The 108,342-nt window shown below is 49.6% G+C and overlaps 4 protein-coding genes across 4 annotated transcripts; 3 read left to right on the top strand and 1 right to left on the bottom strand.

Moving 5' to 3' along the window:
* Nucleotides 1-19,404: 19,404 nt before the first annotated feature.
* Nucleotides 19,405-24,030, top strand: CCN5 (cellular communication network factor 5). Its single transcript, XM_069034068.1, has 5 exons — nt 19,405-19,634; nt 21,957-22,173; nt 22,779-23,030; nt 23,228-23,421; nt 23,947-24,030. The coding sequence occupies exons 1-5, from the start codon at nt 19,575-19,577 to the stop codon at nt 23,968-23,970; spliced, it is 747 nt and encodes a 248-aa protein (XP_068890169.1). The 5' UTR covers nt 19,405-19,574; the 3' UTR covers nt 23,971-24,030.
* A 4,960-nt stretch (nt 24,031-28,990) lies between these two features.
* Nucleotides 28,991-31,842, top strand: LOC138120916 (P2Y purinoceptor 1-like). Its single transcript, XM_069034026.1, has one exon. It carries the CDS (start codon nt 29,100-29,102, stop codon nt 30,153-30,155), a length of 1,056 nt encoding a protein of 351 aa, XP_068890127.1. The 5' UTR covers nt 28,991-29,099; the 3' UTR covers nt 30,156-31,842.
* A 10,632-nt stretch (nt 31,843-42,474) lies between these two features.
* KCNK15 (potassium two pore domain channel subfamily K member 15) lies at nt 42,475-47,101 on the top strand. Its single transcript, XM_069034121.1, has 2 exons — nt 42,475-42,766; nt 46,162-47,101. The coding sequence occupies exons 1-2, from the start codon at nt 42,484-42,486 to the stop codon at nt 47,073-47,075; spliced, it is 1,197 nt and encodes a 398-aa protein (XP_068890222.1). The 5' UTR covers nt 42,475-42,483; the 3' UTR covers nt 47,076-47,101.
* Nucleotides 47,102-50,397: 3,296 nt separating this feature from the next.
* Nucleotides 50,398-105,856, bottom strand: RIMS4 (regulating synaptic membrane exocytosis 4). Its single transcript, XM_069034246.1, has 6 exons — nt 105,556-105,856; nt 74,592-74,733; nt 61,226-61,338; nt 60,475-60,576; nt 60,078-60,217; nt 50,398-58,193 (listed from the first exon to the last, which is right to left on the bottom strand). The coding sequence occupies exons 1-6, from the start codon at nt 105,650-105,652 to the stop codon at nt 57,975-57,977; spliced, it is 813 nt and encodes a 270-aa protein (XP_068890347.1). The 5' UTR covers nt 105,653-105,856; the 3' UTR covers nt 50,398-57,974.
* Nucleotides 105,857-108,342: the final 2,486 nt, after the last annotated feature.

The following is a 108,342-nucleotide window of genomic DNA, read 5'->3' as shown; positions in this document are numbered from 1 at the left end:
TACTAGCCACAGCTAACTGGAAAAAATATTCTTTACAAAATAGTGACTAGCAGGGGAAAGTAATCATTAGCTGCCAAGTGTGAGCCTGGCACCACTCAGACTTCCAGGAGACTGTGGGATGGAGCAGCACGAACCAGGCTTACGGAAACCCAGCGGGAATAAACAGCATATATTTTAAAATTTGTGATTTCTGGGGTCACCAAAAGGTGACATCGTTTCAAGCTCCCAAAGCTTTGAAAATGCTGAATTTGGGAAAGACATCCCTCCCCTCCCTGGGTATGCACAGATGGTCTGGGCACAAACAAAAGGGTCCAGGCAGGGTACAGATTAGCCACTGGGTGTGAAACTGCCTCTGGGCAAGGTGAGCTCTGGCTCACATGGACCATTTCACCTGCATATCATGGGCTTTTATTAGCAGCCACCCAAAAAGCATCTATTTTGCCTAGATAAGACTCACAACATCACATATTTGATGTCTGACTTCTGGTTCAAAGCAATTACAACACAAATGGCCCCACTGTGAATAGATGGTGCTTTCTAATGATCTTCTGTGGACGCAGCCCTGCTCGGTGTGTCACGTACACTGGGAGGACAGAGGTCAATTAGAGCATTTATTAGAAATTAGAGGAAATTACAGGGTAAAAAAAAAATAGCCTGCAGGTAATTTTCTGCTGGGAGGAGAGTTGATAGCAAAGGTCAGAAAGAGGCAAATGGAGCTGAACTGGCCCCATCGACTGGGAATGGTGCAGTAAGGGGTTTCTGATAGTTTTTTTTCTGCTTAGCAAATACACGTGTGCTGCAGACTCAGCTCTTTCCAGGAGTGTCAGCACAGTGCATTCATTGGACACAAGTGTGTTGCAGAGCCTTAGAAACACGGCTTGGGCTGATTTTAATTGACCTGACCCTGATCCACTTTATCCATCTTTACCACTGGCTTAATCAGGTGGTTGCAGTAGCTGCTGTGCTGTTGGTATTAAATCTGTGTTTCCCTATGAGAACACCACACCTCTCTGCAGCCAGAAGGCTCAAGAAGAACAAATCTGTCTTTTAATGGTGAATTCCCACTTGGGAAACCAGAGGGGGACAAACAGGGCCCTGTCTGGACAAGCACAAGGATGCTCTGGGGCCATCCTGGACGAAAGCAACTGTTCATCTGCACATTTGTCTGGTCCCTGAGGTTGATTGTTTATCTTTTTTATTTTTAGGGAAAATTCCAGGCAGCAAAGTAGGGGTAAAACTGATCTTGGAAGCTATTCCAATGCTTATTTCCCAGGAGCTATATTTAAACCTGCTCCCTTTCTCTTGCCCCCAGAAGTTAATACCAGCTGTGTGTCAGGCTTGCTGACACCTGCAAACAGCTTTCCAAAAATAATAAGAAGTGTGTTTATGCTGGGCTTAGATCTTAAAAAAGGCACTTTTCTATTCTGGTTTGGGGTTTTTTTGTTGGTTTGTTGTTTGTTTTTTTTTTACCAGATACCAGCATCACACTACAGCCCATTCTAAGTGGCTAATGGAGGAAAATGTGTTTAAATTCATTAATTCTACCAGTATAAATGCCACCATCATGACATAAAGCTGTACAGGTCGAATTTGCCAGATGAGACATTCTCAGCCCAAACATCCATTGCTTCTGCAAAATTTTTGGCTTTGAGACAAAGCCTTAACTTATGTCAGCAATTCCCATTTAATTTCTGCAGCTTCCCTGCAGGGCAGGGAAAACCTCTGCCCCTGGGTGAGCCATCACTGGAGTTACTGGTGGGAAGTCAGCTGTGTCCCATTTGGCTCCTGCTGGGGATCATGGGACTCTGTGGTCAATGAGAAGGGCAAAAACCCCGCTGAGGATCCACCCTGCTCCCCAAAGTGACTTCGTTTCCCCTCTGCTCTCAAAGGAGCTGGAAGCAGACACAACACTGGCCTCCAAAAGCAGAAGCAGATCCTGCATCAACCCCTGGTACCAGGCAAGCATTGTCCCAGCTCTCCACCAGCAGGGAGTGAGTGCTGGGCTTTTCCTAAGGATATTCAGGCAACTGCAGGGCCAAGAGCATCAGGACAAACAGGGCCACTGAGCAGCTCCTCGGAGGGTTGATGACACTTAAGAGACACCACTGGGCAGACTCCTCTGGGGGGCTCCTGTCTGGCACTGCTTACAAGGAAACCACAACCCTCACACCACTAAAACAACACCAGCCTGAAAATAGAAAGAACCTCTGCAGTAGAACCCCCCTGAGACATACCCCAGGGAACAGATGGGGCTACCCTGTAAACAGGTTGCATTTTCCCATTTTGGGGCATTTTTGAGCAGCACAGAAATGCACACCCAGCTGATGACATTGCCCAGCATAGGCACATCCCAGGATGCAGCCACTGGCAGAGCCACGTGGGCTGCTGCAAGCCTGCTGCACTGATCCCCTAACCAGATTAGGGCTGTAACACAGGGCAAATTTGCACCCACCATCATGTATTTTAACCTGTCCTGAACATCTTCTGGACAATAAGGCTTCCTGAAATGAGCTAGGGGGCAATTGGACTGCTCCAGACCACACAGGACAAGTACACCAGCCCCCAAGGCTGGTATATAGCACAGCTTTGAAAGTAATAAAGCAGAGAGAAGGCAGAGAAACACAGTCAGTGCTTTGGGCTGTGGGAAAGAGCAGTGGTCTGAGTATGGCAGTCTTTCAGGCTTGGAAATGCCTCCAAGGCCCACCCTGGAAGCTGTGGGATGTCTAAGGATAAAGGCAGCCCCATTCTCACGGAGCAATTTGGGTCACAGGGTGCAGACCCTCCCAGGGGAGAGGAGCACACAGTCCGTGTGGTGTAGGGCAGCCTCACCTCAGCAGAGGCACCACCCTGCCCTCTGCCCTACGTGCTTTGTCAGCCTATTTCACTGTTAACATCCAGTGTTCAAGTTCAAGAACAGGGGCATTATCACCACAAACGGAAGCAGGGTTCACCTTGCCAGATAGCTCAGCTCCTCTTGGGCTCTGGCTGCCCTTGGATTTCTCTTGGGGGTAAAGACAAGGAGCCAATTCCACCCCATGGAAAGATGTGGCTCTGTCCCTCTTGTGCCAGTGCTGTCAAGAGGAGCTGAGAGAAAACCTGAACCAGCCACAGCAAATAAGACAAAAACCTCACCAGGATGTGACCTCTGACCAGGACAGACCAACTGGTCTAGATCCAAGATCATCCTGAGGAGACCAGGAGATAAGGGGGTAGGTGGATACAAGGCTTCCCTGGCCAAGTGCACCCACCACCTTCACCACAATGGATGATGCCTCAGGCACTGGGGAAGGGCTTTGTTGCTAGGGAATTACTGAACCTGCTGCTGCTTGCAAGATTGGAACCGATCCTACCGATGGTGGGATGATAAAAGGTCCCCCTCCCTCCTGGGTCAGTGCCCAGAGACCCCCACCATGCCAGGACAGGGGACCCTTCTGGTGCCTGCACACCAGGGGACTCCAGCCCCAGTACACACCAGTCCCTGCCTGTCCTGACCCAAATTTTCACAAAGAGAAGCCCAGAGACAAGAGCAGCACGTGAGCCAGGCATGTTCCAGCATATCTCAGTGGGTTCCCACACCATGCTGGGAAGGTCTCAGTGCAGCTCAGCCTGATTTCCAGCAATCAGGAGGTGGGGACACCTTCCTCTTTTGTGCTCCTTAAAAGAATGAACACATCCCTGATCGTGGCTGGCTGCAGCAGAGCCGTGACTCAGCAACACAGCTCTGCCACCCTCTTTGCCGAGGTTGCTGCCTTCCTTGTAAACACCTCACACCAACAGAGACAAGGTTTGCACCCAGATTCACCCCAGTCTGGCACAACAACCTCCTCCTAAGGGTTTTTTTCACCATCTCAAAAGGCTCAGCTCACCTGCAAATCAAAACCTCCACAGGAGCAGCACTGCTGTGTCCAGGCTGTGGCTGGAACATGGCCCCAGTGCCCTACTCTGACCTTCCTGCCCACTTCCACAGCTGGAACAGCCCTTCTGTGCCTGGCCCTGAGCACCCTGAGCCCACAGCACAGCCTATTGCTCTGGGGCCTGTTGGGGAGGACTGGAGGGAAGTGTTCCAGGCCCCATCCAGAACACATTCCCCCCCACACCCCTTCCTGCAGCACTTCTCTCGAGGGAATTCCACTGGGAGCAGGATGCCCTGCTCCAGCAAAGGGTCATTGAACAGGGCAATACAGATGCAGCTCCCAGGCTGAGCACAAGCCCAGCTGTGGCCAGCTAGCACATGTCTCTATCCAAGTTCACTTTTTGAACGAGGACCAAGAGACACATGGGCTGACACCTCTGATTTTATCTCTGCAAGGCAGGGCCCAGAGAGCCAAGGCTTGTGCAGTTTTTCACGTATGCAAAGCTCCACAGCCCCAAACCCACAGTGCCCCCCCCCCAGCTCTTCCCCCCAGTCCAGAGCTGTACAAGGAGCAGCTCTCCATCCTCACAGGCAACTCACAGCTACATCCAGCAAAGGAGCTAAATCAGATGCCACACCATGTTCCATGGCCAAGTGCTGCCCAGAAGTCGCAGAGTCACTGGGCAGAGTGACAGGGATCCCAAAGGAAACCTCTGGCCAGGGTGTTGTCTGCACACCCCGCAGCTGTGACCAGCAGGAATAAGCTTCTCTGGCCCCAGCAGAGACTCTGCATGCCCGGGGTTTAACAGCACATGTCGCACTGTGGAGGGCTGAGCTGTTCTCCAGCCCTCAGGGTAAGCAGGTAATTAGATTATCAGCACACGGCCAGACACTGCCACCCGGGCCACTAAAGGACAGAGAGGAGCTGAGGACATCGTTTCTCAGGACTATGGTGCTCACTGGAATGGCACAAAGAAAAAGAAAGGGAAAATGCTTTTGCCAAATCTGACCTTCTTAGAGATAGTTCGGATGGGATGGAGCAGCAGGAAACAGAAATGATCAGCATAATATTGCCCCCCTCAGACTCTTTCTAATATCACAGCCTCAGCCCATGCTGCTGCCACAGCAGGAAACCCCAAATCTCCCCAGCTAAAAGCTGGGGGAGATCCCCCTGCCCAGGGAAATTTGGGAGCTTCCAGCTGAACCAAATGCCACTTCTCACTTCGCCACAGGGTGCCCAGACAACACCTTCTGGAACCTGGTTTGTTGGGTTGTGAATTCCCACACATCCCAGGGATCCACAGGATCAGCTTTGTGCTTCCTCAGGGTTTTTAGCTGAGCTCTCAGCCCTTCATCACACACTCATTTTGGGTGGGACTAGGGGAAGAGGGGTGGGAGCAGGGCTGGTCAGCTGCTGCCAGGATGCAGGAGACATGGCTCACAAGTGGGGAGGTGCTCTCTGTGGAGCCCCTCACTACTGGGGGGAGGCGGGCATTTCAACCACTCAAAACCCCACCACAGCAGGGATTTAACGCCTCTGATACAGGCTCTGACCAAGGCCTCCTTCTCAGACTGTAACACGGCAGTGCCAGAGCTGAAGGGGGTCCCTGGTCTTCTCAGCAGCACTCACAGGCCAGGGCTAAAGGGTCCATCATTGCGCCATAACTTCATCTCCACCCCAGGCCCGGCCAGATCTTTGTGTCTGTGCCCAAACCCAGGTGTTGGGCCAGAAAAGGGAGCAGCACGGACCCAGAGGTGGCAGCCAGGTCCAGCTGAGAGCACAGATAATGAGGCAACATCACAGTGATGGGACAGGTCCCTGGCCCAGCCAGGAAGTCAGTCTGACCACCAGGGCTAGGATCAGGTCCAGGAGAACCAGCAGGTCCATAGCAATGGTGCAGGGCTGACACCAAGCCAGGAAAACAGTCAACAGGTGGAAGTCAAGATGAAAGGACCCATGGCCAGGCACCACTGTGGCTGTACAGGAGCCCAGTGTTCTCCCAGCATAGCCAGGAAGAATCTGAGGCCCTGGGCTGAGCTTAACTACAGCTCCTGAGCACACAGGCATGGGGCAGGTGAGGCTGGTCAGTTAGTGCTTTCAGGGCTCTGACACTTGCAGGTCACATCCTGCAAAGCAAAGCTGGGGGAATTGTCCTCACTCTTCTGCCACCCTGACCCTGCAGAGCCCTTAAACCTGGCAGACAGCAGGGTTTGGTCCTGGCATTGGTCCATCCCTCCTGCTGCCCTACCCTGCCTGTAGGTGGCTTTGGTACAGGGGCTGTTTTCATGCCCAGATTTAGGATCTGAAGAGCAGAGCAGTAACTTAAATTGTCCTCCCTGATCTCAACTCAAAGGTGCCATCCCAGGATGTCCAGATCACTCACCCTGAAATGCCAGTGAGGGTCTGGCTGATTCCAAACTGAGGATCCCAAACTGAGTACTTACATGAGATGTTCACTCCTCAAACAGGGCTTGCTGAGCACCAGCTGAAACATCAACACTTGGAGCTACTGCAGGTACAGAAAGGCAGGTGAAGGGGAGAAGAAGCAGAGGGAAAAGGGGAACAACCAGGTGTTCCCACATATCTCCTTAATGCTGGTTCCTGGCAGGACTGGTACTAATGGGCTATACTGGGGCACTGCCTGGCTGCTGTCATGACAAAAGTGGCTGCAAGCCCCAGGGCCAACTGGTCACAGCCTCTGCTTCTGCAAAAAATGTTTGAAGAGCAACCAGTCTTCACTGTTTCGAGCTGGAATTTTCTGGAGCATCTGGAGATGCTTTAATTTATCTAATCCTGGGCCCTGACCCAATTAATATTCTATAGGATCTCCTGGAGCTCTTGTTTTGTTCAGCTCTTGGCTTCAAGGGCAGCAGAAGAAATTGAAAACAGATTATTGGGAATAAAACAGCTTCAACTCCCAGTCTGTCTCTAGTGAGGTTGGCTTCGTATCCAACCAGGCGTGATGCAAGACTGCCTGTAAAGAGTTTTCCCCCAGGGGCAGCAGAAAGGTTTTGCTTAAAAGCAAGAGGTGAATGTCCAGGAGCGGTTCTGGCCCCTCTCACACCTCCAGCATCCGCCGGCTCCGGCTGGGATGAACCCGCGTGGGCTCCCAGCGAGGGCCGCGGGCCGGCACCACGGGGTGCGGGGCAGTCGGGGAGCCCGGAGCGCGGCTGAGCCCCGCAGCCCCTGGCGAGCCCCGCAGCCCCTGGCGAGCCCCGCAGCCCCCGGCGAGCCCCGCAGCCCCCCACTGAGCCCCGCAGCCCCCGGCGAGCCCCGCAGCCCCCGACTCAGCCCCGCAGCCCCCGACTGAGCCCCGCAGCCCCCGGCGAGCCCCGCAGCCCCCACTCAGCCCCGCAGCCCCCACTCAGCCCCGCAGCCCCCGGCTGAGCCCGAGCACAGCGGCCACCAGAGGGAGGCAGAGCCCGCGCGCTGCCGCGGGGCCGGGGCTGCGGGACAGGGGCTGCGGGATTGGGGCTCCGGGCCGGGGCTGCGGGACAGGGGCTGCGGGGCCGGGGCTGCGGGATTGGGGCTGCGGGACCGGGGCTGCGGGACAGGGGCTGCGGGGCCGGGGCTCCGGGCCGGGGCTGAGGGACCGGGGCTGTGGAGCCGCCACCGCCCGCCCCGTCCTGGCCAGACCACGGGTCAAGCCCCCTGCCCTCCGCCCCGGGAACCCTCGTTTGTCTGCTCGGCCTGGCCAGGTGAAGAGGCCGAGCACCTGAACACACGGGTTATGGCTGAAGTCCTTTCCAAGGGCTGTTTTCTTCTCCTCGGATGCCAAGGCTTTGTCTCATTCCCAGCTCACACCACAGCATGGGTTGTGGGTGGGATATCTTGCAGATGAGCAGCAGGACCAGGCAGAGGGGAACACCTGTGAAATCCCTGTGGTTGAGCTCCCATCTGTAAATCCAGGGCAATCACCCCACTGTGCATTACAGAGGGACTGCCAGACAGACAGTCTGCATTAAGCAGGGCAGGAGCTCCTGGGGATGGGCAGTCAGTCCCCATTGCCCACCCTCTGTCAATGGTTCTGGCTCAGCCCCAGTTAACACCATGACAGATTGCACCAGGTGGGTGCAATCCCAGAATCCCATTCCTACCACAGGTTTGGTGCCCCAATGGGCCCCAAAAGCACAGTCAGGAAGCCCCCAGTGAAGCTCATCATTGTCACACTCTGTGAATCAATGATGCCTTTGGATACTGCTGACACACCGCTGCGGAAAAACCTGAACGCTCGCTGACAGCACAGACTGGGCACTGGCAGCACCAGACACGCCTGGTCAGGAAGAGGCAGCCGAAAAGCTGCAGAAGTGTGTGGGCTACCCAAGGCCAGAGCTATGCCAGGGCCAGGAAAGCATCTAGTGGAGGGGAGCGAAGCGTGAGGAAGCTTCTTGTTGTTTTTAAAATCACATCATGCCAGGTTCAAGCACAGACTTTACAGTGACACACAGGAGAACTCGCTCTTTGACACAAAAATGGCCCAGACAGTGACTCACAATAGTCCAGTGGCATTTTAAACACCTGATTTCCAGCTAACTAAGAACAACCTGAGGTCAGCCCTGTAAGCTGCCACGTTATGAAGAAACCACTCCTTGCAAAAGTCAGCCTTTTGAGGGATGTTGCACAAGGGGTGGCATCTGGACGTAGTGGAGCCAGTCCTCTGGCACTATCAGCATGCTCATGTGGCCAGGACAGTGCCAGCAACACTCCAGGCCAGCGCTTGGCTGCCTCGTGGATTTCCAAGACAGACCAAAAGCCCAAGGCTGCCCACCCTCCCCATTCACCAGCTCAAGAAAGAAACTGGGGATAGCAGAGGAATGTAAACCAGGCCAGAGAACTCATTCATCCTCCCGCTGCCGGCTTCCAGGCAGTCTTACTACAACGCAGCATTTTGTGTGCTGCAATCCATCCGTACACACGCCTGCCTCTCATCCTCTGCCAGGGCTTATTCTCCCGAGGCACCTCGAGCTGAGTCTGTAATAAATCAGGCAGCAGCCTCCATCCAAGACACGCATTCCCTGGGTTGCTCTGCTGAAAAATGAGTGCTGAGCTTTTCATCTGAACACCTGCAGCAACCAAGCAGCCGTGCTGAGCCTGGGTGTGGTATCGCCTCCCGAATTAAAGGCACATTGCTGTTCAGATACTGTGTCCCTGGCGAGTTTGCTGTGCTCAGGCTTGGGATTTGGCTCCCACACCTGATCCTCCAGGTTCTGGGAACCCTGGTCTGGCTCGAAGCTGCCAAAGTGAATTTGAATCCATCAGCTTCTGAATTTAGTGATGGCCATTGCTCTGTAATGAGCTGGTGAGAGATTGGCAGCAAAATCCTCCCAGTGGAAGGAGGCTGGAGGGAGACCTGAGAATGGGTACATGCAGCGTATGCTAGAGGGATGTGCCACAGGCATCTGGAGAAATATCTCCAGCAGAAGAGGTGGGAGCAGGGAGATTTTCCCCAGGGCTTCTGTGGTAGCACCCTGGCAGATCCAGCCTGGGGCAGCAGCACAGCTCTGTCAGCCATGGGAGGAAGAGCAGCAGTGCTGCTCGGAGCCCACTTGTAGCACTGATCCACTTGGGAAAGTCAGGAGAGTGACCAGAGCCCGAACACAGGGTGCAGGAGGGTGGCCACACTCCCAGTGAGTGGCCAGTTCCGCAGCAGTGGGGTCAGTGCTGGTCCCTCTGCAGCCGGACGGAGCCTGCAGGGACAGTGGCTGGAGGTGAGGAGTGCACAGCCTGAAGAGCCCTGTTCTCCACAGAGGAGCATGGCCCCACTTGGGGAAGCTGAAGCCAAGGCAAAACTCATCTGGCTTTGCTTTGCACACTGCTGAGATCTTTCCTGGGTTTATTTTCATGCAGAGCCCCAGAATGCAGAGACAGGCGGGAAAGTGAGAGCTGAAAGCAAACAGGAAAAAGGCAGGTTCTCTTCGTTTCTATTTTTAACGCTGCAAACAACATTAGTGCCATTATATTTAGAAAAAAAAATATTCAGAGCGTTTCCTGCCTCCCCTTTCAATACCTTCAGCTATTTCCTTGCAGATGTTTCCAGGGGCCAGGGCTCAGAGGCAGGAGGAGCAAGGCTGGGCTCTCACCCTGCAGACAAGCCCTGGGAGAGGGAAGTGGGCTCAAAGCAGGTGCCCGTGGTCCTGCATGGGGACAAGGAAGACAGGCTGTGGAGGATGTATCCAGGTCCAAGCAGGAGCTGTGTGACAATGCAGGACCTTCAAGCTGCCTCTCCACGGGGTTGTAGCACCTTTGGTACCATCACAGGAGGCACGAGGTAAGTGTAACGCAGGGGAAGGTACAGCAGCATTGTCAGGTGGAATTTAGGGAGGGAGGCTGCAGCAGCCAAGGCTGGAGGCACAGCTCTGCCTTGCTGTAGGGAGCCTGGGCTGAGCAGAGCATCCCTGGACCAAGCTGCTGGGCAAGGGACTGGTCTGCAGCAGAAGCTGCACCATGAGTCTGGGAACTGTGGCAGCAGCAAAGCGAGATCTCAAGGCTGGGGCTGCATGTAGAGGGTGGCTGGTGTCCCTTGGAGTCAGAGCCTCTGCACTTGTCCCTTGCCCACTCGCATGTGCCAGGCTGGCTTGGCTTCTCCTGCACAGCTCCGAGGATCTTCCCTTTGCTCCGACAGCCCTCGGCTCGTTGCCTCCCGCTCGAGGACTGCGGTTTGGAAGTGTTTGTGTTTAATCCTCATGCAGATGATCCAGAGCAGGATTTCTGGGTGGCAGGCCAGCAGGATGGCAGACCACAGCTCAGCAGGACCAAGGGATGCAAAGAAAACCGGGATTTGAATGCGGTCAGCTTCTGGCAGCTAGAGAATGCAGACAAATGCCGGGGGAACGCTCTCCCAACCCCAACCACGCTGTGCTACATGTGGTTTCTAGCAAAATCACAGACCAGCATTTCTCCATGTGGCCTGGGGAGCTCCCTGCCCCTGGAAGAACATGGAGGTAATGTCAGAAAAGTATCACGGACAGCATACACAGCAGCCAGATCACCTCAAAATATCCTCTGCAGCCTGGGCCAGTAGGGAGGGCAGAGGAGCAGCCTGGCTGCCCCATGCACTCACTGCTCTCCACACTCCAATTGCTGCCCTGGTGACAGGGGTTCCAGGATGCATTTTCCTTCCTGGGGTTTGGTTCACAAGAAGAGCTGCCTTTGAAGAGCTGCTGCATTTTAAGACATTCCTCTGGGGCTCTGGCTGATTCCAAACTGGCTGGGAGCAGCTCCTGAGACAAGCCAAGCCATAGCCAGGCTGCCATCACCAGCCCTGGGTGACCAGGTGCAGACAGCCACGTCAGTCAAACACTCCCTTTCTCTATTTCCCTCCCCAAAGCCCTGCAGCAGGTGGAAACCCACCCCAAAGGGTCTTGATTTGAAAGTACAGGAGGGATGCTTTGCAATTCCCAGCCCAGCCCATTCCGGTTCCCAGCGTGGCTGAGGCAGTGCTGCTGCAGCTCCACCACAAACTGCCAGGCTTTTCCCAGCTTGGAAGCAGTGGCTGCAGAGGGGAGCCCTGCTCTGGTGACCCCTGATAGAAGCTCCTGATTTTTTCCACCTGGGGACACAGAAATCTGGAATGTTTTCACACCATTGCACTACCGCCCTCCATGATGTCTCTGCAGATGGCCCTGGAGGTCTGTGGCCAGCTTGGTGGGGCAGTAATGCTCTGTGAGGCTCAGGGGGCTCCTCTCACTCTGGATTGTCTGATCTCTCAAAAGGAGATCACCAGTGGGCTCCTTGAAGGAATCATTCCTGCTGATGTGGTCAGAGCCAGGGAGGTGCTGATCTCTCTGCCAGAAGCAGAACTGGACCAGTTATGCAAGCAGAAGAGGCAATCCACAGTGGCAGTGCTCAGAATGAGCAGATTCTAATCCAGAGCCTGACACATCCCACTGAGTCACGAGTCACAGGCTTTTCTTGCCTTTTTTTCTTCTTTTACCCATTTTTTAAGAAAATCATAAACACTGTACTCAGAAAATTAAAAACTTCCAGAACAGTCTCCTTCCCGTGGCCAGGAGGGCTGTAGGTGCAGGGACCTCACACGGGCAGGGTTTGCACAGCTGAAAGCCAACAGAGTCCCATTCAAAAAGAACCAGGGAGTTTTCCAGCAGCTGCTAATCAAGTGTCCTGTGGGAGAGAGGCAGCAATAGCAGCATCAGGTGGTGGCTGTCACTTGCAGCCTCACTGCCAGGTAAAGATAGAGCTGCCACCACCAAAGACGGGGACTTCAGCTTGTTTGATGGGCAGTGGCAGCTCGGAGCCTGAAGAGCAGCTCAAGTGGGAGGGTGAAGCCCTCACCACTCCATCTCCTCCTGCCCCGTGGTGCCAGAGCACTGACAGCTCCTGGTCCAGGAGAACTTATTTCCTGTTTCTGCCTCTATCCCTGCTTTTGGGGACACTGTCCTGAGAAGCCTGGATAGTGGGAGACATTCACAGTGGGGTTCTTCAGTCTCCCGGGGAAACAGCAGGACAAAAATGAGACTGTAATAGCCCTTCTTCCCTTTCCTCACCATGTCAGAGAAACCACCAGTTCATGGGAGACCCCCATGCCCCAGAGCACCTTTTCCCCAACCCCAGCTTGCTTTCACAGGGGGAAGTTCCTACCACCTTCATATGGCCAACAGGCATCATTCTTGGGGACCTGCTGCAGGAGATCTTAGAACCACAGGACGGTTTGAGATGAAAGGGATCTTAATGATCATCTGGTTTCCAATCACTGCCACGAGCAGGGACACCTTTTACCAGACAAAGCTTCTCAAAGTCCCATCCAACCCGGCCTCGATCTGCAGGGATCTCCCAGGCTCCTGCTCCTGATCTGCCTCTGTGGGTGCGGTTCCCCAAGACACAGCCATGCCCCTGAGGAGGAGGCACCTCTGCCGTGCAGGTTGGCACGACACTTGGCGCAGCTGGGGCTCAGGCGGTAGGAGGCCTGAGGACACTGTCCTCTCCTGCTGTGTCCCCATGCTCCTGCAGTTCTCCACTGCCCCCTCAGTGCCCACACAGAGCCCCTGCCTGGGCTGTGCTGGGTGCCAGCCCACCAGCATCTCCCCATGCTGTGGGGGCCACCATAAGCCTGTAAAAGGCCAATCTTGGCTCTTGCTTTGTGGTCAGAGCACAGAAGAAGCCCAGCCAAGCAGGCTGGTTGCTTTTATTTAGACTCAGGACCTGCATGAGGCAGTCCCCTCCCTGTTCCTTTGGGGGGGCTTCTGTTTGGGGACCACCAGTTTGCAATTAGCAAATCACTGCTCTCCCACCTCCCACGGCACCAGGTCACCCTGCCCTGGGCAACCCAACAGCCAGGGGAGAGCACACCCAGCCAAACACCTTTTACAAATCATTCTGCATAGTTCACATTCTCGGCTGGTTTATGAGCATTTTAGCTCCTCGTATTGATCAGGGCTGGAGCCGAAGTAATTACATTAATCAGAAATAATTTCCCATGATTTTGAGTCATATTTGAGCTGGTGCCCAGCTCCTCTGCTCGCCCCTCTGCTCTCTGCTCCCTGGTACATACTTTCCAGGCGACATCGCTGCTTTCATAACCACACTGAGACCCAGAGGTTTGTTTTTCTCGACTGGATCCCACACACACTCTAAAGGTTTCAGTCATGTCTTTATTGATTTGGCTGGGGAAGGGGACGAGAGGAGGTGGTTTATGTGACATTCATGCTTGGGAAATGTCTCCAGATGTCTCTGGTATCAGGAGGGAGCATAGGGAAGGACTGGGGGCCTGGGACTCCTTGGCATATGGAGGCATCACTTGCTTCAGCTTTTCCAGTCTTGCTCAGAAGATGGAGAGCAAGCCCAGCCATTGCTTTGTTCCCTGGGGTGGAATTTGGAAGTGGGACTCACCTGCAAAGCCTTTGGCATTAGTCCTGGGGAGAGGCAGCAGGTCCCTTTGCCAGCTGGTTTGGGTGGTGACCAGTCATTTGGGGTTTTCAAGTGCTGGGTGTGAAGGGTGAACTGGCAGCTCTTCAGTCCCCCCCAGCCCAGCTTCCCAAGGTCCATGCTGAAATGTGCCCAAGGTCCATGCTGAAAGCTCCTGCAGGAGTGTTCCGGTTTGGCCAAATTTAGAAATAGAAATTAGAATTTAGAATTTAGAAATTTCTAGAATTTCTAGAATTTAGAAAGCCGCAAGCCAGGTGCTTCCTCACTCCCCTGCCCCAGCTGGGAAAAAAAAACCAACCTGCTATCTCTGTGTGATCTTGAACAAGCTGCAAACTGCCCTGAAAAAGTTTTGCTCAGTTTTTTCCTTCCCCCTCTCAGGCTCAGTTTAGAGGCATAGAAAGACACAGAAATTAATTTCTGGGCATAGGCAGCGATATGGGATACACATCATAAGGTCACCCCAAGACAAGGAGCCAGGCTGCTTCCAATCATCAGGGATGCTGAGGAATGCCCACTTCACTGCCTTTGGGAAGGTCCCAGCCACAGCCAGGGGTTTGCAGAGCATCCACTGGAGCTATACCAGCTGAAGAGGGCTGTCTTTGCCCCAGGTCACCGCCCTGTCCCAGCATCCTGGTTCCACCAGCACCCTGAGCTGCTCCTGCTGATGGTGAGCCAAGAGCAGCCCTGGGGATGTGAAGGGCTGTGACATTTGGGAGCAGACACAGCCTGTGTCACCCAAATCTCTTGCAGCAGCACACGCTTCCTAGGCATAACACCAGCTGCCTCATGTGTGCAGCACTTACATCTTCAAAAGCCTTGCCAGAGTCACAGAAAGCAGGGCTGGAAGGGAACACAGCCACCACCAAACCCCTCTCGAAAGCAGAGCTGGCACAATTACAGGGTGAGTTTGGAGCATCACTGGCTGCACATCAGTGAGTGCCTCCATTTGCAGCCTCTTTGATGCTGCAGGGGACATGGCAGCTGTGTGAGAACACACAGCACCCTTGAGCTAGACAAGAACTGAAGGAAAAACACCATCTATTTTAGCCTGAAACCATGAGAAAAATAGAGATTCAAAAAGAATGACCAATTTGATCAGGAAACATGAGTGAGCCATCCAGTTCCATGGAAAATACAAAGGGTCTGTCAGTAACCACACAAGGTCAGGATCTGGGGATTATATCTTGTCTGGAAGATAAAACTTCTAGTGATATTTTTTGAAAGAGGTTTATGTTTGATGATGTTTGATACCGAAAATAGACTCCCAGAGGATCACAATGTTGAATGCATGATGATTTCTGACACTGTTTTCCAAATAATTATGGAAAACCTCATCTGGCTGAAGTTTCCAAGCTTTGTTTTACAAAAGTCTTATTCTTTGAGTTATCTGATTGTTTAACTTAGGGGGACAATTATGAATTGCTCTTGTCTGGACTGCAGAAAAAAAAAAATCATACAGAAGTTTTGCCCAGGGTTTGATGGGTTTGATATATCCCTGTTGTCCCTCCACAACAGCTGATACAAGGCTGTGCTGTGCTAATGAGAAGCCCCTCGGTCTGAAGGATCAGCTCTCACTACAGTTCTGGCTAAGCCAAGCTTTTTCTTGGTTGTGATAGTCCATTTGCTCCTCGTGTAATTGCTCAGCTCCTTCCTCTTGCCAATGTCAGAGAGCAGAACCAGCCCAAGCCCCATTTATCAGTGCTTCTTTCTAGTGAAACCTACCTAAAAATGTCTGGGAAATGGTGAAGGATCAAGTGTCCCCAGCACCAGGCATCGTTCCTGTCTCTCCTTTGGCAGGGGCGATGCCCGGCCGCTGCCTTGCTGGCCTTGCCACCGTGGCTGGGAGCTTGGAGGGGTCAGCTGGTCCCAGATGTAGCCAAGGTTCCTGATGCAGTTGCCTGACCATCAGAAGCTGGACGGCAGCCCTGAATTCTTTTCTCACAAGTCACTTGGCCAGGCACCAGCTGGTAAATACTTTCAGTCCCTGCATCCCGGGTCTGGGGTGGAAGCAGTGACCTAAAGGTAAAAGACTGCCTGGCCCATCCCTTGTCCCTTGGGGTGGCCAGTCCTCTCAGCCTGGCTCCGCTGCCCAGTTAAGGTGTGAGAACCAGAGGGAATAAAAATGGCCAGACAGGGATGGAAATAGCCATCACCACCTCTCTCAGCTCTTGCTGTTTGAAACTGGAGCCAGATTCATTCTGGGTAAGAAACAACTCTCCCATCCTGCCAAAAGCAGAGATATTTCAAAATTTCCCAAAGCCATGGTGTTTTCCAGAAGTCTCATGAAAAACATCCAGCAGCCACCCCAAAGTGTCCAACAACTGAAGGAGACCTGAGGCATCTCCATTTCAGCTCATGGCTCTTGGTTTTTCCAAGCTGGATGTATGTCCAGCTTTCCCACCAGTGCTGTCCACCCTCCATGGACTCCTCTGCAGTAGGGATTTGAGCCAGGAGTGCCCAGGGAATGTTCTCCCCACTAAGGTGTGAGGCTGGGCTCACCCTAGACCCATGTTTTCACAGCCAGGACCCAGGACAGCCTCAGTGCTCCCTGCCAGAGTTGGACATCCAGACCCCGCTCTGACTTCCCCCAGCTCTAGGGAGAGTGTTTAACACATGACATAAAGAAGGGGAGTCTCCAGCAAAGGAAAGGCATGAAGGGAGAACATGCTCAATACCCATCCCAGATGGATGCAATTTCAGCTGAGCAGGGTGTGCAAATGAGAGCTTTTCTGTGTTATTCACAATGGCACGTTAGAACAGCAAACACATTAAAAACTCAGCGCTCTGAAATGTAAATTCACTGGGGCAGTTCCTTCATTTCTATAGAAACAGCAGCGCTTGCCAGCGGCTAACTCAAAGGAAATGTATTCAGATCCCTGTATCAACTATTTTCTTGCACAACTGACCACAAAAAAAAAAAAATTGCAACCCCCCCAAAAACCTGACAATAATGCCATGGAAACTGCAGAGCGAGACATATGGACTTAATTACTAGCTCTGAAATCACACGTATGGTACAGAACACATATGGGGTACATGCTCCAGAGGGGAAGGGCTATAACTGAGTATTTATAACATGAACTGCTAATTTGCTGATCTGGTGCAACTCTGCACATCAAAACTGGTGCAGGTGCTGATTCCCTGTGCCAGGCTCTGCCTGCAGCCCCAGCACAGCGACCTGGGCAGGCACGTGGGACCTGGAGCGATGGGAGAAGGGAAGCTCAAGCCCATGTCACCCGTGGAAAATCCTCTTTGGGAAAGCAGATCGTGGGAGACTTTGTGGCTACCCCTCCAGATGGCTCCACTGGGCACTTCCAAAACGCAGCAAGATACCAGTGAGGATTGCCAAAGGCATCGGAAGTGTGGGCAGCTTGCTGGGCATGGGATGTTGGATTTGGCCCCACCTGGCTGCTTGACTCCAGGGTTTTGATTTGACTCAGGCTTGACTCGGGCTCTCTGTCACTGCCTGAGCTCTGACAGCTTCCTGGTGATGGCAAACCATCGCAGTGATGTCACCTTCCTGCATCTAAATCCCAATGACAGCAGGTGTGGGGGGAAGCAAGGTCCCCTCTTGTTCAGAGCTGAGGAGAGGGTAAAGAAGGGAGATGACCCTGTACCCAGGACACATCAGGTGACAAGGGTTTGATGTCCAGTGGGCTCCCCTGGGCAGCCCTGAGCCTCAGCCTCTCCCAGAGGTGCCCTGCTGCCTCCTGAGACCTCACACACAGGTCTGTCGGCTGCTCCAAGGGTCATTCATTGTGGGAAATGAGAGGTTTTTATTTCTGTTATGAGCACTGTCACTTGATTTCTAACTGGGAAATGAACTCATGGCCATTAATCAGGAGTCCCTAATGAACACAAGCCTGGAGTAATTAATTGAACTGTCCTTCTGTGGCAAGGCTGGATCAGCACTTTGGCTCTCCCAAGGCTCTCCCAGGATGTTTGGCTGAGCTGTGGCCAGTGTGGGGGCACTGGCTCCGGTGCAGAAAGTGGAGCATGAGAGGTGTCTCCAGCCTTAGGTATCAAACCCTTGGCTTGTGAGCACCTGTCAGTGGGTCCTGAACCTCTCTGCCAGTAAGCTCAGAGCAATGTGCCATCCTCATGCCTCCTCTGCCACAGGCAGGGCTGCCAGAGCAGACCCCTGGATCTCCAGGCACGGCTTGGGTGATGCACGGAGCTGGGGCTCCAACATGCAGAGCAGAGGCTCCGGCGCTGGGATAAGTGACAGCAGCCTTTGGAAAATGGCCTGGTATTCACACAAGCTGCCATGACCTCGTTAACAGCCTGATTGCAGCTAATGAAGCAGAGCCAAAGCGGAGATTTGGGGTGGTAATGTGAGAGATCAGCCTGTGCTCCTCCCTGCTGGGCTGTGCCCTCCCTGCTCCATGCCCTGGCTTCCAGGCTCTGGCAAGCGTGGAGCTGAGGTCAGGATTGCTGCTCAGGTGACTGAGAACCTGCTTCACAAAGGCAAAACAGAGGGAATAAATCCTGGAGGGAGAGATGGGGCATCACTCTTGGTTGCCTGGTTTCCGTGATCTGCTTATAGCACTCAGCATCTCCTGCGTGTTTGCCAACACATACCTGCTATCCAGCAGCAGTTCTCATCATGCCTGAGTGATACAGAGAGTCCTGTGCACAGCCACCAGGATCCATCCCTTGGGCCAGCACAGGAGCAGTAGTCCTGGCCCCCAGAACACAGGCAAAGGGCAAGGGTGCAGGAGAGGAGCCAGGGAGAGCTGCAGGACAACCTGCATCCTTATGCTCAGGCCTTTCCTTTGAGCTCTGGGCTCACCACATCTCCTCTCACATCTTGTGATAAGATCTGGGGAATGGGAATATGGAGAAGTGGCTCTGTCTAGTGGAGGTCTTGAGGTGCTTAGGTTTGTCTTTCCTAAGAGCCAGCCTCACACCCTCGGTCACAGGGGACAAGAGAAAAGCTTGCACAAGGCAGACTGAGAAAGCGTTGGGAGGCAACTGCTGAACACCTGCTTCTCTTCCCCAGACTTGGATTTATAATTCTCACAATTGATTAAGATCATCATAATACTTCAGGGGCTGAATTTGCATTTACAAGGCTTAAAATCAGCAGGGTCAGACTGCAGCCTTCTCTGCATTACGTACCCAGGACAACGCAACACAGTGTGCACCCAGCCACCCCACCCCAACAGCCTCCCCAGGTGGCCATAGTCCCTCTCAGTCCCTCTCAGGATGGAGATGATGTGGCAGCAGCAGCACCACCACAGCAAATCCATTTCCAGCTCCTTTGGGTGACACACCCCTCTTCCACAGCCTGCCATGCACTGGGTGCAGCACTGAATATAGGGGTGGGTGTCCTGTTCCTGCCTGGTCATGGCACTGTCCCACAGCAGGCAGGGACAGTCCTGTCAATCCCTTCAAATCCCAGGAGGAAGATACCAGCTCTACCTGGACAGACCTTGATCAGTAGCACGGAGCATGAACCTTCTCTCCCAGGCTAGGAGAAGGGAGCTGGATCACCCCACCAGCCTGGTTCCTCAGCCTCTCTCCCCTGCTCCCCAGGGACAGCACAGCATCCCTTCCCTGCCCTCCTTGTCTCGGCAGACACATATTCTCACCTTGAGGAGAGTGGAAATGGCAGCTGGAATGTGGGCTGGAAAAAAAAAAAGAAAGGAAAAAAAAAGAAAATCTTGAGGCTTGTCCAAACCTACTCATGTTTATATTGGAGCCTGTGAGTGACATCAGAGCAGGGAGAGTATAAACACCAGCAGGACCTACCCTGGGCTTTCAAACCTGCGAACACACCACTGCCTCCAAACTGCCTGGGGGGTGATGTGCTGAAGTGGCAGAGGGGAGAGCACCATGAGGCTCCAGCTGGAGAAGCAGCTCCTCTTCCTCTCTCTCCTCTGCGTTCTCTCCAAGGTAAGGGAGATGGGGCACTGGGGCAGCTTTAGCCAGGAAGCACCCGGTTCTGGCAAAGTGAGGTGCAGGGGGACTGGGGTGTCACCACAAGCCCGGTGGCTCTCGCCGGCCGGCAGCCAGGCTGTGTTGATGCAGGGGGCAGAGCTATGCTTGGGAGAGGTGTTAGAGATGAAGCAGCAGGGTCTGAGCGTTCCTGGGCCCAAGGCTCCGCTGTGCGAGCCCCTGGAGCACACAGGAATGCCAGCAATGCGCTGTTTGCTCGCCGTCCCTGCAGCTCCCCGGGCTGGGCTACGTTCGGTCCCCGCGAGCCAGCGAGCAGCAGCTGGGCGGTAGCGGCTCCTCCAGGCTCCTCCATCCCCGCCCAGGCTCCCGAGGCAGAGGCCAAGCCACGAGCACCAGCCCTGGCATTACTCAGCTCTCCCCACTTCTCGGAATGCTCACGCCAAGCCAGTGCCTCCGATGGGATTTGGGTTGCTGCAGCGATTTTTTTTTTTTTTTTTCTTTCTCTTGGACTCTGTGTGAAAATATTTGCCTGTGCAGAGAACAGGAATGTTGAAAAGTTTGGGGCATCTCAGCTCCAAGTTCTAATTGCTGCTTGAATCCCCAAGCAGGGATGTCGTGGCAACGTGGTGCCTGTTTGACTCTCTCCCCAGAAAGTTCAGGTCTCTGACAGGAGCCACATTGTCATCTAAAGACAAGTAAATTACAAGGAGCAGGGGGAGATAGATTTATGGCTTGGCTGATCTTTCTAAAACATCAATTTGTAATAGCAACCTCCTGAAAGATGAAAAATGCCCTTGGCTGCCTGGGTAAGATGTAACAGAGCAATGATTCTTGCTCCAGGTGCTCACGAGTGCCTGGAGGATCACCAAGGACCATTGTGCTGCCAGCCCAAACCTGGCCACCACAGCCAGTCCCTTGGTCCCTGCCACAAGTCTCTCTCTGGTTTCTGTCACATTAATAATGCTGCTCACTGACAGAACTAGAACAAGACCCAGATTACCCAATCCATTTTGGATATATTTTAACTCCAACTACTGGCACTGACACTTCTACAGCCCCATGAAAAGCATCTGAACTGCTGCAAGTGGGGAACAGATAGTGCACCAGTAGCTACCCTCTCTGTCTTACTCATCATGTCAGACCTGATGCCACTGAGAGAAACTGAAAGGAGAAGAAGAATGGTATCTAAAACCTACATGGCCTGGCTGAATCCATCACTCTCCTGACAGACTCAGCAGTCACACCAGTACCTGGACCAGGGCAGGGATGAATGTTTTGGTTGCATGCTTGCTGTGCTGCACGTGCTGGCCCTGCATCCAGCAGCATGTGCGTGGTGCTGAGCAGCGTGGCTGCTGGGGAGCTCACGTGCTCTGTCAGGCCAGTACTGGTAAAAGATTCACTTGCAAGTTGCAGAGCCAACTCTCGTGGCTTCAGGCTTTATATGCAACAGCTCTGACAGACCTGACATGATTGGAGCTCAAACGCTGCCTAAAAAAGCTGTTGGTGCCAGGGTGGTTGTGCAAGCAGGATGAGCCAAGGGTACAAACATCCACCTGCCCAGGTGAAGTCCCATGAGCACAGCTCTGGCAGGCAATTGGCTGAGCAGGCAAAGGACTGCAGTGCACAGCCCTGCCAAAGTGATTACTCAGTCTAGCCACGAGGGAAAAGTCCTTGAAAATGTGCCTATCTCTGGGCTCCTTGCCCAGTGGGCCACGCCAGGTGAGGATGCTGCAGCCAGGGACAAGCAGAGGATGCAGCTGGACCAGTGAGGAATGCAGTGAGGTCTGCCTGGCTTCAGATCCCCACTGCTGATGCAATGTCCTGTTTCTTGGCATGAATGAGAGCTGTTAAGACCATTAGGAGTGAGGTGCTGTGCACTCACCACGTGGATTCAGTCCCTGCAAAGCCACCTCTCCTGCTGGGCACAGCCTGCTGCCTTGGAGGCAGGCATGGGGGTGGGCTGCTTTCCCTCCCTCCCACTGGGCTGCCTGGGGCTGCTGACCTCATTAAATAACCACTTGGGATGTTCACCTTGTAGCTCTCTCCTCCTCCTGTGTGTTCAGAGCAGTGGTACATTAACATCTCCATCTTGCAGAGTGCTGAGCATCTGAGCATCCTTGATTCTCCGTGGTTTTCCACAGGTGCCCTTCAAAGGGGACAGTAGCTTTCCAGGCTGCTTCGACATATTCCCATGGATTTGCAGAGCCTCCCTCCACCAAAATCTGCCCCCATGGCTGAGCCAAGGTTACCTGTCTGTCCCAGTGACAAAGCAGCTGTTAGCAAAAAACCACCTGCATGGATTCAGCTTTGCCTCCACAGGTTTGTGCCCAGCTGTGCCGGAGACCATGCTACTGCCCCTGGGTGCCACCCCGCTGCCCCCGCGGGTCCCCCCTGGTCCTGGACGGCTGTGGCTGCTGCAAGATCTGTGCCCGGCGCCTGGGAGAGCCCTGTGACTTTCTGCACGTCTGTGACCAGAGCCAGGGCCTCGTCTGTGACTACAGCTCAGCATCTGCAGGGACAGGAGCCACCTGCAACTGTGAGCACAGGGGTGCCCATTTTCCCCGGGGATACCCCCACACTCAAGCCCAGCTCCAGTCATGACCTGACTTGGCTACAGGCATCCCACAGCATTACCTGGGGAGTGGTTAAGGCTAGGAAAGCAGCTTTCCTGAGGATGATGCACACAGCTTGGCCATGGGGCTGTGCCCCATCTCGTGCCAGCTCTTGTGCTGCTTTCTGACAGAGGATTCAGGGTGGCTTCAGTGAGAACAGACAGGGGGGTCCCAGGGATGGTGCAGTCACCCAGTCCAGGTCTGGAGCCTGGGGGTCCTGCAAAGAAATCTCACAGAAACTTTTCCTAGCCTGGAAAGCCTGAAGGCAGGGTCAGAGCCAATGGGCAGGGAGCTTCTCCCAGCTTGTGAGCTGTTGCTTTGAAAAACCCCAGCGATGAGGAGAGAAGGCAGGGAAGGGGAGGAGGCTGGGTGATGAACACGTCTGCCCTGCGCACCGCTCAGTCACTTCTGTGGTCCCCCCACTTCAGCCCCTTTTGTGTCAGCCCCACAGTGACCCCCAGCAGTGCCCCCGCCATCCCCATCTCTGTGTCACTCTGTCCCTGACGGGCTCCCCGGCTGTCACTTGCAGTTGAAGACGATGAGGAGGGCTGCGAGGTGAACGGCCGAGTCTATCGAGAGGGGGAGGTTTTCCAGCCCAGCTGCAAAATCCAATGCCAGTGCTTGGACGGGGGCTTCAACTGCATCCCACTCTGCCAGGAGGATGTCCGGCTGCCCACCCCGGACTGCCCCTACCCCCGGCGCGTGGAGATCCCAGGGAAGTGCTGCCCTGACTGGATCTGTGAAGCCCAGGACCAGCACCTCCTCCGGGATGCCAGGGCAGGTAAGATACAGGGCAACTCCAGGGAGGGGATGCCCGCGCAGGTCCCTGGGGATGGCCCCTTCACCCCAGGCTGTGAAACATCAGCAGGAGACACCTCACGGTTCGCTGCCACGCAGAGCTATGCCTGCAGCACCACAGGGCATCTGCACAGCACCTGGCTCCAACCACCTTTTCCCCTCCCATCTCCTTTCTTGCAGCCCCCGGGGCAGTGTCCCCACTGCTGCGATTCCCCTGCCAGGAGTGGGGCACGGAGTGGAGCGCCTGCTCGGCCACCTGCGGCGTGGGCTTGGCCACCCGCGTGTCCAACCAGAACCGCTACTGCCGGCTGGAGACCCAGAGGCGGCTCTGCATGGTCAGACCCTGCCCGGCCCTGCCGGCAGCGTTCCCAGCGGTGAGTGAGGGCTGGGTGGAGCTGCTGCCTCTGGGCAACACCTTTGACTGACAAGGGGAAGTGCCAACCAACACGAGCCAAGGGATCCCCGCTTACCTGTGGGCACCCCATCAGCCCTCCTCAGCCGTGAGCTGACCGTGCCTCAGGGACACATAAACCATCTCCTGAAACTTTGCTTGGAAAACAGTCGATGGCAGGTGCAGACCTGAATTTTGGGGTTTCTGGAGGTCTGAATCCAGGAGCACTGTGGATCCCACACAGGTGAGCTCGGCCTGCCCCTATGGCCAGAGATGGATTTGCAGCTCCTGCCTGGCTCCCTGGGCACACCCGGGAGGTGGTTCTGCCACCCCTTTATTAGCCTGGCACAGCCCCAGCGTGGGCACAGCGCAAAGCTGCCTTGCTGGCATGCAGTGGTTTCTGCCCACTTCTTTCCCCCTGCACTGCCACGTGCCCCCGCTCCGCAGCTGCCAGGGACACACCACCACCCCTCTCCATCTCCCATCGGTCTCCATTCTGCCTTTCCAGAGGGGAAGAGGAGGTCGTTTATAGCTGTGCCCACCCCGGATTCACCCTTGAGCCAACGCCTCATCCCGGCAAAGAGTCTGGCACGAACCCATGGCACTGTGGTTACGGTGAAGATGGAGGATGTTTCCATTGGGAAAATAGAGAAGAAATGATGGACTTTGGCTGCAAAGGAGGCTGGAAACAGAGAACAAGATCCCCGTGTCATCCATCACCTGCCTCCTCTGTGCACCCCGCTGCCCCAGGCGGGGTTACTGGGCAGCATCCCTGAGCCTCTTAGGCTGAATGAAATGGGAAATGGGGAAATCCTGCTCCAAGCATAAACCCACCCAAGAAACCAGGAATTGGTCCTTCCTGGATCAGTGGGGCTTCTGAAGAGGTGATGCTGCTTCTCCACCACATCATGCAGCTCTGCTTTGCGGGGCCATCAAGAGAGACCATCTCCAGCACCTGGAAGCCAAAATCCCTGGAGGGAACCCTCACGCCCTCGCCCCCCCAGGGAGGGAACAGGTCATCAAGCTCCACCCCACAAGTCACTGCCACACCAGGCTGAGCTGCTCGACCGTGAAGGAGCTCAGCCATCCCATGGTACCCACCCCGCAACCCAGCAGCCGCCTTCCCGGGCATGGTCCTCCTGGTGGCAGCTCTAATTCACCTTCCCCTCATCCCTCCAGAATAAACACGAGCCTTCCCGCTCTGCCTGGCCTCCTCCTCTCCCAAGCGCTGGTGGTTTGGCAGGGCTTCGGCCAGCGAGGAGCTCAGACACCGGAGACTCTGCTCCGCAGCACCAGACATACCGCCTGCCATCCAAGCACATTCCCTGCGAGCCGGAGCTAAGGGAAAAGCAGGAAAAAGGGAAAACAAATCGCAAAGATGAGTCGGGGCCGTCTCCCGACGGGCTGGAGCTGCTCCAGCCATGCAGGAGTCGGCGCAGGAGAGCTGCTCGGCTGCTGTGGCTGTACTTTTTCCCAGTGAAAGTCCTTCTGGGTGATGGAAAATGAAACCCAAATGCCCTCTAACGGCCTCGCACAGATGTGCAGAGGGAACGCGCGTCCCGCCACGGGAAGGGCAGCTGGAAGGAGCAGCGGTTTGGGTGATGTGTCCAGGTGAGAAATGGACTTTTTAGATGCGTATTTCTGAAACTAAAAATAAAGATGTGCTCATCCAGGTGTGGACCTTGTCTGTGCAGGGTGGGCCCAGCCCGGCTGCTCAGGGGGGTGCAGTAAAGTCCTGGCATAGGGTGGGGCAGCTTGGAGGTACCTCAGTTCAGGCTGCTTAGAGTAAGAGAAGAAAAAAAAAAAAAAGTGAATCAAAGCACTGAACACATTTTATTACATCCTGGGTTCAACCCTTCACTTCTACCCAGCCATAAGCTCTGCTGATGGCACCAGCCCTGGCCATAGCAGTGCCCAGGTCTCCAGTGTTGGGATGTGCAGGGCAGGGCATGGCACTGGCTGCACTGCTGCAGGGTCTGCAGCCACAGGCACAGCCCAGGCCGTGCCTCTTCTCAGCCTCCCAAAAATCAAAGCCCAAACTCCCCTGTAACTCATCCCTCCTCCTGCCAGGCCCACACTTCCTCCAGTTCGCCTGGACTGGGGTTTCCCCAGAATGATGCAACCATCGTCACCAGCTGACTGTCCTCCTGACCCAGGGCAGCGTGAAGGGGCAAAAGGCTGACTGGCAGAGGGAGTTCCTCTCTCCAGCCCAAGGAAAAGCCTCCCCACCGGCAGCAGGACCAAGGCAACTCACCCACTCTGTCAGGCCCTGCAAGAAATGAAAATAAAATGAAAGTCAAGGATGCTGTTCAGTCACCTCTCGGGGTAAAAATATATGTATATAAGAAAAAAAAGAAACCTCACTGCTCTTGCAGTAAAACATTGCTTACAAAGAGAATTATTTACTGCAATCATCTGGTACTCGGCCTGAATATAAATCATTAACTCTGTTTGATACAGGGCACATGGTGAACCTCCAGCAGGCAGCAAATCGCAGAATGAACAGCTTTGGTTGACTTTTTTAGTTCTCTAGTGGCCATGCCAAACAAGTGGTGACCTAAAGCTGATCTAGACTCCAAAACCACCGCATTCCTCGACTCACACGGATAAAACATGTTGTGGGTACTGAAAATCCTGGTTTTAAGCCAGTTCTTGTTCAAGCATGTTGGGACTCAGCCACCAAGGCCGGGTGAGCTGCCAGGGCTGTCACACACTCCCAGATCCTGCCTAGCCACCTCTGGGTGATGGTAAAAATCAGAAGGTCACTTTTTAGGCAGCAACCTGCAATTCTCATCTCAAACAAATGACTCAACACACCTCTGCTATAATTATCTTTTTTTTTTCCCCTGCAGAATGTCTCCCTGATTCACTAAGCAGCAAACATCTAAATAATGAAATAATGATTCCAAATAAATCAGAGTTATTTTTCCCTATGAATACAGGGAAATCAACTCTTGCAATTTGATTGCCAGTCTCACAATATTTGCCGTTCCCTCTAAAGCCCTGCTACCCTGGAAACGTGGTTATTTGAGGCTCTGACGCAGGGTCCTGGCTTTGCCTGCTCACGTGGAGCAACAGAGAAATATTCCACCCCATCCACAGGTAACATGTAAAGATAAAAATCCCCAAACCAAAAGAATATTCACTCCTGTCCTCAAGGTACAAGGCCACACCTGCACACAGCCTGAGATCTGCCAACCACACTCTTGAGCCAGTGATGAGCAGCAGATCACAGCTCATTTCTGTGCAAGCACACACAGCAGCTGAGGGAAGACTGTCCTGCTGGATGAGTGAACAACATGCCATCAGAATGTCTTTTCCAAGCCATTCTCATGATTGACGATTTTTAAATGCATGGAGTTGGGTGAGAGAGGGCTGGATGAGGCCCTTATTAAAGCAAAACATTTTCAGAAACTGAGCACAGGAATGCAGTGCTCAATTGAAAAAAAAAATAAAGTAGATCAGATGGGTTTTTTATTTTTCCTGGAAACACATGATTCAGGTTATGTGTTTGCAGGAGCTGTCTTGGCCCTGTGTGCTCATCCTGGCATCAGAACTGCTGTTCCCTGCCAGAGCCAGGAGCCAGAGGGGAGCGTCCTCATGCAGAATGTTTGGGCAGAGCTGGCAGTAGCACCTGTACTGTGAGTGAAACCGTGGGTCAAGTGAACACCTAAAACACACGAGAAAAGCTCTGTGATTGTGCCTCCAACGGGTCCAGGGGGCAGGAGATGTGGAGGGCACGGGGCTGCAGCCATTCATGGGCAGTGCTCCTCTCTTCCCATGGCAGGAGGCACCAGCTCCAAGCTTTCATTCTGGGGACAGCAAAAGCTTTGCCTTCATTGCTGGGAGCAGCTCACGACCCTTCCCATGATCACAGAAGTCCTCCCAGCCAGCTGCTGTCTCTGCCTCAGTTTCCCCGAAGGCTGATGCTCTGGGACAAAGGGAACTGCTCCCAGTCTGTTCCTCTCCTCTCCCTGCCTTTCCACACCTCCATAAAGTTGCTCTGCAAGTGCTACCCCAAGCCCAGCTACAGGAGCAGCTTAAGTGCACAGAGGTGAAGGGGACAGAAGCAGGGCAGGATGGAGAATCACTTCCCTAAGCGGTGCACCCCCAAGGACCCCCTCCTCTGCTGTTGTCACTCCAGGAGCACAGACCCACCAGAGCCTCTGCAAACGTCAGAAAAGCTATATCCTCACCACATGGAAACACCTACACTTCACCTCTCCACCACACCCATAGTGGTGAGATTTTATTACAAAGGCAGGAAATAACACACAACCTTTCCCATCGCTTATCTCCTCTAGCAAGCACTTTTTGAAGTCAACAAACACACTGGTACTCTCAACATGCGGCTACCGCCGCTCCATTGGCATCCTGGGCTTCCCCACCGTGTCCCCGAACTGCCGTGCCTGAGCGTGGTCCAGCGGAGATGTTCAGCTGCTCCTAAGGGTGTGCGGTCGGGATGGCTGGGCACGACTCACCCTCCCTCCTCCTCCTCCACACTGGCTGCTGAGATATCAGCCTCCTCCTCCTCCTCCTCCTCCTCCTCCCATCTCCTGCCCGGATTCAATTCCCGGAAAGCAGGCGGCCGTGGCCCTTCCAGAGCCTTGCCTTTCATCTCAAGTCGTTTTCCCAAGGTCGTTTTCCTATGGCTTATCAGGGTAAACATTCTCCCTGCTGATTGCTTCCCTGTTAACTCCCGCGACTGCAGATGCAAGCGATTTTTGGCCCCGTTTATGCTGCAGCAGCTGCTCAGCAGTGCAGTCGGGGCTGCCCTTCCTCGAGGTCTGCTTGGGGGTCGCTGGTTTTAGCTCTTGCCCCAATTTCACAGTATCTGAGTGTCTTCTGCCTCACGGCCCCTGTGACAGAAAGGGAAGGCGGTAGCCCCTCTCACGTCCTCCCTGCAAGGATCTGAACCGCTCGAAGGAGGAAGGGGGAGAGGGTTTTTGTGTTTGGGGAGGGAGAGAGAAGTAGGCAGCAGGAGCAGCTGTAGGGAGGGGGCAGCTCTTGAGCAGGGCTGGCTTTGCCTGTGCTGGGGGCAGGCAGCCTGGCACATCTCTGCTTGCTGGCACTGCCTGCGGCACCGGGGATGGCAGCACGAGCCCCATGGAATACTGCCAGTCTCCTCCTTACCTCTGCTCCCGGTATTTCTAAGCGTTGGAGCCAGGAGAAGGGCTGTCAGGAGTAGCAGTGAGGGCGGCTCATGGGGTGCAGGCTTCCAGGTCTGGAAAACTGGAAGGTTTCTCCTCACCGCAAGTGGGACAGAACCGAAACGGGTTTCTGAAAGCTTTGGCTCCGCTCCTCAGACATCTCCCAGCCGCTCCGCGGCAGAGCCCCTCCACCCCTCCCTGCCTCCTGCTCCCTCCAGGCAGTCCCAGCACCCAAAATAGCCGAGGGGCTGCGTGTCCCCGGTGCCCGGCTCAGGGTGTCCCGAGTGGGCTGGGGGGAGGCGCCGAGGGAGTGGCGGAAGCCGCCCCGCCGGGGCTGCCTTCGGCACATCCTCCCCGTGCCCGGGGGAAAGTCCAGCGCCCTGCAGTCCCAGGCCGGGCTCAGCAGGAGCGGAGAGGTGAGGGGAGCCGCAGCCTTGTGCCAGAGGCTGGCCCCGGCGCCTCCGGGCACTGCCACCAGCTGCCACCCCGGGCAGGGCTGCCGCGGCGCCCCATGGCTACGGAGGCTGTCTCCACGTGGCCCGGCAATGGCAGTGGGGCTCCTTGCCCCGTGGATTCCGCCTTCGCCCAGCGCTTCCTGCCCTCCGTGTACCTGACCGTGATCCCCCTGGGGCTGCTGGGGAACGGGCTGGGGCTGTGGCACCTCTTCACAGGGCCCCGGGAGACCGCCCGCCAGCCCCTCAGCCTGCTGGTGGGCAACCTGGGGCTGGCTGACCTGCTCTACGTCAGCACACTGCCCTTCCTCGTCAGCTACTACCTGCGAGGCAGAAGGTGGCTCTTCGGGCAGGCCTGGTGCCGCCTCACCCGCAGCCTCTTCCACCTCAACCTCTACGCCAGCATCGGCTTCCTCACCTGCATCAGCATCCACCGCTACCTGGGCATCGTGCACCCGCTGAAGGCACGGGGCAGGTGCCAGGGTGCAGCCTCTTCGGTGTGGCTCAGCGTGGTGGTCTGGGTGTGGGTCATTGCCCAGATAGCTCCTGATCTTGCCTTCAGCAAGATGGATCACAATGGGACACAGTGCCATGACACGACAGGAGATGAGCACCTGGATGTTTACCTGCCCTACACCTTTGCTGTCACCGTGACTGGGTTCATCATCCCGTTCCTCATCATCATCGGGTGCTACTGCCACGTGGTGTTTGTGCTCTGCAGGAATGACAGCGTGGACCCCAGCCTCAGGAGGAGGAGCATCGGACTGGTGATTCTCGTGATGGTTCTCTTTTCCATCTGCTTCCTCCCCTACCACATCTTCAGGAACCTCAACTTGTTGTTTCGTCGCTGGAAACTGCAAGGGTCCTGCACACAGGCTCTAAAGGACGTCTACATTTCCTACCAGGTGACTCGGGGCCTGGCCAGCCTCAACAGTGCCCTCAACCCCCTGCTCTACGTGATTACTAGCAAAGACTGGAGGTCACGAATGAGAACCATCCACCAAAGCGCCACACAGTGTCTGAGGCCACCCTTCCGGAGCAAAACCTCTTACCAGGCAGCTGAGAAGAAGAGGAGCACCATTCTTTGTAAGGGGGAGGCTTCTGACGAGCTCTGAGGTACCCGATACCCCTGCTTCTGCCATGCCAGCTTGTGCTTGGCCCTTCCCTGGGTGCAGCCCTCCACCTTGGCACCTGCTTTGCAGAGATGGTGACAGCAGCATCACGGGCTCCATCCACACAAGGGATAGACAGGACTGCCAGCATCAGAGAGAAAACTGGGACCAGACTTTACAAGCAAAGCTGCCCAACCCAACCATTTTGCCTACAGTACGCCTGGAGATGGAAAGAGATGAACATCAGGTTTGCTCCAACACAAAGTATTTCCCTCCAGCCTCTCATGCAGCAGTCTGAGCTGGTTAACATCCCCTTGCTTCCCAGCTCCTCTGTGACTGAGGGATGGGAGGGACTGACCCCTTGTCCCTCCACTGCATCCTCTCTACCCTAGTGCACATGGGTTTGAGGCAGGATTCCCTCTTTCACCTAAGGAGAGATCCTGCGTTGCAGGACAGCTGAGAGGGTGAATTTTTGCAGGGGGAAATGCTTTGGCAATGGAAATATTCATTAAAAAATCAGGTTTTAAGTACATGACTAAGCTGTGCCAGTTCCTGGGTGACTGAGCTGTTTCAAGACATGTGGGATCCTGTATTGCCCACCTCCTCTGCAGAAGGAAAAGACATTTTTGGCATTACTCCCTCTCTTTTGGAAGAGCACTTAGCAGAACTAACAAATGGGCATTGTAAAGTTTTTGGAGGCTAATGGTTGGGGTTTTATTTTGGAAGGTGAATGACTGCAGTAGCCTGAACTCCTGCTTTTGGGGGGCAAATGCCAAGAGAGTTTGCAAATCTTCAGGTGGGTGCTTGCGTCTTGCATCCAGCCTTGCGTGGGCATGTGATATGACTTGTTAAATTAGATGTGCAAAAAGTAAAAGAGAAGCAGCACTGGCTTGGAGGCTTGTGAAAGCAGGATGTGATGATGAGGGCAGCTGTCTGTCATCACCAGGGGTGACAGATCTCTGCTTTGGGCAGAGACTCCCAAGCAGTATTTTGGTTTTTGATATTTGTGTTACCCACACAAACAGCTCAAACATTTCAATTCAATAATGTGATTTGCAGCAACAGCAGCTTTTGCAGCCCAGCTGAAGGAAGTGGCCTGTGAGTTAAAATCAGCCCTTTCTGGGAAATCACTGGCCCAGGGACAGACATTGTGCTCTTTTCCTGACATTTATCTCTGTCAGCTGTTCCTTGCACAGACCCACCTTAGCTGGGCAGCGGAGGGAGCACACCTGGCTTTCAGCGCTGTTAGTATATCTGAAGTGCAAATAAACACCTCATGCTTTCAGTTGTGAGTCTTCTGCCTTCTTTTAAAGCTTTATGGGAACCTGGGAGCCAGCTGGCCTGCGGGTTGGAGCAGGGGCCTGCCTGCTCAGGGAGTGGTGATGATCTTCCCAGTGTTCTGCAGACAGGGAAGTGCTGGGAGACTGCAGGCAGCCAGAAGAGTGATCTGTGACAGGCACACACTGAAGAGTCTGCTCAGCACCGGTCAGGGGTCCAGCAACATCCAGCTCCCACCTCAGCCAGAGGAAACCCAAAGATAAAGCTTAAATTCACCAGTGAGATCTCTCTCTGTAGTAGGAAGGTTGAGACATTAGGGTCACATCTGGTCCCTTCTCCTTGCACACATGCTCCAGATCTGGGCTTCTCCAGAGCTCTGAACTCTTCTCCTCCTTTCCTCAAAAAACACCCATGCCTCTGAAAGCTGTCCAGCTCTTCCATCGTCACACATGGATCCTATCTAAGATGCTACAGCTCCCCACAGAACCAGCTTTGGCTCCTGCAGCCCATGGGAGCTGTGATACCCTGTCACTGCACCCACTTTGGGCATGATTGATTGAAGTAAAGCATCACCACATGCTAGGGAGAAAGCGCTGCGTAGGAGGTGCCAGCAAACTCTGCTCTCACCCCCTGCATCTTTGTGCCCAGATACGTCTTCTTGTCTTCTCCAGTGCCCCCTCCCATCACTGTTAACAATAATTTAAAGATCTGTGTCCTGAGAAGCATCTCTGAGCCCCCAGTTGCAGACATAAATCTGCACATTTTTCTGTGTCCTGTATCTGTCAAATCAGCAAAAGCCAGTAAGGATCTGTGTGTTGGGCTGACATCTCAGATAATTGGGGTGGAATTTTTAATTCTTTTGTTAATCTATAGGTTTGCACTCCCCTTGATTCTCAGACAGCGCTGCTTCTCACTATGAACTGGGGAGAATGAGCTCTTTCCCTTTATTAGGTGTGTGTGTGTCTAATTAAGGCTCAGCCACTGGCACATGAGCCCCTTCACAGCTGGTGATGGGGCAACAAAACAGCCCAGTCTTCCCTCCTCCATCCCTCCTTCCTCACTGCCAGGGAGGCTCCTTCCCTCCCAATGAGCAACCACTGCTCTCTGCGGGACATGGAGGTGTGTGGTCACTGCAGGGATCCCGCTCAAAACGTGTGGGCACTGCTCACCCCTCAAAACCTCCCAGGGCTCTTTATCCCCTGGGATGGGACCAGAGTGTGGGACTGTCTCTGGAGCAACCAGCATGGGCAGCTCCCAGTCTGTCCCAGTTCCCACTTGTGGCACGGAAGAACTTTTGGGAGTGGGTAAATGGGCAGGAAAGGAGGGGGAGCTATCATCATCCCCCCTCCCCTTCTCCCAGCACTCTGCCGGGAATTGGCAGGGCCACACACAAGCATATGCTGCTGGCAGGAGGGGGCCAGTGGCACTGGAGAAGCTGTGCCATGGTTACCTCCTGAATCATCACCCCTTTTGGGCTCCTGGCTTATGATGAGCTGAGCATTCCTCTTTCCCTTGGCTTTCTGTTGCCAGACTTTGAAGATGTCTAAAAGCAGGTGAGAGGAATCCCACCTGCACTCTGTGCTTTTCCCACAGCCTCTCTGGTACAGCAGCATGGAGCAATAATCTTGTCTGCAAAAGCAGATTTTTAACTCCTTTACCCAGATTAGAGCCGACCAATAAATCAAACATGGTGGAAATTCTCCTCCTGACACTAATGGGATCAGGATCAAGCCTGGAAATTTGGCAGCATTTCTTGCTTCATTAAATAAACCACTCTTGGTTGAGGGTATGTTGCAAACACAGTCAAGATTTGTTATGTTACAGAGAACTTTTGAGCTGACAGCCCAGGGAAGCCAGTCAGGCAGAAATAACAGGCACACATACAGATGCACAGATGTACAACCACTTTCTTCCTCCAGAATGCAGAACTGTTTTTCTTGGCATGCAAAACACTCTACAAGAGGAAAATATTGCTATCAGCAACATCTAAATGCACAGAACTCAATTCTGATTAATTCTTTATTCCATTTTGCCCACGTTAGCTAAAATCTGGCTCTGACTCAGTTCAGGGGTGTTGGTATGGCCAGTGGAGCCCTGATTGCTAAATGAGTGTGGGTTGGCTGCCCTGTGCTGAGAACATGGGGTCATGCCTCTGTGTCAGAGACTTCCACAGCCCAGGAGAGCCGGAGCTGCTGCACACAAGGGCTGGGGGTGCCGGGGACATCACTGTGGGACTGAGATGGTGCACAGGTCCCTGTTGGGGACCCCATGGCCATAACATGAGGGCCTTCAGGCCCAGGCAAGGTGTGAAGACCATGTGTGAAGCCGGAGGAGAAGCAGTGAGGGCAGGAGGCTCCCACAGGACTTGGCTCCCCATTGCTCCAGGCACCCAACACTAGGATTTTGTGGAGCATCTTTTACAGCGTGGTGGGAGGCTGCAGTGTGCACACAAAAAGGGATGAGTCACTCAGGTCACTAATGAAAGGTCACAGCATCCTCAGATTCTGTGAGAGGCATTTATTTATTCAGCAAAACAATTTCATTGCTAAAGTACCTTTGGCTGCAGTGACAACAGACCTGACAGGTTATCCAATTTACCAAGGATATCGATCAGACTGGGAGGGAATAGTAGATGCAGTTATCCAGGTGAACTGGGAAAAATGGTAAATATACCTGCCACTGGGGTGCTGTTGGTGAAAATTTTAATAAAAGACAAAAATCTGAGCCTTTGTCTATACTACGTGGAGCGTTCTGGCATCCGAGAGACCAACAGCTTGTGCAGAAGAGCAAGTGACACAAATAGAACAACACTTAGCGTGCCTGTGTGAAGCCATCAGTCTAATACTACTCCTGCAGCGCATGCAGTTATAAATAGGTGATGCCGTGCAGCGTGGGACCTGGGGAGCGTGTGAGCCGAGGAAGGCTCGGCCAGCTCCCGGCCGCGGCGCTGCGCCGCTCCCAGCCCCGACACGCATTTGTATGTGCGCTACAGAGCGACTGCGGCTGCACCCTGCGGGCACAGATTTGTCCTGGAGGACTCGCCGAGCCCTCCAGGCTTAAAAGAGTTGTGCTATTTTTTACACCATTCCTCTAAATATCCCCCCGCAGCAAGCCCTCCTTGCCCCGGGTCGCCAGCACAGGAGCAGGGCAGTGAGAAACCCCCGGCAGCTGCTCAGTGCACTACGGCCTGTGCTGCCTCCTCAGCACCCTGGGAGGAAGCTAGCATTTGAATTTTGCCCAACACCTCCAGTCTGTCATGGACAGGAGACACTCAGGTCCAATCTGGCTCCCTTCGTGCCAACGCACAGCCCAGCCAGAGCGAAATTCTTCTGCTTGTTTGGGCTTATGGGCAAAAAGTTTACCCTAAGGAGCATCAGAGAGCTCCCAGGCTTCCCAGAGGCACCACAACTCCTTCTTGGAGAGGCTGCTTCCATGCTGTGCTGAGGACATCCAAGGACAGGAAACAGATTAACTCTGTCCTGGCGGCCTTTGCTCAGATGTGGAGGTGTTTCTCCCTTTTGCTGATCTAGAATACATTTTAAAGAGTCATGTGTTCTTTCAACAATGGCTTGACTTGTGGAAGTGTAAGGAACATCAAAAGTGTGCCGAACCCACCACAGCTCCCAGTCTGGTCTGACCAGCAGAGCCCACCCTGCAGCACCTCTGTGTCTCCAGGCCAGGCAGTGGGGAAACAGTCCCATGGCAATGGGAAGCTGCTGGCACGGAGGAGAGCTCAGGGGTAGGCTCACTGGTGGGGATGCCAAGAGCCATTCTCACTGAATGAAGTGTTACTTGGTTTGAAGGCAAAAATCCCCCTTTGAAAGTGCATAGTGCTGGTCACACAGTTCCATGCTGAGAGCCTAGAGGAAATGGGGATGCAGTTCCCTTGGGATGCAGTTCATCCAGGAGCCTGAGGCTGTCCAAGAGCCCAGCAGGTCTGCAATACCCATCATGAGATGCTGCATCTTCGTCAGGGCTGTTGGAGGAAAGAATTTTTCTGTGTGCAAAGCTGAAACAACAGAACCAACCCTGTTGCCACTATCCCACTGCACTGAGCTGGGATGTGGGACAAGCTCAGGCAGGGCGCCCCAGGGCAGACACCAGCTGCACAAGGGGCACAGTGAGCGAGCTGAAATATTATCTTCCTTTCCAGTGGGGCATGGAGGAGAAGAGGGTGGCTCATAGTTAAACCAGCAGACTCAGCCTGGGAGTATGGGACACATCCTCTCCCAAAGGCACAGCACAGGGATGAGTGCTGGACTTGCAGCCACACCAGCACGTACCAGTCCCAGCCTGGGGGGAGTTCTTATCTGCCTCCATAAAGGGGGCTGTTCACACGTGGGTCGCAAGCCAGAAACCCCAAAATGGCCATGCTCTGAGTCTGTGCCTGATCCTGTGTGGAGATGCCCAGGGGATACCCAGAAGAGCATCACCTTCTGTCACTGCTCAGCGCCTCAGCTCCCACCTCAAGAGACTCTCAAACAAGGGACCCAAAAGTCAGTTAAATATTTCAGAACACAGAGAAGCCTCTGGTTTATTGTTCCATTTACCTCAGGTGGTCTGCGTGCCTCCAAAAAAGCCTATTGTTAATTTAATTCCCTCTGATTCATGGCAGATTTGGCGTCCCAATGCCTGGAACAGCTGTGATTCCTGTGGCACCATTTGCTGTGTCCCAGGGACACCACACAGCCCCTGAGCATGGCTGGAAAGAAAGGGCCAGGGCGGGAGCCGGGGACAAGCAGCTGGGCCAGGCAAACACAGGGACATTTTTGCATTTGCAATTTAGAGAGGATATGTCTTATCTCCCCAATTAGTCCTTCCAGAGAAGAGCCTGGAGAGAACCAACCGGAAACCCTTTGTATATAAACAAGACTTAGTAAAATCTGCAGGTTTAAGGTGGAGGAAGAAATAAGTCCCTAATACGGTGCTTACACTGCAAGAGAAAACAAATATTTCATTTTGTTCAGTTCATTCCCCACTGGGAACCTGCTGTGCTCTCAGGCATGGGCAGCAGGAACATTTTCACAGGGCATTTACAGCTCCCTTGGCTGGGAAATCGCTTGTGTCCCCAAACCCAGAGCCATTCTGGCCAGTGGAGTGTGGGACCAGCCACGGAGCATTGCTGGCAGGGGAAGAAAAATGAATCTTGGAGGAATCAAACCCTGCACCGAAATAAGTCGGTGCCTGGCTGGGAAGCTCAATCAACCTCTCAGCACCAGTTTTTCAGAGGAAAACAGGAAAGGACATCTTGAGTTTTACTAATAAATGCACTTTACTCCAGTTGAAGTCCTGGGGCCAATTTGTTTCCTAGCGGGTTATTTTTAGCGTCGAAAGGAGCCATTTGCTGTAAAGCGTCTGCTCGGGAGCGGAGCGCCGGGGGCCGCAGACGGGACTGCGGCAGTGCCCGCGCCACCGGGCCACCGCCCCGGCTGCCCCCCGGCCCTGTCCCACCCGGAGCGGGGCTCAGCTCGCCCATGGGGCACGACCCACCTCCGATCCTCCCTGAAGCACATCCAGGCAGGCACAGGCACCGCCTCCTGCCCCATCAGCCGACTGTGGGGGCACCTTGGGGAGGGAGGTGCCATGGGATCCGGGGGACCCGGTTAACGCACCCGCCGTGCGGGCAGACGCCTCTGGCACCGAGGCCACCCGGTGCTCACCGCATGGCAGACAGCAAACAGCATGGCAGAGCCCATCCCTCCCCCTGGGGCGTCCCGCAGGATCCCCGCAGCTGTTCAGGACCTTTCCAATCCCTGCAGTGCAGTGGTACCATGGTGTGGGCTGCCTCGTAGGACAGGGGCGAAGCTGTCACCGGGGAAGCCTCTGAAAGAGCCTCACATACTTGTAATTCCTTCCCAGACCCTTTGTACCCACCACCCCTGACCTTCCTGGCAGTCCCACAGGCTGTGATGCAGGGCAGTAATTTATAGCATCGTGATGCTGCCACCTGGGATCAGGCCCTGCTCCCCCTGTGGCCACGCTCCTGTGCTGGGTCTGTGGTGGTGGCTATGGCAGCTCATCTCCAGATTCACCTTGCCCAGAAGTGGGACCCTTCTCCAGACACACTCCCAAAGCCTCTCTCCTTCATCACTAGGATCCAGGGTCTCCTGGCAGAAACCAGTCCACCCTGGCACCAGCAGCAGCACCACAGAGCCTCCCACCTCCAAAACTCAATCCAAGCTGCCTGACAGCTTTGATTTAACAGGCTCTCTGCAAATATTCCCACAAGCTTTTAAGTAGAGGCATTATGATTTTATCTTATTATTTTATAATTAAAGCCAAGATCCTCAAACAAAATAAATGAACCCACTAAAGCATCCAAGACCAAGAACTTGCTAAAGCAGAGCAGCACCTCTCCCGTTTGGTTGTGGTCCAGGCACTTTATGGCAGGTACTTTGTGCCTGGCTGATGTTCAACTGACAGCTTTCCAAGCATATAAAAAACTTATTAGGCTGAAAATAGAGTTTGTGACCATAAACTGTCAAGACCACTGTCAGCATTTCCAGCCCAGGTATGCTTTGTGTACAACCACTGGCAGATCAGGCTGCAGGGGGGAGCAGGCTGGGAGGATGGGGCTGTGTGTCCCCTCATAGGACCCATTTTGGGTAGGAAGGGTAGCTGGGAAAGGCTTCCTAATGAGCTCTGGGGTATTAGGAGGTGGCATGGTGAGGTTTAGCATGGCTGGTACTGGGCAAGGTGGTTGAAGAGTCATACATGGAACTGTGTCTACCTGCTCTGGAGTTGGAAACCTGGAAGTCACATCCATAGAGACTGTGCAGAGGCAATCTGCGTTTATAACCAGTTTATATCCAATGCTTCATTAGTTCCCTTGCTGAGCTTCCAGATCACAATGCAGAGCAAACTGCCTGCAGCCATCTGAGCTACAAAGAGCCCAGGAGGGAGGCAGCGGGAATTCTCCAAGCCGAGAGAAAGCCGTGAGGTTCCTGAGCCTGCAGTAACTCTGAGCATGGCCAAAGGACAGGTCCGAGGCAGCTCTGGCATGCAGGAGGATGTTTTACAGGATGATTTGTGGAGTCTTGGGACAGAAGCAAACACATCCAGCCGGGATCCAATCCGGGATGCTGTGTCTGCAGAGGAAGGCATTGCCACGGCCCTTCACACAGACAGGAGGGATCGCTCCCTGTGCCCAGCTCACGGTGCTACCTGGCTGGGGGCAGCCCAGCAGTGCCTGGAGTCTGCTGTGGTTTAAGGACATCATCTGGGCAGCTGCAGCTGGTTATTCATACCCCAATACCTAATACTTTCTAGAAATTAACTAATCTGTTACTTTAGAAATACCCTGTGGCTTTGCCAGGCTATCTATAATCTAAGTATTAAATGGCATTAAAGCTAGAATAGCTGATGCTTTTACTAAGGCAAACAAAACCATCAGTTTGGTGTTTAAAAATAACCAAAAGAAGCAGAGTACATCAGGATGGTCCCCAAGCCCTCAGGGAGCTGGAATACCTTGCAGCTGAAACCAGGAAAGGGGCTGACACCTGATGGGATGTGGGATTGACTCAAGCAGACCCACACGACTGGTCCCTGTTCAGTGCTTTTCATCTGAGTCTGCTAAGCAGCTTTGCTTATTTCAATCCATTAGAACTAGAAAAGCTTTTTAATAAACTCCCTGCCAGCCTGGAATTAGTAGATGTGGGCCAATTAGACACATTAATTAGGCACTGGTTTAAACACAGATGAGGTTTGACTTTGTTTACCAACGTCAGAGGAAGCAGCTTCTCAAAGTTCACCTCCAAAGGATTGGATAAAAGGCACATTTGCCCCCAGTCACAAGCACCTCCCCATACAAACACAGCATCTGGATTTACGTTTTATTTTCAGAGCTCCTGCTTTTTCTTTGCCTCCCCATGCAATAAAAATGAGACATTTAATCTCATAATGCAACTTCTCACTGAAAATCAATGATAAAGTACATTATGTTGCCTGCCCTGAACCCACGGCTCCAGCTTGACCTTCCTCAAGCAGAGTGAAGTCCGGGGAAACACAAAGGTTGAACTTATGGCTTCCCAGCAGGAAAGTGTGAAACCTCCCTGTGCCTCAGGAGGAACAGGACAGGATGGCCCTCCACACCAGCCATCTGACACAGTTTGGTGTCACTCATGCCCTGTGATCACTGCAGGTAGAAAAAAGCAGTGTGTGAGCAGTGAGAGGCAGAGCAGGCAGAGTCCAGCCTGAATTTTGAAGCCTCCATTCCCACTCCAAACACAGTCCTGGTTTGTTACTGGGGGGGTTCTCATTAGGAGATGGATCCTGCTACCCTTCTTCCTGATGAGCAGCATTTATTCCACAGGGGCCTCTGACCTGCATGGGGTCAAAGCAAGCCCCAAAAGGAGAAACCAGTGGCATCCCAATCTCTGTAAGTCCCAGTGCAGCAGGGAAAGGCTATGCTGAGGGAAGACCTGTGTCCCAAGACACTGCAAGGTAAGGATTTCTTCTGGTATCAGAAGACCTTGGAGCCAGCCAAGGTCAGCCCAGTGCAAGCCCCGAAGAGAACAGGGCTAGCAGAAAGGAGCACTGAGAGGTGCTCATACTGTGGCAGCAGAGATGTTCGCCCTGTTCCCAGTGTCCCCAGCCCCAGGGAGGGGGAGATGCTACCCACAGACCCTTCCCTGTGTAGGCAGCACCTTGGGAAGGCTGTGCTGTACCATCTCTGCCCGAGCTCTGCTGGCTCTCATCACCAACACGGGTTTGGAACAAAACTGTGCAGGATTTAGTTCATGATCAGCTGAGATTGATGCTGCCCCTAAAGGAAACTGGGCAAGCACCTTGTGCCTATTTTCACCCACGGTGGAGAACATCTCCCAGGGTTTTCCATGCTGGAATCTACCATGGCATGTTGGTCCAACATCTGCATAGAGCAGTTTGCTTTCAATAACAGGCTACAGCATCAGCTTAACCCTCCAAATATAACCCCAGGATCCCAGAATTTGACCTGCAAGGCACTGGAGGCTCCAGAATGCCTCCTAAAAGATGTGTGACAGGCACCCAGAGATGCAATCATTGAAAGATTTCCTTTCTCTCTAATGGAACCAACAGAAGCTCTGTTAGCAGCTTTGGCTTCTGTCACCAAGGTGGGATGTCATTGCTGACCAGTGGAAAAAATTACCAGCACCAGGTGAAGTGCATCTTCTCGAGCAGGAGGCCCCCACACATCTTTGGGGTCGGAGGTTTGGCAGCATCCCAGGCCCCGTTAGCAGGGCTGGAAGCACACCACGGAGAACACAAACCAGACACATTCCTCCAGCGGAGGCTCTGCCACATGATTTAGGAGGCTGCAAGCACTGCAATGTTGAGCAGCAAACTGACAGCTTGTGCTGCTCCTGATGGATGCTGGAGTCTATTTTTTCTTCAATAACAACTTTCACTAATGGTGCTGGCACGGAGGCTCAGCAAGGAGGAGGGAAGTGGCAAGTGGCCAGGGTGAAAAAGAGTTCACAATTACAGTAGGAAAGGCCACTGCGTCCCTTGGGCTGGCCATGGAAATGCTGAGGGCAGTGATGGAAGGGGCTCTAGGAGAGCATTGAGTCATCCCCTCCTTCAGCAGAGCACCCACTGTACCCAGAGCATTTTCAGCAGACACCCAGACATCTGCTTATCTTATTTTTAAACTCTTCAAGTGATGGGGTACCACAATCTCCCCCAGAAGTCTGTTCCAGTGTTTCACTATCTTCACGGGTCAAAAGTTTTTCTTATGTCCAGTTCAAACCTTCATTGCTGCAATTAAATCCTAAGGCATCTTGTCCTCTCCAGAGAGAGAAGCAAGATGGATGAAGAGGGACGTAAGCCATGTTGTTTTTTCCACTTCTGTGTTTTATTCTCAGCCAAAAGAAGAAGAGTTTATTTTCCTGAAAGAGATACTATCTCCTGCAACACACAACTCAGAAGTATCTTTCTATTTTTAAAAGTGAAGTATAGGCGTTATGTAAAAGCTATGGAAACAGCAAAGAGAAACAGGGTCTTCAATTTGTGGGCTCTGCCTCCTACCACAGCTAATTTCCCTGCTCCTTGGGGCTGACCTGGGCTGTCCACAGCACATCAGTGCAGAGAGGCTGAGCTCACTGCCCCCCACACCAGCACAGGGTGGACAGGCCCCACATCCCCTGTTCCTGCAGTCTCTCACCAATGTGCCAAAGAAAGCGGCAGAAACACTGAATCTGGTTTTTTTCCTTTCTGCCTTCTTAAAACAGCACTGGACACGACAGGCCAGACTCTCTGCTCTGGTAACCAGCTGGGAAACGGATGACACAGATAACGCAGACAGATAACACAGCTAACACGGACAAATAACACAGTTAACACAGATAACACAGATAGGTAACACTGGTGACACAGCACAGATAGATAACACAGATAACACAGTTAACACAGATAGATAATGCAGATAACACAGATAGTTTACGCAGGTAACACAAATATATTACACAGGTAACACTGTTCCTCAGTGCCATGGGCGTGAAGCAGCCCAGAACTGTGCAGAGCAGCAGGAGCAAGGGCTGCCCACGCAGGGATGCTACCACAGGGTACTTTGGGACAGCCACACAGCCCCAAAGACCCCTGCTTTTGGGAGGGCAGGCGAAGAGAGTGTAGACATGGGAAACCCCTCAGGCCTGGGAGCATCCAGGGGCAGCTTCGAGAAACGGGGCTGTTACTGCTGTCACTGTCACGAGGATGAACCGTGGCCTCGCTAGGGCTCACCTGCGGCCGGGCACTGCCAGCGCTGCCCGGGGCTGCCAGGCAGGGAGGGCTCGGAGCGCACCGGAGCCAGCCTAGGTGTGAACGCGAGCCGGAGCCCGCAGGAGCCGGTGCCCGGGGCGGGCAGGAGGCGCCGCGCGGTGCCCGGGCTCGGTGCGGGGTGAGCCGTGCGCGGTGCGCGGTGCCCGGGCTCGGTGCGGGGTGAGCCGTGCGCGGTGCGCGGTGCGCGGGCGGTGCGCGGGGGGCGGTGCGCGGCCGGGGGGTGCGCGGGGGGCGGGCGGGGGGCGGCGGCGCCGGGGCCATGCGGAGCCCGGGCTGAGCGCGGCGGCCGCCCCTCGCCATGAAGCGGCAGAACCTGCGCACGGCCGCGCTCATCCTCTGCATCTTCTCCTACCTGCTGGTGGGCGCCGCGGTCTTCGATGCGCTGGAGTCGGAGGCGGAGAGCGGCCGCAAGCGGCTGCTGGAGCAGAAGCGCGGGGAGCTGCGGAGGAAGTACCGCTTCTCCGCCGACGACTACCGGGAGCTGGAGCGGCTGGTGCTGCAGGCCGAGCCGCACCGCGCCGGCCGCCAGTGGAAGTTCGCCGGCTCCTTCTACTTCGCCATCACGGTCATCACCACCATCGGTGAGTGCGGGCAGCCCGGCCGGCGCGCCCGGCATCCCTCCATCCCTGAAGCTCTGCACCCCGTGTCCCTCCATCCCAATCTCCCTACACCCCGTGTCCCTCCATCCCTGCCTCCCATCTCCCTCCATCCCCACGCCCCTGCATCCCATGTCCCCCCCATCTCCATGTCCCTGCGTCCCATCCTCCTCCAGCCCCACACTTCCAGTACCCCGGGGAGCTCCAGGACAGCTTGGAGGGTGCCCGCATGGCAGAGGCAGGTCTCACCCTTGCAAGGCTGGGACATCTCTTCAAGCCACCCCCGAGCTGACCCTGTGGGGCTCCCAGTGCCCAGTGGCAGGCGAGGCTACCCACGGGCAGGCTGGGGCCACCCTGTTCTGGGGGTGCTGCTATATAGCTGGGGCCACGAGACACGATATTGTCCCAGGGAGGCAGCAGCTTGCGGAGCTTCTGCGGGAACCTTTGGAGCAGGCAGCTGCCGAAGTTGGCAGCGGTGTGGGAGGGCAGAGGTGGGGGACATATCGGTCCCCTGCGCTGGCTGTAGCCAGTGAGCTGGGTGAAGAGCTGGGCAAGAATTGTTGGCTTCTTTGCTGGCTCAAAACTCTGGATGTTTGGCTGTGTGAGACCTGCTTCACAGAGCCAAGAGAGCCACAAGCCACTGCCCGAGGCTCTCCCTGCACAAAAACCTGCAGAGAGATGGATGTCAGCTTGGAGGGGAGTGATTGAATCACATTAAACTCCTGTGTAGACCCGCTTATCCACACTAGAGCCCAGCGCCTTGGTTTGTCCACTTCAATTTTGCAAGAGAATGAAACTAAATTGAATGAAGGTTGCCTTAATTTAGGTGAAATTAGCCACATGGGAGTTGAGCATTGTTTAATTAATCTACTTTGATTAATCCATGTACCCTTGGCATCCCGTGGGGGTAGACAGGGATCCTGTGCTCGTGTCACTGCTTGCGCTGAGGTTTCGGTCAGCAGATGTGTTTTGGAGGCAGGAATTCTGAGGCTGCATCCTGCCCTGGCACAGCCAGCAGCTGCCTACTGTTCTTCAGGACAGGACTTAGCCTTACTAAAGGGCTTGGGATGGTTGAAATACTTCTGGTAGCTGGAAGCATCGTCCCTCAGGATAAGGGTTGGTGGGATCAACTGCACTGTGTTACCAGAGGACAAGAGGTGGCAGAGGGACGGGTATCCTGCAGGCCCTGCTTGGGATCTCCATGTGCTCCCATGGGATGAGGTGTGGGGTTTGTGCAGCTGGGAACACACATGGCCAGCAAACCACGGTGGGCTCAGGGCATGGCTCGGGTCAGACCCCAGCAGGAGGGAAAGATGAATGGCTTCAGCAAAAATCCCCATCATCACCTGGCAGGTTATAGCTTCATTTACATGATTTTCCTGTTGGCTGTGACAAACAATGGCTGTGCTTATCACACAACCTGTGTGATAATTTCAGCCCAGGTGCCATATTTCTAAAACACTGGCATGTTAGATCTCTTCATATTGGGCTGTGCTCCAAATCTCAGTTTTAACATTATTGAAGCTGTGTTTACTCTTTCTAATTCCCTTTGTCATTTTGAAACCATCAGTCAAACACTCCTTCAGCAGTCTCTCAGGCTATAACAATTGTTTTTCCACTTACTGCTCTTCTGGATCATTATATTTACCTCCTCATTGCTGTCATTGTATTATCTTGTAGCCTGGGACCTGGTGATTGCACTCGGTTATTAAGCTTGGATCTGACTGGGAGGTTTTGCCACTGCAGTCTCCTGTCTGCTCTCTATTTCATGAAATGTGGCATGCAGGCATTAAATTCATCATTTTTTGTTGTGTGAATTTGTGAACAGAGAGAGCAATTAGAAGCTGGTCCCTTGCTGCCTGCTCGCAGTCCAGAGCACAGCATGGTGAAGGATAATGCTGTCATCAGCCCCTCAGCCCTGTCCCATGCAGGAGTTTCCTGGAGCAGGAGGTGTGCTCAGGAGCCCAGGATAACACGGTTATCCTCCTCTGGCCCTTCCATCACTGGGTGCTGCAGCTTCCCCAAGTGTCCTGGAAATCCAGGGGCAGTAAGGACTGAGGTGAAGCCAAGTCACAGATTAGAACAAGACTGTGGGGTAACAAGAGGGTGTTTTTCCCCATGTTCTCCATGCAAAAGTCACACAAATTCCTGCAGAAAGTGAAAATACAAATAGCTGTTTGTGAAAGGCCTGGCAGCAGCGTAGGAAGGAGCTGGTGCTATCCTGCAGGCACCTTCAGAAGGGAAGTTTCAGGCCCTAGTAGTTTCTTGTAAAAGCAACTCAAAAGAAAGGCTCAGATGCCTTTGGATGCCTTTGGATGCTGTTACTCCCCATGCCATGTGACTCCCTTGCACTGAGTTTGTTACTCATCCGCTGAGGTCAGGGGCCACCGATTTCTTCTAAGCTGCTGTAATTGAGGTGGGCACAGAATCGCTGGAGTCCGGAAGATTGCAGTGAATACCTCACAGTATAATTGTGTGTGTCCTTGAGTCACAGCTCTGAAACTTGGGCCAAGGTGGAGAAATTAAATCTCAGAAGGCGTTCAAGGAGAACCTTGTCCTCCTGGAGCTCCTTGTCCCCAGGAAAAGGGCTGACAGGGCTGCGGTGGCATAAATGCTCTCTACCCTGCATCTAAAACAGCACAGCCCCTCCTCCCCAGCAGTCCGGCGGTGCTTTAGGTCTGAGTCTTAGTGACATGGGAGTAAATCTGGAGGGGGTCTGCAGAAGTCCTTCCAGACTTAGCTGCTCCTGTGGGGACTGTACCTATAGCACAGGGTCGCTCTAGCTACTGTCCAACCGGCCACACAGCAAGTGCTCATAGAGCTGAGACTCAAACGGGCATGTGACACTGGATGGCTTGGGAGGAGGAGCAGGTGACAGGGAAGGTGGCAATGCCCCTGCAAGGGCAGTTGTGGATGGTCCTGGCTGGGTGTGTACCTCCCCACAGGGTGATCTGACACTGTTGGTCTCAGCATCTTGCAGAGCCTCTGTTCCCCCTCACCGTGGGGTTCAGGTTACCCTGCACACCTGGCACTGGCACAGCATCATGGCCTCTGAAGTGTTTGTGAGCTGCTGGAGGCTTGCAGGCCCCAGTCCAGCTCTAGGCCTCCTCCTGGCATCTGTGACATTGGGAGATATCAAGAGGGTACCTTCTCTCTTTAGAGGTCAAATGAGGTTCTGCCTATGCGATACTGCAACGTGCCGTCATCCCAAAGGATGTGGCATCCCATGGCCCCGTTAGCATTGCCTACGGATCTGTTACTGAGTCATTTTCCAGGCTTCCCCCCATTTTTCTACTGCTCCTCTTGGTCACAGGGCAGCCTTGCTGGAAACCCCAGTGAGGGCTTGACGCCGCCTTTCCTCTTTCCTGTGTCCTTCACAGGTTATGGGCACGCTGCTCCCGGCACAGACGCTGGCAAAGTCTTCTGCATGTTCTACGCCATCCTGGGCATCCCCCTGACGCTGGTCATGTTCCAGAGCCTGGGCGAGCGCATGAACACTGTCGTGAGGCTGCTGCTCAAGAAGATCAAGAAGTGTCTGGGCATGAGGACAACCCATGTCTCCATGGAGAACATGGTCCTAGTGGGCTTTCTGTCCTGCATGGGTACCCTGTGCATCGGCGCTGCAGCCTTCTCTTATTTCGAGGGCTGGACTTTCTTCCATGCCTATTACTACTGCTTCATAACCTTGACCACTATTGGCTTTGGAGACTTTGTGGCTCTGCAGAAGAACGAGGCTTTGCAGAAGAAGCCCCCGTACGTGGCTTTCAGCTTCATGTACATCCTGGTGGGCCTGACTGTCATCGGTGCCTTTCTCAACCTTGTGGTGCTGCGGTTCCTGACGATGAACTCGGAGGACGAGCGGCGGGATGCCGAAGAACGAGCCTCGCTGAGGAGAGCCCGCAACAACATCCACCTCAAGCCCAAAGAGGACAACCGCAGCAGCAATGCCATTTTCCTCCCTGCGGAGGACAGGACGAGCCAGATGAACCTGATCCCGCTGGTCCAGGAGGACGCGGAGAGGCAGCGGCGCCAGTCGGCCACCTCTGCGGCCGCGGTGCCGTCCTTCTGCACGTGCCTGTGCTACAGACCCCAGGTGTGCGGCAGCCCGGCGCCCTCCCACCCTGAGACCCTGAGCTGCCACACCAACCCTGTGTATTACAACTCCATTTCCTACAAAATCGACGAGGTGTCCCTGAGCACACGGGGTCAGACCGGCTCCTCCCCGGGGAGCACTTTGTCTTCCAATAGCCCTCGCTGCCGGCAGCACCCCCGGCTGCGGAGGAAATCCATCTAGGAGCGCGTGCCGAGCTGTACTCAGCGCTCGAGTCTTACCATAATGATTAATTAAGAACAGAGACGTCAGGTTCTTCTTACTCATTTCTTCTGTTCCTCTCCCTCCCCCCAGCAGGAGCCTCTAAATCCTGTTGGGAAATAATTATTCCTTTTTTGCAGGCACTGAATGACATTGTTAGTTTTTCTTTGCTTTTTCCTCCCAAGTAGGCTCAAGCATTTGGGACTGGTAAGAGCCGCCCCCCCCCCCCCCCCCCCCCCCGCCCCGATATGAAGCCCAGTGAGCTGTAGGTTTGTTTTCCCACCTCCCTGCTCCCCAAAGGGTGCATTGCTGCCCTCCCACCCTGTCGAACCTTGGCTGTGGCTGCTGCCAGCACATGACTATTGCTCCATGGGCAGGGTTGCATTTGCTGAGTGTCAAAAGCAAAGCCTGTGTGAGCAAGCCTTGCAGGGCTAGGGACCTTTAAGTTGCCCCCTGACACCAGGTGCAGGTAAGTCAGTGCCACGCAGTAGGTTTGCAGCTGGTGGGTGGGCAGGAGGGAGTGGGCTGCGCTCCTGAAGCTCAGCACATGGGGGCAGCTTCATGGAAGAGCTTAATCTCCTGTGAGCAGCCCTCTGGGTCTGAGCTCAGGTTTGTGGCTGGCTCAGTGCTTTTGGAAGCTGGAGGCCCATGCACTCACCCACTTGCCCACCAGCACACCTTACCTCTTATACCTCAGCACCAGGTGTAGGTCCTCCTGGCTGAACTGGCTGGAGGGATGCCGTGTCCCATTCCCAGGGGAAGCTGAACTCCTCCAGTCCAGCTCAGCCCAGCTCAGCCCAGCCTAGCCCAGCCCCAGCTCTCCTCTGTGCTGAGCTAAGCACTGTACTAAGGGCAGCCTCAGGGAGAGCCTTCCTGATTTACAGAGTCACCTGCAAAGGGCTTGGTCCTAAGGAGATTTTTTTTTTCTTAGCTAAAATCACCCCTTCCTTCCCCACTTTTCCTCCAGCTGGCAGCCCAGCAGCTGTGCCGGCTCCTTGCCTCCTTCCAGCTCATGGGTGAGCTCATGGGTTTGTGCTTGTTGCTGCTGGGGTTATGTGAGGTGGGGGTGGTCCCACCTCCACGTTCACACCTGGGGATTTGTTACCTCCACAGCCACACCTGGGAGGCTCTTTCCAGCTGGTGACCCCAGTGTAGCCTTCATCCATCCTGTCTCATCTGCACGAACACAGGACTGGGCTCTGACAGTGGTAGGAGCTCCATTTCATTTTTTTTTCTCCAATAAGGGATATTTCCACTCTCAGTTCTTTCTAAAATACCCTCTGAGGGGGTTTTTGTGGAGAAATAGCTGCTTTTCCTGGTGGGGAAAGCATGCAGAGTTGCCAGCATTGGGAAGGTCTCAGGGCAGGCTTTGCTCTCTCCTCCTTTTGTTTTGGGTGGCAGCTTAATAAAAGGTGAATCCATCTGGTGGTGGTTGGTTATTTGTCACGAGGAAGAGCAAAGGGATGTGTCCAAGCCCCAGACTCCAGGCTGGCTCCCTGTGGGCAGGCTGCACAGCCTGGGCACGCAGGCAGGGAAGAGGATGCAGGTGCTTCTGGGCTGGCACCAGGGGCTGGTTTGTGACACCTTCACCTGGGTGCTCCCCAGGGCCCTTTGGGGTGTGTGGCATTCCAGGGGCTGGGGGGTCCAGCAGCTGCCTTGCTTTGCACCAGTGGCCCCAGATCTGCACCAGCTGGGTGAGCCTTGGTTTAAAGAGAAAGGGGGGGGGGGACAAAGCAAGCTGTGAGCGTGGAGAACAGGCTTAAAAATGATGCTTTCATTGGCTTCTCAGCTCCTCAGTGTGTTACTTCACGCTGATCCCACCAGCTCAGCCCTTTTGTTGCCATGCCCCATTTCCCCCACCCTCTCCACAGTTTTCAGCCCAAGGTTTGGCTGTGCTGTGCTGCCCTTTGCCATCAGAGCTGAGCAGATGGAAGTCTCTCCCTCTTTCCATGTTGAGGTTTGGACATCCCAGTGGCCAAGATGGGGCCAGCACCTCTCACCCTCATCCAGCATTGTGGAAAGAAGCAGGCCTTCAATTCCTGCTCAAGTCAGACCTGCATGGTATTGCCCTGGTGGAACTCACCTCTGGCAGAGCTGGAAGCAGGAGAAAACCCCAATCCAGAGGCTGAGCCAGCCTTGCATTCTCCCTCTGGATTCAGCACGGCACTGCCCAAGCTCGGTGGCTCCATGGTTGTGTCACAGAGCCCACAGTGCAGCCCTATGAAGCTGGAGCAGTGCAGCCCTATGAAGCCCCAGTGCAGCCCCTGGCAGAGGCAGCGGGGCTGGCGGTGTGACCTCCACACCCTGCAGGGCAGCGCTGGTGACGAGGTGACAGCGCAGGAAGTTGGGCACCTGCTCTGGTTGCTGCTGCTTCCCTATGGCCTGAGTCTCCAGGCAGCGCTGCTTGGCTGCTCAGTGACAGCCTGAGCCCCATTCTGCTTGGAAAGCTGGTGGGGGTCTGAGGGTGGGAGACACTGGGCTGCCCCCTGACACTCTAGAGAAACCCTCCTCCTCCCCTTTCCATCACTGCTCCTCCAGGAGCTGTAGCTGGGGCAGGTAGAAAGCTGCCCCTTGGTCTTGCCGTGATTACCTGCAGAGGGATTTGGAGGCATGAAAAAAACCTTTCAGAAATTCTTAGTGAACTATGACTTTATGATCCCTCATTCCCATGGGAAAAGGACTTGCAGTAGCTCCCCAGAGAATGCTCCCTGTTCTCACCACCACCTCCTCCCACAGACCCCTCCAGCAGGATCCCCCAGACATTTCCCACCCAAGGGTTCACAGCTCCAGGTCATCCAGGCGGCAGCTGCACACCCAGTAACATCTGAGGGTCTCCTGCCCCTGGGGGTCCCCAGGCTCCCCTTCACCCACACTGGGTATTCCCAACAGCCTGGGCCAGGGTGGGTTTTTTTCCTGCCAGTAGTCTTCACCTCTGGAGTTTCAAAATCACCCTTGAATAGCCAGTGCTGACCATTAAGGGTCTTGGAAAGAAAACAGCAGGAGCTTTGGATGGGGGTGGTGAGCAGAGTACAACTGGGAGCAAACTTAGCTCTGTGCCTGGAGATGCCCATGGCCAAATTACATCCAGAAGTGGCTCGGGGAAATGCAGGTTTGAAGCTATGGCTGATGGAGGGAGCTGGAGTGACAGCCCTTCCACGGAGCACTGGGACACACCAGGCTGAGCTGCTCTCATGCCCTATAGGCACAAGGAGAAAGAAGGGTCCAGCTGAAATCTTAGGCTGAAGACAATGGTGGTGGCAACGGAGAGGGCAGAGACACTCCACAGAAAACCTCCAACACACCGTAGGAAAAAAAAAGGTTTTATTATCACCATTATCAACGTTTTCATTAGCTTAACACTGAATTGTAAATCACTCAATCATTACATATTGTCTGAATAAAACCTACAGACAGGAAAAAAGTATAGCAGAATCCTCTCCTGACTACAGACGAGTGGCCGGCGTCCCACCTTCCACCCAAGGCAGCCCAGGCACCTCGCAAGCCACTCGCCACCTGGGCAAGCAGGCTGCCCAGCTCCATTGCCTGTGTTCCCTCTGGCTCCACAGAGATTACATCTCACCAAATGATGTTAAAAAACCTCCAGAAAGTTTTGGAGAGGGTTGCAGAGGCCAAAAAGAGCAGATCTCAGCTGCCCCCACTCCTAGGGAAAAGCAAGGAGTGCAGCACACCTGCAAAGTTACTGGTTTTTGTGGAGCAATTAATGAAGTAAGAAGGTTTAACGTGTGAAAGCAGATTTCCCTACAGTGGCAAGGCCCTGGCAGTGGGGAACAAGGCAGAGCTCCAGCACGGTGGCAGATGGGGTGGGAGCATGGATGGGCTGGGGGTGGCCCCATCCCCGAGCAGAGGCCAGCTCTGCCGCAGCGCCCCGGGGCTCCCGGCGGGCAGCGTGGGATGGATGCGTCAGTGCAAAGAGATGCTGTGGGCAGCCTCAGTTCCCTCGGGCTGGAATAAGGCCTCGTGTCGGGAGGGAAGTGGGGACCCATGTAAGGAGCAGAGGGTGCTGGGGAAAGCAAAGGGAAGGTGGAGGAAAGCTTGTTGGGAGCTCCCCTTCTCCCTGGCCAGCACAGAGGCAGCTCCCTGTCTTCTCCTGGCACATCCTGCCTGCCTGGGCTGCCGAGCCCCTGCAGAAGACCCCTAGCTCCTTCCAAGGATGGGAAAGGAAGGATACCCTGGAGTGTGAATGTGGGACTGCCACAAAATGTTGGCAGGACACGGGCATCCCTGGTGGGTGGCAGGCCATGGCAGTGCTGCGTGAGGGTCTCAGGGGAGGCACTGCATCCCCAGGATGCCCTTTCCACTGTGCAGGGAGCAGGAGGAAAACAATCCCAGTGTGGTGAGGCATGGGGAACATGCCTTAAGAGTCACTCTCCAAACCTCGCTTTCCCTGGCTCCAAAGCCAAAACCAGCTCCAGGTCAAGGATGGAATCACCAAAGCAGAGACCAGTGTGCAGCACTGGGTCAGGAGCAACAGCCCCAAAGGAAAAAACTGCTGAGGGATTTGAAGCTCCAGGCTGGCATTTAGTGGGACCCAAAGCCCCAGTGGGCAGATATCCTAACATCTGGTGCCCAAGCTCCTGCAAATCTTGTGGGATGGCTTCAGCAAGATGTGTCTCAGTCATTCCCTTGGGCTGCTTCTGCTCCCACCACGGCTCAGTGAGTGGAGCTCACAGCTGCCTGGGCACAGTGTGTGCCCACATGGCTTCTCTGCCAGACACAGCCCTTCCCTGCCCACACACAGGGGGCTCAGCCCACATGATGTGCCCAGAGTAAATGCCAAGGCTGTCCATGGACCTGGCCAAGCTGGGATTAACAATAATGCTTTGGTTGCCATTTTAGCTACCGGAAAGTCACAAAGGGAAAGTCCTTGGGTCGTTGCCTCTGTTTGCTGGTGCTGGTGCAGGGTCCTTCTGTTTCAGCCACTAAAGTGCACAGAACCAAATGCTACAAAGAAACTCTCCCCGGCTCCTCTCCTCTACCAGGGTAAGAGCAGCAACCACAGGGAAGGGAGGGGAGGGCAGAGGGGGTTTGTCCCATGGGAAGAGCTTGAGGCTCCCCAGGGATGAGTGTGATGCTGCTGCCGTGGGTGAGCAGCTGGGGATGGATGTGCAGCTGCCTGGTCACTGGGGCACGGCCACTGAGCAGAGGAGCCTGGCAGTGAGAGCTAAAGCCACATTTTGAGAACACCTAATCCCTTGAAAACTCGCTGTGGAATTACCATATTCACAGACACACACCTTGGCTGGTGTGCACTGGGGTAAACACAGAAAGGCTTTCACTGATCATTCTCTTTTCACTGATCATCCTCTTTTCTAAATGGTTGGCTCAAATTTGGCAGCTGCAATTTCATTTTAGGTGCTCCCTCCAGGTCTCAATATGCCCTGGACTCCTCTACCGATGGCACTTTGGATTTACACGTCTGTCTCTCTCTTTTCAAAGCATTTCACAAAAAACAGGAACTTCCAGCATTTCTTGGGGCTCCCAGCACCACTGGGACCTGCTGCCTGCACAGCCAGCAGCCTGGCAGTCTCGAGAACAACACGGACACCTGTCCTGTGAGAAATGCTGGGAGGAATCCACAGGCAACGGACCGGGATGCTGTTTTGAAGCTCTTTTATTCTATGCACTGCATCAATGATAGAGCTGACTTAAAATCCAGTATCCTGATCCTGCCACTTTGGAAAAATCTTTAGACGAGCCCAGCACTAGCAAATTTCTGAAGAAAGGCACAGAACAGCCTGTGCCTATTTTATACCTTGGTCCCCTGTGATCCCCTGCAAAGGTGCAACCTCTCTGCCTTGGTTGGAATTTTCTAATAAAATGGACAAATACCACCTATGAAATGGACAAAATTACCCACAGAGCCTTTAAAGAAGAGCAGCCCAATCTGCTGCTTTGAAAAAAACCCTCCCTTTAGCCTGCCCTAGGTATCTCGAGGAAAATAGGCAGCTGTCAGGCAGAACTCAAGTGGCCCCAGAGTGCAAAGGCTTTTTTGCTTTATCAGGGCTACAATGGCAGTGGGAACCATTCTCGTCGAGTTACAAATACTAGATAGCCTAAGAAAAACAGGAGATTGAAACAGTCATGAAGCTTATACTGAAACTATTTTCTTACCTCTGTAGTAAGAAGTCACCTACAGCTGTTTCTTTCTTCACCTAAGAGAGATCTCATGTCGATGGGCACAGACACTCACAGAGAAGTCTATAGGATGAATATATCTCACAAGGCAACAGCCCAGTCTTTGTTTTGTACAATCAAAGTTAATACGAATCCTTTTCAAAAGTGATGTTGTTGAGATTGAGGACAATTAGAAACTGTATCAACAATATGTACTACAGCCTGCAAGTCACAATCTGTGCACACCCAATGGAATATATTATTGCTTGGTAGCCTATTAGACTTTGTTTATAAAAAGATTTTTATACAGAGTACAGGATTATGACAAAACTAGCTAAGTAGTTCTCATCTCGAAAATACAACATCGATTCTTTCAACAAAGTAGCTGAGAGTTCATGAACGATTACAAATATTTACTAATAATTTTATGGCCAGTTTGAACAGAATTTCTTATAGGACTCTTTTCTAGTGTTTATTTACATAAGCCTCTTTTCTTTTGGAAAAAGGTTGATAAAATATAACAAGGAACATAGAAATCAAAAGAATGAGTAAACTTCATACCAAGAACATCAAACATTTTTGAAAACACTAAATTATGTTACCTGTTAAAAAACATACATATCATTTTGTCTTTAAAGAAAAATATTTTTCCTGTTTTAAAATATTACCAACAGCATGTAATAAACTAACTTAAAATGAGTTTCATAAAAAAGTCATCTTGCTGTCTAAACGTTACTAAACATGCTTAGGTTGAGATTCTGTTAACTGCCTCAACATCTTAAAAACAGCTCCTTTACAGGAACTTGTGATATTCATATTCCAGAAGACCTGCAAATTTAGAACAGTACAATGATAAAGGATCCGGTAGCTAGGAACAATAAATATATCTTTTTATTCAAAGCAAGTAATTCTGCAATGTCCTTTGAAACAATTCATGGCCAAGAAATGCTGGCCCTTACCCTGCCCACAGTGCCTGCAGAGCAAAGGGATGCTCCAGCAGCTCTGGCTGCAGGATGAGGACCCATGGACTGAACTGCAGGGTGAGAACCCTGGGCATCCCAGCTGTGTTGGGGCAAAGGGAAAGAAACACCAGGAGACTGGGAAAAGATCACATTTTTTTGCCTGAACAAACCAGGACCAACCATGGTCACAGCTGCTTTTTGCTTAGAGCACAAAGAGGACAAAGCCACATGAGAGGCTGCTCTCCCTGTGTGCAGGGGATTCCCACAGGGGAGAGATCATTCTGCTCTCAGGGATGCTCTCAGCATCAGGATTTCTTTGTTTTCCATGATGCAGGTAACATTTAGGCATTGGCTCTCCATGTTTTTTTTGGCCAGCAATGCTCCCATTACCTTTACAATGTAAAGTTGTAATGTAATGTACAGTTCATGCACAAGGAACAGAGAATCAACCCCGAGTTGGGCAGGTATTTATCTCTCCTCAGTCTCACCCCTCATAATCATTCACCAACCAAAAATACTGTGACCTTTTTTTTCCCTTTTATTTAAGTCTCCTGCTCTTCCTCTCTCCCTCCCTGACTGTAACCAATGGCAAGACTCAGGCACAGGAAAAGACTCAGCCAGGACTTGCAAAGGGGACAAAAGTTCAGTTTTCAGCTGCTCATCACTCTGGCAAAACGCTGCTTTATACACAACCACACTAGTAATCCGAACTCTCATATCGCATCACCTTAGACAGCAACTGGCCAGCCAAATTTTTTGGGGAAAATTGGGTTAGGCTTTATAAAAATGGGCTATTCCAAGCCTGAGACTTGTCTTGGATGTTACACTGGGAGTCTTAAATCGATGGACAAATAGAAGAGTTATTTTTTGACTGCAACACACCATGGCCAGTGCAGGGATCACGGGTATGAGTGAAGCAAGAATTTAGACTGTAGGGTATCATGCAACTCCCCTGGCCTCACTCTGTGTCCCGTGGGCGCTCACAGAAGGGCTCCTGTGAGTCTGCTTTGTGAAGGAAGGTCACCTGCACTGGCCAGTTCATGTGACTGTGCTGTGCTTGGCAGCCAGGGATTGCAGTGCTCACTCACTGGGGAGAAACAGGACTTGGAAGTGAGTAAAACAAAAACGAGAAGCACTGGACCATAACCAACCACGTAAAGAATGCAGAAGAAAATAGGATGGAGCAGACTGTGAAACTGCCTCCAAACTACAGAATTGGAGATGTTAACAAAAATAACACAACTAGAACCGTAACTTCTTTATTTTACCCTGACAGTGACTTTTCAGCATGATTAAAACCAGACGGAAGACAGTCCTCGGTGTTAAGGAGTCCTGTGGTAACGGACTTGATCATCACTGAGCCTGCAGAGATTTCAGAGGGGCAGGAAACAGAGACACGTCGCATCTGCCAGGCACACAGGAACTGAGCTTTTTGACAGACAGTCATTAAACAAAGCTTTCTGGGGAAATATTTTTGGCATATATAGTCTCCTACTCCCCATTACAAACTGCAAAAATGCTGCATTCATCTTACTGGACACAGGAAACTCAAGATTAATTTAGCTCTTACTGGTAGACAATGTCCAAACAAAGTACCAATACAAAGGTTTCGGCATAACTTAAGACAGAAGCCCTGTTGCCAGGTCTGGTGTGTACCTGGAGCTCCCCACAGTCCTTTTAAAGTCATAGTTATTAAAAGATCCAGTGCTACAAACCACTAAATCTACCTAATCTATTCTAGTTCATACACATATTGTACAATATTGCCTAGTACTACATACCAAGAGGAAAAGATGCTGACTTGAATTACAGTAAATGTGCTTTTTTTTTTAAAAATAAAAATAGAAGAGAGAGTGCCACAACATAGTTTGACCAGCATGCAACAAACTTTCTTCAGCTAATATATAGAAATTGTCTAATACAATTAGAAAAAATAATTAGTGAGAGGCCAGAGACATATTTGATCAAGGAAATTAAGAGATTTCTCTGAAATGTTGAGGCTTTTGTCACTGAAGACTCAAAAAACTAGTCATTCTATGTCCCTTGTCCTCCTTCCCTCTCCTTTATATTATATAATTTTTTACAGATTATTGTAAGGCCTATAATTTTTTGCTTCTATCCTGTAATTTATCTCAAAATAATTTAAAATGCCATAGACAAGCTAGAACCAAAAGCAACTGCTTTTACCATCCACTCAACACTCATGCTTTTACTCTAAAAAAGCTGAGGTCCACATGCAGAAATAAATGCTCAGTATTTCTCTATGACAGGTCAAGAATCTGCTCATTCCTACATGGGACATGGGACCTTCACTTTTAAACCACAATGTAAAACATCTCCAAAAGCTTCTTCTGGGACAGCAGTCATCAAATCCTCATTTAGGAACTAAGACAAAACCTAGCCAAAACAGAGCTATCAACAGAAAATCTTTGGAGATTCTCTGTGATTCTGGATAATTTAATTGTCTGAAGGATCCAGCGCACTTCCTCCAGCACGTGGCTCTGCTGGCAGCAGCTGCCACAGCTCAGCAAATGTGCTTTACTCATTTAATGAACAGAACATACGTGCTCTGAGCACTGTGTCATCACACTCCTCACTCACCACCTCTCTGTACTTTGGGGATCACATCTCCTCTTGCAGGACACTTGACAATGTCTGTGTACTACCGAGACTGCCTAAAGCTTCCCTCTTTCCACAAGGAAGGTTATGGGCTCTCCAGCACCTTTTTCTCAAATGGCAAACTGAGGTTTCTTTCTTCTGCACCCCCAGAAGCCCCCATTTCCTCTCCCATGGCAGAATAAAACAGTCCTGTTTCAGGTCAGTGCACAGCACAACAGGAAGGGCAGCATCTCCAGCAGATATGTACCAGTACCAAGGAGATGAAGGAAAAAAGCAGGAGATAGAAGACATCATGACTGAAGGATGCACAGCAACAAGTAAGGGAGTCAGCAAATTGCAGAACATCTTATCTGACAATACAAAACACCTCAAGCTGCGAGGGTGATGTTCAGCTCCCACTTCTAGTGTTTTGGGGTTTTTTTCTGAGCAAAACTGCCGTTAATTAGCCTGCTAAACTCAAACTCTGTTTAAACTGTCTGCTCTAAGTAGGCGCTACTTGTTCTCCCACCAAGTATGCTTCATCAGCAGTGTTAGACACGTAATGCAGTAAAGACACTTGCTGGTAATTTGGCACAGTTTGAAAACACAGCAACGACAGTGTTACAGCTAACATGACTCAGTGACAGGGAACTGATTCTAAAGAAAGAGTTGCAGGTTTCTTTCTTCTTCTTCCTCTCAGAAAGAAAGACATTATAAAAAAACCTAATGCTTCCTCTTAAACTTTCTGTTCCTGCTCTTTTTAGGCCAGACGATGATCTCTGAATTTTTCAGGTACTTTCTTTGAAAGAATTCATATTAGAAATTTCTAAGACAGACAGTTAAGAGAAATTCATTCCTTACTCCCCCCAAATTCTTTTGAATGCTGCAACTTTCCAGGGTTAATATTGATCTGAAACAAGGGTCCAAGAATGACAGCGAGAGAAGTGAAACAAGAGGTGTATGTCTAATTTGACAACTAGGACTCATGCCCCATGGCACCTCCTCCTCGGACGGAGAGGGCACAGTGCCCTCCCCCTCGTCTTCTGTCTAAGGTCACTGGTTTATCCTCCTCTTCCAGCTCCACAAGAACTGATTGAACATGCATTGCGCTTGAGGTCAGAGTTCCAGCAAACAAAACCTTGACAGCATGTTTAAAAAACAAAAGCAGTTCCCCCTTCCTTACTCACTAAGACCTGTCACAGCAGGGTCCCACTGTGCTCTCCAGGGAAAGCTGTGAGGACTGACGCAGGAGCGGGCCTGTAGTGGGATCTACCATCGAGGAAGTTGGGAAGAGCTTGTACCAGCCGATTGCTAAAGTTGACAAATCCAGTTCCTCCAGGAGAACCCTGGCGACTCCCATGAAGTGCTTGCGCTCCATGCGTCCATAGTTTCCCCAGACTATCACCTTAGGGACAAGAAGGGGGAGCACAATTAATCCTCCAACTTGCACACTCGCTTGGGAAGCACAAGTCTGACCAAGTCTTCTTCTACTCATCCAACTTTCTGGAGCTTTACTACAGCCTAAGGAGACCAGAAATATTTACTCTACCAACAGGTGACATGAAGCTCTGGCTGATATTACTTTTTTATTTTAAGCATGTATTTACAGATCCTAATGTTATCAGATTCTTTTCTTCCTCCACGGAAAAGAGGTGAATGTGCATGTGGATGACACACTGTTTTGCTGGGCAGGGACAGCACCTGCACAAAGCATCCTCAGGGATGCAGTCCAACACCTGCAGGTAAAACCTGGTCCTGGCATATAACAGGCCTTGGACACACCAAAAGGTGGCCTGGGGGGGAAGGGAAGGAGGAGCTCCTGATCTGGAAAAATAAACCAATAAAAAAAAGGTGGGCAACAACTTGGGCCAAAAGCCGACAGTTTTAGGAGAAGAGCAGGTTTTAACTTCTGCACATGGAGCTCGTACCACAGGGCAGATGGAGACGAGGCACGGTCACTCACCTGGAGGAAGGGCAGGAACGGGCGCTGCCAATGGGACCCCTGACATGAGGGGCAAATGTGAGTGATATGCAGGGCAAGCAGCACAGCCAGCCAAGAACAGCTCACAGACACAGAGGAAGGGCTAATGAAGGAGCTGGCAGAGGAGCAGGGAAAGCTGAGTCACACTTACGACACGATGGAGACCAGTGGGTGGAAGAACAAATGCAGTGAGGGTCATGGGCTTAGGCATGCTGGAGGTCTGCACGTGGCCAAGTGGCCCTGCGTGGCTCAAGACAAAGGTGACGACTGACTGCAGAGTTAGTCCATGTTCTGAAGAGGAGAGGAGGAGTAGGATGGGTTATGATGACAATTAGTGATCTCTGGCTAATCCTGACAGCTTCTTTCCCTCAACACAACATCATAATTTTCTGTAAAATGAGGCAGGAGAGACAATGAATGTCAACCAAAAACCAAAAATTCACACTCGAGGCCAGCAGGAGATGGAGCAAGACACTGCACAAAGTGGGTTTGGTGACATGGCCATCAGCAAAAAGCCAAGCTCCTCAATTTATTTTTGGAATAAGTGCCTTTCCTGGCAGCAAGGCAGCAGGTAAGGAAACCCATGCAAGGCAAGAGCAGACCAAACCAGGTCCCACTCCATCTCAGTCATAAATGTGCAGTCTTGTTGCATCAGGGGAAAATGCTTTTAATCAAGGTAAAGGAGATAGAAGTCACCAAAGAAGAGGGTCCAGCAGGTTAGCTGGCAATTCGTATGCCAGTGGAGGTAAACAATAGAAACTCATGGATTACTACAAACAGATTTTAGCCAGGCTTTATTGGATGGAAATGGTTTTGGTATGATTTAACAATGCAAATCACTCTTTGCTCTGGGAACATAGGTACAGAGTTAAAAATATGAGTATGGCAGAAAACATATGGCAGTAAAGAGGTAGAAAAGGGAATGATATGTGACTGGGTGATGGCAAAGCAGAGTGCTCAGAATGTGCATAAACACAGAAGACAAACCATGCTGCAAGACCATTTAGCATGTATAGGTACCACCTATCTCCTAACCGGGTAGGAAAAAAGGAATTAAAAAAATAAAATTCAACCTTTTCTGGATAGGCATTTACGGTACCTGGCAGGGTGCCAAATAATCATCAGCTTGAGTATAAAAAAAAACACATTCCTTTCCATTTGCTACGTTCAGATCGAGTGCATTTGGTTTGACTGAAAACATTTGCTTTTTCTCATCTCTGTTAATTAACCAGCACAACAGGACTTAGCACCTTCCAGTACGAGATGTGGAAGAAAGTGAGGGGCAGACCTGAGACTTGCTCATCTTACCTGTAATACTTTGCCCTGGGGACTCTCAGCAAACAGTAACACCTGATTGTACAAAGGGTCTAATGACTTGCGAGCCACTTTTGTCTTCTTTTTCGCAATGCACACGCCATTCTCTAGCAGGTAAGCTTTGATGTAAGCAGCTGGAAAAAAGAAACACGGTCAAATATGAAGAAAATCTTCATGCTCACTTTAGAAAAGACAGAGTGCCGTGTCTCAGGTGTATCTAAAGAAGGCAGTTACAGCAGGGAAAGTATCTGCCCAAGCAGCCTTGTTTTCAGTACTGCACACAGGCTGCTTAGTCCTGCTGAAGCCAAGCAAAATTCAGATTTTCCCTATTCACAAGCATTGTGGGAGGCTGGGGCTCAGGGAAGCACTTTAGGAGATCAAAGCATGCTACCTGGCAGTGTTTTGGAGCCGGGTTTTGGTGTCAGTCCTCGAGCCTGAATGATATCCACTTCAAGCTGCCCATTTCGCTCTTGCAAGCCAATCTCCACATCCCCTAAACCAAAACGTCAAAATATACAGAAGACATTCAAAACAATATATCCTTGGGTTACTAAAATGTTAAAAAAAACAATCTTCATGTCCCTCCTGCACACAAAGTGTAACAAACTGCATGTGCCTGATTTTCTCCTGTGCTACTCTGCAGCAGTTCCACAGTGATTCCAAGCCACATTTTCAAAAGCAAACTCAACTAGGAGCCCTCTAATATGGCTTTGGTGGCTCAGTCTCCTACTCTTTGTGGCAGCAAGCCTCTCATCTCTCCCAAATGGAAGAACTTAGGATTGCAGGCTGCTTTGGAAAATGCAATTGTAGTGGACCATAACAAAATTCTTACAGAGCCTGGCGGGCCTGAGAGAGAAAGAAAAACCCCAAGATGAAGAGGATGCATTTTCAGGATTTTAGCTGCATTTTACTCAGTCTGTGCCTTAAAGAGCTGAGGGAGAAAAGCACAGAGCTGCTGCTCTCCTCCTAATGCCACATTTGCTGCAGTCAGCAAAACCTTTCAGCCAAGCTCACTCAATTTAACAGAGAAATGGAGCAGGACAGTGTTAGATCAGCAGATGCTGGACAGATTATTAGGTGGCTTGTAGGAGCTGTCTGTTCAAGACTCATTTAAAGCCACCCAATTCCTTTGTGTTCCTTACCCATCGAGGTGGTGGCCAAGGTCTGACGGCCAACAAACTGTGCAGGGCCCATGCTCCCCAGGAAGTCACTAAACTGCCCAGCAGATGCCAGATGGACTCCACTGAAATTCAAGCTGCAAAAGAAAATTGTTTTGGCAAGTGGTTAATTTGCATTTAAAAGCAACCCAATAACTAGAGAACCAGATTTAATGTAGCTTCAAAATGAATAACATCTAGAAAAGCCTTTACTCGAGCAAAACTTGCTGATTTCCACACACTTTAGTTATATGGAATCCTTTTAAAATCTCTTTCCTCATCTGAAAAACCCCAAAAATGGCTGCAGTCACCAGCTGGTCAATATTTGTTTAGCTATAACTAATTATGGAAAATCTCTGCCATCTCAGGCTCACATCTAGCCTGTTACCTCTTCAGATAAGAGATTCCTAGAATAACTTACAGGATCTCTCTTGGTAGCCATCTCTTCCCTGTCCTCATTTCTGGGGAGGAAATAATGCATCTAGAGCAGCAGTTAAAAGTGAGATGAGGAAGGCAAGCATCAATCCCCTTGGGACTCAATCCCCTATTTATTTATCACACACACACACACAGAGCAATATATCTCCTTTTTGATCAGAGGGTCCCACTTCCTACTGCTCAACACCAGAAACATCCACCCTGTCCACTCTGGTTTTCGTATCTGCTTCCATGACTGTACTCACAAAGAGGATTTGAATATGGGTGGCAAGGCTAATAGGAAAACATCCTCAAACAGCAGCAGCACCTCTGCCACAGTCACCACAGCAAAACAAAAGCTGTTGGGAGGACAGAGCCTCCTAATCTAATCGCCAGGCACTGAGGCTGGCCCATGGCACAGCTACAGGTGCTGCTCACTGCACTTGTAGCAACACAAAAGCATCAAACTCTGTGGTACACTGATACAAATCAAGATTTACCCAGTTGTACCCTGATTTACGCAGCTGTTTTGGAGGTTGTAGAAGAACTTGCTGCAAATGATAAGGAGGAGGCTCGAGGCCAGCATTTGACACCTACATTTGTCCCACAGGCATCTGCCAAGCCACGACACAGCTGCTGAGACACACGTCAGGAGCTCTGTGCTGGGATACCCACGCTGCCGCACCGGGTGTCACTCTCTGCCTGCTGCGTGCCAAAGTCAGGCACATTCACAAACCTCCTCCACTTCTCCAGGTGTCCTTGGAGGGGGGGCAATTACCCACGTAACAATGCAGCCCCCTGTTCCCCAATCCCATTTCTCACAAAGGATGCTGTGAGGAGGCTGCACGTTGGGTACAAGTGACGGCAGAGAGGAGCCCTGCCTGCGGGGTGGGCTGGGGACCGCAGGCTCTCACACAGCTGAGTCAGCCACAAAGACTTGGTGATGCCCTCCTGCAAGCCAGTTATATTTAAAAGACATTTAAAAGAAAAGAAGTTCTTTCCAAACCCCATTCAACCAGCAGTGTGTTAATTTCAGGTTGGGATTTCAGCTCTCATTAGCTATTTGCAGACCTGCTCTCAGCCCCATGGGAATATTTATTTATTCTGACAGGGAAGGAGGATGCCAGCACACTCCCCTCAGCATCTTGCCACACATGGGACTGAAGAGGATAGGTCACTAGCACAGGTTCATGGGGTGAGCCAGCTCCCTGTGACAGGGGCACTGCATTAAATGGCCTGACTTTTCCATGGAATACTGCACCTTCCCTCTACATTGACCTGGCTCTTTGAGAAACCTGGTTATTGCTGCTACACAGGGAGAGCTGCTGAGCCATCAGCATGGAAAAACCTGCCCTTGAGCTCTTTACGAATGTCACCTTTGTGAAAAGGGATGAGGGAGTCTCGGTATCCCAGGTGACAGGCTTGGGAGGGGCTCTGCTTGGGTGTACTTTCCTCAGTTCAGTGTTTTTTTCACCCTGCATCCACTGTTTGCACCAACACTCCAGGTGATATTTTGAGATACAACAGAAACAGTGCCATTTATTTGACATTCATTGCAGAGAAGGCTTAACATTTTTCTCAGTTTCCTGTGTCACCAACTCCTCAGCAGCACAAGGTGCATCCCCAATGTCCAGGGCCACACTCCGCTCCCTGTGGGTACACAATTCCTGACCCACCACCCATCTGGCATCTGTCGGCCCCACCGGGACAGCCTCTGGGATCCAGAGGTGCTGGATTTGTGGCTTGGCTCCCAAGGATAAACTGTGCACAGAGAGAGACAGCCCCAGGGCTGGAAAATCTGCAGGGACATGGGATGGGGGAAGCAGAGGAAGAGGGAGCCTGGAGCCAGACCAGCTTTATCAGGCTCGTGATTTGCCCATACAAGGAGGAAAGAAGTGAGTCCTGGTGCACATGAGGACCAGCGAGACTCCGTGACCCTGTTAGCTCAGGCATTTTGGGCTGCACACAGAGAGTCAAAAAAGGATGAAAACTAGTGCCTAGAGAACTCAAAATAGTGCAGGAAAAAGGAGGCCTGACAGACAAAGACACAAGATTCAGCAGGAGATGAATGGACCATCAGCCAGAAGGTAAATGTTTTCTTTATTCTCTTCAACTCATGGAAGACAAATGGGCCAAACTCGGGTCTCTCTCCTGCCCTGGGGAGTGTGTGACCTGAATGAGCACGTAAATAACAATCTGGCATGACAACTCACAGCCGTTCAGGGAAATGTTCACTGCTGTGCTCAGAACAGATGCTTGGGCTAATTAGCAAGATGGTGAGGACCAGGACAGAGGAGGGGAAGCCCAGGACTGAGTGAAGCTGAGGGCGGTGAGAGTTCACAGCACACCCAGAACCAGGTCTTGAAGCAATTCCTCTCTAGGGGGAAGTCCAGCCATGTTACTGCAGAGGGGACACAAAGGTGGGAGAAAAGCACCCACAGAAACCTCACATGCTGCAGGACAGCAAGGAAGAGAAACCCCTCTGGCCCCTAAATACTCAATTCACTAAAACAGTTCCTCTTGCCTGCCAGGGAGAGAATCACATCAAAGGCTGACACCAAGTATTCCTCTGCACTTTATAACTGTGTGGAGAGAAGCCACCTGTGCTCTCACACCAGCCCACCCCTCCTCTGGTCTAGCAGGAGGTGTCCCTGCCCACGGCAGTGGGACTGGAACCAGATGGTATTTAAGGTCCCTTCCAAGGCATTCTTGTGATGCTACGAATGCTGCTAGCTAAGGCTCTGCCCAGCAGCTGAGGCAGCTCAGGAGACAGTAAAAGCACCTGCTAACAGAGCAGCTGATGCTGCAGCCTGCATCAGTGATATAGAGGAAAACAGCAGGAGAGCATGAAGGACAACCTTAAAAGGCACAAGAATAAGAGCTGTTGGCCTAAAGGTGAACCAATGGCAACTGGAAGTGTTTACAGCAAAGCAAAGGCTGCTGTTATCCTCCATAAATTTGAAGCCAGAGGGCTCTAGATGACCTTGAAATGATGAATGCTCTGCAGTGCAAACTACAGCGAGAGGGCAGGACACTGCTGGAGGGACACCCGGGCTGGGCCACCAGCACAGACCCTTGCAAGGAGGGCAGTGGAGCTGCTGCTTGAATGAAGCTCCTGCTGCTTCATAACACCAAGGCTGATCCCAAGGGGAATGGCAAAGCTCACTTAGAAACACAGGCCAAGGTCAAGACTCCATCATTCTGGATAACAGCCCCAGTTAATGGGTTTACTAGCACTATATGAAACTCAGTATTAGATTAGACAGTTAATGTTCCCCACTGTTGTTATATTTGACTGGGAAGGGAAGACACAGGGAATTAATTCTATAATAGATTATGCCATTAACTGGGAGAACTGGCTGCTACGTTGCACAGAGGCTGACCTTTTGCAGTGCTGCTTTATTAGACACTAGAAGTAGCAGCTCTAAATCTTGACTTTGACCGATTCCTGGACGTATATTTGGGTATTGCCAATAATCCTGGAATGGAAACAATTTCTGTCTGGAAAAATCATAAGCTACCTCCAAGAAAGCCATTGCTTCTCCCTTGAGGGGAGAGAGAAGGGGAAAAAAAACCTGCAGAAATTTAGTATGAATGTGAATTAAAAGCAGCAGGAACCATTTAGCAGAATAGTCTAAATTTCAGATGCTCAAATCCAGCTTGGTGAGCTGTCTGTCAAATGCTCAGAGAGAAGCTGGGATTGTGAGGTGGGGGCACATGTACAGTGAGATTGGTGGGATAGACATTCCCCATTCACTCACTCGTTTTTCCTGCAGCTAAAGCAGGGAGGAAAAGACCTCCAGGGAGCACTGTGACTTCTTTCAACTCTTTAAATGCAATCCTGATGCTCCCAAGAGCCCTTCCCTGCTTCTCTGGAGCATGCTGCAGGCTCAGCAGACTTTTCCTGCCTGTCCTCTGCAGATACTGAGCTGTTTTGACCTGCCCTTGATCCAGAAACCAGCTCTCCAGCACACACTGGATGTGCTGGAGACAGGCTCCTGAAGGCATCTGCCTCAGATGACAGTGGCGTCTCCACCCTGGGTGACAGCCAGCAGATGTTTCATACACACTGGAGCCATCCTGGAAAGCCCTTCCCCTCCCATTGCCCAACATGCCTCTCCCTTAAGGGGAACAATCACTACAACCTGGTTATCACCAATATGAGATGTCTTTTTTTACTGCATCTAAAGAGAAATGTTAAAAATAGCCAGAGGAATAAAGAGGGAGTGTTTTGCAGCTGACTTGCAAATAGCAGCTGTCAGAGCCAGCAGGGCCCTGTGACAGGACCATCTCATGCTGCAAAGAGCTGCACACAGACGAGATTAACAGGTGACTCTTGTCAGCCTTTTGTCTAAAGGGCACAAGTCCTCCACTGAGTGAGGGCAGCACAGCCTTTGAACAGCAAAGCGAAATTAATTATCTCTTCTCTGGCCCTTTGCTTTCACTAATCATGATTTACAGGCTCTGCTTTGCCATTGCCAAATGGGAATTATTTTAACAGAGTTAAAGATTATGGGTTTGCTGTGGAATTGGTCATAAATTGAATGCAACTCCGTTATTGACCAGAAGGCAGAGAGAGAGCACAGGGAGGTCAGCAATGCCTCCAGGGTGTCAAGGACAAACAAAGGACATTTTGCTGGAGGATGCTCAGACCATGGTCCTTAGCTGTAGGTAAGGAGGCAGAGCAGGGACAGCAGAAAGATGACACTGGATACTACTGACCCTGGGATCTCTGAGCCCACCAATGCCGCAGAAACCTGCATGAACATTAACGCTGTCTGCACAGGTAGCAGCTCCCGCCACGGCTCAGCGCAGGTTGCAAACGCCATTCCAGCCAAATGCATAAAATAGCCCTTTCTATGCCCAAACTGTCCCTGGCACAACAGCCAGCAGGCACGGCAGCAGGGACACACCTCGGGACAGACAGCAGGGAGCGAGGGGACAGCCACGAGAGGGAGACAAGACCCCACAGCAGCGCTGGCAGCAGCGCCCGGCAGCAGCGCCCGCGAGCAATCTCCATGCAGAGCAGGTACCAACCACCACCCTGGCTTTATGACACAGATGACCGAGCCCACAAACCACTTTTGTCTTTTGTGACACGTTTATATGCAGAATAAAACTGGCTGTGTGTACGGACTGGGGAACGAGGCTGGAGAACAGCACTGAAGAAAAGGACCTGGGGGTCCTGGTTGATGGGAAGTTGAATGAGGCAGCCAGGAGGGCCAACCATGTCCTGGGGTGCATCAGGCACAGCATCGTCAGCTGGGCAAGGGAGGGGATTGTCCTGCTCTGTCCTGCACTGGTGCAGCCTCACCTCAAGTCCTGGGGGCAGTTCTGACACAACGATATAAAAAAAGACATTGAGCTATTAGAGAGCGTTCAAAGGAGCCCGTGAGGATGGAAATGGGACTGGAAGGCAAGCTTATGAGACACACTTGAAGTAACTTGGTTTGTTCATCCTGGAGGAGACTGAGGGGGGACTTCATTGGGGTCTTTAACATCCTCATGAGAGGAAGCAGAGGGGCAGGTACTGATCTCTTCACTGTTGTGACCAGTGACACGACCTGAGGAAACGGTATAAAGCTGAGTCAGGGGAGGTTTAGATTGGATATTAGAAAAAGGTTCTTTACCCAGAGGGTGGTCAGGCACTGGAACAGGCTCCCGTGGGCAGTGGTCACAGCACCGAGCCTGTCTGAGTTCAAGAAGCATTTGAACAACGCTCTCAGGCACAGGGTGGGATTCTGGGGGTGCCCTGTGCAGGGCCAGGAGTTGGACTTGAGGATTCTGGTGGGTCCCTTCCAACTCAGAATATTCCACGATTCTATGGATCTTAGAAACTGTGTGCTCAAACTGAGGCTGAAACTGCCCAGACCTTCTTCTTTTAAACACAACATTCCTAATCCTGATTATTTAGGAAATCTGTGCACCCTCTGAAGACTCTGTTCCTGTGCTGCACACTGTAGGTCAGGGCATATGAAATCTGTCCTCTGTGATTTAAGAGTGGCTTAAAGGCTCTTTGCCAGCTGCTTGCTTCTCTGCTCTTTCAAGGTATCAGCATTTCCTGACCTACCCCTTGCAAAGATCTGTGTCCTTTCCCTCTGTGTGCACCATGCAGTCACTTCCTTCATGGCGCACACAGAGGGATGGCAGCAGCTGCTCCTTATATATGACTGGATGGAGAACCAGTTTTTCAGAGTTTGCTTGTAAACTGATCAGGATTTGAATGCCTAGATGGACAACATTGATTTCAATGCAAAATGCTACAAAGAAAATGCAGAGCAGCTGTGCTGATCCCTCTCACACAGCATATGTGGCTCTGCTCAGCCTCTTCCGCACTCCCGCCCGCTGGTGGCTACAGATTAGCATGCAGCATGCAAAGGCAGACACATTTAGGGAAAATGTATCATTAATTTCTTTTCCTGTCCGTGCGGAGTTTGTCTGACCTCTTTTCTAAATCTATTTTTAAATTGCTTCTGGGACTCTGTATGCCAGGTATCCCATTATGCTGTTGTGAGCATTTGCAGAATTCAGCTTGTCACAGTATTGTAAAACTCGCAGGAAATATGGTCAAAATGCATCTCCACAGGTCAGCCAGTCCACACCCAGGTCCCAAGGCTTATTTACACCATCCATGACAGCCGCTTTTCTAATCCGTTCTTAAAATCATTCCCTGAGAATTTATTCTGGTGCATTGTTTTATTTTTCCTTCCAAATCTTTTTCCAGTCCTTCCTCTTTACACATCAGTCCTGAACATTATTTGTGAGTTATCAGTTTGAAAAACAGACCCCATATGCCCTTTCTTTCCTTCTTGATACCATACGTTTTTACTTTATCTTGTAAGATTTTGAGACTGGTCTTGATTGTACTAACTTGTAACACTTGCTGCTGTGTCTGTGCAGAAGCAATACTGAATGAGGCATCCATCTGCTCCCTTCACAGGCTGGGTGTAAGACCCTTTTGTCCAGAAGCTCTCTCAAGAGAATTTTGTGTCCTCTCCCTTGGACCAACTCCCCCTTCCTGTCTCCCTATTTCACAAGTTGCACACCTTGACTCCCACAGAGCTCCACTGCCGTGGCTTCAGCAAGGTGGGATGGTGGTGAGGCCAGACAGCTTCAACACAGTCACCCCCTGACACACCCAGACAACAGCTATTTTCAAAAGATAACATTTTGTCTTGTTCTTTTCATGGATTCATTTACACTATCCACACAAACACCTATTTGCCATCATCTCAAGTCTCCAGAGGTGATACATTCTTAAAGAGTTGTTTCACTGTGTCTGGTATGTGCATGGGATGCGTCTGGACCCAGGGCTCAGAAATTATTGCTCTGTTCTTGTAAATAAAAAAGACTTTTCTTTTTTTTTTTGTCCTCTCATGGCACAAACTTGCAATTAATAAGCAAGTTGCCTAAACACAGCCATACATCTCAGTGGTTTGACTTGCACAGCTGAACTAACAGATACACCACACATCTACATCCAACACGGAGCTAAAGTGTCCAGTTCTATTTTTAAAAAACAGGGACAGCAACACATTCCTTCAGCCAGGAGAAATGGAGAGGGGGAAGTCTCCTCTGAGACTGGTAACATATTTGACAGTTATTTTATTTGAGCATTAAAAAAAACCCATCAGAACTCCAATTTCAGGGAGCAGTAATGTTCTGTGTAACAATCACACTCATCCATATTGCATGTTCAAGTCTTCTAGATCACAGCTCACAGGCAGGAGCCAAGCAGCTATCTATCAGCTAAGGAGGAAGGCAGAATTTGCCAATGTCCATTACCCCATCTTTCAAATATTTATCGTGTGCACAAGGAATATGCATCCAACTGCACTGTCCAGGGACTGGGCACACAGCCCCTTAACCTGTTCAAAGTCGATGTGAATGCTGCAGGAGCCTTCACTTTGGCTGGGAAGGTTTTCCATGAACATCTATCCCTGCAGGACCCAAACTCACCCTAAGCCCACCAACAGCACACCTCTCCTCTGCCAGGCAAGACCTCAAACTCTGCCTCTCAACAAGCTCTGTTTCTCTCTGGGCCACTCCACTTTCTGTAACATTTTTAGCACTGTGACGTGCTGTCTTATGTGCTGTAACACATTGTACTCCGCTCGCGTATCCGATTCCTTCTGCTGTATGAATTCTGCCACTGAAACAGTGCTATAAAAACTATGCAGCGAATTCTGTACAAAGACCTCCCCCATTCCCTTCCCCACCTTGCCAGGCTAGCTCCATTTTTAGCAGTCACTAGTCATCTCAGATGCACTGAATAAAAGATAGCTACCTGTCTTCAGTGAGCAATTCTGTCTGCTCCCAAGAGGCTGCTGAAGGTGGGATTCACTGTATTTCCTGCTGTAACTACAGCTCTCAAGGTCACACCCTTTCCAAGCTGTGCTGGTCAAGCTTTGCCAGCACAAAATGATGTGCTGCTGCTGAACAGGCTGAGGAATTTCTTGAGGTATTACAGAAATAATTTTCATGCCTTTCCTGGTTTCCATCTCAAAAGACACTGATTTCTTAAAGCCTGAACTGATATTAACAACATGTTTCATTACATTTTTTTAAAGGACTCAGATAAAAAGAGGCCTGAAGATAATCTGTTATAAAAGAGTCTAGAAGTCTCCTGGCTTTGAAAGTCAAAAAAGAAACATTCAGTGAATAGCTGCAATGTGAATGGGGCATTCAGGAACCAAGTCTTTTGGTCATTCTTGAATGACGAGGGATACTTTTTGCTAAAGGAAAAATGAATTTTCACGTGGCCATGTGGTCACAACCCAGGCCAGTATTTTCTCCTGCTTCCTATTAATTTATTGCTCCACAGTAAAGCAGGGAAGGGCAGGCAGCTCCCCCAGCCTAAGCCCCAGTGTTGGCTCACACCAGCCCAGTGGAAGATGTGGTACCAGAGACAGAAGGAAGCCGAGAGGTGCGAGATGCCCGTGCTGGTGGCACTGGTGCCAGGCTGTGTCCTGCCTCCTGCCATGGGCACAACACAGCCTTCAGGCAGAGCACAGGCGGCACTGCCCTCACCACGGAGAAGAGAGGTGAGACGGCCAACAACGAGACGCTTCCTTGCCGGACCTACACACTCCTCTCAGATAATACAAGAACAATCCTCCAAGTCTTTGCTAGTCACCACCTGCTGTGCTTTTCTAAGGTAAAAATCACCTGAGCTCTCCAGAACTTAATCATCCCAGCAGCAGCCAGCAAGAACAAAAACGCTATGAGTACCACTCACTAGGCACTGTGGCAGCTAGCAGGCTTTTGTTCCAGGTCCATTTTTATCTTTCTGCTCCATTTTCAGGAAGAAAAGTGTTTGGCAGGAACAAGTTACATGCAAGTCCAGAATCTACTGCTTTCTGAATGCTGTACATGGTCTCGTGCAGCTGCAGCAAAACCCAGCCAAAACAAGATGTAGATCGTGCAAGAGCCAGGATGGAGCTGAGATTCTGCTGAATCTCACAGGGTTGTTTGTGAGTTATTCCTATATTCGGAATTGTATCCTTGCAGCAATCCTGCTGTCCTGAGACTACCCCATAGGCACTTACTACAGTGGATAACTGTTCTCTCAAGCAGATTTTTAAGTATATACATAGAAGAAAATATTCACTGCTGTAGAGATTTGTAACCAGTGCTAAGATTGCTCTGGATGAATTATGAATGGAAACATCTGTGAAAGCACAACCAGCCTGGCTGTAGCAGATCTGTTCTCCAATGACAGGGGAAGGATGGACAACAAGGTTAGAGAGCACATCACTTCCATGCCCTGTTTGAGGGCAGACTGTAGCCATAAAGATCCCCCCAAAAAGGGAACAAAACTGTGGTAGTGCTGCTTGAGACCTACAGAGATGAAAAAGAGCAAGACCCTGAAGTGAAAGATCACTCCAAAATAGCAGGTAAGTCCTAGAAACTGTAAGAAAAACAGAGTCTAAGAGCCAGTCTGTTGTGAAGAACAACTCAGCAGACACAGCAAGGGCTTGACAGATGGTGTCCCATGTCCTCCCTGCTGCACACAACCCAGCCTGGCTTCAGCACCTGGATTCACAAGGCTTGGTGCCTGCATAGGGTGGAGAGCATGAGGGAATGAAACCTGGACACAGGAATGACTGAAAACAGTTTTGTTCAAAGTAAATATCTACTCCTTCTACAAAGTCTCACATTGAGTTTTAGTATATTAATTTCCTATACTAGTGCACAACCACTGTGCAACAGAAAACCTGGATAAGAAGGCTGGAGGACTTTTTATCTGGCAAAAACTTACATGAAGCAGTGTGTTGACACTGTCAGCATTTACTGGCATGCTTTATGAGCTTAAATTCCAGGAGATGCATCATTTAGCCCAGCTAGTCTCCAGTACACTTCATCTTCAGGTAAAGGGAGTATTTTGCTGAAAGAAGGCCTAGCATACCTCAGAGGCATACCCCTGCATAATATGCCTCTCCATGAAAAAAAACCCTGGATTTTATGCACTTTGGCGCTCACACGAAAGCAGCATTGCTCAAAATCATGCACTTCAGAATAGTCTTTACCTGTGATACCTTGCACTAGCATAGAGCAGCTGTGGCAGCTGCCACCAGCTCACTGCAACAAACATGAAAAAGCAGTCAGTGAGCAACTCTTTCTAAAAGCAGCTTGTATGTCTGAGGGCAAGTATTTAAGCCTGCTGCAGCGAAGTTTCACCAAATCTTTGATCACTTCAGTGTGCCACCTTTGGAAGTTATCCTTAAATTGATTAGGATTATAAAAACACATGGAATTTGAGAAACAAGCCCTCTTGGAAGATGAGGCTTTCAATCCATCTTCTTCCAGGTGCGAACACATCAAAGGGATGCACGGGTGGAAAGAATTAGAACAGCCACGCCTTGCTGAAAACCAGGGGTTTATGACAGTCACTGGTGAAAACTCTCTGACCTGGGAGTATCTGCACCAGTCACAAACCCAGCTTTTATTAGAAAGAAAATCAACTCGCCACAGCTAACAGAGACATATGAATCTTCATTTTGCCTCCCTGGGAAGACAGCTACAGCAAACGAGAGAGGTCAAGAGAAATCTGATTTAGGAGAACACATTTCTGTTCCTCAAAGCTATTCCCCAAACAATTCCATTCTTTGCTGCAGGAAAAGAAAGCAGAGAAACTCCCCTCCCACCACGTTTTAAGAGAATTGAGCTTAGTTCTTTGTACTCCCAGCCCTGTTTGCTTATCACTTGTGGCTCAGGCAGATAGCTACAATTCCCATTGGGTTCCCAGAAGAGATTAATTATCCCACCTAGGAACAAAGCATCCAGGAACCACTTAATCACACTTTTCAGAGAAGAAACTACCCCATCCCTGGCTGAGGTGCTGGCAAGGATGTTCTGGCAACATTCAAGGTTGGAATACCAAATGTTAGGCTTGTTCTAATAAAGACACTTGGATTCCAAGACAGGCTTTTCCTTTCTCTGTCGAGCTGATAGCTACATGTCACCTGCCTTCAGGGTGAGACAGCACTTGGAGGGGTGCAGTATTCTGTTGGCAGAAATACTCCCTCTCCATGAAAGCCCAACAAAGCAGCTGGTGCATGCAGTGAGAGGACACAGAAAATTCAGGAAATTACACCCCTTCCCAGGAGGGTAAGCTATGTAAATATAAAAAGGAAAGAATTTTGCTCTGCATGAAAGCAGATTCTTGCTCCTCAATGCCCAGTGACTGAACTTAATCACTAATCCCCTGCATCTAGTAGCGGAGGCAGAACTCCAAGCCACAGGACTGTGCTGGTGTAGCAGGAATATTTCCCCGGAGACAGCAGCTCACAGAAGAGATAAGGTACATCACAGCTTTGGAGTGACAAGATTGCTATCGCAGTCTGTGCCTCATTACTATTTTGAACCTTCAGCACAGATCTATGATGCCTTTCCAGGATTAGCCTACTTCTAAAGCTAAAGAAAGTCTCTCTTAATTTACAGCCTGTTACTTATTTAACACCAGAATCACATTAATTGAGAGTGCCTTTGGACTCTCCCAGCATTTTAACTGTACAGTGTACTTGGAATATCACACAGGACTAGAGAGAGCATACAGAGTGATGTCAAGTGTGGTCCTTGGCTTAAACAGAACACCTTTTAGGTATAGAAACATTTTGGCCTCACACCTAGAAAGCACAAAATTGGATGGTATGCATTGCTTTCTTTTTTAAATACTGTGTGTTTTTTGCTTCCAAAGATTCCCATGAACAGTCATATTGGTAAAATTATTAAACTGCCCTATACAGCTTCAAGTAATGGAAATATATAAACCAGAATTGGAGACAAGTCAGGTCCCAAAGTTCTGGCCTAAAGATCCCCTGCTTTGCATTCTGGTATAAAGTCTAAATGCAACAAAGTGTATTGTAACTTCTCTTGGGGTCAAAAATCTTTTCTGAAACACTTCCTTTTAGGACCCTGTAACTCAGATGAAACAAAATTAGGTTTTTTACCAAAGTACACACGGGCTCCAAAATAGATATATTTTGATATCAGAATTTTGCTGTGCTGTAAGGTATTTGATTACTTTTACCCTTTTCAGCACCTTGACACTTCCGCCTGCCCCAAACCAAAGGGCTATTTTGAAACAGGGGAAATGGACAACTATTGTGCAACACTAAAAACTACTGGCTTATAATTTACGATCAGTAATGAGCCTCTGCTATTGACCCTGAATTACTCATCCAAAGGCAAAGCGGTTAAAAGTAATGGGTATCTGCTTCAGCTCAGAATAATGAGGATACTAAAAAAAGTATATAAACAGCCAAGTATGTGCCAGCTATGCAGACAGAGATCTGCTCTAATTGGATGGGCAGGACACCTGCAGCATAGGCAAGTCAGAAAAACACATCGTCCATCATGCTAGAGGAAAATTAATAGGTATAGGGACAGTGCATCCCACGAGTGATTACCCAGCTCCCTTTGGATGACTTACTTTCCCTCTGATCCATAACTGTTCATGCTGTCCTCGATGGACTCGTGGCTGGCTTGACGGACGGTCCTGCTGGGCATTTCAACAGCCAGGCCAGTTTCTGTGCTCCTCTGGATGGCTCCTTTCAGTCTCCGACCATCGCCGTCTAGGAACACAAGGAGAGAAAAGGCAGTCAGCCTCTATTCCCAGAGCCTTTTGCACTGACAAAGCCAAGGAGAAGCAGAAAAGGTCTTTTGGAAGACCAGCCTGGCATCTTTCACGCAACATTTCCTTACTCAGCCCTGCTTCATCAGCACCTCCCGAGTCATCTCTGGAACACACTCAGTGCTCCACCATGCCAGGGCCAGCAGATACTCAGAGCATGCACACCTCCCTACCTACTCCAACCATTTGTACCAGTTAATTATCCATTGAGCAGGCAGCCACACCAGAGCTGGCTACACCTGGAGCTACCCAGTCAGGGAACACAGTAGCAGCAACCGTGGGCTGAGGAGTACAGCCTGATGCCTCCAAGCCTATCCCAAATCCCACGTTGCTGCCTCAGGCTGTGTGGAACAGCAAAAACAGTGGCAGGTTGTGGTGGCCAACAAGTGATCAGAGGGGAGGGAAAGGCCAGGCAGCACCAGAGGTGCTGTGAAAGCAGAAGCCCTCCCAGACCGGCCACAGGGGAATAGTTGGGCACAGTCAAAATGTTCCCTGGTGGCACTGGAAAGGCACCAGCAGTGGAAAACCCTGGAGAGGACTATTCCCCTTGGTAGACGCCCTGGGCCACAGCATAGAGGGAATTAAGTAGGTTCTGGTTCCTCCTGGGTGCAGTCTTCAGAGGCTCAGCCCTCTGAAATTAACAGCTGCTATTTTCATCCTCCATCTCGAGCAGTCTGTTTCTCAGAACAAACCATGTTATGTAATGAATACGTAATGAATACCATTACTATTAATTGCTGTAGCTGGTGTTAGGAAGCTCCAGATTTCATCCCACATAGAGCACTCATCCTGAAACACATCTGCTACAAGTTTTCTGAACAAAGCAGAATTATTTAAATCCTCTAAAGATGCCCAGTCATTACCCAGGACTCAGGCAACAAACCCCTGACCCACGGTGCTCTCAGAAACCTTCCAGATTTTTGAGTACCACCTCCAGAGGAGAAATGACCTGGCTACTGAGTCTGGAGAACTCAAGAACGCCAAATATTAAAGGAAACAAATCTTTCAAAAAATCACAGGATGGGTGAGGTTGGAAGGGACCAGAGTGGTTCATCTGATCCATCCTCCCTGCTGAAACAGGGTCATCCTAGAGTACACTGCACAGGATTGCATCCAGATGGTTCTTGAATATCTCCAGTGAGGGAGACTCCACAACCTTCTGGCAACCTGTTCCAGTGCACCCACACAGTGAAGACATTCTTCCTCATATTCAGGTGGAACTTCTTGTGAATCACTTTCCAAACTACTTTGGAAATATGAGGGCATCTGTAAGAACCTGCCTAAAATACCCTGTTATTTGTGTAGCAGGCTGCTTGACCTAAAATACTTTTCTTTAGATCTTGGTGCGAAGAGAGACTTTGAAAAAAAAATTGGTACGGTATCAGAAATGCTTCCTATCCTACTTCTCCAATTGTATCTACACTGAAAAGCAAAGACAAAAATTCTCCTATAAATACAGCTGTAAAGTACCTTTTCCTCTGGTATCATGAGGTTTCCAAGTGGGTAAACGTGCTGGCCCCAGGGCTCTGTACCAGCTGCTGTCCCCACATATGGTGCAGCATGTGTACACATGTCCCTATGAGCTAAGGGGATCGAATTTGCACATTCTGGGTTAACATTAACTACAGTTTGCACTGTTTGTGTGCCTAGAGCAATGCATGAAGCACATTGTATAAATCAGGAAGTTACACAAACGTAAAACATATTTCTCATGTGCTTTCAAAATCCAAACCTTCAGGCAGAATAACAATACGGGCACCAACAAAAGCAAAGCCTTGTGAAACAGCCATGCCTATTCTCCCAACCAGTGTAGAGCAGCTCCCTTTGATGCACCCTCTTTAGCCTTGTGCAGCTCATTGGAGCCTCTGATGGGGTTTGCAGGCTCCTCTGAGGGCACATCCCACAACCTCGTGGGCAGACTTGATGGTCCGTTTCATTTGTCTTGCATTCACCTCCACAAACAATCTTTGAGTCATCCACACGCACCAGTGCCCATCCCTCCTTCACATGTGCACTCAGAGCACTCATCCTCCTGCCCTTTTAGGTTAGTCCTCACGAGAGCCCTGCTGGCAGCCAGAGTCAAAGCATCAAATGACAAAAATGTAGGAGACAAATTAAAAATGCCCCATTGCCCAGCCATGCAACATCTGTTTGAAAAAAACCTCTTCTTTCCCCAATCTAATGAGATGTGCCTGGAGACACTCGAAATCAAAAGACTATTCATCCATAGCTGGCAACAAACGAGAGGCTTGGGACAGAGCAAGGGTTTGGAGCAACACAAGGTGCTTGCTTGCTTTCTATCAGCCATCTCCCGATTCAAAGCCAGGGACATCAAGAAGAAGGGCCCAAAGGCAAGGAAAGGCAGCACTGTGGGAGCACCAGGGCACTGTACCAGTGATCATTTAGCTGGCACGGGGCAAGTTCCGCTGTAGAGCATCACATGCACAGCCTTCCACTGCTGGGTGGGTCATTTTCTAGTAGTCCTGATTGCTTTTGCAGATTATTTAAAAAAAAAAAAAAGGACTGACAAAGGAGAAAAAAAAGAAATAAAACAATTTAATCGAGAATGTCTGTAAAACAAGATCAATGGGAATAAAGGACAAGAATCCTTTGTTCCTTCCTCTTCTTCCAGACAGAGGTGCACAGCAACTCCTGCATCTTACATTTGACCTCTCGTTATTCTGGAAAAAGGCTTCTCCAGCCTTTCTCCCCCTACACTCTCCTTTTGCCAAAAGTTTCCCTTGCACAGAAGGGGAGTGATTGTTTTACCAAAAAGGCAAGCTCCCAAACCACAGAGGCCAGAGGCATGACTGAAACAGGGTAAGAGATCACCATAAGCACCAGAGATGCCATCAGAAATGAGACATAGGTTCCTAAACTATCCAGCCCCATCAGCTGGGAGAGGCGGACAGATCAGGGATAGCACACCTGGAAAGGAAATATATATGGGCGACACTGTACTTCTCATCTGAGCACCGAAAATATTTCACAAGCAACAGTCATCTACCATTAACCTTCTCTGGTCAGTGTGGAGCATGGCATGGGGGCTGTGCCTCCTCCCTTACCCGAAATCTTTGTGCTTCGACACCTTTGCCAATCAGAAGGTAAATGATAGGCATCGATGTGGGCGTTGCCTGGCAAAATCATTTGTCTTAATTTGTCAGTGGTATCTGCAACAAGTAAGAGCAGTATCGACATTTTCTGCAGTCACCAGATTTATTCTCTGCACCTCTTCCAATCAAGCAGCAAACAACAGAGGTTAAGCAGTCAGTCAAGCCTGCAGTGCAACACATCACTAAGAGCAGATTTTACTTTGGGATGACCTTGGGAAGAAGAAATGCTTTGGTCAAATATCCAGGATGAAGATACACAGCACCTCGCTGACGCCAACAACCAGAAGGGCCCAGCAGTCACTCTGCCAGGTTCTCAGTGTTGACAGGCACTTCGATTTTGCTCTGTTCAGCCAAGCAATTTATGTTTGGCTAAATATCTTCTAAAGCACTGTCCACTCCGGGTTTGAAGATATCGAGATGAAGAATCTGCCATTTGCCTGCACGGTGTATTTTACTACCTGACATTTAGAGATGTGGTTTAATTTTGCCTGGTTTCAGCTTTCACACACCAGATTTTTTTAGAGCCCTTCTCCACCCTGAGAGCTGCTTTGTGTTTTCGCTATAAAGACTTTTCTGCAGTGCAGGTGAGTTTTCTCTCAATGTTATTTTGACAAGTTAAACAGACTGAGATCTCTATGTCTCTCATGCTCTGGCATTTTTTTTTCTCCTGGCCTTGGATCTTTTTAATGACCTCCCCAGGTTTTAAAAGCCCTTTTGAGAACACACACAGCAGAACTGGAGTCTGCATTTTAGTACAGAAACACGTACAGAGGTAAAAATCAGCTTGTACTCTCATCTTCACTGCTTCTGCTGGCATCTCCCAAGACCACAGTAAGCTCCTGATCACATCACACCTTGCCAGGAGATTGTGCAGTCCCTTGCCTGTCCTGCTGGTACAACCTTGCAGAACATTATATTAAAAAATAGGTAATAAAATGAATTTTATTTGAAGAGAAAGAAAGCAAAACTTCAGACAGCTAGATACAGCTCTCTCACCCTCAGTACTATTTACTCTCTTTCTAGTGTCCACATCACTTGTGAATTAAGTGAGGTTTAAACTCATGCTTGCTCCAAATCAAATGAAAACACTGAGCACCACCAGGCCTTCAAAGAGCCTTCCTGCCTTTGAGGCTTTTCCTTGACAGCTGCTTTTTGATACATGAAGCAAGTTTTTAATCCATTTATCACGATCACACTTTCAGGGTCATGTTGTTCTAGGACAAAACCCTAACATACTTACCACATTTACCCAGATATCTGTGTCTTCCAAAACTTGGAGAAAAATGCTTCTCACAAGACCCATTTTCCCTACATTCTTCTTGACTGGTATTAATTATATTCCATCATTTTGTTCATTATTAATTAGATCTCATTATCATGTTTCCCCTCATTCCATTTTTGAGTGACATCAGACCAGCCAACCAGAAGTTCCTTCCAACAACCCAGTAATAATGGAAGAGGAGCAAGGTGACCATGCAGGTGCCCTGTGCAGAGCATCTTTTGAAGAGTACCCTTAACTAAATTTTCAGCTGTCAACCACACAGATGGGCATCCTCCTCTCAAGAATGGTGCTGCTCCTGTAGAAGAGCTGCCACCAAGAGTTGGATTTGCCCAAAATCACAGGGGTGGGAAAAATAAGAGCAGCATTGTTCCCTTCTCTCCTCCAAGGGAAGAGTAACCACTTCTCATGTCCTCTTCTACGTCACTCCCATGCACAACTCTTGAAGCCCTTCCTCTCTGCTACTGACAGGGCACTCCATGCTCAGAGGCCAGCAAGTCTTGAAAAATCTATGTGAATCCTGCAACAGCTCATCACAAGGTCATGATTACATAATTATTACTCCTACACAGAATTACTCTATGATAGATGCTTATTGATGACATTTCTGAGAGAGAGAGCATGCCCCTTTCACTGTTATCCCTATACTGTCTCCTCTCTTGTCACTTCCTTTTCCTCCACCCAGGTACTTGGTACCACCTTTCTCTTTTCCACTTTGTTTTCAATTTCCTCCTCCATGCTTGCAGTTTACTGGATACTACCAGCACAAAAAGAAATCAGCATGATGCATGTGCTACAGACCCTCCTGTACTTTAGAATTAATTGGTATTGATTTAGGCCTGAGATTAGGCATTGACTGAATTTCAACTCCATCAGCTTTGCTCCTAAATTACCCAACCACTTCCAAGCACAGAACACAGTGGCACCCAAAGCACATGGACACACAGCACCAGCATGGGCCACCCAAGACACACCAAGGGTCTGGAAAAACAGCCTGGGTAGCCATTATCCTTTCCCAAACTTGAGGAGCCAGGGGAAAAATCAGAAAGGGAAATCAGTTGGATGCTTACTTTCATTTGTTCCTATTGCAAAGCTCTGGAAAAGATAACATTTTATATTTTCCAAGGAAGTTTGTCCGAGCTTGAGCAAAGAGACTACATCCCCACTGCTTTTCTTACCCAAGTCAAGCAATATGGAACAATTCCCATCCAAACATGCTGCAGGGCATCAACCTGGGCAGACTCTGCTCTCTGGATTCACACCTGGGTTCCTCAGCACACGAATTGCCTGCTTTGCTCCAAAATACCAACCTGCACTTATGAAGCATGAAGAACTGACAACTCCAGCAAAGGAATACAGAAAAACCCATCTGGCAGAGCCAATGAAGCCTTCAGAGCACGCTGCAGATCACGTAGAAAGCAGAGACAGGACAGGACCCGACTGCCTGCAGAGGAGATTTGCCCCGAGCTATCTCCTTTCAGTTCATGCTGAATCTGCCTGCTCTACCCTTGGCTCAAACACGGGCTCACAAGCCCTTTCACTTTCCACAGCCACTAACTTCACTCTCTGGTTTTGACCCTGAAAGTTGTTTCTATCTCTCTTCCCCATGAAGATCCGCCCCTGAGAAAAGACGATGCACGTCATCAGAAAAGATGATGCAGGTCTGGGGCTGAAAATGAAGAAGGGAAAACTTCAAGCACCCATCTGGATGGTATCAAGTGCTGAGGTGAGGAAGGTCCCCAAGTCCAGCAACTGGTCTTTGGCATGTCTGTGGGCAAAAAGCAGAAGTGGGAGTCTCAGCTCAGCACCCCATCAGACTGCTAAAACACTGACCATTTGACCTCCTACTTATTTTCAGGTACTCTGAGAAAAGAGTCAGCACATTAACTTCTCCACTTCAAACTTTGTCACTGCACAGTTGTTCCTGAAGTATGTAAAAAAAAAATAAATTTCTGTTTAGTCAGATGCTGACTCCCTGTGACACCTACTAAGATTTGTGTGCCATGAATCAATTCTGAGATGAATAAAAATTCCATTGTTCGCCTTCAAAGGAGAAAAAGAAAAGTCTTCCCACAGCCTTGCATGAATACCCAACACCTGTGCAGCCTGGCACATGCTGAGCTGGCATCTGTCGGGGTGGGCAGCACAGGCCCCTTTACAGGGGTATCTCTCTTCAGAGCAAGCCCTGATGCTCTCCTAAGGGGTTGCTTCTGCTGAGGAAAAAAAAAAAAAAAATACTGGATTGTCACTTCAGCATGCAGTTTAACGAGATGAACTCAATCTCATCATGCCTGGCAAGCCCTGACATCCTGCCAAGCATTCCCCACATCAACATCCTAATGGAGTGTGAATTATGAGCACCTAAAGAGAGGCAGTTTGTACTGTGCTCCAGAACATGCCAGGCTATCATCACAGCCTGAGTAATCCACCAGAATGACAGAAAATGGCTGGGGATAAGCAGGGGCACTAATCAGGCTGTTTGCTTCATTCCCCTTGTCCTAGTTTCAGACAGCAACAAAATCACACCCTTTCTTTCCAAATTAAGCACAGAATCTTCTATGGGATGGAAAAACGTATTTCAACATGTTAATTCCTAATCTGTGGAGGTTAGGTACATTCACAGGGTTAAGAAAGTTCAATCACCTCTTCTTGTGAGAGCCAGAAAATAGTAAAATTAGCAACTATTTGCACTGCTGTTACAGCTACCGACTCCAGTGAAGGCAGAGCAGGGCCAGGACACCCTGCTTCCATGGGCAACTTCTGGAGATGCCAGTGAGACACCTCCAAATTCCCACTGTAGCACAGTCCCAATACATCCCATTGCTGCTGGCCCACAAGGTTATTTTAGCACAAAAAAGCTTTCTCTCAACCTAGAGTCCAGACTGGCCTGTCCTCACCCACACCGACAGGCAGTGCTGACACCCCTGCCCAGATGTGTGGATGTCAAACCAACTCCCCCTGAATCCAGAGTTTTTTGTTCTTCCCCCTCACCATTGGATGAGGACTAAAAATCATTCATGGGGTTATTTTCATGAACAGCCTCTGAGGCTGCCTTCCCTCTTTCCCCCACAACCCAGCCCAAACCCCATCTCCTCAGACACTTGAAGCAGTATTTTTTCCTCCATCCTGGCCTGAGCTGCAATTTGGTTTAAATCCTGTATTTAAGCAGGTCTCCACCCCAGTAGATGTTATAATCTCTTGTAGCTTGGCTGGGGCACGGGTAGAGCATCAATTTTTCTTCCTTTCTTCATGAGCTCCATTTTCATATTTTAAACATACTTTTTCTCCTCCTTTTGAGGTTAAAATTAAATAGTTCACATGCTACTATTTTTAATTTTGACCTTTTTGATAATCCATCTATATAAAAAAAAAATTTAATGGCCAAAATTTTCATTTAGAAATATCTAAAGAAAAAATTCTGCAACAAACATGTAGCCAGGAAAATCACTTGGAGATTTTTCCCTTCACTGTCAAAAGAGAGAAAGCCAAGAGCCAAAAAGGTAAATGCATATGTTCCACTGTCAATGACTTTCAAATGGAGTTTTTGACTACCATAAAAAATTGTTTAGCTTTTCACTATAAAAAAGTTGCAGTACCATAACACTAACAAAAACGTTTGGTTCTTTCAGAGTTATTTCATGGGAACTACTTTTCAGCTAGATCCAGCTCTTCAGAATTCTTTCCATGTCTCTATTTTGTTTGCAGCAGCAGGATCCAAATAGCTTCATCTGATGGCTGCTTTTGCATTTTTATTTTTATAAGAAAATGGAACACACTGCCCCCTTCTCTTCCCCCAATCTGCCAGGCTTTGCAGTAGAGCCTGATTAAATGAAATGGCCATATCCATCCAGAACATTCACTGCTGTAATATTTCTGCAGCAGCCTAGCAATGAAACCTGAACACTGCCCTGTCCGTAGCCCAGGTCTCCAGGGAAAGACAAGCACGGAACTGCTGATGCTGCACCAGTTGTCCCTGGAATGGCTGCATGTCTGGGACAGACACATCCCACATCCCAGGCCTTCCTTCATCTGCTGCTTTTGTGCTTGGGCAAGGGGTGATGACTCAAAAATATAATCTTACTATGATATTTATAATGCAATAAACCACAGATATATATATATATACACACACACACACTCACATTCTCACTGCATGGAAATTAGGGGATTCAATCTTCCCACTTCCTGGATTTTGCTTTTTAAGCCTCACCAAGAGTTAAACTCCCCTCTGACATCAGCCCACCCAGGAAGCCCTGAGGGTCTGTAGTCCAACTAGGTAAGGAGAATTTAGCTGATGGGCTCAGAGAACAAGAACATTTGACACAGGCAATTAATTTAACTGATTTATTTAAGCTACTACACTGTAATATTTATTGCTTAGAAAGCTGAGGGAAGCATCACACATAGAATCAACAACCATCAGTGCTCTACATGTTCTCAGTTCCAAACTCTTAGAACTTTGCCAGCTATCATGATGTGGGTATCAGGAAAACATGAAAGTAGAAAGGTGAGTGGCTGGTTTGTGTGCCAGCACCATCCCAGCGCTTTCTTCTTGTTAATTCACAAGGAGAACAGAGGTGGAGTCAATTTGTGTCCCCATGGCTGAAAGTCCTCCAGCTAACCAACATAAGTTGTGAAGGCCAGGTGAGGCTCTCTACTTAATTACAAGAGAGTTGAACCAGAGCACCCTAATGTCCTAATTCTGCCATTCATCTCACTATTAATAACTGTGGAAGTTGCTTAAGTCCAGGTTCTGAAATATGAATGAGCCTGAGCTGCAGAAAACCTCTTGATTTAGAAAAGGATTGCAAAAATGAGGTGAATTCACAAAAATAAAGCTACTAGAAAGAGCCGTTGTAGAGAAGGATAGCATGAGATGAAAGAGTTGCCCAACCTACACTTCACTAAGCCAAGAAACTTTGCACGAGGCTGTTGTGCCCTTCCCGAGTCCACTGGACCTGCCTGCCCCCCTCCTGGCAGAGCCCAGCATCCTGCTCTTCACTTGGTAACTTTTAGGAAGCAAGCAGGGGTAAAATAACTTCAGCAGCCTGTTTGCAAGCTGTGCTTTCATACTGCAGAAGAGGACTCAGGTCATGAGCCTCCTGAAACCACCAAAACCCCCCAGAGGTGCTGACACACCTTTGTGTCCCACTGGATGCTCAGCTCCAGTGGTCTGCTTTCACCCATAAGGTTAATTTTAGACTGAGATTATATATCAGACCTTTTCTCCCAGGGGCACTAGTTTGTGTCTCTCTCTCTACCCAGAGCCATCTTTTCCAGCATTTTTAGAGTCTGCTCATCTTGGACTTCTCCCCCAAATTTGGCTGAAACTAGAAAGTATCTGCTACATAGTAATGATGGGAAGAAAGTCAGGACAGCAGCTTAAGCACTGAAGAAATATTTGTCTCCCTCAAATTCACAGCTACTACACAGCAGGTAAAGTTTAGTTTTGGTACAGACAATTCAGAGGGAAGCAGTTGACAAGGCCATATTTTTTAATGAGATTTCTTCCCTTTTCTTCTGTCCTACTGATGCTCTTTTAGGAGCAAGCGGCTTTGTCAAGACCGTGTGTGTGAGCACAGAGAGCAACAGTCTTGGCACAGTGAATGAGTCATGCAACCTTTTGTTCACTCGTTATAAACACAATTAAAAATACAGGCCCATTTCCTTAACAGGCACGAAGCCACAGAACCCTGGAGTCATTCACAAACTAGAATCCTGGTGCAGAATTGCATTTAGAATAGCATTTGATTTGTGTTTAGCTTGGGTTGTAATTACTTCATCATATTTTCCTTAAGGAAATGAATGATCAAATTCATAAGGAGTTGACTTTAATTATACACACTGCTTAATAACTTGTGTCCATTCGGAAGCAATTATTTGATCCACTGTGGAAGCAGAGAGGGGGAGCTGATGGTCTGGTTTCCAGAGAAGTTAAACAATTTCAGGCATTGAGTTCCTAATTCCAGACAATCTCACCTGACGATACAACTACCTGTGTCAGGCTTCACCAAAGGTGCTCTCATGGGGTACCTGTAGCAAATGCTAAAGGAAGAAAGCCAGCATGTTTTTCCCCTCTAATTCTACATATTGCTTTGACTCACACGGAGACATCCCATGACAGCTCCATGGCCATGGAGCATCTATTGTGCCACGCAAGTACCACAGCCTGCCACAGCTGCACTAAAGGGAACCCTTTTCTTCCCAAATGGTACCAAGAACTGTACAAAACCCCCTGTTTATAGCACACCTGTGCTGCTGAAGGGAGAGCGGCTCCATTTCCCAAAAGCCTGCAAACAGATCCACTGCACTCATACTGCTTCTCTCACACAGATCCCTTTCCAGGAACAAGTGCCAGGTTCTGCTTGGGTGGAGTGAATGGAGAGCACCCTGCCCTTCACAACTGTGGTAATTTGGCTGCAGATACCTCATGACAGCTGGAAGGTCAGGCTTCCATGCCCAGAAGCAGGACAGGAGCAACAGTTCCTTACGATGCAAAGTCATTCACAGTGACTAAGAAATCAAAGTGAGTTTGTATCACTGCAAACAGCCCTGCCAATCATACATCATAAGTATCTTCAGCTGGGGACAAGTCAGGCCACTACACATGGAAAACACCATCCAATACCAAAAACAGAGGCGCTGAAATTTAACTAGTAGACACCTAAGAAAAAACATTCAAGCAAAAATTTCACAGCCCAAACCCTGAAGAGACACATGCAAACTCTCATCTGAGTGACACACTCTCCCACAGACGAACATGGCAGACACATAACTGCCTCCTACATCTGCTTTCTGCATGCACAAAAGCAGCACTCAGATAGAAAAACACCCCAGATTATTTGAAGTCCTTCGGGAAATTCAGTTCACTGTTTGTCTATGCAGAGTGTTGAGCTTCCAATAGCGGAGAAAAAGCCCTTTGGCCAGAGCTTGAAAATAAACAATGTGTTTATCTCTGCTGAAAGATACTGCAGAATGTGGGAAACCAACCAAACTATCATGCCTGGCTGCAGATTAATGAGGATTGAAGTAAAAAGTCATCAGACTAACACAGATTAAAAAATACAGGAGATTAATACACTTTAGGAACAATACAAAAATCTAGTTTTCTCAATTACCACCAACAAGATGCAGTAAGAATCAGTCCTTTGTGAAGAAGAGGCACACCAGAGTGTTCAATATCGTATTGACTGGAATTTGCATTGATCACTCACAGTGTACAAAAGCCACACACCAGCACAGCATCCTGAGAAGCAATGCCTGTTTGCAGCATGGCTACCCCATGACATGTACCTGGCAGAATGTTCACCAAAATCCCATGATTTGTGCCAAATATTTCAACAAATTCTGTAGAAGGAGCAAGGATTAAAATGCTTTAGAGTGCCCTGCTAATCTCTACTATGAGAGCAGAAAAGAGGACAGATGAAGAAGCAATTGTGATACAGTCAGCATCAGCCTTGCAGGCAACACTAACAGCTCAGGGAGATCAAACACGCATTAAAGGGCAGCGTGTGAACAAAAAAATAGTTCTAATGTAACCACCAAAAAAAAGGTTGATGGGAATCTCTTTATAAAATGTGCAGGCAACGACTGCTCAACAGTACTGGAAGAAGGTCAGGAGAGGACACCCTGCTTACGAAGCACCTGCATCACCGTCACTTCCTGCCTTCTGATACCTGCAGGTAACTTTCATGTCTCTGTTCTCAGATTTAACAACTGGGCTGACATAAGGAAGCCTTGGGATTTCTCCAGATGTTACTGGCAAGGTCAGAGAAGTACAATCCCCTTCCATCACCGCCTGTGCTCCGAGGGCTCCGTCTCACTCCGCTGTACAGTAACTGTGCCAGCGACCTGAGCCAGCCACCCACCCCACCAGGCTCCACCCTTCACACTCATCTCAACACGGAGACAAACAGAAGGAGATAGGACACACAATTTTGAAAGTGAACTTGAAGGTGAGACCCTCAGTCCCAACCCATTCACAGTCTCTGATCACAATTACAAATCGAGCTCAGGAGTGAAATAACATCCTTTCCTCCTCCTCCTGGCTGCAGAGACAGGAGTTCAGGGCTCTGTTTCCTTGGCAACAAAAAAGAGCATCACAACAGCCTCCTCGCTAGCAAATGACATACGAAAACGTGTCATTTTTTTTCTCTCTGGTGTCTTTTATCACTAGGGAATAAGCCTGAACTCAGAACTCCCCACTCAGCAAGAATGGAAATAGATATCCATTATTGCTATTTAAAATGCAGTATCTTTGGAGCCTTTAAGCTTGTCCAGAGGTAGGTAGCAAGTGAGGGATTTTCACTTATTAAGTTAAGCAAAAAAAGAAAAAAACCCTAACCTTGCTGAAGTTCACCTTTTAAGACAAATTATAGAACTTGAATTTGGGGAAAAAAATGCACCTCATAAATTTATGATCTGCATTTTAGATTCTGTTAATATTCACTTTTGAAAAGCATTAGAAATGAAGATTATAAATTTAATAATGCAACATATGGGAGGAATTATCCTCCTCCCCATATAAAAAGGCAATTTGCTCTTGCCTATAAATTGACTTTCTATTACTGTCATTAAAGCAGCATAATGTGCTAAAATTAGGGTCTGCCCTGCCACAGCTCTGTGGCAACTCACAGCCAAGAACCCATCATGCCAATACTTCAGCAGACATCTTCATGAGGTGGCAGGGGCAGTGGCACTGCTGGGTAGCTCCTCAGTGCAGGACTTTGGGATGCTCATGGACCTTTACAAGGGGTCCAAAAGAAATTGGATTAAATCAATGAGGAAAAAATTCAAGAGCAGAGAAAGTCCCTAAGCCTCAAGGCAGTGGAAGCTGGGCCAGCATCCTGAACAAGCATCCTAAGAAACCTTGCCATCTCCCTGACTTTCTCCAAATACCTTGACAGACACAAAAATCTCTTACTCCTTCCATTTTGCCACAAGAGAGAAGTCAGATCACAGTCCACAGACTGCAGTAGCTTCCCATGCATTTTAAGCTGCTTCCAAGTTCTCCCCCTCTATAGTTTGTGCAGACTGGATGCCCTGCACAGTCTGTGTGCCCAGACCACCAGTGCAAGCCCTGTCCCACCTTGCAGAGCTGATCCTCTCTTGCTCAACATGCTCATGTCTAACTCCCCACGTGTCTGGACCATAAGGGATGATTTTGCGATGCCCACATGAGAATCTACTGAGCAGCAAAAGCATTAAAATCTATATTCAGTGGCTTCCTCAAATAGGCAACTACATTTAAACAGCTCAACTGAAAGAGCATTAAAATTGTGCTGGCAGGTATTTACTGTCCCATTTCCCATAACCCTTTCTCCATCTTTAAGTTACTGATGGATTGTGACATATTTCCGTAACAGAAATCTCAGTAACAGAAACCTCTCTGCCACTTCTCAGCACTAGCACCGTTCTTCTCTTTCACCAGCCATGTACCTATACAGTTACATGTTAATTCGGTCATCTGCCTTTTTTTTAAAAACCATTTTCACCCATACTTTATGCAGCTGGAAGACTTGCTCACATCTCAGTTACTTCTAGAACAAATCTGAGCACCTAGCACTGAGGGAGTGAGTTGACAGCATCTGCTGATGGTTCTTGCCCTTCCTTTGCTCATGAATTGCGCTGAGTTTTAAAAGAAAAGCAGCTGGTGCTTGTTCAAGATTACCAAAGAGTATCACTGGTTAGTGCACCCCCCCAACAGGTGCTCTGTGCCTGAAGAAGCAGTTTGGCAGGCCAGGCCAGCATTGGACCTTCCAGCACCACTGGCCAGCTTTGACAAGATGCGCCCTTTGCTCCATGACAAGTCAGTTCTTAAGATTGCTGGATGACCATCAGTCCACTTAAAAACTTCCCATTTACCCAAATATTCATTCAAAGGAACTTAATGGTTTGAAATGAACACGAAGGGGACTTGTGATAATCAAAGTGAATCCATTTGCAAATCTGACACATGCACAGAAAGCACTTTGCAGTCTCCACCAAAGCCTGGTTTAGTCTCCCTGCTGAAGCAATTTTTAGGTCAGAACATGTGCAGATGTTTGGAGGTCTGTGCTTTGTCCTTGGCCTGTTTCGGAGAAAGATGTAACATTTTGCTTCTGCTCCAACTGCATATTTCCACCCGAGAAACCACAAGGCCACACCTGAAGTCACTACTGAATTCTAGTCCTCTGGATCCATGAATGAGTAGTACATCCTCCTTGTATCCCATAAGCCATATTCCTGATTGAATTGTCCTCCTGTTGTATCCCTTCTCCTTAGAAATTTCCCTTTATGAAGCATGACTTGGCCCTTCTGAACATTACGCAGTATTTGTCTCTCATGCATTTTCTGCTACAGATACATGACTTTTCCCCGTATTTTACTGTCATATGGAACAGCTTTCCCTTTCAACAGTCACAGCTGCTTAATGAATTCAAAGTGTGACATTTTGTTTTCCATGGTGAGGTGTGTGAGAAGTGTAAACCGTGGCTGAGAGATGAACTAGAAAACACAGAGGGCACTGAGCCCTTCCCACCAGCCAGACACAGCACTCTCAACAGCACCCATTGCACCCTGCAAGACTCAGCTTTACTCAATTAATCAACAAACTTCACTAAACAAATCAAAATGTCAACTTTAGGAAGTATATACAAGCTTCTATACACAATACAGTTTCACAAGCCCCAAAGAGATCCTCTCATGCTTGATACTCGATGTGCTATCCCACCAGGACACTTGGATGCTTTGCTCAAACAACAGTTCCAGAATCCAAGGGGATTTAAAGCCTCGAAAGACTTTCCAGAGCAATGCACAAATTCCTCTGATGTCGCCCACGTGGGAGGCTACAAATTGGCACCAGTAGTTGTCAACATTTTGTTTTGATCTTCTGGCAAACAAATCCACCCTCTGAAATGTTTGCAGGATGCCGAGATAAAAAGCAGTAATGAATAAAACCCAAAGAAGTTTGAAGGGTTTATTTTTACCAAGTAATCAATACCTTCTGGCAGTATTCCTCCAGCTCTAATAATACCAGTGAGGACAGTGACCCTTGGCAGGTTTTGTACACTGCTCTACAAACATTATCTAATTAACCATCACAGTCCACTCCTAAAGAAAAGAAAGCATGATCTGAAGTTCTTCTACAGCAAGAGAGAGAGAGAGAATGAGTGTTGGGAAGGGCTACTGATAACAAGGCCATAGGTTCAGGAGTTGCAGCTCTTGCACACCCAGCCTAACCACGCTGCCCCTCAGGGGCCAGCTCCAGGGAAATGGTGTATTTTTCACACAATCTGTGTTTAGCAAAACCCTTGCTTTCACTTAGCTGTGAAAAAGCACTAGGACAGTGAACAAGCCAACTCACTAATAAATCAAATGACAATAAAGCAGTTGGAGGGAGCTGAGTTCTTGAAATCAAAGCAATTCAGTGCTCAAAACTAAACTTTGTAAGCTGGGAGCTACTGAACACAGAGCCTGATTTTCCTCGGAACAGCTTTACTGACATATTGCAAACTGCCAGTCCAGTCCATCTGTATCATAGCTTAGAAGAGGATTCAGCCTTTCACTGGAGTACATGATATCTTGAAGCTGATCATTACTATTAAAGATGGAAGAGGAATCCCAGGTCATCAAGTCAACCAGGAAAGCATCTCAGAGGATTATCACCTAAACCAAGTCTAAGAAACAGGTCTAAACCCAGAGTCAGCATATGTGTCAATATAAATCCAGGTCTGGATTCTTTCGAACAGACTATTTTTCTATTTCTTTGGGGCAGCCATTATGGAGTCACAATATTTAGTCAACCTTTTACTTCTATAGTCATTAATCATGCACCATTTAACTACTGGTTTGTCATTTACTCTCTTAATCCTTTTCAAATCCTTCTGCTTATTTTCACATCTTTTTTCAATCCCATTCTATGTGTCTTGCTAATTACACTCCTTAACTGTCGTAGGCTGTTTCAACAGACACGTTGAGCCAGACGTGGTTTGATTACTTGCTGTGTTATGTGCCCAAGGAATCTTTTGCTATTGAGATATTTAAAATATAAACAGTGTTACTGGAAGATGATCAATTGTACTTAATTATCTGGACAGCTGCCTGTAACTCTAGGGAGGAAGGGCGAATGACCATTTAACGATGGACTCAAACCCAAGATTTCTAACCTTGTAAAAAAGAACAATGAAAAAGGAAAAAAGAGGCCTAGGGTTTTCATATTCTCAAAATATGGAATTTTGCTTCCTTGGCAGACAGTACTGTTCTCAAAGGACTGTTATTTGCAATTTTGCTGTGTCCTGAGCCAACCTTTCCTACCAGTCTCAGAAGACTCCATCTCCAGAAGTCATCACACAACACCCTAAGAGTCACAGGCCCCCAAAAGTAAGGTCACATCCAAATGAGAGATGCCAAAACTTGGTGACAGATGAATGAGACAGAGCAGACATCACCTGAAAACTTAAAGAAAAGGGAATAATTCATGGCCAAAAGGAAGAGAAGAACGGTGATATATACGGGAAAGAAGGAACTGAGGGAAGTACGTGGCTAACTGTGATGGAACAACTCTCAGAAATACCCAGAGCATTGGAAATGTCAGCCCAGCTTTACCTGTCCACACATTCACTTCCAGTGACAAGCCTGACTACACAACTTGACACTGAGCAAATGCCACCCTGAACACTTCCTCTCTTGAATCTCAGTCTTCATTTCACTTCTACAACCACGTCCTGACCTATCATGCTGGGGATGCAAACCTTAAAACCACATGTATGTAATGAAGAGACAACTTTACTAAGAGCCTGAAAGTGTAACCAACTCATTCAGCCCAGAGGAGAGTTAACAGAGGCTGGAGAGGACCCTTATATGCCATCATTGTTAGCTACTAATTCAGTATCTTCAAAGATAGGAAGAACGGAACACTTCCTTCTCTTCCACGCCCATCTCCTCAGACACAGCTATCAACCCACACAGAGGAAAGCGTGCAAGGCTCAGAGGGGAGCAGAACTCCCCGCACTTGGTACACCTTGGAGAATTCTGTCTAGGCATGGTTTGCCACACCCATTGAAGCCAAAATGTGCAGCTAAAACAAGTGAAGGAACAAACACCTTCCAAGACATCGCAGGAAGATTGTGCAGTTTCCATGTGCCAAGGAAAATGTCATGGACACCATAATCCCCAAATACACTCACATTGTGTAACCCCATTAGATCAGCACCTCCTAATTAAATTAGAGTGTAGATCAGTCCTCAAACACCTTTTGGTATCACTAAGACCTACCAAAAGTGATGAAGAGGAATTATTATGCATAACACCCTCAAGAACTTGCATTTGTAAACACACTTGGCAGCACAGGGAGGTTCCTTTATGGCATAATCCATTTTTATATACACCTAATATTTTCAGGTTTTCAACTGATTGTCAAGAGTGTTTGTAGAGGCTGTTAATGAATCTCACTGCTAAAAGCAGTTACAATTCTGTAGCTATTAATACAACGTGACATCAGTTATATCAGCTTCCAAGTGAATCACAGTTTGCAATCTTGTAGGTGTTCGATAGCTGTTGTCACATTGAAATAGAACATTGTTAAATATACTCCAAGTCTGTCCTAGTTCTGCAGCTCTTTCCCCCTTTCTGCACTGCAGCCTTAGTGGACTGAACACCTGCAGGTCTGAAGAACTGAGCACAGGAATGTCAAGAGGAAAGAACAAGTTGACTATTAGACCACTCAGATCAGCAAGGTTTAAAATGTTCACTTTTGACTGCAATTTCCTCTCAAATCTGATGACTAGAAGAGGTCAAAAGAACAGGTCACCAAATCTTTTACAATGTCTAAACCCTCCAAGATGTACTTGTATCAAGATGTTAAGCTTTTTTTTTTCCCCTCCTTGTAAGCCAAAATAAAAGGCTGATAATCTTTCCTGACATAGTAGTTTAGCATTAAAGCAGGCAAAATCCAGTTTTCAAACCATTATCTGAGTATCAAACATTAAATGCTGCATAATCTGCATAACTGACATTCACAGAACACTCCTGTCTTGGTCAGCTTGTATATAAAAGCACATTCTTAACAAAACTGGCATAAGTCTGTGAAGTTATTAATATTTTGCTCAGTGAAACATTTTCAGACCATCACGTTTTCCCTGCTTCAGGATTCAACCCTCCCACCAACATTTTTCATGCAGGTAGAACCCTGTAGGGGTAATCTCTGGACACCCAGCCTTCGAGCTCCAGAGCAAAGATGTTTTAGAAAATATACAGCTTTCTAGATTTCAGGAAATTAAACAAAATTATGGCCTGAAATAAGATTTCCTGATTTTTACAGTCAATCTGTCCAACAAGCTTGCTGCCTTTGTGCAGCAGACAGCTGCAGTGAACAGGCTGTGAAAACAGTCGAAGTCACCACATAAAATGGACTGTGGATAATTTGCCTGGTATTATTCCTAGAGCAACAAGCCAGATTTTGCCTCAACCAACCATGCAATATTTCACAGAGTGTTTTAGCAGGTAAGCCAGGCAGTACTGAGACAGAAATAGAAAAATATTGAATTAGGGCCCACACGATGCCAGGTTTAGAGGCACTTGGATCGGCTCTTGGGAAAAACTGAGTTTAGGACATAGCAGCGTCTCCTGTGCAGGAGCAGTAAAAGCGTTTCTGCACAGACTGAGCAGCCAGGTCACAGGAACAGACCTACTCCTGTTACTAGGCAGATGCCAGGAATTCAGTGGAAACAGATGAAAAACAAGTTTTTAGAATGGTAACTTGGGACTCTGGCACAACTCAAAGCAGAGCACTGGGCAGAATGGGAGAGCTGAGAATTATTGTGGTGAAACAGTTCAGAAGTGGGTTCTGACAAACAGATATGATTGAAAAATCAAGTTCTGCTCCTTCCCCCAGCCCCACCAGGTGCTTTCTCAAGCCTTACATTTACACTTCTAGGACCCTTTAGACCAGATGTGAAGATCACAAGCTCTGGATTTTATCATATATGATCCCTTTATGCTGTAGCACCACTGTGAAAAATAGCTTTGTTGTGTACCCACATAGCTTGAATTGCACATCCACAGCCTGTATCACTGGGTACACAAATCCTTAGTTAAACATCTCCTTGCCCATGCCATTTTCAGAACCTTGACATGTACAATAACTAACCCCAGGTCTCTCTCCTGCTCTTACAAAGTACCAAGCAGAAGTGAGAAACGTGCACTGGTGGAAGGTCCACAAGCTGCCATACAGGAAACATCTCCACCTTTGTTATTTCTTGCCAAGGCTCTAGCTTATATTGAGAACAGCCTTCCCTATGCCAAGGGAAAAGAGCCAATAAACATGTGTGAAAAAAACCATGATGCTAATTTTGGAATATGTCACCTGGCGGAAATACAGAAATATAGGAAGACAAGGGGAAAATAAACCAGGGGGAACACTTAAAATCCTGGCGGGACACAGAGGTAGCAGCAAAAACTGAAATATTTTTAGGCAGGCCAAAAACATTGATCAAGACATGATGAAACCTCCAGGTAGCCATGAAGGAAACTCCACCCAAAGGTGTCAGGCTGCTGTTCAAAACCAGCCCCAGAGCCAACAGTGCCCAGGGCAGCTGATGGCTCCTGCTAAGGAAGGGGAGGAGGGAGTAGACCACTGCAGGCTGCAGATGGACATTAGCAATAGGCTTTCTCTGGGCTGAAAGGACTGGTTCCAAACAAGACCAGAGTGTCTTTCTAAATTGAGTGATCTCAGAGCTGCCTGATAAGAGTGTGGGTGCCTCTGATGCCAGGCAGGACACAGCTACTGCAGCGACCATCTGATGGAGGGAAAGCTGCTTCATCAGTGCAGCAGAAAGCGAATCCAGGTGCTTTTGAGCCAAATCATGTGAGAGTTGCTATGCTAGAAGAAGGAATCGTTGCCTTACTTGACACCCAAAAGCCCAGGGAGAGCGTCCCTGCCACCCTCAGCCCCATAACTGAAGGAATCCATACGATCCGTACCACAGCATCCCTCAAGGCCCCAGCTGAAGGAGGAAAGTGCACCGACGACAGCATGCACTGACACCGCAGTACGAGAACGGGTGTCATGGGATGCTAACGTTGCCATGGAAATGTCCTCGTACCATGTAACATTTTGACACTGTCTGTTTTCCGAGCAGCAGCACCGATGTGGCAGCCTGCAAAGGCAGCACGAAACGGCTGTTTGAGTTTCGCCACGCTTGCTCCTGCAGCCGGCAGCCAATTCAAACTGTCTGGGCACTGGAGTTTGACCAATCTGGCAGCTCCGCTTCCTAAAGTGCACGAGGAAGCTTTTAACAGAAACTGTTCCATAAATCACCCTGATTTAACACGCGCTGTCTGCCAGGCTGAGCGCTGGCCTGCACGCCCACTTTCGGCACTGCTTGCCCTGCTTTCCACACCAGCGTTTTCAATGTTCCCCCATCAACTTCCTTGAATTGCAGAATCCCAGGGAGGGTCTGCTCCTCTTCTCCAGCTGGCTTTGAACAACCAGAGCTGCAGTCTCAGCCCCACACTTGCAGAGCTGTGGGGTGATTTTCTGAACTGCCAGAAGCAGACACAGCCCCAAATCCCATTCACTTTCAACAAATACCAGAGACCAAAACTCACAGGCATTTTTGAAAAAGCCCAACTTTGCACGTTTAATATTTAAAACAAGCACTGACTCTTGTAAGAACTATGCTCATGTCAGAATACTTGTTTTTATCTCAAGGTAAATCAAATAATGCAATCTAAGCCTTTCCCCTTTACTCACATTGAAACAAAAATCCCGTATCTGGAGGGGATGCACTGCGGGCTGTGTGATCCACAGATGTGTGGGCACCAACCCCCACAAAAATGCCTGGGTTTTTGGCAACCCAAAATTGGTAGCAAATTCACCACTGAAATGCAACAGTGGGTTGTGACAGCAATTTCTGCAATTCCTTCTGGTTTGGAGGTATCTGGGGGAAAGCAGAATGCTGACAAGCTTCAAAAGTTAGTCTGGAGCACTGCCTACCCGAACTGTAAATTTAATTCAAACTGCTATAAATGTGCAAGGGCTCTGCAGAAGTGGTGCAGAGCAGTTGCTCTGATCTCACAGACTACTGGTGAGATCTCGTGGCAGCAGGCAGCAGGGCTTCAGTCAGAGGGACAGCAGTACAACCTGAACATAAGGGACAGGGAAAGTTACTGGGTCTGAGTTATGATACTTTCAGGAATTTATCAGCTACAGCAGCTGGAAATCCAACAGGCATTAGAAAGGAAAAGCCTTCTCTTTTTTTTTTTTTTTCTCTCTCCTGACAATCTGATTAAAACACAAATATGGATATAAAGCAGCCACCTTAAAATCTTGAGTCAAGGTTTCCTAACTTTTCACTGGAGCTGTGATGACACGCGTAAAATACAAGAAAGGAAAGGTAAATAGCAAAAACAAAAGGAAAAAAAAAAACCAACCACCCACCCAATTCTCCCAGGATGCTGAGAAGTGCTAAACAAGGAGCTGGATTTACAACAGGCAAAAAAAAAAAATCTTAAATCTTCTTAGACATCTTGGCTGCAACACAATTAACATGTTTTTCATCCACATGGCAGGATACATTCCCTGCTAACTGTAAATATGCATACTGCTGGTGGGCAGCTGGCACAAGTCCCACACCACTGGGAAACTGTCACCACTGGGAAATGTCAGCCTCATCCATATTGCCCAGGGAGCTGAGCGAGGGGCAGCCTGTGCCCACACTCCTGTCCCATGGTGACACTGCTGCTTCCTTGCTAAGGTGGGTCATTCTGCAAGCCTGACCCCACCAACAGCTGAGCTGCTGCTCCTCAGAGGATGGCCAGCTCCAGAGAGGGACACAACCATGTGTTCCTTGGGGAGAGAGACTATAATCTCAAATCAGATGTCACCAATGTGAAGCACAGGAAGAACCACTATAATCCTCATTCCAGCTACTAACTGTGAATGACACCCAAAAAGCACCCTTGAAAGCAAATGTTTTCAAGGATGCTGCACTTTGCCCAGTTACTGGATCCTCAGTTAGAGAGCATCTCCTCCAGTTCCCAAAATTAACCATAAACAGTGCTGTATTCCTGGAGCCCAGGGGATAAAGCACCTTTTTTTACAGACATTTACCCCACCTCCCAATGCAACAAATACCCCATAAGCACAGGTCTTGCTAAACAACAGATACTGATTTCAGGCCAATACCCACGGGATAAAATAGCTCAACCCTCCAAAGCAATACAAGGAAAATCACTGAAGGCACATGTAAAAAGTAGTAACTTCAGAGCACTGAAAAAATTAAACATACAAATGCCAGAAAGGGAATGAATAGCCAAGCAGCACTTGGGAATGATCTGGAAAACAGCATGGATCATACCCTGAGTTAGCCAGGAGCAGGGACACTCTTGCAAAGCAAGAGTGTGTATTTACAGGAATACTGCACACGAAGTGTGGGAAACAGATACTCCCCACTGCAAGGGGCCAGAAAGCAACCAGGGCACTGTCCACACTGCTCCTCCTACACCATCCTGAGTCCAGCAAGAAGGCCAACAGGACATTTGGAAAACTGCTCTACACAAAAAAAAAACCCCAAACCAACAAACAATAAACAACCACCCAACAAAAACAAAACCATCCATCGTGTTTCCTTGGACCAAAAAGCAAAAGGAGGGAGAGGAAGGCCAGGCAGCAATGGCTGTCATTACAGTCATTTCCTGACTTGGAATTATCAGCTCAACGAGGAACAGTTTTGCAATGAGAAGAGCTGCTTTGAAGAGAGCAGTGACCAATTGCTTCCCATTTTGCTGGGAGCAATGCAATGGCAATCTGGTATTTCCATTCGGATTTAAGCTAAATTTTAGGGTAAACTATCCTTCTGATTAGGAATAGATTAGTTACTTGGGGAACAGATACAAGCAACCCCTCTACCTCTACATTTGCAAGAATAAGGACACAGACAATAGCTTAAGTTCCTCTTAGTCATAAAACAGTTTTGAGAAAAATGTGACATTTACCTCTGTACACGGTGTACGCTCCAAGTTGTTGAGCACTCAGACATTTTAGACTGGCTTCTGCAAGGCTGTATGAGTGCTTTGTGTTTTGGACAAAGCTGATACAACACCCCGATGGCATGACAGTGGAACATTATCCATCTCAGTGATTTAACTGTGGCTGGATTCGACTAAAAGGTAGGGCTACAGAGCTTACTGTACCCCTCTGTGGTGAGGCTGTACCAGGGCTTCCCAGCTTTTACAAGCGTGCTGTTTTGCAAAAGCAAAGTCAAAGATATAACTTAAATGCAGATTTCAAGGCAAGCATGGTTTGACAGAAAGCAGAGAGTGTCTAATTTGTGTGTCATCAGCAGATGATTTAAGCAATGGCACAACTGATGGCTCATTGTGTTGCAGAACCCCTATCGTGACACGTGTTGCCACATAGTATAGAATTCTCCCAGAAAATAAATCCAAACCTCAAGGGAACATCATTTGGATAGATGGGATATTCAAAATGTGTTGAACACTTCCACAGAGGAGCAGAAATCCTTATTCAAATATGCTAATGGTGCTTCTCAGCAGATGTCTGTGGGAGAGAGGAGGAGACGGCAGGGCTGAGAGTCTTGCGTGAGTCAGGTCTCACTGCCCCACTAAAACCATCAATGACTTGCAGACCATTTCCTAAATTAAATTGTTCACATTCCTAATCTAACTGAAGGCATTCAAATATAAGCAAATAGCGCTTCAGAAAACAATTGCACAGATAAATTATTCCTCAAAACAACTACTCCAATCAAACTTAATTCTTCCCTACACAAAGCAGATCCACACATTCTGTCAAACAGAAATATTGAAGCAAAGTAGTTACAGCGTTTCACAACTTGTCCTCATGCAAGAATCTGACAGAGCAAAGATAACTTTTTTTTGCCTGGAGAACAGAGTGCTTTTGAATTAATAAATGTTTCATTAGAATTAACTGCACATGAAATAGAAGCAGTAAGAAAACAGTGTCTCCTGGATAGAAAGCTTTCCAGGGACAGATTCTTCTACTCGGAAACTAGATGACAGCAGAATAAGAGAATGAGATATCCTTTTCCTGTGGCTGGCAGGAGTCACATATAACCCACCCTCGACAACTCCTGCACACATGGCTGGAACTCAGCATCACTCTCTGAGTATCTGTAATGCAGGTCAGGCCATCTTCGAGGGAAAGAGACAACACTGAGCTCTCCATGGCTGCATGTGTGTGCTGAAAAAGCTGAGGGGACAGCACAGAGCCACCACAGCCCACAACCTCATCCACATCCCCTCTCCCCTGTAAACCCACACCCAGATGCCCACCAAAGAAACTTCTACGCAGCACTTTGTGGCACATTGCTTGAGATCCCTGGGCTAGAAGCTACCGCTCTTCCCCCCACCTTACATCAATGTTTATAACAATTCAGCACGAGGCACAGGTGGATGCTCCAGGTTGGGGCGTGCTGGAGGACTCTGCAGGACACCCCATGGGAGACAGGAGTGGGAAGCAGCTGGTGGCCCAGGAAGGCAGCCTGCCACGCTGAGCGCTGACCGATGCCACGTCACCCTTCCCCGTGCTTGCCCATCTGTCCCACCATCCCCATCTGTTGGGTTCTGCCACAGACCACGAGCGCCCTGGGACTGACGCTGACATTTTGCTTTGCATTTCTACAGGCACAGCATGAACCTGGCCCAGGACCACCGCTCTCACGTGCAGCCACAACACCAAGAGCAACACAAACAAGGACAAGGTTTCGAATCCCTTGTTCCTAGTGCTGACTCATTCTCAGGGCTCCTGCTCCGCTCCAGTCTCCCATGGCCACAAGAGACAAAACCTGTTGTGTGTACCTGCGTTCCTCTGCTCACCCGTGCAGCAGCAGCAGGGCCTGAGAGCAGAAAGCTGCCTCCAGTGCACAGGGCAGGTAAGGGACAGCATGGATTGTTCAGCTCTACCCTGACCAGGTGGGTAAGAATGACCCATGGTGTAAGAATCAGTCACTGTATTTAGGATTGGATTAACTCATAACCAGGTCTGGGATCACCAGCTTCTGCAGGTAATATCCACAGCATCTTCTTCCAGGCCGTTGGTCCCTTTCATACACTTCCCTCTGATGAAAGATTGATTTGACATCAGCTCTTCTAGAATCGTTCTCATTTTTTATTTCAACTTAATCCATTTATGCAACCAACACGTTTACCAAGAGCTAGAATGTGCCCAGCAGGGAGAGATGCATTTCCTACAATCACTAGGATAACCTACAGACAAAGATACACTCCTTACTGTGCAAGAAGAGAGAAAAGCCCTGGATTTTGCTGTCTCCTGCAGCAGCCAAGAGAGCTGGCACCCCTGGGGTAATGCATGGCCAGGTGAGCTCAAAGAGCTATCTTTGGAGGGTTACAGGGATAAAGCATCCTTTCACTTATAAAAGATTGATTTAAAAAATAGCTAACATTCCAGATGGAGGAATAATTTCCCTTGTTCCCTATATGTTTGCCACATGAGCACGGTTACCTACCTCACAAACAACTAACAAAACCAGTTAGAGGGTTACAGAGCTCCAAAGGTAACTTTGGATGAAGCAAAACCAAAGTAAGCATGAAAAGGACTTAACACACTTGGGCTATATTTTTTTAAAAATGTAAAAATGGAGTAGTTAAGTCCTGAATCATAATTTTCTTTTAAACCATATGTACCCCAATACAGTGCTGCAACTGAGAAATATCCATGGCAACATGAAAACACACATGGGGGCTCTCTCTATTTAATAGCTTTGTAACGCTTTAATGTTTGAAATTATAGAGAAGGTCAGTGTTTAAAATTATGAGGAAGTTCAACAGATAAAACCCAAACAAAAGAATATTAGCCTGAATATCCACAGCCCATTCTTACACCCCAATAGTTTAAATGTTTTTATCAATCCATTAAATTAATATTTCACATACTTGCTCTTCAAAGCAATTGATCGTAACACAGTGCCTCTGCCAGTACTTTATAGTGTGTGAAAGCAGCAGCCTGGGCTGAATTTTATCTCTAATTCAACTCTTTTCTGAATGAGCAGCTGACACGAGGAAGGCTTACTGTCAGTATCTAGGAGACATTTTGACTTTGGAAACCATTTTCTCTCTGCCAGACACTTGGTTCCAGCTGGCTGAGACACGATTTGATTCTCCTGTCTTGCAGCCAGGGCAGGGGTCTGCCAAGCTGGACAGTCCCTGTGCTGAGGTCCCAATCAAAGAGAGGACCCTTACAAGTCCCTCACAGCTGCTCTGTACCTTCCACTGCTTCCTGACCAGAGCAGCCCCGCTCTTCACAGTTGTGTGTGTAAGGAACAGGCGTTTCCCCTTGTGTAGATGCTCAAGCTGGATCTGGATTCCAGGGTAGCTTCATTTGCAGTGTGACCCACAGCTACAGCTCCAAATATCCAAATCTGCATCCCTCTGAGGGCATGCCTCAGATGCCTTCTGCCAGTGCCAGCAGGTGTCCTTCCCAAGAAAACCAGGATTAGGATGAAAGGAGCTGGTGCATTACAGTGTCTCACCCGGCTGAGCCACAGCACAGCTGGAGCACACACCCAGACCCAAGAAGTGCTGCAGTTTAGGCACAGGAAAGGAAACCCCATCCTTTCCGGTGATTTTTCGCATTTCCCTACCTGTCTTTCTTTAGGTGCAGTTCTTGTCCTCTGTAGTACACTCATCTGGAAGCTCTCGCCTCTCCAGAGCTGAGCACGGCTTTTGACTTCCCAACAACTCCCAGTGGATTCACCACTGTTACACCGACTGTCCCAGCTACTCAGACCACCTCCTCTCTCCTGCCCAAAGCTTGCTTGTTCTGCATGTGCAGCTCCCAGTCAGTTCCTGTTACTCTACAAAATCCTTACTTTCTGTTCTGCTTTAGCCAGGTTTCGAAACTTCATGCTCCGCACAAGGAGCAAGATGGTTCTCCTCCACACCAGCAAACACAGCCCCGCTAACCTTAAGGATGACCTTCATCCTGGACTGGGGAGGGCTGTGCTAAGGCCACTGCCAGTCAAAGGGGGATTTCATACACCCCATTCCCTCAGTTTTAATGATGAGCTGCACCCAGGTGCACCACAAGCTGCCTACAAGGCAGGTGTCCACAATCATCATGGATCCTGTTATTAACCCACATGCACTTGCCACTTGGCAGTTCAGTCCTCAGCAGTTTGGTTCCTTCTGATATGTTCCCCCAGGATTATCAGCATTCCAAACGGCTGATTCCAGCCAAGACCAAGCGTATGGCAGATCCTCAGAACAGCTAAGATTTGTGTTCACAAGATTTGTGTTAGAAACACGCATTCTAGACACGTGCCCACAAAGAGTGCATGACTGACTTTTACCTCTTCTTACTCTACTGCTCCACAACTGAAATGTAGGATAGACATTTGCATAAGTTAAACCAACAATTATTCTGATAATAACTGCAGTTTAAAAATCCTTAAACTTCACTGTCATTGCTGGGGACCTCAGTGGAGCAAAAACAGTGGTACTCAGCCAGCAGGAAGGCCAGCAACATTACCATGCTGAGATCAAAAGAGTTATTAACCCCGAGTCCTTGAACTGCTGAGTGCAGACAGTCATTTTGGCTATTTCAAAGCCCCACTGCAACTTCCTGGCAAACAAAGCTCCGTGTTTGCTCAGAGCATCTTCTTTGTAGACGCAGCTGAGGAATGAAAAGGGTATTAGAACACTGAAGTCCACATCTGCCTCTTTGGAGAGACACATGGACACGAGGTATCTGAAATCCTCATGCTCTGGAAGCACTCAAATGTGATCCTGTCTCTTGCTCCGAGCCCTGTTGCTCTCCTGCCTCCACTGGCTGCCTCCTTCTGCACACTAAGAGATCATCTGCACCCAGTTCACTGCCCAGAACTCAGTCCAGACACAGTGCAGGTGTAGCAGGCAAAGGAACTGTGGAAGATGAGAAGAGTCTTTTTATGTCCACAAGATAGACAGCAAAGAAGAACAAAAGGGAAATGGCAGAAAAGGAAATAGTATGTAAGTAAAAATGTATTCTGTATTTTTCAAAAGCAGAGCCATTCTTCCAGACTAAATGGGTGAAATACTGGAAGTCAGAGGTATTGTTACCACTGCTCAAATGTGTCCACGGCTCTCAGCACATCTGTAAATTTCCTTTCACGCTCCTTTGGTATGACCCACCCATAGTAACTTAAATGTAAGACCTCAAGAATTTTTCTTGTTTGTTGATTTAAACAATCATTAGGCTGTTTTCCTCTTTCAGAGGAAAACGTCAAGTTTCCTTTAAGCTTGGCCATTTATCAGCTCTTCTCCTTTTTCCGTAGGATGACTATTCTCTTAAAGATGTGGTTCTCAGCTTCAGACAAAATGGATGATGTGTCTGTTTGAAATAGGATTGTTTATTTTGTCAATGCTCCTGGGATCAATTTCATTTTTTTCTGCCATCTCCTACAGAGGATATCTTGCCAAGTGCAGTATTCATCTCCCTGAATGAGCTATCGAGAGCTATTTTTTTGACAGAAATCATGCTGCAACCCTAACTGGTTAAGAATCTCTCACAATTTCAGAAGCATGCATGGGTTTGAATAATATAGAATCTTATCTGGCACAATTTCAGCATTTCTCTTATAATTTCTCTTTCATGACATCTATTTGCTTGAGAAAATTATGCACTTGTAGTTTTAACACCAGAAACAGAAAGCAGCACACGTTCTTCCCGGCTGGTTGCTCACATGTGCACACACAAGCACAAAATACAGGAGCAACACTGCAACATCCCCATTGCACTGAACCCACCCTGAGCAGCTTCACTAACGAGACAACTCACACAGGCAAGATCTGCTAATAAGCTGCTGGAGAATGAGGTCTTAATTGTAGATTTATTTAATTCAGGGACAAGTACTTGTGTTGTATGAAGAGCAGCTGATTAACATTCATGCACGAACATTCACTAAGTGTTGAATAAATAAAATTCAGCGCAAAAGCGCTTTTTTAAGCACTGGAAGAGAAAGCATTCACCTAAACCATCACCCTGCTCAAGCAGGGGGAATTGGACACCAGGGAATGAAATGCTGTCCCAGGCATTGTGTTGGGTTCTCATACTTGAGCATGTCTCACTATCAATCATTCCTGAAGCAACAGCGCTGAGACTTCTCAAAGCTCCCATCATTGTCTTGTACGCTCCTCAGCATTCAAACCAAATCTGAAGTGCAAATAAATCATCAGCAAAATTTTTACACAGAATTTTTAAAAACTACATCTGTTGGAGGAGACAATCCTCTGCCTGCCACCCCTGCATGATGCTGATGACAAGTCTAGGTTAATCACACAGATGATGAATTGATTCTTACGTCAACTCCTTTAAAAACAATATCATTACAGGTGTAGCAGCTGGCAGGCTAATGTATTCCTGCTGGCATCTGCACATCTTGGGATGAGCCACTAGACAAAGGAGCATGCCGGCATTTTGAGGGATGTGACCACGACAGTCAATGTTAAAATACACCTTAGTTACCAACTTTCATTATTTGCCACTCACAAGATTCACTGACAGGTTCAGTCTCTGGTACAGTGTGCACTGAGAAAAACACCCCTCAATTACCAAAGAGCCACTGGGAATGGACAGAGTGCTCTCCAATCGCTCTCCATCCACTCCCACGCATGCCCTCCCTACCCACGCAGCGGCTGTGCTGCCCTCTACTCCCAGCACCTTCTCCAGCACCCACCACCCTCCCTCTCCCGTTCAACCCAGTATCTTTCCTACTTTTCCCTACCAGTGCCCCTCTTCTTTAAGCTTGGTCTCATTTTATGACTGCCGCCAACTGTTAGAGGCCGGAAAGGTCTTTCTGACGCCGGCAAAAAAAATCACTGCATCCATTCTGAAAGGCTTTTGTTTTGGGATTTACTTTGACCTCCTTTAAACTGAATCTCTTTATTCCCCTCTACAAAAGCAGCATGATGTACGGCGCTAACAACCCCTGGGAACAATGAACCCGAGAGTTCACGGTGGATAAATCAGAGTGGACACACCACCCGGCAGAACGGACGCCTTTTCCCTGAGCGCTGCCCTTCATTCACACAGAGGAGGATGGAGTGTGAGCCGCTCCATCTGCAAATAACCCGTGTTTCCTATAGATTAGCAGCCGGAGCGTGTTTCACCACGGGAACACATTCCCACTTTTAACCTCCACAGGCACACGCGTCCCTTCGCCAGCCCTGCAGTCCCCGGCACCCCTCGCACACCCCCGGGGATGAACCCCCGGCCCCCAAACCCACGGCGGGGTCGGGGGGTAGCGCTGACGCGCTGCACACCCACCCTCGCCTGCCCCCATCGCCCACGGCGGACGGACACAGAACCCCGGGAACCACCGCCCCGAGCGCCCCTGCTCCGGGCCCCCCGTACCCGCGTCCTCCTCGTCGAAGCTGTTCATGCAGGGGAAGTAGATGGCCAGGGCCTCGAAGGAGGCGGAGAGGCTGAGGCGGCTCTGCGACCGCTCCATGAAGAGCCCGGGTCCGGGGGCGCCGCCGGGGGTCTCGCCCGCGGCCGCGGGCGGCTTGGCGAGCTTGGCCGCCCCATTCTTCACTCGGAGCACGGCCCGCGGCGTCTTGGCGGCGGCGGGGCCGCGCTGAGGCGGCGGGGAGAGGAGAGGCGAGGCGGGCGAGGCGGGCGGCAGCGCGGAGCGGCGCGGAGCGGAGCGCAGCCACCTGCTGCCGCCCGGCCCTGCGCACCGCCCGCCCCCGCCCCGGCCGCAGCGCCGCCAATCGCGGCCCGAGGGCGGGACGGCCCCGGGGAGCGGCCGCGGGCACCGCGATGCGCCTTCCCCGCCCTGCCCCGAGCCCGGCCCCGGTGAGCCCCCCGTTATGTTCTAGCCTTCCCCGGGGCCGGAAAAGGTCCTCCGCATCCCGAGCAGAGAGAGAACGCCGGATGTAGGTTTGCTTGTGAATTGATCTGGGAAAGTGAAATAGACAGAGGAAGAGATGCAGGAGGCTGAGCGTGGTCCTGGCTTTGATCTCACTGGGTGAAACGGTGGAAAACAGCCTTGAAGCTTTCAGGAGTAGAGCCTTGAAGCTTTCTTCCAAAAGAGAGGGGATGTAAGTGACACCGGTGTGAATGGAGGAGCAGCCCGGCTCCCAGCCTTCTCCCACGTACCTCTCTTCAGACACACAAAAAAAGCCACTGTTTGGATGTATACAAGCCCCCAGGCAGAAAGCACATAAACCGGGAGGTTTTCCTTGGTGTGTTATGTTAAATGGGAAGGCTGCTGCCTGTTGTGGCTCAGCATTCAGATCGTTCTGCAGCACACCATGGGAGAGAAGCTGCTGTGCTCTGTGAAATGAGCGAATTTTAGATCCTTCCCCAAGTCTGATTTCTTTTCCAACAAGCTTTATGGAGAATTAGTGGCTCAAGAGTGCCAGCTGTCCACAGGTGCTGCCTATGGCAGAGACATCACAGCATCACCCATTCCTGCTTTGGGGAAGGGAAGCCAGCATAGCCTTATTTATTCAGTTTAAAAAAACCTGGGATGGTATTAGACAGAGTGTTTTCCACTAGTGACATGGTCTGCACAGAAAGGTTGCTGTTCCATCAGGAAGCAAAGGAAGATGTTCCTCATGCTTGGTCTGTCCCCCCATCCTGATAACTAAATGTCATCCCACTGAAATGACAGGCCTGCTTTTACTATTCCAAAACTGCGTATCAAGAGTCCAGTATTTCCCTTAGGAAAAGTGTGGCTAAAACTACTACATGTTGAGTGCTACAGAACAACAGCCTGTATTCTTCTCTCAAACAGTTACTAAATCAATCCATTTAAAGTCTTCTATCTACTGAAAATCCTACCAGAGCTGTATTGTATTTGTGGCTGCCAGTGCCAAGAAGCAGCAAGAGCAGGGCTGCTCCCAGGAAAGGGGTGCCAGGAGCAGCCTCTGCGCAGGGCAGGAACAACCCTGTGACCAGGCACAGTCTCATACCATGGGAGGTAGAGCAGGGGGTGATGGCAGTGGCTCCTATCAATACACCAGCTCCAAAGTCATCTATGGAAGGCCAAACATCAGGTCAGGAACAGGTCTGAGACAGTCTCACCTACAGCCCAGGCAAGAACTAGAAGCCCCCCCAGGCTTGGAGGTTAAATGGAGCTCCTGACAGAGAGGGTAAATGTAAGGCCCAAATGAAGCTTTTTGGGGCAATTAAGGCCAGTTAGTGCACTCCTAGCCCTGACATCCAGACTCTTCATTACTGGTGATGCATCCAGAATGACAGAGGTCATATGAATATTCATATACTAATATATGCCAAGCTGAGTTTGCAGGACTTCCCAATAGAAAATATGTTATTTAATTCAAAAACTAATCAAAAATTTGGTCTGGAATTACTGAGTTATATGAATTACTTCATCAAAGCTAGGCCAGGCAGGCAGCAAAGCAGAAGGAACAGAATGAACTTATTACAGACAATGATATCTCCAGGTCTGAGTTTTGAAAGGCAAGGAAATCAGTGAGGAATGTATTTCCATATGTTTAAGAAGAGATTTCAATAGCACCAATCAAGGCATTAACAGCAGCTACAGGGACAAATTTAGGTGCATTAAAACTGTTAAGACAGCTCCTGTCTACCAGTCCTGCCAGCACATTTGATCAGAGGAGCAAGAGGCATCTGTGAATCAAAATTTGCTTCCAGGTTGCCAGGCACAGAAGTTACCTAAAAGTGCTGACAACTGGTTTATTTTCATTTAAAGACTTCAATAAAAAATTCAAATGGGGAATAGAAGTTTAATCTCAGCTTTATGCTGTGGCATCTAAATTGCTCGTTTTGCTACACCTTGAAAGTACAGTGATGGCAGACACAGGCCTGTGGCTTGGAGAGCTGATCTCTGTCTCCAACACTCTGTCCTCTGTTTTCTTCACCAGCATGCTAGGTCTGAAGACCCTTCTGCTTTTAGTGCTTTGAGACCTCCTTTAGAGGTGCTGAGGAGGACCCTCATCACCCCCACACCACCTCTGTGCGCCTTTCTCCATGCTCATCCATCTGCCAGCTTCCTCCACAGACACAGCCTGAACCCCTTGCACCTGCACAGCTCAGCACCACTTGGTCACATCCTCTCAATGCTCCTTTTGTGCATTTTTTCCAGGCTGTCTTCCACCTCCCTCTTTGCCATATCTGTGGGACCAGCCATGCTCGAGTCCTTCCCTGCTC

This window comes from Aphelocoma coerulescens, chromosome 20 (assembly GCF_041296385.1).
Source record: "Aphelocoma coerulescens isolate FSJ_1873_10779 chromosome 20, UR_Acoe_1.0, whole genome shotgun sequence".
Lineage (NCBI taxonomy): Eukaryota > Metazoa > Chordata > Aves > Passeriformes > Corvidae > Aphelocoma > Aphelocoma coerulescens.
Note: the sequence above shows the minus strand (reverse complement) of the source record. Positions and strands in the feature narration are given on the sequence as shown.

Coding starts and splice junctions, on each gene's coding strand:
- CCN5 (XM_069034068.1), top strand. CDS start 19,575: ATGAGGCTCCAGCTGGAGAAGCAGCTCCTCTTCCTCTCTCTCCTCTGC. Junction 22,174..22,778: donor GACAGGAGCCACCTGCAACT/GTGAGCACAGGG, acceptor TGTCACTTGCAG/TTGAAGACGATGAGGAGGGC. Junction 23,031..23,227: donor CCTCCGGGATGCCAGGGCAG/GTAAGATACAGG, acceptor CCTTTCTTGCAG/CCCCCGGGGCAGTGTCCCCA.
- LOC138120916 (XM_069034026.1), top strand. CDS start 29,100: ATGGCTACGGAGGCTGTCTCCACGTGGCCCGGCAATGGCAGTGGGGCT.
- KCNK15 (XM_069034121.1), top strand. CDS start 42,484: ATGAAGCGGCAGAACCTGCGCACGGCCGCGCTCATCCTCTGCATCTTC. Junction 42,767..46,161: donor CACGGTCATCACCACCATCG/GTGAGTGCGGGC, acceptor TGTCCTTCACAG/GTTATGGGCACGCTGCTCCC.
- RIMS4 (XM_069034246.1), bottom strand. CDS start 105,652: ATGGAGCGGTCGCAGAGCCGCCTCAGCCTCTCCGCCTCCTTCGAGGCC. Junction 74,734..105,555: donor CTTCGACGAGGAGGACGCGG/GTACGGGGGGCC, acceptor TTGTGTTCCTAG/ACGGCGATGGTCGGAGACTG. Junction 60,577..61,225: donor CTTGGCCACCACCTCGATGG/GTAAGGAACACA, acceptor GTTTTGGTTTAG/GGGATGTGGAGATTGGCTTG.